The 144,179-nt window shown below is 39.5% G+C and overlaps 1 protein-coding gene across 8 annotated transcripts; it reads left to right on the forward strand.

The window, feature by feature from the left end:
- Positions 1-7,497: 7,497 nt before the first annotated feature.
- On the forward strand, positions 7,498-91,860 carry POSTN (periostin). 8 transcript variants are annotated; one of them, XM_040340378.1, is made up of 27 exons: positions 7,499-7,687; positions 9,035-9,133; positions 39,672-39,736; positions 42,262-42,419; positions 42,575-42,739; positions 45,061-45,207; positions 47,782-47,923; positions 48,911-49,123; positions 52,465-52,599; positions 53,790-53,938; positions 55,316-55,452; positions 60,703-60,833; positions 62,756-62,886; positions 64,031-64,133; positions 65,235-65,302; positions 66,096-66,141; positions 67,954-67,986; positions 70,403-70,471; positions 72,834-72,875; positions 74,919-75,017; positions 75,292-75,387; positions 79,547-79,645; positions 79,942-80,025; positions 82,357-82,437; positions 85,075-85,116; positions 88,693-88,726; positions 90,785-91,860. In XM_040340378.1, exons 1-26 carry the CDS (start codon positions 7,566-7,568, stop codon positions 88,695-88,697), a joined length of 2,661 nt encoding a protein of 886 aa, XP_040196312.1. In that variant the 5' UTR covers positions 7,499-7,565; the 3' UTR covers positions 88,698-88,726; positions 90,785-91,860. The 8 variants fall into 8 exon arrangements, with proteins under 8 accessions (XP_040196317.1, XP_040196314.1, XP_040196312.1 ...); XM_040340383.1 differs by lacking the exon at positions 82,357-82,437 and having other exon boundaries at positions 7,498-7,687; XM_040340377.1 differs by lacking the exon at positions 88,693-88,726.
- Positions 91,861-144,179: the final 52,319 nt, after the last annotated feature.

The following is a 144,179-nucleotide window of genomic DNA, read 5'->3' on the forward strand; positions in this document are numbered from 1 at the left end:
ATGATCAAGTAGCCATTTTTTAAATTCTAACTTTCATCAGAGGGGGTAAGCAACACTGTCAGTAGGGTTTTAGCAACAGTGGCCCGGATTCTGAAAGGAGATACGACGGCGTATCTCCGAGTGCGGGCCGTCGTATCTATGTGCCTGATTCAGAGAATCAGTTAAGCATAGATTTCCCTAAGATCCGACCGGTGTAAGTGTCTTACACCGTCGTATCTTAGGCTGCATATTTAAGCTGGCCGCTAGGTGGCGCTTCCGTATAGTTACGCAATGGATATGCTAATTAGGTAGATACGCCGATTCAGAAACATACGTCTGGCCGGCGCATTTTTTTACGTCGTTTAGGTTAGGCTTTTTTCGGCGTAAAGTTACCCCTGCTATATGAGGCGTCGTTCCCGCGTCGAGATTTGAAAATGTTACGTCGTTTGCGTAAGTCGTTCGCGAATAGGGCTGTACGTAAGTTACGCTCACGTCTAAAGCAATGACGACTTGCGGCATAATTTCGAGCATGCGCACTGGTATTTTTTCACGAACGGTGCATGCGGCGTTCGTAAAAAAAACGTCAAATACGCGGGGTCACAGTTAATATACATAAAACACGCCCACATCATCCACATTTAAATTAGACGGGCTTACGCCTATCCCTGCTGACAGAGTCTCCTTTAGCCTAGGCCAAGCGACTACCTGACAGAACACAGACACCACGCTCCAGCATGCTGGCCACGGTGCGGGGGCTATATTAGTCCGGGAAGTGGCCACGGGAGGACGGGTGGAGTTTTTTCATGTGGGGCGGCTTTTCTGACGCCCCCCAATGGCACCCATGGCACTTGCCATGGCTGCCATACCTTATGCCGCGTACACACCATCACTTTATGTGATGAAAAAAAATGACGTTTTTAAAAACGTCACTTTAAATGACCGTGTGTGGGGGAAAACGTCGTTTTATGTCTTGTAAAAAACGGACAAAAAAAATTGAAGCATGCTTCAATTTTATGTGTCGTTTTTCAAAACGTAATTTTTTACTTCACAGAAATTGACCGTGTGTAGCAAAAAAAGTCGTTTAAAACAACGTTTTTACACCCGCGCATGCCCAGAAGCTACAGTACTTAGGAAGCAAGCTTCAATGGAAAAAGTGGTGGAACGTAACCTCGCTTTGCTAGAACATTGTGAGAAAAACGATGGTGTGTAGGCAACTTCGTCTTTGAAAATTGAAGTTTCAAAAACTTTGTTTTTTACTTCACAGAAAATGTCGTTTTTTTTCATCACATAAAGTGATGGTGTGTACGGGGCATAAGATAAGCGACTGCTGTGCAGACAAAGGGGACCTAAATCCAGCGGCTCCTCAGGGGGTAGTGCCTACTTTAATTTACATTGACCTTAAAAAATTAGTGGGCTTATTTATTAAGTGTGATGGGGGTTATAAAGGGGGAAGTAGGGCTATAAGGTTATATAATTGAACTGCAGTTACTGAAAAGCATAGTAATATGCTTTCCATGCATTGGGGCAAAGCATTCTGAATGGCACCCCTGCAAACCGTTCAAATCGATCAGGGCACATTAAGGAGTGAAAATGCACTCACATGCATATGATGTTCTGCTAAAGATGTTATGTGCACTTTTTTGGTGCATTTGGTGCATTAGGCAGCCTATACAAATGAATGGGCTACTAGAGGAAAGTGAAGCTAGAGGGTGAATACTTACCTGCCCAATGTTCCTTCAACAGCACCTTCTTGCTTCGTCTTTGTGCCTCCTCATTGGCTGGTGGGGAATGACACAATTCCTGTGTATGTACAAGAGCTAGTCATCTCATTACTCCAGAATTTGCAACTGCAACAGTTTACAGTGCCAGAGAAGACAGCGAGGAGGCATTTTATTGCAAAAGAGACAGTGCATGTCTCTTCTGCAATAAAAGCCTGCCTGCTCACTGTCTCTTACATAGGAACTTCTGTTCCATTTTAACAAAAATGAGTGCTATGAACTTGCCCTAAACAATGAGCAGACTGTTATTTTTGATGCAAGGTCCACTTAAAGTGGAGTCCCACCTATTTAAGAGTCAGCAGCTACAAAAAGTGTAGCTGCTGACTTTTAATAATTGGACACATATCTTTCCCATGGTCCAGCGATGCGGGCGAACGAAGCCTCACACCTCTCCCCCTCCTCTCTGCGGTGCCAACATTGCAACTGAGGGTGCCCAGCTGTGGCTTCACAGCTGGGCATGCACTGCGCATGCACAAGCCGCACTACACGCTCTGAATGGCCGGGCAATCTTCTGGGACATGTGACATGTCCCAGAAGATTGCAGGGGGGAGAGGTGAACTTCCTTCCGGCACTGCAGAGCTCGGGAGGAAGTGGGAGCTGTTTGTCTCTAAAAAGAGGGTATCCGCTTCCCCCCCCAAAAAAAATTACATGCCAAATGTGGCATGTCAGAGGGTCGCCATCACTTAAAGCGGAAGTTCCATTTTTGTGTGTAACCCTGCTTTAAGGAAATTATGTCACCTAGATTCTGACTTGTCTTCAAAATGTCTTAAATTGGGGCTCACTTTAGTTTTGGATGAGGATCCCAATCATAGCTGTAGAAGTCCATAGCCCATTACTTTATGACCACCCACCTAATATTGAGTAGGTTCCGCTCTTGCCTCCAAAACAGCTCTGATCTGTCTGAGCATAAACATCACTAGACCTCTAAAGGTATAATATTCTATGTTACACCAAGCTGTCAGTAGCAGATATGTTAATGGCTGTAAGTGGTGGGGTCTCCATGGATCAGTCTTATTTGTCCTGCACATCCCACAGATACTCAGTTGGATCAACACCTCAAACTCGTTCTTGCATTCCTTAAACCATTTGTTAAACCATTTTTTGCAGCATGGCAGGGTGCCTTATCCTGATGAAAGAGGTCACTGCCAGCATGGAACACCATTTCCATAAAGGTGTGTACTTGGTCAGTAACAATGTTTAGGTAGGTGGCATACTTGCCAACTGTCCCGAATTTCCCGGGACATTCACAGGATTTAGACCTTTGTCCCGGTCTTATCGATTCCCGTGGAATGTCCCGGGAAATCGTTTTTGTCCTGATTTTTATTTTTCCAGAGGTCCGCGGCACTGGTCAATTCTGTCTCCATCGCCATTTTACAGAAGACCAGCTGGTAGGGGAAGAAAGAAGAGGCGGAGCCCGGGTGGCAATGAAAGCGATTGTAATAGAAATGGAGCTCCATTTCTATTGGCCGCTTTCTTGCCACCCAGGCAGGGCCGATCCTAGGCAGGGTGCAAGGGGTGCTCCGCACCCAGGCGCTGCAGAGGTGGGGGCGCCAAAGCTCCAAAGTGCTCCCCTCCCTCCTCCTTGTGTGTGTCCAGAGGTGGAGTGCATGTAGCGGGTGCTGCGGTTCCCCATCCTGCTTGCTCTCTCCGCTGGCAACTGACATGAGCGCATACCTTCAGAATCCGGGCTGGGTACCTCTGCGGAGCCTAGTACCAGAACACATTACTAGGCTCCACTAATTAATTCTGTCCGGTGCACATGGAGCAGTCTCTTGTCTGCCCCGCCCCCTCTGTGTGTGTTGGCTCTTCTCCCATAGGCGGTGTGATGAGAGGCTTCTGGGTTGGCCGGAGCTGCTGCCAATCATCCCGTGCACTCCCCGAAATGCTCTCTGAGTGCCACCCTCCTAGTAACCAAAGATGCCACATATGCCCCGCCCCCCTGTAATGTGCTTCTGCTCCCAGGGCGCCCAAGCTACAGGGATCTATTGGACAGGTACTGATCTATGGGGACACCTGCTGTGGGGGTGCTCTGATGGGGGACACCTGCTATGGGGGTGCTCTGATGGGGGACACCTGCTGGGGGGCTCTGATGGGGGACACCTGCTGTGGGGGGCTCTGATGGTGGACACCTGCTGGGGGGGACTCTGAAGGGGGACACTAATGAAGAATTCTTGGGGGTGCAGCTCTGTTGTTGAGTCGTAGCCATTGGAATATTTGTAAAGGGGAGGAGTTAGTAAGATGACCACGCCCATGTGGGGGCGCCAGAAACATTTCTGCACCCAGGCGTCTGTGACCCTAGGATCGGCCCTGCACCCAGGCTCCGCCTCTTGGTTCTGTGAAAGGCACGGAGATGAACACAATGACCATCCTGAGCGGTGCTGAGGCCCGATGGAGAGTCCTGGGTCCCAGCACTGCGCTATCCCTGTCTGAGAGTGAGACTCTGCTGTCTCACTCTCACTGGCTGCCTCTTATCACATTTTGCCTCCCGGAGAGTAAGTGACAGTCTGAGCAAGCAACTCTCCGGGTGGCTGCACACCCACATGCATGAATGGGGGGGTCTGTACTCCTGGGGGGTGAATTGTCCTGGGGGGGTCTGTACAGATGGAGGGGGTGAATTGTCCTGGGGGGGTCTGTACAGTTGGAGGGGAGTGAATTTTCCTGGGTGGGTCTGTACAGTTGGAGGGGGGATGAATTTTCCTGGGGGGGGGTCTGTACAGATGGACGGGGGTGAATTGTTCTGGGGGGGTCTGTACAGATGGGGGTTATCTTGGGGGGGTCTGTACTCCTGGAGGGGGTCTGTACAGATGGGGCTGGTTTGTCCAGGGGGGTCTGTACTGATGGAGGAGGGGTTGGTTTATCCTGACAAGGGTCTATACTGATGGAGGGGGGTCTTTAATGAGGGAGGACTATGGGGGGAGGGGGGTAACGCCATGTTTGTCCGCACCGGGTGATACCAACCCTAGTGATGCCACTGGTAACTGGGGACAGCTGATGTAAGGAGGGACTCCGCTGGGAATGTCTGATGTAAGGAGGGACTCGGCTGGGGATGCCTGATGTAAGGAGGGACTCGGCTGGGGATGCCTGATGTAAGGAGGGACTCCGCTGAGGGCACCTGATGTAAGGACGGACTCCGCTGGGGGCACCTGATGTAAGGACGGACTCCGCTGGGGGCACCTGATGTAAGGACGTACTCTGCTGGGGGCACCTGATGTAAGACGGACTCCACTGGGGGCACCTGATGTAAGGACAGACTCCGCTGGGGGCACCTGATGTAAGGACGGACTCTGCTGGGGGCACCTGATGTAAGGATGCATTCTGCTGGGGGCACCTGATGTAAGGACGGACACTGCTGGGGGCACCTGATGTGAAGACGGACTCTGCTGGGGGCACCTGATGTAAGGACGCATTCTGCTGGGAGCACCTGATGTAAGGACGGTCTCTTCTGGGGGCACCTGATGGCATCTGGTGGCAGGTGACATGGCAGATGACACGCTCAGGGCTTCCAATGATTCAGCATTATGGTGAGTTGAATAATTTCATTCTTTATTACAAAGTAATAATACAAATAATGCGCTTCAATCACTCTGACACCATAACAACCATGGTACCGGAATGATTGAAGCGCTAACACCAGGTATTTGGATTATCTATATCTGCTAATTTGTTAAACTTTCTGGAATACACATATTTATATTGTGGTGTAGGATCTGGGCCTGCTGTCCCTCCATCCATCTTTCTTTCTCCCTTTCTCTCTTTCTTTCTCTCCCTCTTTCTTTCTTTCTTTCTTTCTTTCTCCCTCCATCCCTCCATCATCTCAGACTCTAACCACACCCCCTTCCAAGCCATGCCCATTCAAGCCACGCCCACTATCCCATGTAAACCATGCCTATTTTTCGCTTTGCGCACCGCATTTTTCTATTACGATATGCCATGCCCACAAACGAATGCCCCACCCCTAATTATAACAAGGCTCCACCTACATGCAAAAAAGTGTCCCGTTTTCTTTTTTTTGCAATGTTGGCAACTATGAGGTGGTACGTGTCAAAGTGACATCCACATAAATGGCAGGACCCAAGATTTCCCAGCAGAACATTGCTCAAAGCATATCATTGCCTTCTTCCCATACTAGATCCTGGTGTCATCTCTTCCACAGGTAAGTGAAGCAACCAGCCATCCACATAATGTAAAAGAAAACATGATTCATCAGAACAAGCCATCTTCTTTTTTTTGCTCCGTGGTCTAGTTCCCATTGTAGGCACTTTTGCCTGCAGGGGTCAGCATGGGTACTCTGACCGGTCTGCTGCTATGCAGCCCCATAGGCAACAAGCTGCAATGCCAATGATTTCTTCTTTCAGTACATCAACTTCAGGGACAACATGTTTACTTGCTGCCTAATATATCCCACCAATTTTCAGGTGCCATTGTAACAAGATAATAATTCACTTAACCTGTCAGTGATCTTAAAGGGGTGTTCCAGTCATTTTTTTATGTTTATTAAAAGTCATCAGCTACAAAAAGTGTAGCTGCTGGCTTTTAATAAACATACACTCACCTGCTCCACGTTCCAGCGATGCGCCGGCCAGGGCTCTGCTCCTCTCCCCCCTCTCCGGGCAGCGTCTTCATTCCAAGTGTGGGCACCCGGCCGTGACAGCTTTCGGCTTCACGGCCGGGCGCCCACTGCGCATGCGCGAGCGTCACTGCACATGCGCGAGCGGCGCTGCGCCATCCAATTGGACAGGCGATCGCCTGGGACCTGTCACGTGTCCCAAGCGATCACCTACAGGGAGGGGCTGCAGAAAGGCGATTAGACTATTCGCCTTAGCAGCCCCTTGGCGGAAGGAGGAAGTGGGACGGGAAGTCCCACTCCTCCTGAAGCCCCCCCCCCCCCAAAAAAATGACATGCCAAATGTGGCATGTAAGGGGGCGAGGAGTGGATTAAGTGGAAGTTCCACTTTTGGGTGGAACTACGCTTTAATGTTATGGCTGATCGGTGTATATGTATATTCTCAAGGGTCAAAGGATGGTTGCTGTTGTCACAGAATTCACAACTATGCTTCTAGATGACAGACGTCTTGTAAAATGACTACTAACACTCCTAAATTTGTAGTATTGCATGCAGGTATTCTGTGTACTTATTTCAATAGTGCTTTCAGTGATGCATATTAAGTCCAATATTATGCAGGTGGTGGTGATGACAAGATAATGTAAGAGCTCATTTAAAATAATAATAATAATAATAATAATAATAATAATAATAATAATAAAATTAATAATAAATAATGCAGAAGAAAAGTGATGTGATATGGGGTATTAAATGTTTGCATTTTGCACCCTGTGATAAGGAAATCACAGCTATATTCAGACTGGGTTGTAAAGAGAATTTTTATTTATTTTTTGACAGTTACAATTTTCTTTTCATTAGATATAAAAAAAAAAATCTTTCCATTTTATTATCTCTACTTGTAGGACAAAATTAAAAAGTGAATAACTTTAAAAACATACCAAATATGTACTAGCTATTTGCAAGAAAAATGATTCAGATCTGTATTACTCACATTTTTACCAGAGGAATATTTATTTCCTGTAAAGGAAAAAAAAAAAAAAGTTGCACTTGGCTAGAAGTAGCACAACTTCGTAACTGATTTCAGCAGTTGCTGATCTCTTTGTGGAGGGTGGTACATTAGGCTCAGGTTGAAACATTGGTCCCCTCCCACAGAATTCCAGGCTGTATATAATCTGCCTTCAGCTCTATATCATTTGGCAGTTCTCCTTTTCATTTACACGGAGCATTTGGGGGGGACTAATACAATGAAGGTTATATTCTTATCCCTTTTTGCCATCTTCCTACTTTCTGCATTTGACCATGCAGAGAGTAATGGGTATTATGATAAGATTTTGTCACACAGTCGCATAAGGGCTAAAAAACAGGGGTAAGTATTACATTTTTTTAGTTTTAGTGTAAAAAGTAGATACATATTTATATATTTTTTTTAAATCTCCCATGCTAATTTTTTGTTATATTTATCAATTATATTATGCATACAGAGGGTCAATGATTTTCGTAATGCTTATTTATTTGTAATATTTATTATCCTTTCTTACAATGTTTTTTTTAATTAACTATATTTAATCTTGACCTTCACCACAACTGAAATTCTTAAATATAGAACATAAATACAAAGCAGACTGATGTGCTTTGGAAGTCTGTAGCACAAAAAATATATATTTTCAGCCGTATTCCTATAGACTATATTAATATTATCATTGTATTTTTTTTATTGCAAGTGATTATTTATTTATTTTTTATTTTTAAAAAATCCAACATGTTTTTATTCAATGCATATTCTTCTGACATTCCATTTCACTGTTACTGCATATAGAAATATAACAAAGTTGTAGTTTTCTTCAGTTGTAAAAGTTTTTCCTGCAGTATTTAGGCAGATTAGTCATCATAAAAGATCCAGCAGCTGCATATTTTTTAAAGCAGCCTCAACACACACTGCACAGTGGCTATCTGAGTACACTAAGTCATTCTCATTGATAATATATATTTATATATATATATATATATATATATATATATATATATATATATATATATATACCGTGTATATATATATATTTTTTTTACCTATTTTAAGACTGATTTTTGTTCATTAGGTAGTAAAAACGAAATAATGCATATGCATTCCCCATGTAAAAAATGAGTCTTTAAAATGTAAAACACAATTATTTCAAAAATGTTAAGTCAATATCACCCATATATGCAACAAAAAAATGTATTAACTAACAGTGATTTGCAAGTTTACAATCATTAGGACACTTAATCCATTGTTTGCTTAGCTGTGTTTGATATTGAAGATGCTGAAGGTAGGTTTTTGCAGCCACTGATTGCTTTTCAGTACACTGACTGCTCTGTGAACAAAAAATGGAGCTTCCCTTTTCCAGAGCACATGGCAGTTGTACAAGGAAAATGAGTTTGGTGTGGTTTACTGCCTCACTGGTGATGGAAGGGAGCCCCCTGTAAAATCCTATAAAACACAACTAACGCGTTCCAGGGCACCTGGTGACCGCTGTAAAGTTCAGCAGTCATAAAGCTGCCTTTGTTTGCTAATTAAAGCCCTGTAACTGAATAATGTATAGGGATTTTTACAAAGTATTTGTTTTAAACTTAATATAGATGCCATTACAGCAAGCATATAAAATTGTCACGTTAATAAATTAATGAAAAGTTGAAAAAATATGTTTTACATTTTCCTAATTTTTCCCTTGTTTAGCCCAAATGTCTGCGCGCTACAGCAAGTTATGGGAACAAAAAAAAAGTACTTCAGTACCTGCAAGAACTGGCACCAGGGGGCAATCTGTGGCAAAAAAGCGTAAGTTTTGGGGAACTTTTTATACTATAGATACTAGTTCTGCTGTTGGAACTAGAGGTGTCCAAGTAAGACACAGAATATGCTTAAAATCTACTTACCTCAGCAGATTTGCAATGTATTTCTTTGGGAATTTCGAGCTCTAGAATGATGGCACACCAACAACTGGAATCCCAGTTTCTACAGAATAATGAACACTACTGTTTATTTTCCATACCAGACTTTCATAACCTTTTTATCCCAGGGGAACACTTAAAACAATTTTAAGATCTCTGGGAACCCCTGCTAAAACTATTCATTAGGAGTTAATGGGAACAATGCCACTTACATTGGTGTCAGTGTGAAGAAAGACATTTTTTACAGTGGTGATAAGAATGATCCCCTTACAGACAGCTAAACAGTTATTTGGTGTCTTGCAACTGGCTCCTCCAAGTGGCATTGGCTCAGAACTTCACAGGCACCATAAATGGGAGTTAAATCAACCACAGCTGAAGGAGATCCTAGCAATCCTCTGGAGGAACCCTAGGGTTCCACGGAAACTTGGTTGAGAATGGCTCTTCTATCCTGTGGGGCATAAATTAACAAGAGCATGACATGTTAATATTGTGTTTAATGTACAATACAGAAGTAATCCTACAAGACTAAAACATAACAATGTTAGGGTCACTTAAGTTCTTTCTAAGGAGCCTGGAATAAATGACACATCCTGTGGAAAATGAAATGTGTTTCAAATTATTTTCTGTATGGGATTTAGATGTATAAGCCTTGTACTGTTCTTGATTCTTTAAACAGCCCAACAGACATGAAAACTTTTAAAATAGTGATTGTGGAAAACATGTTCCTGGCTGGAAGCCTGGCACAACAGCAGTGGTAGCTGTGGAATAGCTAGTGGGAACCATGGCCATTGTGGTTGCAGCTAATATAGTAACTAGTTATTGTTTGCTTAGGCACGCTAGAATACTTAATCAACAGGATGAACATTGAGGATACAGAATAAGTGCATTATGAGATCATGAAATATTAAGGTAGTACTTCATTGAAGAAGAGTTCTAGATCACATGGATGTTATCCCTGGTTTGATTCATTTCCAATACTTGCATTGGACTACTGTATATGGATTGGTTTCAGAAATTTTCTGCAAAGACTTGCATGTGTCAGGTACTTAGAAATAAGGGCAAAATATATGTCAACCACAAGGTAGATCAGTCCAAGGCTTAGAGATGGTAGTCTGGAGAATAGGGAACACAAGGTGAGTGCCATTTTCATACCGTGCATGTCATCTTCCAGTCCCCTGTATAGGGAGGTGAAAATCCTCAATTGTGCTAAAAGGCATTAAACATACCGGTACCTTTTTTTTTGGGCATATGAATTATGAAAGTCATGGCCAGCATTACATCTAAAACACAAAAAGATAGCTGGTACCAGGATACAGTGAACAACAGTTCCTATTTCTCTTCTCATAAATGAAAGGAACTCATTCAGGTGACTCTGTCTTCAGTATATCACGATATGCTAACTACTCCAGAGCAGTGATGTATATGCTTATGCAAGTGCCATAGAGAACATTGCAAATATAAGATGGAATTCTGCATTCACACCCTAAATGTTTGCTGCTACTTCTAATGTATGTCATGCAGATACCCCAAACAAAGCAATGTAGAGAAACACTTTAGACTTGTCTAGAGTAGCCTAGGGTAGCGATACAGTTGCTGACAATACTGTAGCCATGGGGTTCTAAGTTCAGTTCCAGCCAGGCAAATAGCAAGATGGAATTTGTATATATTCCCAAAGAATGTGTGGATTCCCCTTCTTCTTTTTATGATCCTAATTTATAAATATACTCTGGTTTTAGCATTTTGCTAATATCCAATGACAAGAAAGTTAGTGATCCAAAAATTGATGGATTGACGTTCATGCTTAAATTTCATTTTTAAAGCCAGGAAAAATATGTCTGGCAGTCTTCCAAATCTATAATATCCAAATATTATTCTCATCTTTGTCTTATTATTTGTATTTTTGAACAGAACCTGGATACTTTTCCAAATGTCCATAGTTGAGCCCAATTTTAGGTTATCTGTGACTTCATCACTAGTCAAGCTGAAGCTGTTAAGTTTGAATTATTGTAGTAGTTGTAATTATTGTAGTTAGATGTTTCTGTATCTAAAAAAAAATATAACAAAGTCAAACATATTCAATGGGGATACTGTAGGTTGAAGAAATCCTATGCAAAGCTTTACAAATGTAACTTAGATTTGCACTGAAGCTTACCATGCAGGTGATGGTTGTAAATTAATTAAATATAATTGACATTGCAATATATTTTATCTACATACCACTAGAAACCACTCTATGCCTTGGGCAAGAATGAGACTCATATGGAATTCTTCCTTAAATAGACCTTATCTCTAACCTTGCATACTGCACCTAAAACCACCCTGTAAAAGAAGAACATAAATACTTAGGATACTGGAGGTGTCTTAAAACTTTGCTGCATTACAAGTCTTTGTCACTGTGTGCTGTGGCTCCTCCTCAGGACCCCTATATCACTACTGCATACGGTAGTGACATATGGGTCAGCAAAAGGAACCCCAGCATGTGGTGGGGGGTCAGGTATTTGACACTCCCAAAAGTTTTGTATACCAGTAGCGATGTAGCAAAGTTTTACAATACCACCTGTTAGAAAGGTACGTATGTATCTTCTTGTTTTACAAGGTGGTCCTTGTTGCAATATGCAAAGTCAGCGACAGGTTCTCTTTGAGGTAATGCAAAGAGCAATAATGATCCACAAAATTCAGTATCTTATAGCAACCAAGAAATAAGAAATACTATTTAAACTGATCAGACTACAGTAATTGGTTGTTAGGCTTACTGTACTTAAAGGTGACTGTAAACTCGCTTTAAGGCAAATGGCTCTGATTGCAAAGTCTTCAACTGAAACTCCTAAAGAAACTCACAGAATCTTAAAAGCATGGGCTTGAGGTATGATTTACTAAAGGAGGCACATTTAGGTTAGAATCTAGCATTAAGACTAAGTTAATTTACTGTTCCCTTTTTTAAGTAACCCAATATGGTAAAGTATGTGGGTTAAATAGCGTGCGTGTCCTGTAGAACCGAAAAGAGCTAGAGGTTAGGGAGTGTCCATGGAGTGATAACACGTCTGATCTAAGGTGTGTCTTGGGGTATGTCTGGGTTAAGTTAGATCTCTGTATGTGCTCTTTCCATGGAAGGATAAGACCATTTTTACATTTCCATAATTTCCTCAGTTTGTAAACAAAGGTGATTTTGGACCTATTCAGATTTGTTCACACCAAGTAGCATTTGTTTAATGCATCCAACACAAACATTTCTGTGTCCAAAGAAAATGTTTAATTCCCTTTTGCTTTTACTTGGATATAAAAATGGTTGCAACTTGTAGGACTGTTTTAGCACATACAATTAATTTATTAAAGCAGTATAGAGCGCTATGTCTGCATACAGGATGCAGTGCCCCATACACACCTGTGCATCCTGTTGTGATTTTATGCTATGACAATAGTACACTTTGCATGTTGACATTGTACCTTTAGTTGCTGTATTGAGTTAAATCAGATGCTTACCAGAAAACAGATTGCTTCAGAATATATGGGTTCTTGCCTTTATGAGACCAAATGTGCACTCACCCGCTATTTTTATGGTTCAGTGAATGTATGAGAACCACTTATATGGTGTCCACTTACCCTTGACTGTTTTGCAAAGCACAGTGGAAAGGATCAACGTACTAATATGTCCTATACAGATATTTTTCACTGTGCTCTGAAAAACAGCCAAAAGCAAGTGTATGCAGTCTGTAAACACAGCTCATGGGGTTCAATAAGCACCAAAAGCAAGGCATGGGAGTTGCTGTGTGTCTTGAATGGGCAGGACTGAATGCAGCCTAATGCAGTCAGGTTTAGTGTGATTTCAGATTCTCTGTATACATCCACACTAATACATACGTCCCAACTTTTTGAGATGAGAATGAGGGACACTTATTAGCAAAAGTATGTAGGCATAGGATACACCCCTTTAACGAATGCTTAAATGGGAGTTATACAAAAAAAATTAATTAAACCCACAAGTGCCTTTTCTTTATCACTACTATTCCTTTATATTGGCTTTTGAAATTTACAAATGCAGTCATTTAGAATTTGGATAAAAGGTTTAGCACTGGGAAACACCTTTTGAAATATAAATAGTGCATTTTATATACAACTATATAGATCAGACCAAAATAAGGGGCAAATTAGGAGGAAAGAGGGACAGAGGGACTTTATTCCAAATCAGGGACTGTCCCTCGAAATCAGGGACATCTGGGAGCTATGCTAATACTGTATATGGCATTTTTTTTTATTGCACTCATTTTCTTGTGAATGTTCAATGTTGAACATTGACTGCTGTACATTTTTTTTTATGAGTTTAAACCACTAGGGGGAGTTCTTATACTATACTCATTGAGGATCACGAATAACGTTACTCAGTAAATTACTTTCTAAGATACATATGATTTGCATTATATATTTTTAATGATAGATTAAATTACATTTATTAAGTTACATTTAGCAAGTGTTACTGCTTTAAATAGAGATCAGGTTGTCTTCTTTTTTTATTTGGAAGCTTTTTATAAGCATTTTCAAGTAATATTTATTTTTTCTTCCAAAATGTTGAACAAGTAAAAAAATCTAAACTTTTTTAAGCTACCAAGTTTACATTTAACTCTCCAAATAAAAAAAAACCAACATTGCATATAATGTTGTTAAAATAATTTAATTCTAGTCAACTAACATTTGAATAAAACTTCAGGGACACTTTCCTAAAAAGACATTTCTAAAACTTCAGGGACACTTTCCTAAAAGACATGTTACTAATAAAATTCCACTTTTCTGCTGAAATTGCAATTCCAATAAGATGTCAGCACTGCACATAAGGTTGTTAAATTATTATAATTGTACTATAATTCAGCTAACATTTTAATGAAATTTGAGGGACACATTGCTGCTGAGTCTGTATAATTTAGCTGAAAGCTGCAGAATGTCCAGAACAAGCTGCTATAGTTGAATTTGGCAAAGAAAAAGTGTCATACGGTTTGTCAATAACATAAACACACTTTTTTTGTTTTTCTGGGTTCCACATGTAAGACTTGTTGATCCTGCCAGTAGACCCATTAATTTTCCACTTCCTTTAACAGACCAAGTTGTCCATTAAGGGTTTAACTTACAGGGGTTGGGGGAACTATTTTACAGTGATAGGGATGCATACATCTTTAATTCATAAGTCAGATGTAAACAAACACACATGGTAACCAAACAATGAGGTGAAAGAGTCCAGAATAGGTAATAGATCACGATTCAAGCATAAAAAGCAGCCAACACGTTTCAAAGCCATAACACTCTTCATCGGAGGTACAAAACAAGCAAACATTACTAAAAATAACATCTTATGCCCATATGTACAAATTAATATTTTATCTTAGCTTTGTAGCCTTGATGAAGTGAGTTGTTGCCCCTGAAATGTGTTGGATTTTTTTATGGTAAAATTGTGAGCTTATACATTTTTTCTGAACTCTATCACCTCGTGGCTTGGTGTGCATTTTTGTATGTTTACTTTCTGGTACCAGTTTGAAGGAACTTGTTTTTTTTTTTTACTTTTTATTTTGGGGGGGGGGGTTGTTACCTTAGTAAAGGCCCTAAACTTATATGACAATTATTTTTGTCTGGTCATTTAAAGTTTTTGTTCACCTTTGCAGAAAAAATGAAAAAGTGAATGCACATTGTGCATCCCTCCAATGCCCTAGTGCCCACTGTACTTACCTCTGAAGATGCTGAGCTGTCAGTGCCCACACAGCTGGTCCAATTTTCCTGGGGATTAGAAATCTCCACTCTTCTTCCGCTTCTCTGTGCAGCACTTCCAGGACAAACCAGAACCTTTCACTTTGCAGGTGCTGACAAATCAAAGTTGCTCTGGTCTATCCCAAAAGCTGTGCACAGAGAAGAGGGAGTAGAGTGGGAATTTTAAATTCTAGACCACTGGACCAGCTTTGTAAACACTGACAACTCAGCATCCTTGAGGGTAAGCATAGCGAGGACTGGGGGAGGGTGAATGGCATTGGTTCAGTTTTTCTTTTTTTCTGAAAAGGTGAACTAAAGCTTTAAATAAGTATAGAAACCCCAGCGCCCCTCAAAAATGTCTTCCTTTATTATTATTAGTGACAGACTGCATCACCAAAGTCATCTTTTTATTTTGTCTATTGTTATATTTCTCACTATTACAGGCTATTATTGCCTATGGAATGCAAGTGCAGCCTATATACAAAAAGAAGGACATAACTAATATTTAGAACCATTGTAGAGAGAAACCCTTAAAGGATCAACAGAGAAACCTCCAAAAACAGACACTATGGGGGAGATTTACTAAAACTGATGCACACAGAATCTGGTACAGTTGTGCATAGTAATCAGCTTCCAGGTTTTATTGACAAAGCTTAATTGAACAAGCTGAAGTTAGAAGCTGATTGATTACTATGCACAACTGTACCAGATTCTGTGTGATCCAGTTTTGGTAAATCCCCCCTTGTCTGTGATTCAGGGAAGTTTGGAACTATATACTGTATTTGTGGTAAAAAATGTTTTTTAAATAATCTTACAATGTTTTCATTTAAAACACAATTTTAGAGCTCTATGCAACAGCTCCAAAAGGTCAATATTCAATTTCTCAAAGAACTTTTCAAAGTAAAACAGACTGTTGTTGTCGAAGCAAATACACTATTACAGATGATTGTTAAATGTCCATCATTGTGTTTAAAGTTAGGGTAATCTTTCAGCTGATGGTATTATCATGTGGACTGTAGTATAAGCGTAGAAAACAAACGACCACCCAAGGTTTGAGCTGGTCTGGTGGGAGGATGTTTGAGTAGCCATCTAGCTGTGTCAGCATGCCATCATATCTGAAGCACTAAGATACACAGACACAGCTTGTCCTTTAATCCAGCCTGTGTTGCAAACCAATCTTTGCTGTAGTTCTCCCTCATAATCATATAAAGGTAAAAATGTATCAAAAGAGCTGGTGCATGTTGGCTAAAACTTGTGCTCATTGTCAGTTTTATTTTGTTCAAGCTTCATTTGTTCAAGCTAAAAAGATAAATAGACTGTATATTGCATTGCAAGAGAATTTTTCCTTAGCTTTATAAATGTGGTGAAAATCTAGTTTGCAAAGTGCACCCAATCACGTGTGAGTAAAATAAAATAAAAACAGATTGTACATGATTAGATGATGGAAGTCAGTAGGCTTTCACTTTATACACTAAGCAAACATAGTTTCCAAAATGATTTTGCCCTGTTCCTATAGTAAATCAACCCCACCATATCTAAAGTGACTTGGTAATCAAACCCGCACACCTGTACTGGCCAGTCCCCGCCATTAACTTTTGCTGACACTACCATCCTATAGACCCAGGGATCTCCAAACTACGGCCCTCCAGCTGTTGCGAAACTACACGTCCCATGATGCAAAGGTAAAACTCTGACATTCACAGACATGACTAGGCATGATGACAATTATAGTTCCTGAATAACTGAAGGGCATAGATTGGAGACCCTATACCCTCAGATGATAATGTAGGGCATCTTCTTTCAGTGACATGGACACCAAAAGAAGAACATCATCATTGTGTCATTCGAGCAGTGACATGAACCAACCATCATTTTCATGCTGAATAGGTTAGTCATAAGGCTATGACTAAGTACTTCATACACCATTGTTATCATTGTGGGTTAATAAACATGTGCATTTGTTTTCGTCCAAATGCATTTTCGTCTGAATTTCAGGGATTTTCACTTTCATTTTAACAAACGATAACGAACGCACAGAATCTGAAAACGAAAAGATCCGACGTAAAAAATGCTTTATTTTCGTTTCGTTGCAACAACAGTTCGATACAGATAAAAGATTTGACATGACGGTAACAATAGCGATCTGTGTCTATCGAACCTGCGGTTGAATGTGCCTAACCTAAGACTCTATTAGTCCAAGATTATTTGACATAGAGAGAAAAGATTCGACATTGTAGAGACATGAAGATTGGACGAAGAAGCTAAAAACGTACGATCGCAGCGAGCGGACATGTATGGTCAAATGCTCTGCCCATAGGCTATAGAAGAATTCTAATGTTGGTTGACTAGTAATAATAAATAATAAATCTAATTATTACTAGTCATACAACACGGGCATTCGACCAGAAATGTACGATTGCAGCGTTGTACAGTTTAGCTGCTTCGTCGAATCTTCTTAGAACATTCGACAGACACCATAAGCCTTCAGTTGACAGATTCAACCTTAATTAATTCAGATTTTTGGACGAATGCATTTTTAATAAAACAAAATAAATAAAAAACGAATTTTGGGAGTAACTAAATAAATGTATTTTTCATACGAAGACAAAATTTCCGAAACAAAATATTTCAGTGTGCACATGTCTAGGGGTTAATGTTACTTCAATAGTTCCATTCAACAAACCCCATGGTTCTTCTATGTGGTTTACCTCTGATTAATGTTTTGAATATAATTTCAGGGAGATCCCAATATCTTTTGTGTTTTACTTTAAGAAGCCGACATAAACAAAGCTAGCAGATCAGCTGACTACTATTTATTTCTAGTTTTCATATGCCATTGACATATTTAATAGCATTTTACAGATTACCTAAATCCCTGTCCCTGACCCATGAATGAACTCATAGTCAAATGTCCCTACTACAATCAGCGGGTACAGTTTGGGAGCATACTTACCAGTAAATCTGGGTAATACATTACCGATATGCCCCAGGTGGCATTTGAACTTAGGAGGCCCAGAGCTGCAAGGAAGGTTTACTAATCACTTACTGTTTAAAGTCCAGGGGCTGTAAAATATGACTGATACTTATAGATCAGTCATATAATTTCAAATGGGGGAGCATTTTAAATAATTGTATAAGATAGACTTAAAGATTAAACAAAAGATCCAATCTGAAAGTTGGCACTCTTGTATGGACTCAGTCCTGACCTAGCATTAACTTGCTTTTCTCCTTACCCTTTTCAATGGCAAAAGAGGAATCATCATGATTTGATTTTTAGTGATAAAATGCTCTCATGAGTTTAAGTTTGCTCAGGGCTGGAACAAGGAGTGGGTGGGCAGGAGGGATGGCTGCCCTGGGAGCAGTTGTATACTACAGGAATGGGGGTGCTGGCATTCTGACTATATTCCTGACAGGAGTAGTGATAGCGACATCACTATTCCTGTCAGCTCAGCTATGACTAAGCACTAAGTAATAAGTAATAGTGTGAAACGCGTCAGCTGGTGTCCTGTTTGCTGTGGCATGTACTTTGTGATCCTGTTTTATGAATAAAAAGCAACATTTTCGAAGTGCGACTGTCCAGACATTCCTCTTTATCTTGCATCCCCTAAGCTTGCATATAATGGGGGGGGGGGGGCAGTTTGGAATCTTTGCCTTGTGCACTGAATGACCTTGTCCCGGCACTGCCTTTGTTATACAGTGTAAGATATGTGCCTATATAATAGGTGTTGATCAATAATGAAAAGATATTTGTGGTCTGGGTTTACAAACTGGATCAGATTCCAGCACTTTAGTGAAGTTATTTTTTAATAAGTATTAGAGCGGAACTAAACCCTCCTATCTATTTCAGCCAAGGAAGCTGCCATTCTGGCCTCTGTTTGATCTTCAACTGTTGCACATGTGATCAGTTATGACTCCAGCTATTTAATAGTTTGACAGTTTGCTTGAGAGCACAAGTAATTGTGACAGTTAGCACTCCCAGCATGCCAGGAATGTAACTGTTTTTTGAAACTGTTAATACAATGGATTTGGCGGAATTAAACCCATTGATTTAACGGTTTAAAAAAAAAACAGTTACCTTCCAGGCATGCCAGAAAATCTAACTGTCAAATCTGCTTGTTCTCTCAACTAAACTGTCAAACCATCAAATAGCTGGTGTCATAACTGATCACATGTGCAACACTATGGAAGTTGCAGATCAAACAAAGGCTAAGATGGCAGCTTCCTTGGCTGAAAGGGATAGGAGGGTTTAGTTCTGCTTTAAGATTATACACTAGTGGCCTGATCTGACAATTAGTGTTTCATCTTGGGGGAACATGGTGTAATTAGTTTTGCTATCAATGCTATCAATTGTTTTACTAATCATCACCCTCTCTACATCATCCTGCAGATATAAATGAGATTATATGTTTTACTTTATTATAAACAGAAAGAAAACAACGTTTAATTAATAGATTGTATTCCAGTTTTTAGGCTAATATGCAAAAAAAGCCTTATGGATGTCAAAAGAATTACTGTTAGGTTTTGTACACTTTTACATCTTTAGGACCTTCCATTCAAGCTTGACAGAGATCATGATGGTATAACAGTCATTCATGGTAATTTAGCATCTCTGGGGATCAGTCATTTGCTGGACTTCCTTTGACCTTTGGGGTCATGTCAGTTATGTTGAATGGGGATTAGGATACATCAGCTTTCTCTAACCTTGTTTTTACAGCTACGGGGAAGTTTACAGAGACATCAAACCTTCAAAAGGTTCAAAGAAAGTCAGTGACATATATTTTAATGTGTGCAAGAGTATACTCTTGACATTTTACAGGTTGTAACAATAACAGTGTAACAATATTTTATTATCTTATAGGAAAAGTGCAATATTTAGTTGTATTAATATTCCTATGTAGCAATGTTTTGAAAACCTTTTTTCTATATATAATATGTACTTATTTATGTACATGGGATAGCTATAACATATCCAGGCTTGCTCTCTGCTTTGCAGTTCTACTGTGGTAATGCTTTACTTAATCTTCGCACAATACAAGTCTTTGGGGTTGATTTACAAAAGACAAATAGGCTGTTCACTTTGCAAGGGAATTTTCATTTTGGTTTATTAAAGCGGAGTTCCACCCAAAAGTGGATTTTCCACTCATGTGTCTCCGCTCCCCCTCTGGTGCCACAGTTGGCACCTTTCGGGGGGAAGGGGGGACAGGATACCTGTCTTTAACAGGTATCCTGTCCCCACTTTCTGGAGCCACGGGCGTGGCTATTGACGTCACCGATAAGCACCCCCCCTGCCGCCGGGCCAGTAGGAGAGAGGAGCGGAGACTCGCACATGTGCAGTAGGGTTCCTGGCATGAAGCCTTAAGGCTACACTGCTGGGTTCCCTTACCCGCAATAACGGCGGCAGCACCCAACAGCAGATGGAAACATCAGCTGTGGTGCTGACATTGCTGGGCTCCAGGACAGGTACAGTTAGGCCTCGTACACACGATAGGATAGCCAGAGGACAACAGTCTGAAGGACCCTTGTCTGAGGTTAACCGATGAAGCTGACTGATGGTCCGTCACACCTACACACCATAGGTTAAATAACAGATCGTGTCAGAATGTGGTGACTTAAAACACAACGACGTGCTGAAAAAACGAAGTTCAATGCTTCCAAGCATGCGTCGACTTGATATTTTGAGTATGCGCGGGTTTTTAACCAATGCTTTTGCATACTAACGATCGGTTTTGACCTATCGGTTAGGCGCCCATCGGTTAAATTTTAAAGCAAGTTCCTATTTTTTTAACCAAAGGTTAAAGAACCTATGGGGCCCACACACGATCGGTTTGGACCAATGCAAACAGTCCTTCAGACCGTTGTCCTCTGGCTATCCTATCGTGTGTCCGAGGCCTAAATGTCCTATTTTTCAAAGCCAGCAGCTGCAGTATGTGTAGCTGCTGGCTTTTAATTTGTGGTGGGCGGACCTCCGCTTTAAGATACGTGAAAATTTGCTCTAGCTCTGGGGAAAATTCCCTTGCAAAGTAAACAGCTTATTTGCCCTTAGTGAATCAACCCTTTTGAATAAACCAATAAATGTGAGGTAATGCTGATATTTTGGCAGTGGGTGGCATCCTTGTAGCTTCACCTGAAGTTCAGGCAATCCAGAAGTTGAGCAGATCCCCTTATCTGTTTCCATTTAGGAATGTTGATACCTTCAGTCACAGGAGGATTTAGTGTGACCAGTACTTGGTGATTATATTGATGTATACATAGAGTTATATAATTTAAGGCTGCTAATGAAAGCATATCTTGATTAAAACGTGGCACAATACTTTAGGTGCCAAATTGTTACTTTATTTATCAACATATCTAGGTTATACAGATTCTCTAGAAAATACGATTCAATTGGTACCTTATTAGAACAATAAATATAGTTCAGCTAGTAATAGTCACTTTCAACTGCACTTGCTCTATAATGTTGAAGATGTTTTGCATCCAATCCAAACAGCTTCTTCAGCTCTTCATTAGAAATAAAGAAGCTGCTTGCATCACCTGCAAAAAAATCTTCAGCATTAGAGATTAAACCCAGCTAAACGTGACTAACTGCCACTAGTTGTACTATGATCTGGATAATGGAGTACCTACACAGACGGCATTTGGTTCATTTGTCAATATTTAAATAGATGAGTTTGAAACCCCACTGAGTTCTTTGCAAAAAACATATTTGTATTGGGAGTCATCAATAAAGCTGTGCAAAAAGCAATAATAATTTGCAAATTACAGTAGCAAATGGTTATAGTACCTCTAGCGAAATATCTGTTTGATATGATAATCTAGTTCAGGGCTCAAAATTTCAAATCCTGAAATTTCAAGTTACTTGCCAGGTCCTAGGAGTTACTCGCCACCAGTTGCCCCACCCAACCCCTACCCTGCCTGCCCCTAAACACGCCCTCATAAATTATATCATGAAACTACACTGTTAAATGTTTTATGCAGAATTAAGTTACAAAAATAAATATTAACCACAACGTAACAATATTAACATAAAGCATATTTCATTAATCTGACTGTGATAAATAAAATAAGAATAAAATATGATTGGCTACTATACATTATTACTGCCTTATTAAGTAAATAGTTTAATACTAAATTAAATATAGCTTAAAAAATGTAAATAAATGAATTACACTTTCACTGATTTAGGATGCAGACTTACAGTGGAGCACAGCACTGGACACTGGAGTAGGAACTACCAAACCTAACTTTTCTTATTAACAAGCTGGTGATCGGTTGCTAGGTGGTCTAAAGCAACCAATCACCAGCTTGGTAATAGGAAAAGAAAACTTTGGCAGCTCCCACACCCACCAACCCCCGCTCCCCACTCCACCCTCACCTCATCTAGTTCTTTGAAGTCTACCACTCTATGCCAGGCCCTGCTAATAGAATAACAGTGGAAGAGGCTGGGAAGAGAATCGGCCCCTGTTCAACCCCACCTGTCAGTGGCGCCCGCCCCCTCAACACTCACCCTCAGCTTATTTCCACTCACTTAATGTGAGCAGGCGAGTGAAAATTTTGAGGGCTGATCTAGTTAATGACCATTTCTGATTGGTTGCCTTGGGTTTTTAAGCTCCCTTATTTTTTGTGTGCCTGAGAAAATAGAGAATGTGTATTTATTCACTACATTTATATATTCTGCATTTTCAAACACTTATCAGTGTACTATAGAAATGAACAGTTATTGCACAATAACATAGCCCCATGAAAATAACCACACCTAGACTTGCCACTTGGTAGCTCTGCTATTTTCCATAAGGGCAGGTGTGCCTCATTAGAGCGAAGGATTAAACTCCTGTTGGCCACTCCAAAATGGATTGATTTCAGTTAAATAAATGCCACAATTCACTGCATTCACAGATTGCGGCCCGTATTGTTGTACAAAACACTCTTCCTTTAATGGACTATCCTAGGTTTGGTAAAATACACACATATTGGCTGATGTCCTTTGAGTTTTAGATGTTTTTGGTCCATTCTGTCACTGATAATTTGACAAAACTTTTGACTATTAGCTTTAAGGAAAGAAGTATTTTGTAAAGGATTCACATTTTAATTTAAACCTTGGGTTATGCAACAGTTTAAAAAATGGCTTTGTGCCTATTTGTGTTCATTTTCTAAACACGCAGAGGTGGTTCACTTAGGGAATATTTATTTTGAAAAGTGAATTTTAACATTTTAGTAAATAAGACTGTTAAGACTGTGCACACTTCATTCATTCAGTCATGTACAAGCAAAATATATTTTAAATTTCTCTTGAACATGATTGGGTATTCAAAGTAAATGCAGCTCTAGTTTGTTTACAAAGCGAATTTAACATGAACATTTCAAAATAAAAATTTGCTTTGCTAAGTCAACAGCTTCTACCTGAATTAATCACACAGCCTATAATAGGGAAAACTTGTTCCTTATAGTTCGAAAAACATTCTTCTGCATTTGATCATATTTTAAATATAGGTTATATTTTGTGTTTTTAGATATCTTTTCTAGAGCTCTTGTCTTTTCTGAGCTTAGATTCATTTTAGTGTATATTTTATTAAGGCATCTTGAATTGCAGACTGTGTTGAAACTTGATATGTTTTGTGAAGATTTGTGAGTCTGCAATTCTACTTGAGTTCCTCTTGTAAAATATCCCAGGGGTAAAGGAGAACTGTACTAAGAAATTAGGATTGGAGCTGCTTCACAGTGAAGTTTCCATCTGTTTGCTATTATAATCACATAACCATACAAATTGTACCTACAAATCTACATATTGTTAGCACATTTAACTTTCTAAATTAAGTTTATTGAAAAGCATTCTGTTTACTTTAAGTGTTAGAAAAATTCCATTTTCTTTAAATAAATTTACCAGGATTTATTTAGACTTAATTAGTTAAAGTTAGTTTTGATGGAAGGAAATCACAGGTAATTAATGGCATCGTCTGTCATTTGTCACAAGAATTATTTGCTTTGTTATGTGTCATGTGAGTCCTGATGCAAGTGTAAAGATGCTGATTCAATAGAGAATTATTGTTATTTATAAAAATCTAACAGTGCCAAATGCTAGAAGAAAACTTTACTTTGCACAATATATCCTAAGTTGGCTATTTTTATCAGCCATACACATGAATATGAAGATGTTAAATGCAGTCTATTTTGTTTCTATCCCAGGGCATGCAGGTGAACAATTGCATAACATGCGTTGACATCTTCTTACAGTGACACATCTAACAGTGAATTAGCAAATGTTCCTATGCGCTCTGATGACCATTCAATTCTCTGATCTGACCTTTGCACATATATACCCAATCAATCATCCAAAATTGCTAGTATTGTATGTGCCGCAAACATCTGTCATTCCTATGTATAGTTATGCAATGCTATACACAGTAAAAGACTATTTTTGCAAAACAAAAGCATCCAATGATAAGGCCCTGTTCACACTTAAGCAACACTGGCATTATGCTTTTTTGCTTGTTTTTGTAGCGCGTTTTTGAAGCGGTGCCTCCCTTTGCTACAAAAACAGGCCAAAGACGTTCATGTGCCAAATTTTAGCACCGTGCCAGGTTTGTTTGGCGTTGCATGTTTTGCCATGATTATTGTACATTTTGTCTTAACCTCCCTGGCGGTATGATTCTTTCAGATTTTAGGTGCTGAAAGCGGTACAATTATTTTGCATGGAAATTTGGCGTTTTATATTGTAGGCCTGTAATTCTTAGGAATAACTCACTTAAATCTGTCCAAACAAGAGTCTAGTAGACATCCCGGTTTGATAAAGTTTGAAACACAAAATCATAAATTATAATATAATAAATAACTAAAAATAATTATAACAAATAATAATATAATAATAATAAAAATTATTACTTTCAGTGTTTGATGACGAATTTCCCCACAAATCGCTATCGCTCAATTCTGCAAGTGGTTCTAATTTATTATCACTGTTTTTTAGCTGGTCTAAAACCATTTTTGACATAAAGGGACACTTTTTGGTTGCTATGGACAGAAAGAACTTTGGGCAGAAAGAACAGTCTTTATTATATAAAAGTGCATGCAGGACACTGGGCAGACCACTAGGGACAAAGGGGGTGTGTATTTATTTTATACAATGCTGTAATCTGTAAGATTACAGTATACTGTATGTGTATTGTGTTTTTATTTTTTGTCGCTCATCTCCGCCCCTGTACGTCGTAACGTCGCAGGCAACAGAGCCTCGGCGGCACACGGGCACTGTGTGAATCGAGCTAGGAGACAGCTCGATCACACAACGGGGAGACATCGCAGGATCCAGGGGACAAGGTAAGTAATCTCCGCCTGGATACTGCGATGCAATCCCAAGTCTGGCTCGGGGGATACCGCTAAGGGTACAGGATTTCCACCCCGACTCGGAATACCGCCAGGGAGGTTAACGCATTTGGGGTACCGTCAAGAAATAATGCCACATATTTTGTTGCAATTCTGAAATTGTAGTGGCTATTGGTTTTAGCAGTTAGTAAGTCATTAGTGAGTATTAGTAAAGCAGTTTCTGTGGAGTGCTGCGAGCGAAAGTCAGACTGTGATTCTGTCCGCAATTCCAATACACAAAATATAGGGAAATGCAAAGGATAACATGAATATAAATAAGTTTGGCTTTTTAGCTCTATTCTTTGAAATACATAAGGTAAATCGGAACATGGTCTGCCCTGTGCAAAACCACTGTAAAGAGCAGGTTAGGATGACATGTTTGTTATTTTAATTAAAAAAAACAAGACTTTACTATCACTTTAACTTCACTGAGAAACAGATGCAAATGTTGCTGCATACAGGGCTGCTGTTAGGAATCACTGGACCCCTCACAACCTACCTGATGGAAACCAGCGGTGGAAGGCCAGGCTCATTATCCACCCAGCTGAAAGTCGGGCGGGAGGGAGAGAGGAAAAAACTGGCTTCAGTTGCTTGGTGAGAGACACAGACATCCTTGGTTCCCTGCTCCACAGATCCTCCTGCTGTTTAGGCCCCCTCTGTGCAAGGACCCCCTACAGGAGGATCGGTGGTCTCCCCCATCAGCGGCCCTGGTTTCATATGTTGACATGCTTTTGTGCCTGAATTCTAGTACTTAGATCTCTAGTTCATAGCACTATGGCGTTTAATGTGATTCTGTTTCTAAAGTGCAATACAGGGACTGCAAAGGCTAATTCCAGGTCAAAATGAGGAACTGCTTGCATTTAAAAGGTGTGATGATGCATTAATAATTCAGAGTTACAGTAATTTGTTTCTTTTATATCTGTCTAAAATTCATCTTTAAATTCAAACTAAACTGTATCTGAGCACCACAAACTGAAAACAACACTATTTAATTTCATTTCAATAGGTAAAGCAAACTCAGCCATCCATCCATGTGTCTGTGCTTTATTTTGTTGGAAACACTTTGAAAAACACTCCCTAGCATTTCTACATGTGGCCATCTTGAGTAAGGCCTCGTACACACGACCGGGGAACTCATCGGAAAAGACACATCGTTTTCCTCGAAGAATTCCTTGTTAGGCTTGTCGAGGAACTTGACAAGCTTTTTTTGCGTACACACGGTCAAGACCAAATCTCCTCATTCTCAAACGCGGTGATGTACAACACATTCAATGGCAGGGGAAGTTCGATTCCACTGGCACAACCCTTGGGACTGCTTTTGCAAATCTCATGTTACTGTGTGTTAAGTAAAAGTTTGGTAGGAGACGATTTGCACTTTTCAGTCTGTTACAGCGTGACAAATGTGCTATCTCCATTACAAACGCTACTTTTACCGAAGCTGCGCTCCCGTCTCATACTTTATTATGAGCATGTGCGGGTTTCTAAGCATACACACGATTGTGTTTCTCATCAAAAACCAGCCCGACGAGGAACTCGACGAAGAAATTGAGACTTGTTCTTTTTTTTTCCTCGTCGAGTTCCTCAACAGTTTTCTCAATGAAAAGCATACACACGACCGTTTTCCTCTGTAAAAAAGCTCCGCCACCAAGTTTCTTGATGGATTCTGTCGAGGAAAACGGTCGTGTGTAGGAGGCCTTACAGTAGATGATTCACGTAGCATTACCTTCCTGAAAGAACGCCCCTTCTCCCCTCCTTCAGTTAAAAAAAAATGCACTTGAAGATTTGTGGGATGCATGACATCATTTTGGCCTAGGCCAGAAACCAGGAAGCAACTGAAGAAATGTAAAAAGTTGAAAACAAGAAAATATAATAAACCTTCCTACCTATTCACTAATGTTAGCAGCATATGGATTAAATATAGTTATATGTTGATAAGTTTAGTTTAATCCTGCTTTAACGCATATGTAAATGATCTCAAATGTTATAACATGCTCTACATCATTTTCTAATTTTATTTCCTCCTTCTTTAATTTATCATGTATGTTTTCACAGTGTATTGTATGAGGACTTAAGCCTCATATGCTTTGTGGGCCAAATCACCTATTGGGGAATTGGTGAACTTGAACCTTTGCCTCAGAGCATACACATACATGCACAGGCAGGAAAGGAATGTTGCTGGATCAACTTAAAACTGAGATGGGGATTCAAATACCCAATTTTACCCCAGGGATAAAGGAAAAGCATGTTTTAACAAATGTATGGCTGTATTCAGACCTGCAAATCTGGAGAATAAGATTTATGAGTAACTTTACTGATGTAAGCAGTTTAATGCATACAAACCTCACTGTAACAGACTAAGGTGACTGTAGTCATACTATTGCACTTTCAACAAATCCATTGAGTACTGTCCATGATCCATTTATTTCTTTAATTGCACTGAATCAGTTTTCCTGCAGGTTTTTCTCTTCAGGTTTATCAAAACCATGTAGTGCAAGGGCCTGCCTGATTGCATACGAATTGAAACTCTTAGGCCCTGTACACACGATCAGACCAAACCGATGAGAACGGTCCGAAGGACTGATGGTCTGATGTGCCTACACACCATCAGTTCAAAAACCGATCGAGTCCAACGCGGTGACGTAAAACACAACGACGTGCAGAGAAAAATGAAGTTCAATGCTTCCAAGCATGCGTCGACTTGATTCTGAGCATGTGCGGGTTTGGAACCGATGCTTTTGCATACTAACCATCGGTTTTGACCAATCGGTTAGGCGTCCATCGGTTGAATTTTAAAGCAAGTTCTAAATTTTTTGACCGAAGGATAACTGACCGATGGGGCCCACACACGGTCGGTTTGGACCGATGAAACTGAACTTCAGTCCTTTTTCTTCGGTTTAGACTGATCGTGTGTACAGGGCCTTAAGGTTTGACTTCATATTAGATGGTTTTGGTAAACCTGAAGAGAAAAACCTGCAGGAAAACTGATAATGTGTATGGGGCTTAACAGTTAAATTATCAGGACAAGCATTCGGGTGTTTCCTTCTATGTCAAAGCAGTACTGTTTTGTAGCAGACAACAACTACTAATGTGATGGGAGGGTTTTAACTCAACTCTTTTAAAAAGTGAAAACTTTTTTAAACCCTCTTCCTGTCCAGGCCAATTTTCAGCTTTTAGCGCTCTCATACTTTGAATGACAATTGCGCAGTCATGCTACACTGTACCCATAAAAAAATGTTTTACCTTTTTTCACACAAACAGAGCTTTCATTTGGTGGTATTAAATCACTACTGGGGTTTTTATTTTTTGCTAAACAAACAAAAAAATATACCAACAATTTTGAAAGAAACAAACAGTTTTCTAAATTTGTTTTGCAAACAGGTAATTTTTCTCCTTCATTGATGTGCACTGATAGGATGCACTGATGGGCACTGATAGGCTGCACTTATAGGCACTGATAAGGCAGCACTGATAGGTGGCACTGGTGAGGTGGCACTGGTGGGCACTGATCAGGAGGCACTGATGATGCTGCACTGATAGGTTGCACAGATGGGCACTGATAGGTGACACTGATGAGCACTGATAGGCGGCATTGGTAGGTGGTACTGATAGGTTGCCCTGATGGGCACTGATAAGCACTGATATGTACTGGTAGGTGACACTTATAGGCAGTACTGATAGGTGGCACAGCTGATGAGATACCGATGGGCCCTGATTGGCAGCACTGATGGGCACTGATAGGTAGCACTGGTGGGCATTTACAGGTTGCACTGGTGGGCACTGGTAGGTGACACTGATGAGCACTGATTAGCAGTGCTGATATGCACTGGTAGGTGGCACTAATAGGTACTGGAAGTTGGCACTGGTGGGCACTGCTTAGCATCAGTGTGTTTGGTATGTGCAGGATTGATGTCCCGTTTACACAAGATGGTAATCTATTTTTTTTCCTCACCCTATCAGCATGAGGGAAAAAAGATGATTACCCGTTCTGTTTACATCGGGATCCCTTAATTCCGATCTGTGATCAGCCGACTCTGATGGACTCGCTGATTACAGAGCATACCGCGCATGTTCCACAGGGGGTATGCAGGCCTCACATGCCAGGAGGACATACATGGACACCCTCCCAGTAATTTAGGCCCGCACTGTAGCCGTCTTTCGGCTATAGTGTAGGCGGCAAGAGGTTAAAACATATAATCACCAAAACACTTTGTATGTTCAAAATAGTGTCTAAAATGTATTAAAGGGTTAACATCATAGCAAATAATTGCAATGTTTTAGGGCCATGCAGGAACCCTTTATCAGGCATCATTCATCATCATTAAATGCCTAATGAAGGGGTCTTGCATGGCCTTAAATTGTCACGATTCTTTGCTGTAATGTGTTGCTATGAGACCCAAATGGATATGTGCTCTGGATATATGCTTTACCTTCATGTTGATACCAGTTCCCAACTGGCAGCTGCTACAAGCCATCTCCAGGAGCATTTGGGATATGAATATGCTACTTTCCTAACTTGTTTATTGAAATGGAACAAAGCACATTAATTTAATTGTTACTAAAACTTTTGCATTCAAGGCACGTCATCAATAGCAGCTGTTATGGTTGCTTTGCTCTCAACCAAACTGTCAAGCAAGCAAATGACTGGTGTCTTACAAGATCACATGTGCAGCCCTATGGCAACTGCAGATCAAACACAGGTTAAAGCGGGGGTTCACCCAAAAAAATAATTTAACATTGGATTCAGCCGAGTTGTCAGAATGACAATCGGCAGTTTTTTTTTTTTTCGTACATACCGTATTTTCACCGCCGCTTCCGGGCATGTCTTCTTCGAGACTGGGCGTTCCTAATTGATTGACAGGCTTCCGACCGTCGCATACAGCGCGTCACGCGTTACCGAAAGAAGCCGGACTGCGAGTCGGCTCTATACGGCGCCTGCGCACCGACGTCCGGCTTCTTTCGGCAACTCGTGACGTGCAGTATGCGATGGTCGGAAGCCTGTCAATCAATTAGGAACGCCCAGTCCCGTAGAAGACATACCCGGAAGCGGCGGTGAAAATACGGTATTTACGAAAAAAATAAAAAATAAAACTGCCGATTGTCATTCTGACAACTCGGCTGAATCTAATGTTAAATTTTTTTTTTTGGGTGAACCCCCGCTTTAACCACTTACCCCCCGGACCATATTGCTGCCCAAAGACCAGAGTACTTTTTGCGATTCGGGACTGCGTCGCTTTAACAGACAATTGCGCGGTCGTGCGACGTGGCTCCCAAACAAAATTGGCGTCCTTTTTTTCCCACAAATAGAGCTTTCTTTGGTGGTATTTGATCACCTCTGCGGTTTTTATTTTTTGCGCTATAAACAAAAATAGAACGACAATTTTGAAAAAAATGAATATTTTTTACTTTTTGCTGTAATAAATATCCCCCAAAAATATATAAAAAAACATTTTTTTTCCTCAGTTTAGGCCGATACGTATTCTTCTACATATTTTTCGTAAAAAAAAATCGCAATAAGCGTTTATTGATTGGTTTGCGCAAAAGTTATAGCGTTTACAAAATAGGGGGTATTTTTATGGCATTTTTATTAATATTTTTTTTACTAGTAATGGCGGCGATCAGCGATTTTTTTTTTGGTATTGCGACATTATGGCGGACACTTCGGACATTTTTGACACATTTTTGGGACCATTGGCATTTTTATAGCGATCAGTGCTATAAAAATGCATTAGATTACTATAAAAATGCCACTGGCAGTGAAGGAGTTAACACTAGGGGGCGGGGAAGGGGTTAAGTATGCCTGGGTGTGTTCTTACTGTGGGGGGGGGGTGGCCTCACTAGGGGAAACACTGATCCTCGGTTCATACAGTGTATGAACCGAAGAAAAGCATTTCCCCTGCTGACAGGAACGAGAGCTGTGTGTTTACACACACAGCTCCCGTTCCCCGCTCTGTACCGAGCGATCGCGTGTGCCCGGCGGCGATCGCGCCCGCCGGGCACACGCACGGGAGTCGGGGGCGAGCGGGGGGCGCGTGCGCGCGCCTCCGGCGGCGCGCGTGCGCCCCTAGTGGCGGCTAAAAGGTAGGACGTCATAATACGTGATCTCGCCTAGGAGAGCCACCTTGTGGACGTATTATGACGGTGCGGCGACGGCAAGTGGTTAAGGTTGCAGTTTCCTTGGCTGTAAAGGATAGAAGGGTTCAGATCCTCTTTAAAGTGTCTGACAAAAGTCTGTGTTGTCACCTAGCAATCAGGTACATTTAAATCTGCATTCTCCATGTTTCAGAGATGAACCTGGAAGGTTTCTAAGCTAGTTTGTTAAATTAGATGCTTAGTTAGGAGCCCACTGCTCTCATTAAATGGTTTTGCTTCATAGGACACATATTTCTGCATCTTGGTGAGAACGAGCTTGTATCTGAACTCAGACAGATGTAATAGATCTTGCCTGGTGAATGTTTTGTTGGACTGTTGCAGTGTTCTTGTTTTATGGGTCCACGTTATGGAAGGCAAAATGGGAGAAGGAAGAAAAAAATTAACTATAATGTTGCCACTTATTTCATGGAAAGCTAAAGCACGCGAACATGATCTCATTGTGAATCCCCTGAAAATGTGAGCTTTTCCAGACATGAGTCTTGAGTTGTTGCCAAGACTGTTTCCCAAAGTGCTGGATTTCTTTAGTGGGAGTGTAGATTTTTCCTTTAGCTTTTTCACCTTCATTTTTTAAGCTGTACAAACCATGCTTTTATTTAAATAGTGATTTATAATATCTGTAACATTAATACATGAGACCCCTACCAACACTACTTTATAGATAAAAAATCTTTGTTGTATATCATATAAAGCGTATAGAAATATGAGACATTCAAAAGCCTGGAGTTTATTACATAATATAGTTAGCATTCTGCAAAGCTCAATAATGTGTATTTATGATTAGTAGATATGGTCTTTGCACACTTCTTTCAGGTAGGAGTTTTCCATTTTCACTAATTCATAGTGGAACATCCCTTGATGTGTAGCTTGATAAGGATTGGCAGTGGTAGCAAAGGATGTATTTTCCACAAGTCTTTTTGTGGGTCAGTGCAGGGATTATAGGGCAGGGATGCCCAACTTTTTGAAAAGTGGGGGCCACTTAAGCGACTTAGTAACTAATCGCGTGCCACAATGAGAAGGATGACAGATCTGTGTACACTCTGCATATGTAAAACAGACACAGACATGGCCCCCTCTACTCTATGGGCCCTCTGATCTGATCAGATGAAAAGGGGACGGATACACTTCGTTTTTTTTAGCAGACCAGATTGAAGGTAGGCAGGTGTAAACGGACACAAATCTGTTTACATCTGCCGCTCCATAGAGGTAAATAGAGGGTCCAATTGGGTCAGTCCCATTGTGTGAAAGGGGCCTAAGGCTGCTTTTAGATGGATTATCTGAAGTCTACCCACACCACAGGTGCAGCACAGTGTACCTGTGGCTTACCTGAGGGTTGGCTACATTTTGCCATAGAATGTTATTATATCCTGCAGGTGTGGTGCACTTTCTGAAAGTGCACCAAACCCGCAGGTAAAACCAGACGTCTATGGCTCAGTAAAGATAAACCTGCAGGTGCACTGCGCTACACCTGCAGATCAGTTTGAAAGCAGCCCAGTAACCACTGCAGAACAGATATGCCCATATATACACTGTGATTTTAGTAATAAACGTACCTTTAATAACAGTCTTCCATTCAGGTATCTCTGGCCGTTGCTGTCCCAGGCAGAGTGCATTTGGTATCCCTCCGCCTATGACAGGAGCCTGTGCTATACAGGAAGCATTGGCTTATGTGGCTCTGCTCCGCAGCTGCTTTCTTCCACTACCGCTGGCTTCATTCACAACACTGATGCTTTGGCATGGTGGGTCAGCAACCTGCCATCTAGGCTTGCCAACCCACCATTCCAGAGCAGGAGGTCGCAGGCCACATCAGAAGGCTACATGGGCCACATGTGGCCCCCGAGCCACTGGTTGAGCACCCCTGTTATAAGTGATTGTACACATTACAAATTGTTTTATTCTTTTTCACTTTTCTGGTCACATTTGGACATTTAAAATAAAAAATTAGAAAAGTAATTCTGAGTGTGGGAATGCAGGATTTATTAAAGGGGTCACATAATTCTGTAGGTTAAGCAACAGCCTTCTTTTCTTTTATTTGATGAACTGTAAAGCTGATATTACATGTTAATCAACATTTTGCGTCCAAATGCGTGCAAAAGCTCATATTTTAGAGTTCATATAATCAACTATGTAACAAAAAGGACAAGGGTATCATGATTTAAGTGTGTCTAGAACAGAATGATGTCTTAATACAGCCCTCAGTGTAGCACTACCAGGACGCCCATGGATAAGTTGTTAATTTTCCCTTAAACAGTAGTTCTGAGGCTACATTAAGGCTCAGTTCACACTAGCCCGACTCCAAAGTCACGCAACTTCCAGTGCAACTTTGAAATCCGACTTTGATACCGCTTTGATGTGACTTTTACACTCTGTGGCATTGAAGTCATGTCAATGTCGGACCAAAGTAGTGCAGGAACCTTTTTTAAATTCGGACAGACTTGTGTAGTATCAGTTAAGACAGCTCTCATAGGGAAACTTTGAATTCCACATGTCATCCAACTTGAGGTCTCACAAGTCAGATCCTATGTCGCATTAGTGTGAATGGAGCCTAATAGTAGAAGCTGTTGAAACCTGTTCATTGTGATAAAGCTCCATCCTGAGAAACCCAGGGAGAGTTCTACGATATTAGAAACTTTAGGAAACCTGTTGTAAATGTGGTATACAGTGGTAAAAGTTATTGCTGTTATTTTATATACAGACTATCAGTGTTATGCAAGGATCGGACAAACTTATTTATCGTTGGGTCAGGAAGGAATGGTTTCCCAGTGCTTGGGTGATGTGTACATTGTAACACAATTTTATGAACATATAATTAACCCCCGAGCATTCCATCAAATTAGTACCGAGCATGTTCCCATGTGAATTTAACCACACAAGATATGTGTCTGCAGGCAATGCATGCCTTTCCTGTTCTGTACAGCTTTAGATCCTCTTCCTTCTGTCTACACCACGACTTGGGTTGGATCTTAGCCGAGGTTTGGTGTAATTAATTCCTTTCTGAAGTGGATTACATTAATCCAAGATAAAGTCATTTGTTAGGATAACATGTTTCTATTTCATTTTACAAAACATTGATCTTTTTGGGTTAAACACCACTTAATGTAATACATCTATATTATCTAATTAAATTAATGCAATTTTTTACATCATAGCTAAACGCTAGTCAAACAACTAAAACCAATTTTTTTCTGTATATCCAGTCCTGGCTTTTACACATGTCTACCACACAGCACATCCCCTGGCTGGTAGGGTAATACACCTGGTCTTTCTCTGTTGCAGTAACCATGTGGCCCAAGTGTGGTGCATAGCCATGTGTGAAATTGTGCACTTTCCTGTACTACAAGGAATCATGCTGCCTTCTGCTGATGTGCATGGGTGCAATTAATTATAATGGCACCCCAACACATCTAGCAAATGCGGGTGTGTACCATGCAGTTTGGCGAGGCACAATTTTAACAATTGTACCCATGCTTTTTTAGTCTTCTACATGCATAGGGCAGCCCATTGAAACAGGGTTGCACCTTATGACGTGAAGAGCCCTTGCACCCCATGGCGTGAAGAGGTGTTGTCCTACCACTTCCCTATGACTGAATGGTAATGAGAAGCAGTAGAATGAGAAGCGCATCTGTCTGTCACTCTGATTTTTCTACCTAACAGCATGCTCCTTGTTAGCACTGCAGCACAACTGACTTCCTAGTTGTGTTTTCTCTGCCCCCGTTTCCCTTTCTGACTTGAAAATGGAAGAGGCTGAAGAGGCAAGTCAAATTCAGGTAATAGCACTGCTTGCATTAATTGTGATTAACCTGCCTGGCGGTCTTCCCGTGTCTGACACGGGGTTAGATTTTCCTGCTGCGAGCGGTAACCCCGTGTCAGCCACGGGCTTGCCTCGCTAGATCCACAGGCACAAGTTACTTACCTTGTCCCTGGATCCAGCGATGCCACCGCGCTGTGTGAGCGAGCGGGACCTCGCTCGATTCACACAGTGCCTCCGTGTGACGCCGATCTCCGTTCCCTGCGACGTTACGACGCACGGGGACGGAGAACGGCGCCAAATTCAAAAAAGTAAACAAACACCTTACATACAGTATACTGTAATCTTATAGATTACAGTACTGTATGTAAAAAAAACACACCCCCCCTGTCCCTAGTGGTCTGTCCTGTGTCATGCATGTCATTTTATATAATAAAAACGTTTCTTTCTCCCTGCAAACTGTAGATTGTCCATAGCAACCAAAAGTGTCCCTTTATGTCAAAAATAGTTTTAGATCAGCTAAAAAACAGCGATAATAAATTATAATCACTTGCAGAATTGTGCGATAGCGATTTGTGGGGAAATTCGTCATAAAAAAAAAAAAATAATGACAGCAACAATTCTGCAACTGAGCAAATTTCAGTGATTTTGATTTGATTACATTATTGAATAATTTTTATTATAATTATATTATTATTTGTTATAATTATTTATAATTATTTATTATATTATAATTTATAATTTTGTTTTTAAAAAAATGTCATACCCGGGATGCCTATTAGAAGCTTGTTTGGTCAGATTTAAGTGAGTTATTTCTAAAAATTACAGACCTACAATATAAAACGCCAAATTTCCTTGCAAATAATGGTACCGCTTTTAGCATGTTTTTTCTGACAGAATCATACCGCCAGGGAGGTTAAGCATTAAGTGCAGTATGCTTTAATCACTAAATGTGTTAAAGTGATTCTAAAGGACAGATTAAAAAATTAACAAACATGTTATACTTTCCTGCTCTGTGCAATAGTTTTGAAAAGCGCAGCCCATATCCACTGTTATTTGGGTACTCCACTGGCAGTTCTAGCTCCTTCCCCCCATGCTGAGCACCCCCAATAGCAAGCCTCTTGCTGTGGTGGCACTCAAGAAGGCTTGCTACTGAGCCATGCTCTGTGACCATTTTCACACAGAGTGCAGCTGGCCCCCCTTCTCCTTATTAGCTTACTGGCTGTGATTGACAGCAGCAGGAGCCAATGGCTCCCACTTCTGTGTGAGCCAATGGGGAGAGAGATACCCTAGAAAGTTTCTTCTCTCATGCACATTGCTGGATTCAGATGGGGCTCAAGTTAGTATAAAGAGTGCTTGGGACTGCACCCAGAAGGTTTTTTACCTTAATGCATATGCATTAAGGTAAAAAAACTCTGAGACTTTAGAACCATTTTAAACTGAATTCAACTGCATTATTGTATATAAGCCTTTAGTTTGTTTTCCTGTATCTGTAAAGTATATGAAAAACCTGCCCTCCTTTCTTTTGCTTTCAACCCTTTCCTTGAAAGGAATGGAAGGGTTGACAAGGGCTACTCCAAAGTGTTGCCCTATAACGCCAGTGGTGTTGAAGGACTATATCGGTACCCAGTAGAGGATTACGTCTGTACCTACATCTATGGGTTCTCACCTACCAGTTGGGTTCTATGCTCCTTAAGTGCCGACTTAACAGAATCACATACAACAACTATACCCTTGTCTTGTTGTTGCTTATGTATTTTATGTATTTTTCTTAATAAATGTATAATTTTTATCAATACTTGTTTTGAATTCTGGGTACCAAGATAGTTTTTCAACACCACTGGTGTTATAGGGTAACAATTTGGAGTAGCCCTTGTCAACCCTTCCCTTCCTTTCATTTTCTAAATATAGGATAATGGTACCCACCCCTACATATTAAATGTTCCCAGTGAGGCAATACCCCTATTCTACCCTTTCCTGTCTGTTCTTAAAAAAATTGGAAATCAAATTAAGAACAAAAGTGGAGTTGTTGCCAATAGTAACCAAAGTAATTTTACCTTTAGTTTGATGTATAAATTAAGCATTTTATTCAGATAGCACCTGCAAGGTATTTGAATGTTAAAGCGTAATTCCACTTTTGTGGAGAAAAAATAATTTTCCTCCGGGTGATCTATATACATTGCAAGGATTATAACAAACTTTGTTGCAGATTCCTACCTTTTGTTATTCTAAAGAAATCCCTCTGTGTTTCTCTGTGCCTCTGTTGTGAGTGAGTCTAATGGGAGTGGTTTCATAATTAACTGTCAGGTGTGCATCTGCAGAACACTAATGAGAAACTCTGCTGGGCCTGAATCCATTTAGACATGTTCCTATTGAAAGTATCTCTCCAAAAATGACATTTTTGTTGCAGGGGATGCCTGAAATCTGACTTGTATCTTAGTCAGACTTCTGGGAAAATTGGTGATCAGATCACACGAGCAGGAAATGGTTTTTCTGGGGGGGGGGGTCAGTACACACTCTGTGTACAGAACAACTCCAGATAGCCATATTGCAATGCATTCTCAGAAGATTACATTGGCTGCAGATTGAAAAGGAAAGGTCATTTTTAATAACATTCAATCGAAATAGAATTAGTGTCTTAATTATATGCGCGATATTATTTTTTCTTTATTTGCTATTTTTTTTTTCAACGAAAGTGGAGTTACCCTTTAACTATCGTTACAAAGAAATGCAATGAAGAAATGCATAATGCAAGTAAAGAGCCTAAGAACCTCATATCCCCAAGTAAGAAATCCCGTCTTGAATCTATGTTAGTGTCTTGGATAAAAGGGATTCATTAGTATTATAACATAATCTTATTTATTTTAAATTTTTTTTAGCTTTGAAGCATTTTTGCATAGCTGGCCTGTTTCCATATTATCTAATTGTTTTACTGTAAATTCAGCAACGATGAAAGATATTATTCATTCCAGACAGTCATCTAAGGTCTTTTTAAATGGGCGTTTGTTTAGTACATTTTGTATTGCTAACAGAGATAAAAAACAGTAGTACAATCTTTTTGCTCTGGCATGTTTTCCTATTAGAACAACCCTGTTCCTGTGGAAAATCCAGATGCACACCTTTCTTTTAGAAAGTATGAGTGTTACATTTAAAAAAAAATGGAGGTAAAATATTTGTTCAGGAAGATTGCACCCTGTATTTGCCAGCAATAACATAATGTTGAACTGTGAAATGAATTGCATTTGTAAGTAGCGACAAGTATTTTAGATTATGCAATTCTTAATGCTTAGTAAAAAAAATTAAATGTGTGAGCCAAAGTGGCAAAGTTGTCAGAAGTCCGACGGACCTTAGATGGAGAACCTGTTCTCTTTCTTTCCGTCGGACTTCAGACAGACTTACGGCGGACTATTGCACGGTCAAAGGTCCGACTGTGTGTACAAGGCGTGAGTTTCAATTAGGACAGTGGCCTCAAAATATCTTAATTTTGGTAGCCTTTTTTCGTCTCTTGGAACACTATTTCTTTCATTGATACAACACAATTCTGCTCCCACTGACACCAATAATTGGTCTTTATTCCTCTCACTGATAATAACAATGGGGCCTCCTGCTTCCACTTACACCATCCTGTTCCCCGGGGAAGCAGCAGTATTAGCATAACCTGCTGTGGCAATACAAGCAGACCTACAGCTCCTACTGGGTTACAATCAGATCTGTTGGCTATAGATTGGTGCGCTTTAACACCTTCAATGTGTGAGTACCCTACAATGGGATTATTTTAATAATTAGTTGTTTTAAACTATAAAACACTATTCAGTTTGTTTTTTCCTATATGCATTGAGGATACATGTTCAAAACGATCCAGAAATCTGAAAAGTCCTTAACACAGAGCCCAGGGGTAGAGGATAATCACATAGGGGTGAGCATGAGAGTGTTGACAACTATTATTACGTTTGGAGCACGCAACACAAGGATCCAATCCAATCCATTTCAATTTTGGAATAAGTTAAAGACTATTATTAATGGACCTTCACTATTGAGCACACAATGCTCACAAAGGACGCAATGAAATAAATTATTAGCACATTAGCACTTTATTGCATGTATGTTACATGGGATTGAAATCATTTTGGTGTACTTTTGATTATTTAATTAGTTGTTTATATACAGTTGCAATAAAAAGTATGTGAACCCTTTTGGAATGATATGGATTTCTGCACAAATTGGTCATTAAATGTGATCTGATCTTCATCTAAGTCACAACAATAGACAATCACAGTCTTGTTTGACTATAATTTTTTAAGAATACGTTTAGAACATGAAACGTGTCAATTTTTTGGGTTAAAAAGTCTGCTTCATACTGACATTGATTTAGCACATTGCTTCTGTGCTGCTTAAAAAAATGCACTTTGTTGGCTTACTTCATCTAACTTTGAAATTCTCTTCAAAACAGGACTGTCCTATATGAATGCTGCCCTGGATACATGACAATGAATGGTCTACCAGGATGTCCTGCAGGTATAAAAAAAATACAGATTCAGATAATGTTCCTGGACATGTATTAGTGTATAGATATGTAAACTACACAGCATATTTTGTATAAGTGCAATTAGTATGAATGTTCATAAAGTAAACCTGTCATAAATACATAATCAAAGGTTGCCTTCTGGGAAAATCTTTCATCCATTATTCAGTGTTCAGTGGATCTGAAAAATAGGCATCTGAAATTATGTGCACATTTCAACTTTTCCTATAAGAAAGGTTTGGCTCCCCCCATTGTCAACTGCTGCTGAGCTGAAATTCTCTATTGGTACCTTTAATGTGATGTATGGCCTACATGACCAATAGAGAGACCTTAAGTCTTGTACACATGCACGGTTTTCTCACCGAGCGTCTGTATACTTACCTGTCGCTGTGGAAACCCGCGCATGCTCGAAATGACTTTGACGCATGTGTGGTAGCTTCCAAGGCATAGGTAGTGTGAAGCAAGATTGCGGCGACGGCATCGAATGTGACGAGCGCATGCTCGTCGTAGTCGATGATGGTACCGTGTTCATGCCATTCAAAAGAACGGCGGTTCTTTTGAATGGAGTGTGTGTACACTCGGCCGGCAAGAGATTATTGGCAAGAATCTCGTCAGGAAAAACAACATTTTTTCCTGACGAGATTCTGGGCCGTGTGTACAGGGCTTAAGAGGTGGAACTGGAGGACACCAAGCTTGACCAAGTTTCAAATAACTGAAGCTATATCTACTGATTCTTTGGATGTACACGTCTGCTCTGCTTATCTTTTTTTTATCACAAGCTCAGTTTAGTTGACCAAGGTTAGTGAGACGGTCACTTTAAAACACCTAAAGGCATAATTAAAAATAGCAGAATGTTTTAAGGTTATTGACAATCATTTGACTGTATCCAGACACATGCTATGCTGTAGGTCTCTCTCCCTTTGAGCCAAATCAAGACCAAGCCATTTCTTTGACATACTGTATATATTCTCATGTCACTAACAAACCCATTAAATGGAAAAAAATCTCAGAAATGTTAAAACTGAATTCCAGCTTTCTATTCACTAGAACTGAATGAAATGATACATCCCAGCATAGATAATACCTCTGTACTATGTTGCTGTATTGTCTGCAGATCCCCTGATATACTGGGTTTAGTTATGGCTTTGTATAATGTGACACTCTATCCTGCTGATAGACCCTGTCCTTTCCACAGTCTCTTCCTGCAGCAGCTAGAGTCTGTAACACTCTCCTCTGCAGTCTTTTTGACTCTGCAAATGATTTCACTTATGCCTTGTACACATGATCGGAATTTTCGATGAAAAAAGTCAGGCGGAATTTTTAATTGGATATTCCGACCGTGTGCCGGCCCCATCAGACTTTTTTTCGTCGAAGTTCAGAAATAGAACATGTTTTATTTTTTTTCGATGGAGATCGATTCAGAAATTCAGATCATCTGTGTGGAACTCCAACGGAGAAAAGCCATGCATGCTCAGAATCAAGTCAACGCATGCTCGGAAGCATTGAACTTTTTCTAGGCTCGTCGTAGTGATTTACGTAGTTGCGTTTTGGACGGTCAGAATTTGGTCTGACAGTGTGTATGCAAGACAGCTTGAACGGAACTCTGACGGAATATTCCATCGGATTTTATCCCATCGGAAATTCTGATCATGTGTACATGGCATTACTTCACAGCTCTGATGGTGGGTGGAATTAAATACATCCTCATTAGCATTCAATCCTGCCCAGTCACACCTACAGGAAGAGTCCAAATTTCCCACTAGACAGGATAAATGGATCAAAATTAGAAATCAATCCTGCCCAGTTAAATATGCCTACCAGTGAAAACAAGAAGAATCCCACCCCTCAGATTCCTCCCTCCCAAAGCCATGCTCTCTCTGAAGTGATTAATTTACATATGAAGGAAACACCTTCATAATAACCTCCCATAGCCCTTCCTCTGTAGTCTTGCAGTAAGCTGTAATTCCTTGGAATGCTGCAAGACAGTAATGGCACAGGAGGAGGTATGACACATTTACAACTTTCACCACCCACATGAATGCCCAAAAACACCAACAGTAAACCAAGGACCCACCCACATCAACTCCCAGAACTGGTACAAGTGACTCCCATAGCCCGCCCTGAAACTACAGAGGCTCGAAGGATCATAGGAAATGTGGTATCAGGACTGAAAAAGCAAGCAAACAGAAAGTCAGAGAACTTTGAAATTCAGCCAGGAGGAGAGGTAACATCACAAACACATAAACCTACTGTATACAGCTAATGGAGGTAAGTTACACACAAACTGAAAGTAGGGTTGTGATTAATTTAAACGCACAGTGCATCTGTTGTTTTGGGGAGGAAAAGCTGGAGTTCTTCTTTAAATAACTGAGTGATCAGGATACAGTAATTTTCAAATTCCTGATCTCTTTTTGTGACAGTAAGACTAGTTGCAGGTAAATGAAGATGAACATTTATTTTTAAGTGATGATATTGGAAAATTGAATATACACTGACTTTCCTTTTTTTTAATTGGCAGTTGCTCCTATTGACCACGTGTATGGAACTCTTGGAATTGTGGGAGCTAAAACAACACAAGAGTACTCTGAGACCTCTGAATTGAAGAGTGAAATTGAAGGAGTTGGCTCCTTTACTTTCTTTGCACCTAGTAACGATGCATGGGACCTGCTAGATCCTGTAAGTAGATTAGATAATTTTTTATATGTTTTATTTAGTTAATCGATATATAAAAGGATAAGCTCAGTGAATCATTTAATTAAAATAATGTAAATACCTGAATGCCATTGTAAATGTAGTGTAATCTAACTTTATCTTATGATATAATATTATAGGAAATCCGTGCATCACTTTTGAGCAATGTGAATATTGAGCTGCTGAATGCTCTGCATTATCATATGCTGGATAGAAGAATGCTTACCAAGGATCTTAAAAATGGAATGTCTGTGACATCTATGTTCAATAATCAGCCTCTCCAGATAAACCATTACACCAATGGGGTAAGACTTTCACTTCACCACATTCCATTTGAAGGCAGTAGATAAACTACTTCTGAGTCCAGTGTATCTGAACACATGACCTACTTTCGCTACCCCATCTCTCTTCACTTACCACACTCAGATGATGCTGAAAGAACACTTTAAACTTCTTTAAAGTGCAGGTATTGTTTAAAATGAGAAGTTATTGAAATAAACTGACCATTATTTTCAATATGAATTAAAGTAGAACTATAGGCACATTTTATTTTCATTTTGGATAGAGTAAGGTGGGTTATAACCCCTGTCAGTTTTTTTTGACCATCTGTGTCCCATTGGGGAGATTTTCTTACTTCCTGTCCCATAGCCAAAACAGTAAGTGTGTTGAAATCCCTGTAAAATAGGATAATCCCTTGGTTACTAGAACTAGTGTCCCCATTGGAGGATTTCCCCTCTATAAAATTTCTGGGGACAACCCAAAATTTGTGCCTTTCTTTAACTTTCACTTTCAATGATAACAGTTAACAGGGCAACTGACAGGTGTTCTTAATCCCTCTCCACTCTATCCAAAATTAAAAAAAAATATATGTTTTGCCTTTAGTTGTACTTGAAATAAAAATGGTTTACTTGTCTGCAGATGTGTTAATGTGACTTTCTGTCAAAATGGAATGTCCATTGTAGTTACTGTACAGTCCCCCCATACATAATGGCTTAAAAATACAATTTTACCAAAGCATAATAAAAAAAAAAAATACTTATGACCCATCTTCCAAGTCTCCTGGGAAGTGCTGGTGATATCATTGTGCCTAACTGCTGACTCCTTTTCAAGCTAAGTGCTTGAAATCCTATAGGAATGTGCTTCAACCTATTGGTGAATATATTCTCATGGGATTGTGAGCATCCAAAGCAAAATCTCAGGAGGCCTGGTGATGTCACCATCTTAAATTCTTAATCAATTAAACATAAAGGTTCTACTTTTGCAAACTACTACTCGGTGTGCTTTATTTACAGCAACTGATCCCAGTGTCTTCATTCCTCCTGCATACAGTATACAGTATTACCCTTGTGTGTAACATATTTTGTATAACCACAAGATATATTTTTTCTAGCTCCAGGCAGAGCAGAAAGAGTTATAAATCTATCATTAGAGAGAGTTCCCTCTTTAGGTCCACAAGAGGAAAAGAGGAAATCTTCCATAAGTGAGGGTAAATTACATATAGTTATGTTAGTAACATCGTTAGGTGAAAAAAAGAGTAAACAAGAAAAAGATAAACCAGAGGAAGAAATTAAAATAAATAAATAGTAAACAAGTACATCTACAGAGCCCTCAGGCCTCGTACACACGACCGAGTTTCTCGGCAAAAACCAGCAAGAAACCTGCTGGGAGATATTTTTTTGCCGAGGAAATCGGTCGTGTGTACATTTTCGTCGAGGAAACTGTCGAGAAACTCGACGAGCCAAAAAGAGAGCAAGTTCTCTATTTCCTCGACGGGAATGGAGAAACTTGCCTTGTCAAATTCCTCGACAGCCTAACAAGGAACTTGACGAGGAAAACTATGTGTTTCGCCCGTCGAGTTCCTGGGTCGTGTGTACGAGGCTTCAGCCCACTGTTCATCCAAAGACATCACACTCTTAAAATGCAGTCTAACAGGGAAAAAAAATCTGTTCTGATTTCTGGATATTCCCTGAATCAACAATCTACTGTGCCATTATTCAATAAATTATCATTAATATTATTTTACATGATTTATATTGCACCAATAGTTTATGCAGCATTTGACAAGAATAATGGAGAGAGTATAATTACAATACAATTAAAAAAAGAAGGCTAGGAGGACCCTGCTCATGAATCTAAAGATCATTGACACATTTGACCATTGTACAGGTGTCCTCATTTGGATATTTACGCTCCACTCCTGTTCTAGTGACAACACCTACATTTCAGGTTTCCCTATACTTACTGTGCTAGTGACAACAAAAAGCAGGACAGAAAGTAAGACTGAATCTTCCAAAGATAGCAATAAACATCATATGATTTCTACAGACAAAAAAGTAGGCTTCTTGCACATAAAGGCTACAATTGTTTATTGAATTATACTAAAAGTTTTATTTATGTTAGCATTACAACATGTGCTTATGACTCCAGGCATCCCTATACACCTCACGAAATGTTTAGTTCTACCATCTCAACTTGAAATTTTGAATTATATTGAATTACATTTGGATGACTTATATGTGAACATGGCTACAAATTTTGATATGGAACATATTTATTGAAAATTGAATTCTTTGACCTGAATCCTTACACATTTTTTCAACCTGTATGTTTTTTGGACATTCTGCAGATTGTCACTGTGAACTGTGCAAGAATTATTCATGGTAACCAGATAGCTACAAACGGCGTTGTTCACGTAATTGACCGTGTTGTCACAGCTGTTGGAAACACCATCGAGGACTTTATTGATGCTGAGGATGATCTGTCATCTCTTAGAGTAAGTATCTTTTTGGACATGCATAATGTACTGCATAACTATATGTATTATGCTCATTGTTAGTTACAGCACAAATATTTTCATTCACATTTTATGTGATTATGAAATCGACAACGTCTAGAAAGCTCAGTATTCATTTGAATTTTGACAGCTCATTAACCACTTACCCCCCGGACCATATTGCTGCCCAAAGACCAGAGTACTTTTTGCGATTCGGGACTGCGTCGTTTTAACAGACAATTGCGCAGTCGTGCGACGTGGCTCCCAAACAAAATTGGCGTCCTTTTTTTCCCACAAATAGAGCTTTCTTTTGGTGGTATTTGATCACCTCTGCGGTTTTTAGTTTTTGCGCTATAAACAAAAATAGAGCGACAATTTTGAAAAAAATTAATATTTTTTACATTTTGCTATAATAAATATCCCCCAAAAATATATAAAAAAACATTTTTTTTCCTCAGTTTAGGCCGATACGTTTTCTTCTACATATTTTTCAAAAAAAAATCGCAATAAGCGTTTATTGATTGGTTTGCGCAAAAGTTATAGCGTTTACAAAATAGGGGGTATTTTTATGTCATTTTTATTATATTTTTTTTACTAGTAATGGCGGCGATCAGCGATTTTTTTTTTCGGTACTGTGACATTATGGCGGACACTTCGGACACTTTTGACACATTTTTGGGACCATTGGCATTTTTATATTGATCAGTGCTATAAAAATGCATTGGATTACTATAAAAATGCCACTGGCAGTGAAGGGGTTAACACTAGGGGGCGGGGAAGGGGTTAAGTATGTCTGGGTGTGTTCTTACTGTGGGGGGGGGGTGGCCTCACTAGGGGAAACACTGATCCTCTGTTCATACATTGTATGAACAGAAGATCAGCATTTCCCCTGCTGACAGGACCGAGAGCTGTGTGTTTACACACACAGCTCCCGGTCCCCGCTCTGTACCGAGCGATCGCGTGTGCCCGGCGGCGATCGCGCCCGCCGGGCACACGCACGGGAGTCTGGGGCGAGCGGGGGGCGCGCGCGCGCCCCTAGTGGCGGCTGGGAGAGAGGACGTCATATTACGTGCTCTCGCCCAGCCGAGCCACCTTGTGGACGTATAACGGCGGTGCGCGGTCGGCAAGTGGTTAATAATGTGTGTCTCCAGTTATTATGCTTTAGCAAAATATTTGTAATATGCAATCAAAATGTCTGTCCCCATAACAATGCAATGTTTTATCTATTGTATTGGTGGTATTCCATGCACAGGGGTATAAGGAAGGATCTAGTTGCAATACTACCCAACATAAAAAGTGATTGTAAATGATCACCTTGTAAAACATCCCATTCAGTTTAAAATATAAATGAAACACAAAACATTTGTTTATAGATATATATACAAAAATACAAATACATTTTTTTCCCTTTTTTATAAGTGATCACATTCCCTCTGTTCTCGCCTGCGTAAAGGCCCCGTACACATGACCGAGTTTCTCGGCAGAATTCAGCCAGAAACTCGATCGGAGCTGAATTCTGCCGAGAAACCCGGCCATGTGTACACTTTCGGCCGAGGAAGCCGACGAGTTCCTCGTCGAGCCAAATAGAGAACATGTTCTCTATTTCCTCATTGTTCAATGAGGAAAGTTGGCTCGCCGAGATCCTCGGCGGCTTCACACAGAACTCGACGAGCAAAACGATGAGTTTTGCCCGTCGAGTTCCTCGGACGTGTGTACGGGGCCTAAGGCCTCGTACACACGACCGAGTTTCTCGGCAAAAACCAGCAAGAAGCTTGCTGTTTTTTTTTTTTTTGCCGAGGAAACTGGTCGTGTGTACACTTTTCGACGAGGAAACCGTTGAGGATCTCGTCGGGCCAAAAAGAAAGCATGTCTTCTTTTTCCTCGACGGGAATGGGAAAATTTGGCTCGCCGAGATCCTCGGCGGCTTCACAAGGAACTTGACGAGCAAAACAATGTGTTTCGCCCGTCGAGTTTCTCGGTCGTGTGTACAAGGCTTAAGAGCTAGGGAAGGAGAAGCAGCAGCACACTGAGCTTCACAGTGAATGGCTTTGCAGCGGGGGCATGTCAGGACAATTCTGATCATTGAAGGAGAGCATAGAGAGTCCCCAGCATAGCTAGAGAACTGACCATAGTGTTCTCTCCTGTTTAGTGAGGTCAGTATTTAATGGGAAAACAGAGGCTTCACACAAAGGAAGCAATACAATGAGAACAAGATACTTTCTCATATAAGTATATGGTACAGCATGCACATATCTAGAATATGAAGTGTTTTGTTAATAACAATTCAATGTCTAGGCTGTAGTTTGATAGCAAACATTATTTAAAGCTGAGGACAAGTTAACAGCTAAATATTCCATTAAAATATACATGGGGCTGTTTTACCTGCAAAAGTATTTGCATTTCTGTCAATCCAGTCCTGAGATTTACAAAGACTTGTCAGACAGCAGAGTCAGGTTGGTTCACCTTCTTGCCTGTGATTGGATAGCAAATGGACGGCCGCAGCACTGTAATCGCTTGTTCTTCTGTTCTAGAAAAAAGAAATGAGGAAAATCTAATGTTCTATTTACATTTTAGGCTGCTACTATTGCTTCAGATCTTATGGAGAAACTTGGGAAACCCGGTCAATACACTCTGTTCGCTCCTACCGATGAGGCTTTCGAGAAGCTTCCACGCGATGTTCTGGAAAGGATTATGTCTGACAAAAAGGCAGCTGAAGGTATGTGGTATATTCCAGCTGTGTTTGTGTCATTCAAGATGGCACGTTTAGCCTTGTTATCTATGGACAGTATACATAAATAAATATCATAACCTTAGTTTATAAGTGCATTTCAGAGAATATAATAAAAACACATTGCAACCATTTACAGAAATTACCCAATGTCCATCCAAATTTCCACAAGCAGAAAAAAAATGTAGTAAAAACAAGCAATGGAATATGTCATATGAAACAGGCCCCAGGATAAGAAAAGTTCATTCACCCAAGCGGTTGATAAACACAAACAGATGATATAGATCATGACTCTAATAACATGAATCTTTTATAAGTGATGTTCAAATTAATCTGTGCATTTTTCAGACATGTGCACACTGAAATATTTTGTTTCGGAATTTCGGTTTAATACGAAAAATACATTTATTTAGTTACTCCTGAAATCCGTTTTTATTTATTTTGTTTCGTTAAAAAATGCATTCGTCCGAAAATCCGAATTAAGGTTGAATCTGTCAATTGAAGGCTTATGGTGTCTGTCGAATGTTCTAAGAAGAAGCAGCTAAACTGTACGACGCTGCATCATACATTTCTGGTCTAATGCTCCGCCCACAAGATATATTAGAATTCTAATGCTGTATGACTAGTAATAATTATATTTGTTAATTATTATTATTACTAGTCAACCAACATTAGAATTCTTATATATTGACCATAAATGTCCGCTCTCTGCGATCGTATGTTTTTAGGTGCTTCGTCGAATCTTCATGTCTTTATAATGTTGAATCTTTTCTCTCTATGTTCGAATAACCTTGGACTAATAGAGTTAGATCGTTATTGTCACCGTTATTTATAGGCCCTCTAGGAGTGTACAGTGTTATAATTTTATTACTGCAGGTATAAATATTTCTACTGTAGTAGGGATGAACATTGCTACATCTCTTATATTGTAAATATGATCCATGAAGTTTATAAAGGTCTTCTGTGCTCCTTTAGCATTGGTGAAGTATCACATTCTGGACACTGCCCAGTGTTCTGAGGCCATCATGGGAGGAGGAGTTTATGATACCTTGGAAGGAAACCCACTGCAGATTGGATGTGATGGAGACAGTTTGACTGTAAATGGCAAGAAATTGGTCAACAGGAAGGATATAGTTACAAGCAATGGCGTCATTCACTTGATTGATGAGGTTCTCATTCCTGACTCTGGTGAGTAGTTGACTTTTGCTGGATATCAACGTGTTTAAGAATTGTTAAACATATGTAGTGCTACCCCCCCATAGGAATCGCTGGGGAATGTTGGTTATCTCCCACCATGCACAGCCAGGCACATGAATCTTCCATTCATTTCAGAGACAAGAAGCAGTCCTGGCATTTACTGTATATTTGTTTTTTATTTAGGGGATTTGAACTTGGATGGGGAATGGTTAATATGGGATGCCCATTTGATCAACAGAACACTTTAGGAAATCAACCTATACACATGCAGTAAATACACACTCCTTTCTTTAACCTCCAGCACCCACTTGCTTGTAGAACTACAAGTCCTAGGACCAGCTAGCACTTTGGTTTTGAGCCAGCACTGACTCAGTCAGACCATTGTACATGCCCTTTGCAGGCAGGGACCACGGCCCTTTTTGTGTCGCAAACGTAGAGTTTTTTGGTGTTAGCTGTTCTTCTCTGTGGCTACTGCTCCCAGTACCTCCTCTTCAGGCACTGCCAGCCTACCTGGCTGTAGTTGTCCCTTTCACTAGCCCTTCTGGCTACTGCTCCACAGTCCTCCCAGCCCCTTCAGGCATGCCTCTCAGTCTTCTGACTGCAACACTTACCAGCCCACGTGGCTGCTGTCTTCCTCCATGGAGATTTGCCCGGCTGTCATCTCCTTACTCCCTTGCCTCCTGGCCAGGATCCCTCCGTGTGTCATAAGAAGGGGTCCTTTCCACCTCCGAGCCCAGGCCTGAGTTCACCCCCCCAGACTGAGGAGTTACTTTTAAAGGCCTTGACAGCCTAACATTCCATCTCCATCTTCCAACCAAACTCCACACTGCCCCTAGTGGTTTGACTATTTGAAGGGGCCTGCCCCCTGCCATCCCTTCTGTTGGGGATTGGTCAGGGTCCTCAGAATACTCCATCTAGCTCCTCCTGGACTCCTTCTAACGTATTCTGGTACCTTCTCTATGTTTCCTGCAAGCAAGGGGGAGTTACCAGAGAAGCTGCTGCTGAGTCATCCAGCCTACCTGAGTCACTCACCCGACCCAGAAAAACACACCTATACAAACACAACAAAGTGTCTATCTAGCACATCTAGCCACGCCAGGGGTGCTACACATATTATGAAATCTGAAAGGATTCAGAATGGTGATGATCTAAATATACTCAGAATTTACAAAATTGTGATTAATATTCACTTAATGAACTGTCTGCAGGCTATAGACTTAGGGGCGTGAGATCAGGACAATCCCAATTCTTCATGAATAATTGTGATCAATTTCATTTTATTTTTAACGTTTATAAGTATTATTTTATCTTTTGCACACAACCTTTTTTTAATGATTTATAACATGCTGAACACATAATACTTTAATAGTAAATTCAGCATTGCTGCTTTCGGACACACTGTTAAAGTGTATCTAAAGACAAACTTTTTTTTAAGCTGAAGCTCAGGCAAACTTATATACACAGATGAAAAACTATATGAAAGCTGTTTTACCTGCCAGTGTAATTGTACCTGTACAGGTCTCCTCCCAACCTTGTGACTGAACAGTGAAATGAGAAACAGTACACTGTTCTGCTCATCTCTTTTTCACTTTTCTATTTCCTCTCATTAGCATGCTTCTTGCACTCAGTGGCTCCTAGTGATGCTTCTTCCTCTCCTATACAAGGTCAAATTCAAGCACTTCAATAATGATTACAGCACAGCATTAATGTTTGTCTTAATTTATCGGCCAGGAATTCAGCTTTAACGTTGGACAGTTTATGGAATTGTTAATGCATACAGATAGAATCATTTTCTGATGAGGACAGAGAGGGAGGGAGAGGAATAGAGAGAGAAGCACACATCAATGACAATCAAAACCTAACAAGGGTTTAAACACTTCCAAATCATATTTAAAATGTTTTAGATATACTTAAATCTACTGAGTAAAGGAATGACATCTTATTAGCAGAGGGGGAAGAATGTATCATTCTTTTGAGTCATTTGGACCTATTTTAGCATAGTGGCTGTAAGGTAAAGTTCCCTAGAAGATGTATTGAGCTTCTAATGCTTTATGCAGTTTATAAATAGGAAACATTCAAAATAATTATTTATATTCACCCAACTAAGCCCAAATATAAGATGTAACATTTTTATTATTAAACATAAAAAGTTAATTAATAAAAATGTTTTAAGTCAATACATTCTGTGTGGTCTTGTGGATTTAACTGGAGAATATCAACATGAGATACTTATGATTACCTCTTAAATTTGTGGTCAGATAAAGGAATAAAGTGGTTTTAAGCCTGAAATGAAAAGTGTACAAATCATATCCTTTTATAGATGTACTTGCCTTAATACAAATCCCCTAGTATGACTTTTATGTGCTCTGTCTTACCTCTGCTATCTGCATGAGTAATTTTTGACAGTCTATGCTAACACCAGATCATTTCCGAAGAGAACCCCCCCTCCAACACACAAGCAGAAGCAGGTGATTGATAACTTGAGCTGTTCATGTTTCCCTATGAGACTGTGTAAAGGGAGGTGTATCCATTCCCTCCACTCCAGTGTCATATTACACTCAACTTCCAGCTCTATGTATGCTGTGCAGTGTTTGATGTCAGATCTCCGTCCCAACCTTCTGGAGCTCAGAAATGCTGTGTGAAATGTGTGCTTTAGGAGGCTGTAAATGAGAGAGGTTAGCAGATAAACAGGATGTAAAAGGATTATGTAAAAGGATTTGTTTAATCTCCATGTATCACCTGAGGCTAGTCACTTAAGTGGGTATACTGAATGTAAGGCTTTACAACCACTTCAAGTCAATGCCTGAAGCAAATACCTGGGCAGCCCCCACCTCCTTTCTACCCAATTGGTGCTGTTTGTTTTTCTCACTTTTTTGGCAGTATGAAGAGATTAATTGATGTGTAGCACATGCTAATTGTATATATGTACAGCTCAACAGTAAACATACCACATAACATAAACAGTCTGTGTGTTTGACATTAACTAATACTATTAGGCACATTCTTTTGCACCACTTATTCATGTTCAGACATTTTATAAGTGTTTATCACTCCTGTTTCAGATTTCACAAGGTTTATTACCGTAGATTACCACTTAGCATTTTAATGCCAGTGACACTGAAGAAGATCTGGTGTTTTTACATGATAGCGAATAACCATAAAATATATCCCCAGATAATGTTGTTTTTCATTTTTGTGTTTTCTTTTTCCTGTATTTATTATATGAAGTGTTTTCTATTGCATTAGTTAATACAAAAGTAATTTAATATTAATGCTTGAAATCATCAAATTTATTTATTTTACATTCAATTTTTCTTTCTTCACATTCTCAGCTAAGCAAGTCTTAGAATTGGCAGGAAGTCAACAGACCACTTTCACTGACCTCATGGCCCAAATGGGACTGGCAGCCTCTCTAAAACCCGATTCAGAATTTACTCTTCTGGCACCATTAAATGATGCTTTTTCTGGTAAGCAAAATGTATACAGTATGTTTATTAGAATTTGTAGGATGTCATGCATATTTCTTTCTTACTGTTGTATTTATTTATTCATATTGAGAACCAAGCAGAGAAACCTAAGAGAAAAAAAAATCTTGCAGGAAACAAAAATAACCAAATCAGGAATCAGTTGGAACTGCAGCAAAGATACTGTTTCACCACCAGAGTTCCTTACAGATGTAAGAGGTTGAGGAGCATGTCAACCACCTGGTGACTTTAGGTTTACATGTAACCTGGCTATAGAAATTTAAGTATTTACATATACTAAACCCACGGTAAATGTTCTTTAAAACAAGTAATGCTGATTGAACAGCCAATGGTTTGATTTGTGGACAATTTGTTACTCATACTCTAAATTCAGAGTTGGCACATATTTTGTTAGTCAATTGTAGCCATTTGTATGGCTAATAGACAAGTCATAGGGGAACCTGTACTGATGCCAAAAAAAATGCCAGAAAAAAAAATACTGTACATTTTGGCAGCTCCAACAACTGTTCAGCAGCAAGTGTATGTATATACAGTATATATATATATATATATATATATATATATATATATATATATACAAGCAAGCAAAAGCCCAACACAGTCAGCTCCCTAAGCTCCAACACACACTGACAACATGGCTTCTGCAAGTACACCTTTTAATTGTGAAGTGGTTGGGTTATCCATCCCACAGATTATTGTTCTCTTGTTGGTTATCTGGTGAAATAGGTTATGCAGTGTATTGTGAGCTGTTTCTAAATCCTGACAGTAAAACTCAAATGAAGTTGAGTGAAGTTGAGATCTTTGCTCCCTATCTTAATAGTGACTTGGTAGCCTTCAGATTATACGGTAAATACAGAGCAGGCTGCCAAGGCACTGCTAAAACTTCAGAGAAACTGACTAGACTCCAAATACAGTTCTTCTGTTATGAACTGAAGATGAATTGCTCCAGAATGCCAGCAAATCACCAATGACAGGGATGGCTTACTTTAACTCTTCGGATGAAGGAGTAGAAAAAAATGACTTTAGTTGTACACAGATAAATGCCTGTTTATTGTCAGGTTAACAACTGTTACTTTGGATGTTGAATTCATACATACAGTCACCAAAAAATTGTATTTAGTGGAAGTATGAATTGTTTTGTGAAACTAAAACTTTATTTGTTTAATTTATAGAGGAAACAATGAGAATGGATCAACGTCTCCTTAAACTAATTCTGCAAAATCACGTCATCAAGCAAAAGTTTGTTCTTAATAACCTTTACAATGGTCAGGTCTTGGAAACCCTTGGCGGAAAGACTCTGAGAGTGTTTGTGTACCGCACGGTAAGTTTAATAACCTATTATAAAAGTTTGTAACTGTGTATTAAAATATGTTTTTAATAAACTTTCTATGCACATCAGCAGCTATGTTAAATATATCAATTACATTATTTGGGCTTCTTAGTAACAGGTAGCAGGGCCGGTACAAGGCAGGGGCAGAAGGGACGGGTGTCCTGGGCGATACAATTTGCGGGCGGGAGGGGGGCGCAGGTGAAGTGCCGGAAAGTCCCTCCTGCCCTGTGGCAGCTTCGATCTGCGGCTGCATCGCTCCCCTCTCCCTCTCTTGCGTATATCATGGAAGCGGAGCTGGCTGTGTCTGTGTTCGGTGGGCGCGCTGGATCAAATTCCCTCCTAGACTGGCTTGTGTGATAGAAGTGTTCCGCCTATCACAAGAGCTGGTCTAGAGGGGCGGTACTTTGTAATGGTGGGCATAGTGAGACAGTAATGGTGGGCACAGTGAGGCTGCATTCACATGCACAGTAAGGCTGCATTCATGGGCAATGGTGAGGCTGTAATGGCAGGCACAGTGAGGCTGCATTCATAGGCACTGTGAGGCTACATTCATAGGCACAGTGAGGCTGCATTCACGGGCACAGTGAGGCTGCATTCACGGGCAGAGTGAGGCTGCATAGGTGGGCACAGTGAGGCTGCATTCATGGGCACAGTGAGGCTGCATTCACGGGCAGAGTGAGGCTGCATAGATGGGCACAGTGAGGCTGCATTCATGGGCACAGTGAGGATGCATTCATGGGGACAGTGAGGCTGCATTCACAGGAACAGGGAGGCTGCATTCATGGGCACAGTAAGGCTGCAATGAACAGTGACAATAATTGGGGGGGGGGGGGGGCGCAATTTGCCATCTTCGCCCTGGGCACCAAATGACCTTGTCCCAGCACTGACAGGCAGTAGTTATGATGCCTGAGATTTAGCAAAGTGTATGAGACAATTTTGCTATGTATTTGCTATCCCCTGTATCTGCCACCCAGGGCATCTAATTAAGACAGATTTGCATAGGTTGTGACAAATTTAGCACTGAAAATAGGACAAACTTTCACTCCAAACAGATGCACAATTAAGAAGTGGTCAGGAGCAGGTTTTATTTAGTGTCAGTGCTACTTTGGATCAGCAGATGGAGGAATTTATAAATTAAGTTGAACTCTATTGTAAATCTGTCATATAATCTTTATCACTGATACTGTTTATTGCTGCCATGCTATGCAAACAGAATTTATTTCTGTCCCCCATACTGATATCCAATATGGAAACATGGGATCTGCAAATATTAACTTTATACCCCTCTTCCAGTTGTGCTAACATTCCCCATTAGTATTTGTGAAGTGCACATTAAAGTTTCTTAAATACTGTTGTTTCAAACATTAGGCTGTATGCATTGAAAACTCCTGCATGCTTCGTGGAAGCAAAGAAGGAAGAAACGGTGCCATTCACAGCTTCAGAGAAATCATCAAGCCTGCTGAGAAATCATTCTTTGACATCTTGAGCCTTGATAGGCGCTTCAGGTAGAGTTCTAACTTGCAGAGAAAACATGTCAGATTTCCAATGTGCTTTAAATGTAATAAATTATGTTCTTTAGAACTTTATGAGATCATTTACTAAAGGCAGATGGGCTTTTCATTTTGAAAGGGGATTTTAACCCTGTAATAGAATGTTCTCTTAGCTTAGTGCATATGGTGAAGCTCTGCTGACTTCCATCATCCAATCCAAACAAAATAAAAAAAAATTAAAAAGTTTGCTTGCATGGGAATTTGTTCTTTGTAAAGTACATACAATAATTCATTAATCTAAAGGAACATTCCCTGAACAGCCTGAATTTGCTTTTAGTAAATCAATTTTTATATTTTCATCCTCTCTTCGTTTTTGGTGCCTTGGTGTGCTTTTATTTGCTGTGGATTATGTAGTATTCTCTTCTATTGTTCTTGCTGCCACCAGGATACTACAGATGTGCAGACTTCTTATAATGACTACTAATGAAACTAATCTCAAATAACAATAAGTCTATCCAGTCTTAGGCCCTGCTGATACCGGCGCCACTTGTCATGCAATTTGGCTGCACATACAGATGAAAATTTAAGCAGGATCTCACATGTTGAGAAGACTTCTACAGGACTCCTGGTCACACAGGGGGCATTGTTAGAAAGAGAATGTGGCAATGTGACCAGGGGACAGTTTCAAAGCTCAAAGGAGGGGAAAAAAAAGCAAATGCATGTAGATTATGTTAATAGCATCTGATTTATGAAAAAAAAATACTATAATTTTACTTTATGCTTTGAAACCACTAGCTGTAGGAAGAGAGCACGTGGTATTTTTCCTGCAGTAGTAGTGGTCAAACTACTTACTATAAGGGTGGTTATGTTTGTAACTTCCTGATTAATGACTACATTTGTGGTTAGCTCTGCCATATTCACGTAGTTAGTCAGTCAAAAAAGACTTATCCCCACTGAGTTTAATCAAAAGCCCAAAAATAAATACAGTCAAACTAAAAACTTGTATCCTTAGAACCCTAAACCTGTAGTTTATCGAGAGGAAGGCAAAAAAAAAATCCTTATAAAGCGTGGTTTAATTTGCTACAATAGGGGGAATAATCCTTCCTAATCTCCTAGGGTGATGTATTTTTACATTTCTATATACCCTCAAATTGGTCTGTTCTTGAGGGAGAACAAGTTATTCCCTAAATTAAGACATATGTGGCCTGTACAATGATACTATTTCCATCTAAACAAATTTTCAGCCTCCATAGCATAACAAAGATCAATGCAGTGGCTAAAAGGTCATTAGATTTTGGGTACTCTGGAGAACAGTTGTACCCCAATAAATATGGTCACCATTGAATGAAAGATACTTTCTAGTAGACCCCGTATTGATCAGTGGCATTAGGTGGATAACTCCATTAGGGGGATAGACTCCATTATGTTTATAGTATAGCAAACACTAGGGTGACTATATGGTCACTAGATTTGGAGGACTCTGGAAAACAGTTGTATCCCTATAAATCTAGTTACCCTTGAATGGAAGATACTTTATTTTTGGAAGATCCAGTATTTATTAGTTGCATTCGATGGATAACTCTACCTTTTAAGCTGGATACGCACAGATTGCAAATCATCCGGGTTAAACAGGAACCAGACAAATTCGGATCTGTGTGTAGCCCTTCTGATTTAACAGAAGCCAATCATTGGATTAGCTTCCGTTGAGCAGTCATGCTGGAAAACCTTCCTTTGATCAGTGGTTTGCAGCCAATTGGCTGGAGACTGTCCCCACTGTCTGAATACAATAGCACAGAGGGGGGAGATTTGTGTATCCACATAGCTTGTGTGGATGCGGGAATTGGTTATGTTTTTCTTTATTTGTTTGGTCTGCTGGTTGAAGGAAAACTGTGTATACCCAGCTTTAGTGTCTACTTTTTGTCGTTGCGTAGTTACAAAATATTCCATGCACTGGTTATGCCTTACATGATGACAGCAGAAAATAACAATTCAAATCAGTTTTTTACACAATTCTATGAGCTTTAAAGTGTTGCAGAAGCAGTGTTAATACAAGCTTTGCACTTATAGGCATTGACTAACAATGATACTCAAAGCCACCATGAAGAGCAATGGATTCTTGACTATCCACAGTTCATAACACTTGACAAAACAGCAAATATAGCTATTTTGCAGCCACATCACTGCATACATGTATCAAACAAATACAAAAGGAACGATTTGTTATAAGACAGATATGGAAGAAACGTCTTTATACTCAAAATATATTCATAATGTCTGTATGAGCTCATGTGCTGGAAATGCAAACATCTCATTTAGATTTGCTGATTGAGCAGTTTTCATCAATCATTTCTGCAGCACAGGTTTATGAAACTTTTCATAAACCACTATGAACCATTTGACATGTAGCTAGTAAGCCATTTATGAAAGCTGACTTCATTTTGGTTTGGCAGAGCTTTATTAGAAGACTTTGGTTTGTGGTTTGTACAGTAATATTAACATTTTTTTTAGATTACAGTACTACCACAATGACCCCATTTATTGTACACAGTGTTACTTGGATTGATCATGCGTATAAAATAATGTTATGCTGTTGGAGATGAAAATACCTGCAGGCAAACTGTATTCTAGGCAAGGCTTTTATTATTATGGAAATTATTTTAAATTTATTTTAAGATAATATATGTAAAAAAAATATTAAAAATCAATCACATATCGGTATAAACTAACTAAAATTGATTCTTAGGCTGCTTTTTCTATTGCACTCCTTGTCATAACACAGGAAACAGGGGACACAATATATTGTTTATAAAGTTCTGTGACATATTCTAAGGTGGAATTAAATCCTCTGATCATTTTCAGCCAAGGGATATGCTATCTTGGCCTCTGTTTAATCTTCAACTGCCATGATGCTGCACATGTGATCAGTGATGACTAGTGTTGCTCACGAATATTCGCATTGCGAATATTCGACTCGAATATAGCATATTCGAGAAATCGCGCTATATTTCGAATTTCGCGGTGAATATTCGCAATTCCGAATATTCGCATTTTTTCAATTTGATTTTTAAAACAGATCACATCCTATCGACGTCTAAAAGCATTGCTGGTATGATTAGAGACCCTGGGCCGAGTAGCTAAGCTGAGGCGATCCTTTTATGTTGCCAAATTGAAAAAAAAAAAATTGCGATTTTTCGCTATTGCGAATGCGAAAATGATTGCGAATTTTCGATAACTGTGGTAGGAGAACTCTGATTGTCTCTGATGCAAAAGGGGGGGGCTTTGTGTATGTTATGAATATTTGTATGTTTGATATTATTTTTTTTTGTAAGAAGGAAAAAATTGCGCATACCTTAAAAAAAGGGGAGAATACAGCAGCAACTAAAAAATGTTATACAACATAAATTAATACAAGACAGAAAATGGAGTCGCTCTACAAGAATAAAAAATATGTCTAGTGACAAGACATGTGGGCAAATTATAAAATAAGCAAGCGCAAATAACTTGTGAAATACACAGTGAAACAAATATATAAAGAAATATAGTCCCAATAATAGAAAAATAATCTTTCATAAAAATGTCTTTGATATGTGAAGTGAAAAAAAGTCCAAAGCATGCAGCATGAACGTGTTCAATCTTCAAGGTGTTTGATTGACAAACGGCTGTGACAGATGGATAGAGTAAAGAATCACCACCAATGCAAAACACTTTTTATTTTCTATTGTAAAATATCACGAATATTCTGAGCCAATCAGAGTGCTCCTTCCGCATTTGCCGAATATTCGCAATTATTTTGTATTGTAAAATATCAAGAATATTCTGAGCCAATCAGAGTGCTCCTTCCGCATTTGCCGAATATTCGCAATTATTTTGTATTGTAAAATATTAAGAATATTCTGAGCCAATCAGAGTGCTCCTTCCGCATTTGCCGAATATTCGCAATTATTTTGTATTGTAAAATATCAAGAATATTCTGAGCCAATCAGAGTGCTCCTTCCGCATTTGCCGAATATTCGCAATTATTTTGTATTGTAAAATACCACGAATATTCTGAGCCAATCAGAGTGCTCCTACAGCATTTCTCGAAATTGCGCAATAAATATCGCATTCGCATGTTGCGATATTTCGATAAAATATCACGAATATTCTGAGCCAATCAGAGCGCTCCTCCAGCATTTCTCGAAATTGCGCAATAAATATTGCATTCGCATGTTGCGATATTTCGATAAAATATCACGAATATTCTGAGCCAATCAGAGTGCTCCTACCGCAGTTATCAAAAAATCGCAATTATTTTCGCATTCGCAATAGCGAAAAATCGCAATCATTTAATTTCGATAAAATATCACGAATATTCGAATTTAGCGAATATATCTCGAATATTCGAATATATATTCGAGATATATCGCGAAATCGAATATGGCATATTCTGCTCAACACTAGTGATGACATCAGCCATTGGATAGTTTGACACTTTGGTAGAGAGCGCAACCAATGGGAGTGTTACATTTCCTGCAAGAAACTGTTAAATGGATGAGTTTACTTCCGTTTAACTAATAGAAAAACTGAATGGAAAAGACTTACTTAAAAACTACAAGTGGCAATGAAGCTGGGCAAGAAGTAATGAGAAAGGCAAAGTCTAGTCATAGATTCCTGCTGTCTACTTGATATATAATTCTCATTGGTTGCTATTAGTTACTACACTTTGCACATTTTTCATATTAGATTAATGTATATTTTTTTTTAAATGTTGCAGCTGGTGATGCAGTGATAATACAGTTTTGACATTGCCATGCACATATATTATTGACAAAGAACAACTAATATGAAAGATGGCTACTTGACTGTTGACCATCTACCAATTCTTGTTTTTTTATCAGTATTTGTGCGATTTACTAAAGACAAATAGACTGTGCACATTGCACTCTGCAAGGGCAGTTGCACCAGAGCTTAGTAAATGAACAGGATCTCTGCTGACTTCAATTTTCCAATCAAGTATAAGCAACATTGCTGTTTTTTTTTTTTTTTCCTTGCACGTGATTGAGTATTCTTTGCAAAGTGAAGTGTAACCTCATTTACTAAGCTCTGGAGCAACTGCACTTGTAGAGTGCAACTGCACTTTGCATTGTGCACAGTATATTTGCCTTTAGTAAATCCACCCCTTAGGGCCATTCCAGAATTTAGTGTCTGCCTTACGATGATGTGTATTATAATATTATTCATTAGAAACTTTGCACGTATAACCTTTTCTTTGTTTTTTTCTGATAGCATTTTCCTAGACCTGATCCAACATGCAGATCTGAAAGAACTTCTGTCAGGATCTGGAGCCTGGACCCTTCTCATCCCTACCAATGATGCCTTCAAAGACCTTAGCAGCAGCGATATTGAATTTCTGAAAAGTAGGTTTGGTTTGGTTGGGTTTCATAAACCTGTCCTAAGGGACCACTAACAGGTCTTAATTTTCAGAGTTACAGGAGCTTTCATAGCTGTGCTAATTAGTAACAGTTCAAAATATTTAATTATAATCATTTCACCTGTAATTCTTTTAAATGATATGGAAACATGACCTAGTATTGGTGCTTTGATGACTGATCTATGAAAGCTTGGTTAAGAGTATGCAATTTAATAATCATTTATATTAGGTTATTACTTGGCTGTTTTTGAAAACAGTTGAATAGAGGGGTTAGACAACATGATAGCTACAATCTTTGCACCTAACCCAATCAATACTTCATTACTCTATTCACTTGAGCATGACAATGAACCCATCTGACTAGCTCACATTCTCAATACACCATGTTGGCAATATAAGTGAGTCAGAGGAACCTATTGACTGGTATTTGTGGTGGAGGACCCCCCCTTTTTAGTAGTTCCATCCTATAACGGTGGGGACCTTCACATTTGCATAACATTTTGTTTTACTACACAAACTAGTATACTTTGTGGGCAAAATTAAATTAAAACTATGCACAGTGGATTGGTGAAATTGCCAGTAGATTGCATTTTGAAAAGTAGCATTTTACAGTATGTAGTTACTGTGAAAAGGGTAAATGGGAATGACAGTAGTAATTGCAGGTAGATATTACATGCCTGAAATTGTTCAAATGAACATAAAATCTTAAGGAAAGATTGTTGTTGTAATGAAAAGCCTGACAACAGTGTCTCTATAAAAAGTTCACTTATCTCTATAAGGAATAGAAATAGAAAAAAAAACCTCAAGCTTCTAACGCTTTGAAAATGTGCTTTATGGAAAAACATCTACACTTTTAAAGGATTAACAGATTTGCATACATTCCCCAACAAAAATGTACACACTGTGTATATTTAAATTATATTTAACTTTTCTATGGGGATAAGGGCAGCCTATAATTTTGTGTTACCCATTAGTCACTTGAGGATTTATAGTTACTTATTTATTCTTAAATGACTATAATGAGTTAAATGTAGAAAAATAGCTTTCAGAAAAAGTTTATCTAAGTAATTAGCAATGCTGTAAAATATTTTCCACTCAACATATAGAAAAAGCAATATGAAACTATGTATTAAAGGGTCACTTCACTTTTGTACAAAAAAAAAAAAATATGGAAAAAAATGTATATAGCAAAAACAGTGCTACACAAGCCATGTTGTAATTAAGTATTATTAAAATTACCTTTTTTTTCAATCTGTAATTTTATGTAAAATGCAATGCAGTTTGGCAAGCTGTAGGCATTCCCTACACCACTGGTGTATGAAAACCCCCCTGAAATGTAATTTCCTACTTATGTGATTGTCTTACTGATTTTCCCAGAAGTCTGCACAAAGACAGAAGTCAGATTTCAGGCATCCTCTGCATCAATTATTTTTGGTGAGATGCTCCCAAAGGGTTAATACTGTCTAAAGGGGTGCTGACCCTGCAATTTCCTTATTAGAAAACAAGTGCATCAGCTGACTAATAATGAAAAAAAGCACTCCCATTCAGATTCACTCTCTAGACAACAAACAGCCTTTTCAACAGAGAGGAAACAGTTAGGCCAAAGAGTTTGTTAAAATCCATGCAATATACATTGATCACCCAGAGGGGATTGCTTTCTTCTCAACAAAAGTGGAGTTATTCTTTAAATGAGCACTGTTTAGAATAATAGGAGATCTTAATACCAAACGGATTAATGAGGAAAGTAAAAAATATATATTTACTGATACAGTATATATATATATATATATATATATATATATATATATATATATATATATACACACACACACATATACCAACTTGTTTTGCCTTTTTACAAGTTAAATTATTGTTTTGCTTCATTCATTCTGTCCATTGTGTTACTAGGTAACAAACTTGCTCTTCAGAACATCCTTCTCTACCATCTGGCCCCAGGAGTATTCATTGGTGGTGGATTTGAGCCTGGTGTAACAAACATTGTGAAATCTCTCCAAGGAAAGAACCTTATGTTTAAACTTGTAAGTTACATTCTTTCTGGTATAAAAGCAGTAAAAATGCGTATTGCGTATCCTAGAGCATACAGAGCATACTATATCATACTAGAGCATACAGGGTGCTAAATACTGTTTGATTATACAGTGAATGATGTAGATAACAAGAGCAATTGACAAATAAATTGTAATTAAAAAAATCTTCATAATTAATATGAAGACAATTAGAATTATGTATAATTAGAGAGGCTGCCTTTAAAATGGGCATTACAAAATACTGTAGGGCTCTCAAAGTTATTGCTATGGGGTTTCACTACACATAGTTGCTTCCATGACTACTTCTAAGGGCTCTTTCACACGGAGCGGACCGCTCCGTGTGTCCGCCAAAGCTCAGCGGGGATCCCCGCTGAGCTGTCGGCGGATAGGGCGGTCCCCGCACACAGTGCAGAGACCGCCCTGTCTCTGCTCCGCTCTCCCCTATGGGGGATCGGCTGCAGACGGACCGTCTGTCCGTCTGCATTCGATACGTTCCGCCGAACGGAAGAAAAATAGGGTTTCTTCCGTTCGGAAAAGCGGATCCCCACTGACGCGGACGCTAGCGGATGCTCCATCCGCTAACGGACGCGATCCCATAGGGATTCATTACAAGTCCGTTAACGGACTTGTAATGAGCGGACGAACGGTCCGCTAGTGTGAAAGGACCCTAACACTTTTTGTTAATTTGAGTACATTGAAGTTTGTACTTTGGTGAAATAGTGGCATATGCAACAGAAGCTCAATACAAGAGAAGCTCCATGTGCACTAGAGTCTAGTCTGTATGTGTATGTTAACAATGTGAATAAAATATGTCTTTAGAGGTTTGATCATTTATCTAGCTATCTACTACTGCCTGATTTTGGTGAATACCAAAAGTGTTTGTAAGGCTATTTTTTTAATAACAAACATGTCATACTTACCTGCTTTTTGCACAGAGCAGCCCCGATCCACCTCTTTTCTGGTCACCCACCAGCACTCCCCCCTGCCAAGTACTTCTATAGCAAGCAGTAAAAAACATTAAACCTGTGAAACCACTACAAGTTATAATTTTAATACAGTGTTACATTTATTGCTGTTAAATGGATAAGAAATCAAGTGCCCTAATGCATATATATGTATATATATTTTTTTATAGGTAAACGACTCCATTAGCATCAATGGTGTTGCCTCTAAGGAGAAAGATCTAATGGCTACCAATGGCGTGATTCATGTAGTAGATAAACTTCTCTTCCCTGCAGGTTAGTGATATTAAAAAATATTATATATTATCATCAGTGATATTCTTCATTGTTGGTTTGTAGACAAAAATTGTCCAGCGAGAGAACGCATTTACCTTACCTTGCTATTAATCCCCTTTTACAGATGTTATACTTTTCCCCACTGAAACCAAAATATAATAGGTGCTGAATGCAGTTTAGCATCACGTTTTTAACGTTTAGCTATGCAATCATCATTATCAATAAATATTTATTGTGGTTGATCTCATGAAGGGGTAGAGAATGTTCACTTCGAATAACTAGTCATTTCAGAAAGCAGCAGTATGTTATAGCTGCCAAATTGCTGCTAAAAATGTCACATAAAGCACAGCAAAGGTAGACATATTAGCTGTTCAACCTGTACCATAGCAGAGGGATCTCTGAGATCTTGAAGCCCAGAAGCATATGGGCTGCCTCTGCCTCTAATGAGCTCCTAGAATCTTAGCAGCCAGAAGACGGCCCGTGTGATTTAAGTGAATAAACGTACCTTGGCCAGTCTCTTTGTCATTGGGTGGAACTTGATGATTCCTTCCAAATTCCAGCAAATAGGTTTCAGGAATCAGCATGTCTAGAGAAGCTCCTGTTTCAGGAAAAATAACCACTGACCACCAGTGAATAGGAACCCTTCACCCAATGACACCAATGCAACATAAAAAACCTTGTTACATTGGTATCTTTAGGTGAAGGGAAAAACACCAACTTAACACCAATGTAACACGGCTCTTCTGCCTCTGCACACCACATTTCTCAATGTTCATCATATTATCTCACAATTCAGTTAACTATAAGGCATGTGTTACTTGCCAATACAAAAGTAATAACTGAGTCCCAAATATAGTATCTGCACAGGGATCCTTTGCTGAAATTATCCGTCACTGAAGCAAAGCGTTGTTCTTTACAGATGTGTTTAGTGTAGAGCACTATTACAATTAATGCAAAACAGAAAGCCCAAAGTAGAGTCCTGACACATGACATATCAAAGTCAAAGGATCAGCCTCTCCTCCAATAGTTCTCTCTGATGCATTAAGTGTTTTGTTTGCCAATATATTATTACAATATTAAGAGTTTGATATCATCTTGTAGATGGAGCCATTGGTGACGAAAAACTTCTTGGAATTCTAAATAAGATCATCAAGTACATTACAATCAGGGTAAATTATATTTACGTGAACTTAGTTTCCCATTTTGGACCTAATAATAGTCACCTGTAATTTTATTCTTTTTTATATCTCTGTTGTGATGTTAAAGTATACGAACAATGTGTCTTCACACCTCCCCAGAGGTCTTTTGCACAATTGGATGTTCCAGAATGTTTCATTTTCCATGTTGAGTGTATTTATTATCCAAATAAATCATTGAAGTAACAAATACCTATTAACTTGAGTACCCACAAGCAGGTTATGCAGTCAAATTAAAATTTACCATCGGAACTCTGAATGATCACCCTATAACATTGGACAGCACAGATATGTACACGTATAGTCATGTCATGTCGTTGTGCATACTTCACATTGCAGACATTTCTCTATCACTGTCTTTGCATGGCTAAAGCTGGCCAAAAAGGTAGAGTTTCATAAATTAATTTGTACAAAAAACCTTGTCACTACATTCAATAATGCCATTGTTTGCTTTCATCATTGGATTTTGGAACGAATGGAATTTCCAGAATGAAAACGGCATTCACTTTTAGAAATGTGTTCATTCCAGATTTTTTTTTAACCCTGCTCCTTTGAATTTTCTCATCACTTTGGTCGAAAACTACCAATTCGACCCCACTAATGATTAGAATATCAAAAAATTTATTTGAAATTAACATTTTCAAACAAAATTCTACTATGGTATTGTTAGCTTTAGAAAGCAGTCTTTTTCAAGAACTTTAACAACGAATTTGACTGGTTCTGTAGTAAATTTTATCCTTTTATTTATTTATTTGTTTTTTCCTAGTTTGACCGTGGCTTCAGATTCCAGGAAATCCCCCTGACCAAATACTGTAAGTAATATCTTTATTTCATAAGGGTCGTAATTCCCCAACCCAATGATTATTTTTAAAGTCCAATCCAAACTTACTGAGAAGATTTTAGTTTGGCAGCTTGCATGTTTGATAACTGACCTTAATTGCAGCTTGGAAAATGATACTACAAACAAAGGAACTGCTGATATTTGCTTTTTGACCAAGATCCAAAACCATGCAGCTCGCAACATATCATTATTTTTTTTCTGGCATACAACATTGATAAAATGATTCAAAGGCAGTTTCATATTAAAGAAAGGCAAAGAAATAATGTTTTAGAACTTTTACAGAATTGATGTGTTTTGCATTGTTTTAAATTTTTAAGAATAATTGCAATGAACAATTTTTTTTAATATCCCCAATGTTATTTACTATAATCACCTAACTGTATATGCTATTCATAGTTAAAAATAAGAAGGCTTTATGCATCTGGTAGGACTTTGCTCTAAAGCCCCATACACACTATCAGTTTTCCTGACAGTTTTCTCTTCAGGTTTACCAAAACCATCTAATATGAGGTAAAACCTCAAGAGTTTCAATTTGTATGCAATCAGGCAGGCCCTTGCACTACATGGTTTTGGTAAACCTGAAGAGAAAACTGACAGGAAAACTGATAGTGTGTATGGGGCTTAAGGCTGCTGGGGCACAGGCAGTGTCGGCTGTAAAGCGCTGCTATGTTTAATGGCGAATTACCACAATTTTTGCAAAGGTATTCGGCCACTAGTGGGTTGCTTTTAACCCCCACTAGCAGCGAAAAAGGGTTAAAACTGAAATGGTGCTTTGCCAGCGGTTCGGCCGCGCTGCCCAATCATTTTAATGGGCAGGAGTGGTGTACACACCGCTCCTTCACCGTTCCAAAGATGCTGTTTTTTTAACATCCTGCCAGTGCATCATCTCAGTCTGAAATGCCTCAGGCTTTCATACTGTCAGTGTCACTGCAGGGGAGCCATTTTTCAGGCGCTTTACAGGCGCTATTTTTAGTCCAAAAGCGCCTGAAAAACGCCCCAGTGTGAAAGGCATATACAAGTCCGATTGGTGTCTATGGGCAAATAACTCCAGTTTTTAGGAAGCACACATTTATACATAAGCCCCATAGTGCTTACATGGCCTACAATTCTAAATGTGTTTTCCATTTTAAATTAAAAATAAATCCCTTGTGACATTCCCTGTATTATATGCAGTAATGGGGGAATACCAGTGTCAAATGTAAGTTTAGTTTTCACCCAACCCAACTTAAATCAGTTAAATACATTTCAAGTGCAAAGTCTTACAACATCTTGTTTTCTTTGGAAAGCAACCACAGCCAGGGTAGAAAGCCTATCCCTTGCCAGCAATCAGTAGAGAAAGAGCCTTGTTTTCTGTGTGGAAGTAGTGGTCTCTCTGCAGAGGTCCAACATACCCCCTGCTGAATCAAATCTATTGTTTTCCAATACGCAGAGAGCATGAGCTATAGATCTGACTGAGTATGGAGCTTATCCTCTGCAGAGAGACAGCTACTTCCACACACACATAAAGAGTCCTTCTCTATAATATGCTGGAAGGGAGCTGTTGCTGTTTTTTTAAAGAGAACAAGACTTTACACACATTTGTTTTAATGCACCTGAAATTTATTTAGCTTATTTAAAATGAAGGTTAATTTGGGCTTTAATTGTGTGTAGTGGTGTGGTCATTAAAGCCAAACGTTTGCATTGACATTTTCATGTACATTTATTACATATAATAATGTACATATATCAATTAATGTAATAAAGGAACTTCTTTTTAAAATGTAGTATTTTCTTTTCCTTCCAGTCACAAAAATTATTACTACAAAGGTCATCTCAGGTATGTGTCAAGCCACTTTAAAAAATTGCTTACCACTGTATATTTCACCACATATTGGATATACATAACTTTTCTGCCAGGCAGTGAGACAACAAAGGTTTTAATATTCCTTACTTGTTTTCTTCTGTCATGTCTGTACAGGTTGGTTGAGCATCTATAGTGACCAGTAGGAGTATTAATAAATATACAGATAAAATACATATATAGGATCTGTTTTATTTGTGAAAGGATTTGTATGTCTGTCCAATCCAGTCCTGAGATTTATATAGCTCTGACACACAGCACATCCAGGTTAAAGACACCACTTACAGTTAAGTAATACAGTGGTGTTCTTTCCTACACCAGCCAGCTAATTAATCTCCCTAGCGGTATGATTATTTCAGATTTTAGGTGCTGAAAGTGGTACTATTATTTGCAAGGAAATTTGGCGTTTTATACTGTAGGCCTTTAATTTTTAGGAATAACTCACTTAAATCTGACCAAACAAGAGTCTAGTAGGCATCCCGGGTATGAATTTTTTTTAAAAACAAAATTATTAATTATAATATAATAAATAATTATAAATAATTATAACAAATAATAATATAATTATAATAAAAATTATTCAATAATGTAATCAACTCAAAATCACAGAAATTTGCTCAGTTGCAGAATTGTCGCTGTCATTACTTTTTTTTTTTATGACAAATTTCCCCACAAATCGCTATCGCACAATTCTGCAAGTGATTATGATTTATTATCGCTGTTTTCTAGCTGCTCTAAAACCATTTTTGACATAAAGGGACACTTTTGGTTTCTATGGACAATCTACAGTTTGCAGGCAGAAAGAACCGTTTTATTACATAAAAGAACATGTAGGACACTGGGCAGACCACTAGAGACAAGGGGGGGTGTGTATTTTTTACATACAGTACTGTAATCTATAAGATTACAGTATACTGTATGTAAGGTGTTTGTTTACCTTTTTTAATTTGGCGCCGTTCTCCGCCCCCGTGCGTCGTAACGTCGCAGGGAGCGGAGATCAGCGGCACACAGAGGCACTGTGTGAATCGAGCGAGCACCCGCTCGCTCACACAGCGCAGTGGCATCGCTGGATCCAGGGACAAGGTAAGTAAACCAAGCCTGTGGATTCAGAGAGGCGAGCCCGAGTCTGACTCGGGGTTACCGATCGCAGCAAAAAAATGTAACCCCGAGTCAGACTTGGGAATACGGTCAGGGGGGTTAAACGGTGAATGAGCAGTAAATGAGCAGCAGCAGACTCATGAGGTCATTCCTCTGCTCTCTTCTTTTATCAATCCGTTCCCTGCCAGCCCATTTGCATGCAGTGCACCTGCTAATATCCCAGTCTTACCCTTTCCTTTTCCAAGTGCTGCTATACTGGGTTCCTGATAGAGCAGACAGGTAGCGCAGGAGTGCAGAGTTGCACGAGTGTTGGTAGTCATGCTAGCTGCTGGGCTTGTGGTTGAGTGGTAAACCAGATTACAGCGGATGTCCCGAGGACTGGAACAAGCTGGTATTTGGACGTAATCAACAGAAGAGCAGGTCCCAATGGCAGATGGACAGATGCTTGTAGCTAGACTGGAACATAAACAGAGTCAGACAAGTCAGTTCCTACACAGTGTGATCAGTTTAGGTACAGATGTGGAGACTGGAGAATGGTCACGGTACAAGCCGTGGTCGTGCAGGTGGAGAGAAGAAGTAATCAGAGCAAGCCAAGTAGGTAACTGGAATCAGATGCAGATAAACAGGGAACAGGACAATCACGGGAACACTGTAGAGAATACAGCACTGATCCTGGGTACTGACCCAGATTTGGAAATGTGGGAAGCCGCACCATTTATGCATTGGTTGTTTTCAGCACCATTCATGCTATTCAGACAGCACAGGCTTAAAGGTGGACATTAAAAATACATAGATGAACTAAACAGTTATTTTAAAATTAAACTCCAAAGCACTAATGCCATTGCGGCCTGCTGCAAAGCACTTTAATAGACTAGCATACATTTCACTTTTGAAGAAGAGTCATATCCTCTTTCTTGTGTGTTTGTTTGGCACCCTTTTCAAATTTAATGGGCTGCTTATAATGCAACACATGTTACTGCATAGTGTATTGCTTGGTATGCACAGGTTTGAATGTAGCTTTAAAAAAATACTACATACATGAACTAAATTAGTCATTTTATATGATTGCTTGATATACCTCTCTAAAATCAATGAGAATGTGAAACAGGGTATACCATTTAAATAGTGGTCTGGATATAGCATGATACACACTGTAGACCTGCAACTTTTCATTATCTTTTTCAATTAATTCATGATGTATATTGTGTATGCATGAACTAAATAATAAAATAATGGAACTGAGCAATCTGAACAAAGTTTTTTTTTTATGTTTCTATTTGTTTCTTTGTAACAGAGCCCCAAGTAATCACAAAAGTAATCGGTGGAGGACGGACAGAGACAATTCGCAGAGTTATCCCAGGAGGTATGCAATAAAATTCCAGTCTAGTATACTGCATTCTGTCCTTTTAATAGTATGCATGCTGTTTAACAATAATTGTTTATACAATATCTATAAAGCAATCTATCTATTATATTAAAAAATGCAAAGAAAATCTATCCACCTAACAAAGTGCAAAGTATAAACTGCGGTATATTGAAATCATGTTGGTAACAGCACAGGTCACAGTGTTTTGCACTTCTGCTAAATTTTATATTTGCTGTAAGACTATAGGTAATGTAACCTCATAGAGTATATGAGCATGAAAAATTAGTGTATATCCCTTTCTGTCATATTTTATGGAAAAGAGATAGAAGATGATACAATACTTATACAACCTTTTAAATATATATACTGTATAGAAAATACTCCAGGTAACATTGGGGGTTATTTACTAAAGGCAAATCTACTTTGCACTACAAGTGCAAAGTGCACTTGAAAGTGCACTTGGAAGTGCAGTTGATGTAAATCTGAGGGGTAGATCTGAAATGAGGGGAAACTCTACTGATTTTCTCATCCAATCATGTGCAAGCTAAAATGCTGTTTTTTATTTTCCTTGCATTTCCCCCTCAGATCTACAGCGACTGTACTTCCAAGTGCACTTTGCACTTGTAGTTAGCACTTGTAATGCAAAGTGGATTTGCCTACCCGATCCAAAAAATAAACAGATTAAAATAGCTATCTGGATGAAAATCTGTATCTGTGAAATTATATAAAATCTTTGTTTCTGTATGAGTCGAAGAGTTATGGGTAATAATGTCTACAACATATTTTGAGTAAAAGGAATCTACATCATGTTCTCTATAGAAATAAGTGCCCACTCCATCCAATAATGTTTTTTTTTTTAGTTTTGAAATGAGCAGGTAAGGGTTAGCGCTTTTGTCAGGTTTTTTATTGACATCATTGTCACTCCGCTCATTTCCTGACAGAACAGGAAGTGATGGAAAACCTATCCAATGGAGTCACACACAAAATCATTCTTAGAGCAGTGGAAATACATTATAACATCTGAAGGCTTTGATTTCCTGCCTTCCTGTATTGATGATGACCATATCTGCCCCCATCATTTCGTTATGGGCATCACAGGGATAGTAAGTGAGTGAAAAATTCCTAAATGAATTCAGAAGAATTCTGAAAAAATCTGACAGAAATTGTAACTCTTCCCCACCCTAAAACTCAAAAAATAATTGCTGAAGTTAGGCATTAATATAGTTGTGTTTTCGATTTTTTAATTCAGTTAACACTATTAGTATTAGTAAGGTCGAGATTGGGTTGATTTATTGGGTTGGTTGTTGTAACCTTCTGCTTCTCCAACTCCAAGAAATCCATCTAAGAATGGGAAAGGTCAACAACACCTCTGAAAATCATTGGTAACCTCTGAATCTCAGAATTATGCATATTTGGACAATTGAAACCTCCAGAGCCCATATAATACCAGCCTCAATGTAAACATATAGGGCCGGATTTAGATACATTGCAGTATCTGCCGGCGCGGCGTAACGTATGTCATATACGGTACGCTGCCGTAACTTTGGGCGTAAGTTCCGTATACAGAAAGAACTTGCGCCCTTAGTTACGGCGGCGTAACGTATGTGTGGCGGCATAAGCCCGCCTAATATAAAAGGGGATGTTGTGGGTGTGTTTTCATTAAATTTAAGATGACCCCTCGTATTTTACGTTTTTTGTGAATGGCGCATGCGCCATTCGTGAAAGAATCCCAGTGCGCATGCTCCAAATTATGCCGCAAAGCCTCATTGGTTTCGACGTGAACGTAACTTACACAAATATAGCAGGGGTAACTTTACGCCGGAAAAAGCCTAACGTAAACGACGTAAAAAAATGCGCCAGCCAGACGTACGTTTCTGAATCGGCGTAAATACCTAATTAGCATATTCCTCGCGTAACTATACGGAAGCGCCACCTAGCGGCCAGCGTAAATATGCAGCCTAAGATACGACGGTGTAAGACACTTACTCCAGTCAGATCTTAGGGAAATCTATGCGTAACTGATTCTCTGAATCAGGCGCATAGATACAACGGCCCGCACTCAGAGATATGATGGCGTATCTGGAGATACGCCGTCGTATCTCGTATCTGAATCCAGCCCATAGTATTAATCTAATATGAAATAAAGTGATGCCATTGTTGTAAGCTCATGCACAGCCTTGAAGCTCATAGCACATTTCAGATTACATTCATGACTATGGGCAATCCAGTGGAGGTTCATTACCTGGTTTTCTGTGTCTGGTGAAAAGGGTTTGTCGAAATCTATGTAGGATACCTTTGCTAAACCCTGCAACCAGTTATAACCTCAGGCTTAATATATATTACTTTACAAAATCATCAGATGGGGATGTGGATCAAGAATTCTTTGTGGATGGAGGCTCAGGTATTCTGTGAAAATGTTTTTCCACTTGGTTTTTGAAACACAATGCTTGTTGGCCAGGCAACCACATTCAACATGTTCTCTTCGCTGTCACTATCATTCTTTTGTCTGCTGATTTCCTAAATGTGAACTATAATTTGCTTATTACTGAGTTGTTCACAAGTATGTTTGCATGTTAAATAGTGCAAAGAGCCCAAATGTTTGAAATCTAACCTATTCACTACCTGTTACAATGCATGCTTCACCGATAATAGGCACTTTTATGCATGGAAGTTTCTTTATTGAATTGAACTTCTCTTTGCATCTGTCTGTTTTTGATGCTGCTGGTGGAGTGTCCACCAATATTCACTGCTCTGTTCTTTCTGCTTTCACATGCTTCACATGGGATGTTTTTGCTCCTAAAGTCACAGAATGACCACATGTTAAATGGTACTAATAAAATTTTACTTTGTACATTAATTTAAATAAATGTATGTTCTATGGAAAAAAAGTGGAATAACGGTAATGTATTCATGTACTTCAATCAGTAATTCTCGAACTACTAAATTTGTTTTTCTAAAAGAACAACATAAAATGCAGAATACTGTATGTTTGTGATAAAAGTATATATGGCTATTTTTTTAAACAAAAATATTACTATTTACCCTTATCCCTGATTAACTATAGCTATTTTTGACCTTTTATCAACTTTTCAATTTATTGCCAACAAGGCTGAGATATTAAAGATGGAACAAAAAAAGCTAGGTGAAATTTAATCTATTGTAGACCTTATTTTTGCTAGATTTCTTTGTTCCATCAATTAGCCTATTTTTTTTCTTTAAAAATGTATTCTTTGGTCAAAAGGGGTGACATACTGAATGGATTCCAGTTCAACCAGCTTTAAGCCAAGAAAATATTTCAGATACTGACTTTAATGATCTCATGCCAAAGGTGTTAAAAATGACATCAAGAATATCTACCATTGCAGTTTTAAGTCCAATATTCAAAATACTATTGCAGATGTATCCAGAATTTTTCTGCATCCTATTCAAAGAATAGAAATTTCATCATCATTAAAGTAAACCTTGTAGGTTAAAACAAAATATACAATAGAAGAATATTTATACTCACCTTAGCAATGGTCCCAGTCTCCTGCATTTCCTCCACTTCTGTAAGCCTCTGTAGCAAACAAAACTTTTGGAAGTGCCAATACCCTGTTTTCCCCATCGTTTGTTGTAGCTCTTTTCTCTCACTTTTTCCAAGTCGCTAAAATATTTTTCAGTGATGTAGGAGTTGGAGGATAGAATCATAAATTGGGGCAAGGAACACGGGTATCAAACACTCCTGGAAGTGTTTAATACCTAAAAGTCTTACAGAAGCTGCAGCACTGAAACAAAGAAAGGAACTTAGGAGACACATGCTAGGGAAGAATTAAGGATATATGTTTTTCTACTGCAGGTGTCAGTTCCCCCTATTTCTAAAAAAAAAAAAAAAAAGATTGCAGATGATTCTCCTTCCATGTTTAGTAATTAGGTTAAGGTTTTGGATTTGCATCACTGCTATCTTATTTCTATACATACCAAAACATGGAGATGGAGGGCAATAAAGTTGGTTAGAACGTCTTCGTATGGCGGGCCATACACGCATAGAACCATTAACAGATTCCTCCATCCATGCTATGCAGTGCAGATGGATTATCCGCTGTGTCTATTTCATTTTGACAGCCAGGACTGGTGGTTGTCAGAGTACCCAAACAATGGCATCTGAGTGGATGCAGCCACTGTTAGGCAAACTATTTTCTGTTTGGCTCCTTCCATTTTTAAATCAAAGGGAAGTAGAGTGTCAATAGGACCATCTGCAAAGCAAACTTTGCCCAGTTCATCAGGAGCCATACAATATTTGATCAGCATATGGTCAACTTTTGAATAGCTTTGCTTCATTATTATTCCTGCATTTAGGATAGGTAAACACATATTTCCACTAATTTTACCTGTAGGGCATTTTCATTAAAACTGCATGACAAAGTATATGTAATAATGCTTTTTATTTTAATGTTCATTATTTTAGAGTCAACTATTACTAGAGTTACAAAGGTTGTTGAAGGAAAGCCTGAAGTCAGAGTAATCCCAGGAGGAGAAACCAGAATTACTAAAGTTATCCAGGGAGGTAAGTTACCATCAAGAGATATAATAGCATTTCATAGAGCTGTGCCAATAAGGAATTGATTTAAAAGTAACTTTTTCCATAAGCTTACCTTTAAAGTATAGAAAAAATTGTGAATTCACTCATTACAATCTTTATTCATTCATCAAGTTGTCCAGTCATTATCCCTTCATTATCATCATGCCATCATCAAAATCTTCACCTCTTCATGGACTAATTTTCTCCTTCATCTAGCCATCCAATTGCATTTGCTTATTTTTTATAACCATCTTTCCAGAGCCCTCTATCACCAGAGTCACCCAAGTTGTAGAAAGTGAACCAGAATTCAGCTTGATAAAAGAAGGAGAGACTAAAATAACCAAAATCATTCAAGGTGGTAATAATTAATTTTCCCATTGCTGCATATAACATACATGTTCTTCCTATTTGATCCATTTCTCGCTTTAACTTTCTTATGCACAATATAAACATTCATGTTAGAATCTTTATTCCAATGAAGGTCTGTTCTAGAAATGCTTTAATACATTTGTAGCATAACCCTGCAGAGGCTCTGCCATCTATATGCTGATATTAAGCCCCATTCTTAATCACTTCTCACAGAAATCTAGTAATATCATTTACTCACTGATTATATAGATACCACATGGAGAGGCTGGCATGATATACAGTTAGGGAAAAAAAAGTATTTGATCCCCTACTGATTTTGTATGTTTGCACACTGACAATGAAATGATCGGTCTATCATTTTAATAGTCGGTTTATTGTAACAGTGAAAGAAAGAATAACAACAAAAATATCCAAAAAAAGCATTTAAAAAAAGTTATTCATAAATATATAATATAAATAAATATATATACGTATTTGATCCCCTATCAATCAGCAACATTTCTGGCTCCCAGGTGTCTTCTATACAGGTAATGAGCTGAGATTAGGAGCACTCTCTTAACCCTCCTGGCGGTAATACAGAGAGTGGCTCAAGGTTAAATTTCAGTACCATTAGCGGTAACCCCATGGTCGGGATTGCATCTCAGGATCCTGGTCCAGGTTACTTACCTTGTCTCTAGGATCTTGCAATATCCCCTTCACTGTTTCCGTGGGCCTGATGCTCTGTTCTCTGTGAGCGTCGCAACGCATGGGGGCGGAGCCCGGCGGCAAATTCAAACACATACAGTACACCGTTATCTTACAGATTACATTACTGTATCAAATCATTTAACTTCCCTTCTGTCCCCAGTGCTTTGTCCTGAATGCAGTTTTATATATTTTATTTATATATATATATATATATATATATATATATATATATATATATATATATATATATATATATATACTATTCTTTCTGCCTGGAAACTTGAGATTGTCCATGCTAGCCAAAAAGTGTCCCTTTATGTCAAAACCGGTTTTATACCAGCTAGAAAACAGCGATAGTAAATTAGAACACTTGCAGAATTGAGCGATAGTGAATCGTGAATTTATTATTATTATATTATTATTTTTTATAATTATTTAAAGTTATTTATTATATTATCATTTATGAGTTCATGTTTCAAACTTTATCATAACTGGGATGTCTACTAGACTGTTGTTTGGACAGATTTAAGTGTGACATTACTAAGAATTACAGGCCTACAATATAAAACGTCAAATTTCTATGCAAAACAATGTAACGCTTTGAGATTCAAAAATCTGACATAGTCATACTGCCAGGGAGATTAAAGGGAGTGCTTGTTACCTGTATAAAATACACCTGTTCACAGAAGCAATCAATCAGATCACAATCTCTCCACCATGGCCAAGAGCTGTCCAAGGGCATCAGAGACAAGATTGTAGACCTACACAAGGCTGGAATGGGCTACAAGATCATCGCCAAGTAGCTTGATGAAAAGGTGAGAACAGTTGGTGCATCTCCCTCGGTCTGGGGCTTAATGCAAGATCTCACCTTGTGTAGTTTTAATGATCATGAGAAGAGAGAGGAATCAGCCCAGAACTACACGGGAGAATCTTGTCAATGATCTCAAGGCAGCTTAGACCATAGTCACCAAGAAAACAATTGGTAGCACACAATGCCGTGAAGGACTGAAATCCTGCAGTGCCCGCAAGGTCCTCTGCTCAAGAAAGGCCCATCTGAATGATTCAAAAGAGAACTGGGTGAAAATGTTGTGGTCAGACGAGACCAAAATCAAGCTCTTTGGCATCAAATCAACTTGCCGTGTTTGGAGGAGGAGGAATGCTGCCTATGACCCCCAAGAACACCATCCCCACCATCAAACATGGAGGTGTAAACATTATGTTTTGGGGATGCTTTTCTGCTAGAGGGATAGGATAACTTCAGCGCATCAAAGGAACGATGGACGGGGCCATGTACCGTCAACCTTTGGCAAGAACCTCCTTCCCTCAGCCAGGGCATTGAAAATGGGTTGTGAATGGGTATTCCAGCATGAGAATGACACAAAACACATGGCCAAGTCAACAAAAGAGTGGCTCAAGAAGAAGCACATTAGGGTCCTGGAGTGTCTCCAGACATTAATCCCATAGAAAATATGTGGAGGGAGCTGAAGGTTAGAGTTACCAAATTGCAGCCTCAAAACCTTAAAAGAGAGGATCTGCAAAGATGAGTGGGACAAAATCCCTCCTGGGATGTCTGCAAACCTGGTGGCCAACTACAAGAAATGTCTGACCTCTGTGATTGCCAACAAGGGCTTTGTGGAGGGGTCAAATACTTATTTCACTCATTAAAATGCAAACCAATTTATAACTTTTTTTTAAAAAAAATCTTGGATTTTTTGTTGTTATTCTGTCGCTCACTGTTAAAGTAAATCTACCTTTAAAATTTTAGACTGATCATTTCTTTGTCAGTGGAAAAATCTGTACAAAATCAGCAGGGGATCAAATACTTTTTCCCTCACTGCAAGTGTTTATAGTGTTTAAAGGAACTTCTCTTTTTTTTCTTTCTCACCTGCCTGCTACAGTTGCATGATACAACAGACAGTGTGTGTAAATTATCTTAGGCAATATATACTTTTTGTACTGGAGATAATTCCTGAAATAATTATTTGTATTTAAGATGTGTGTTAGTGTGTGTGTGTGTTTATACATTTGAATTTGATTCATAGAAAATAAATGATCCGCTTAATTTGCATGCAAATAATAATAAAAAAAACACAATAACACTAGTCACTGTTGGCTAAAGGAATTGAAGCAAGTCAAATCTGCAACCCCTTTTTATATAATAAACTGATTTTGCAATTACATAGTTACATAGAAGGAGAGGTTGAAAAAAAGTGTCCATCAAGTCCAACCTATGTGTGTGGTTTTATGTCAGTATTACCTGTATATCCCTGTATGTCGTGGTCGTTCAGGTGCTAATCTAACATTGACATATGTCTCAATCGAAAAAGCTAATGTATGTTGTTCAGTCAAGCAGTAAAAAAGTAACTTAAATGTCTGATTATTTTACTTTCTGTTTCAAAATTAAATGATGAGAACCCATCATGACTAAGATCACTAGAGTAATTAAAGGTGAGACAGGATTTAAACTGGCTAAGGAGGGTGAGACTTATTTGACAAAATTGATTTAAGGAGGTAAAGTAAAAAGGTAGAAAATCTATTCTGCCTTTCTTTACTTCTACATACTAAGTTAATTTGTACTTTTTTTTCTCACACAAAGTATTTAAATCCAAAATAATATTCCTTAATAATAGCTACAATGCACATTTTAATATGTGCAATCTAAGGAATAATATAATCTTACATATCAGTACGCACCATTACTAAAACCACTAGGGTGATTGAAGGCGGTAATGAAAGGAAAAAATAGAACTGAATAAAGTGTTTGTTGAAGGTAAAGTGGAAAACTGCAGGATCTTTGCTTCTCCTTATTTGTACAAACAAGAGTAAATTATTGAAATTTTAAAAAAAAAATGCAGTTGTGTATTCCTAAACTGGTTGTAAACCTCTGACATGACAAATGAAAAAAGCTTATGCTTCTATACTGTCTACTTGCCTTAATCCAAAGCACAGAGTGTTTTTTTCTGTCTGCAGTCTCGCTCTTCTGCTATCTGCAATTTCTGACATGTTTTGCTGACTCCAGGGGATTGAGGGGAGCAGGGAGGTGAGCACCAGCACACAGCCTGTGATTAATAGCCTCAGCTTTACATTGTTTCTCTATGAGCTTGTATAGAAGGGGGTATGTCCATTCCCTAAACTCAGGTCTCTGATTACGCTCAGCTTTTCTCTCACAGTGCAATACATTTAGAGAAAAGAGGGTTGCAGATATGCAGGTACAACTTATGAATCGCTTCACTTATCGCTTCACTGGCTATACTGTATCTATATGTGAGGGTTTACAATCACTTTATTGTCACAGCTGCCTAACCGACAAAAATATATGCCAACAGAAAATGAATAAATTTAATTAATAATTTTTTCCAGTCTTTTTCTGTTTTAAATGAACAAATATATTTAATCAAATTATTATGTTAAACATTTCAGTTCTCTTGTTTTTTCCTTTTTACAATCAACTTTGTTAGAACCCACAATTTCTAAGATCACTAGAGTGATTGAAGGTGAGCCAAATTTTAAACTGGTAAAGGAAGGCGAAACTCAAATAACTAAAGTGATCAGAGAAGGTAAAGTAAAAACGTCGGGTCTTTCATAATTCTGTTCTCCAATCATCTCTTCTGATGATGTCTTCAAGTTCAGTATAAAAACAACACTCTAGTGTCTACAAAATTTACATTTTCAGGCTAAGAAAGTGTATATCATCAAGATAAATGGTGAGCGATATACTTCCTTCTGCCTTAAAGAAAGAAAAACATTCCCCAAAATGACATTTCTATTTTAAATTCTATTTTATCTTCTGCTTTTGGTAAAAGGATGGTTACATAGGACTATATTAAGAGTTTGCTGGTTCATTTGTTTACAGGTCCTGAAATAAAATACACTCGTGTCTCCACTGGTATCGGAGGTGATATTAGTGATGATGAACTTAAAAGGAGGCTAGAGGAAGGTTTGTATATATTTTTATGATCCTATAAAGTGAAAAAGTGCAATTTAGCTATTTAGTAACATATGCATCTAGTAAACATTTTGGATATTTTACAAACTAAGAGGTTAGTGTCATCCAAGGATAAATATTCCATTACTTCTTCCCCTTGTCACTTGAAATCTCCCCAAAAGAGATGCAAACAGCAATAAAATAGAATTTTATAGCTTACTTTGAAACCTTTGAAACCTCATCAGGTTTTTATTACTGACTGTGTCTCCATTAGGGCATTCCAGTGACTCTAGTATTATTACAGTAAATAAACTAGAATAGTACCACCAATTTGCTGTTAAAGTTAAACGTGAAGACATTTGTCTGCTTATTTCAATCAAAACTTTCAACCACCAGAAACAGACAGACAGGTCCAGTAAGCTGTGCTGCAATAAAATCAGCAATAGCTTAAGGAAAATTGTATTTACAATTTTTATTGAAAAAAATAGCAAACTTGGGGGAGTGGGACTTCAAAGGCTAGAATAATTCAAAAGAGATGTTTCAAAAGAGATATCACTTTATTTTCAGCATAAATCAAAAAACATATCCTTATATGCTATTCCATAGGATTTTTCCAAAAATAGTGTATATGCGTAACACAACAATTTGATCATAAATGATCACAAATGATCATATATTCTGTTTTTTTCCTCTATGTTATCCTGACTTTAACCACATAGTCTCCTAATCATATTCAACCTCACAGAGACAGAAAGATACAAAATCCTTGACACAATTCCTAGACCACTGCTTTACTTCCTTAGAAGGAACATAGGAGATGGATATTGAAATAGCATAGTATTATTGTATTCGTTTTAAGCTCATTTAAGGTACTTAGGGGTGCAACCATTTAAGCTTTTCCTAATAAAGGAATGTCAAGGAGGGAGAAGCTGAAAATCCTTATAAGGACTCCGCTTCATAGGGTAAATCCATGTTTTTTTTTCCAAAAGCATGACTTTTCTGCATCAAATCCACTATCTGTTTAGCTACTTATTAAAAGACACACACATTCTTTAAAGCAGAGTTCCACCCACATTTAAAATTTTGCACCCCCATGTTCGTGATCACTGTACCATTTCTCATTGGACACTTTTTTCCCCCTACATTTATATACCTTATTTTGAAGGTAAAAGCTCTGCTTCCACTGTACCTCACCACGGCTTGGTAGATCCTTTCCACCGTGCATTGGCTCCTGAGATATGAGTGTCATCAATCTCAGGAGTCAATGGGCAGCCTCCACTTCTAGTTCCAAATCTGCACTTTGTATGCAATGCACATGCACGAGATTGGGAGGTGCATACTGGGTAGCTAGCAGCACCATATCCCAGAAGGAGGAACGAGTGGGCTTCAGATGCCTATACTGAAAATGGAACTGCGCTCGCTGGTACAGCTGGGTGAGGGTTTTTTTTAAAGAAAAAGGGTGATAAAACATACATGTATTACTAATACCATTATGTATAGGATTAGTCGCGAAGATCACGTGGGTGTTTTAAAAAAGAAAACAAGCTGGAACTCCACTTTAATCCCCAGTAACGTTCTTTATTGCCTATCGCAAATATGTCCACAAATGTGTGTACTCTGTAAAGTCATTTAATTTTGCTCTTTAATTTGCTGTCATTTTAAAACAAATAAATCTTCACTGGGTTTACCACCGGTAAATCATACCCTATAGTTAGTGTGCATAAACAATAATGGTATATTTATGGAGTTAAGTAGTAGTCTATCATTTAAAAACCAAAAAAGTCAGTTTTTTAACAGGTGATAATATAGTGAATTGTTTGTAATGAAAAAAAAAACACTTTGCTTTAGCTTCTTTGTTTTATTTATACGTGTTTTAACAGTCTAGATGTAGGTTATTGATGACCTTATATGGCCAATGGTTTGTTGTTTGCATTGACTGGTACAAATAGGCTAAACAGAGACTTTATATAAAAAAAGGTAATTCACCTTTTTTTCAGAATCTCTGTTCTGGCAAATATTTAGTAACTCATTCAGTAAGTACATAAGAGGTTTAACATAATACAATTGGTGTTATGTTGAAATTCATTTTATGTTCAAATATTCCCTTCCATGTGTAGAATTCTTCCATGTCTCCAGGAACACCATTCCTACATGTCTGAGTTTGCATTCTCCATCTATCTATTAATAAACAAATTAGGAATATTTAGAGTTAAGGATAATAGGGTCTTTAATTCATTTTCTCTTTGCCCTGTATGCATTAAATACTGCTGTATGGGTTATGTCAACCCTCTGGTTCATACATACATTCCTGAATATTGATGCCATAAACATGTATCCTATTAGAAGTCACCAAGGTATCCAAGTTCATTGAAGGTGATACACAATTACTTGACGATGAAGAACTGAAAAAGCTTCTCCAGGGAGGTTAGTAAGTGAAACTGGGAAACTAATAACACATAACAAAGGTTATGCTGGTGATGGTAAGCTTCTGGAGCAATCACTTCTTTTTGAAGACTAAAGTTGTATATTTTATTTATTGGTTCTACACAGATATTCGCAACAATTGGAACAATTTTAGGAGTGAAAAAAAATCAAATTTACTTGGAAGCTCATTTGTGATACAATTTAGTCTTTAAAAAACAACTAACAAAAGGGGACAATGAACATTTGTTTGTGTCATATTTTTGTTTCATATTTGAAAAACATAATTCTGACATATTTGGAAGAAATACAAAAAATTTAAAAATAATTAAAAAAACAAAGATTCATTCCTCCCCTAACCCTCTTTATGGCATGTGTTTGGTAGACCTTAGCCAATGTTGAATCAACATAATCCTTTTTAACTTAGCTCTTTTTGGTATCTAACAAAATATTATTCATAACTAATTTACAGTTGAAAATGGGTGGATATTTCTGTGCTAATATAATGTTATATAATTGTAATATCCAACTGTACCTAATAAACATGATCTTGTTTGTAAAGGTGCTCATAGATGTAATATGGTCACCAATGGCAGAAACGGATCACAGTTAGGATGACTGTAGGGTATGGCAATCCATGGTAGACACTCTCAATTTTTTATTGGGATAAAAATGTTTACATTGTATTTTATGGCCCAAAACGTGTTATTTGTCTAGCTGTGACATACATTAGGTGGGGGGAAGATATTTCTGCCATTGTTTGCTCATACCCAGCCACAGTCTAAAGTCTATGGCCCCTTTAAAGCTGAACCATAAATGTGTAAGGTATAAGTTAAAAGGGGCAAGTACTTCAAACAGGTTTCTATTATGCAAAAAAAAACATAGAATATTGGAATTAGAAATCCAACCTCACATTTTCTATCTTCTAAGGGTTTCCTCAGTGCTGTTCATTTTTTTTTTTAGGAGATTGACTTTCTCATAGTCTCCTCCTGAGTTTTATACACCGTTTTAATTTCCAGTCTCCATGACAGTGTCCAGTCACTCCTCCCTCAGCTAAACTATCTGCGACATTCTGGACTAAAAGGGGAGTTTTCATCACGCCAATGCAGTCTGTCTAGAAATGCCTTTTTAGAGCCATACTGTCTTGTATATAATTTTCTCATGGTAAATATAGTTTAAAAGGGGCACTATGTGTAATGAGAACAGCATAGTGGGCCCTAACAACTCACACCAATTGAACATATACAGAGGTTAAAAGGTAAGGTTGGTGACATTGATGACATGACAGTAAAGTAAAATGTTTATCTCATAAATTACATGAGTTAATAAAAAAAAATCTTGCTACAATCACAGCTACCAATTGGTGAACATATAGTGTGTGTATAGCGCTGCTGTGGTTGACCCATAAAAAATTGACGATTAACTGGGTAGGAATGAAGCATTGCCCTTCTAGTGCCCTTCTAGTCTTCTACTAAAGCCCATAACAGAATCTAGTGTCCTGATAATGATTGAAATCAATATAGGTAAAAGTAAGATAGATTTTTAAACATGCCTATGGATACATTGTATGTATTGGGTGATTGGATGTGCTTGAGTTAGGCACATCACATGTAAACTTTAAAGGCATAAAGCTTGATATATAAAACTGAATGTTTTCTTCAAACATTAAATAAACTAAATGCTAATATGAAGTTAGAATCTAATGTTAAACCCATTACAAATTTGTACTTTAACAATATTTATAATTTCTATGTAAATAATCAGCATAATTTAAGCTCAGATTGGGCTTCTCCTATCTGTTGTACTTCATACAGTTATCACAAGTTCACAACCTAAAGCTACAATTGCTCTTCATTATTGCTGCAGCTAATGAGCTACTCATATGTGACATAGAGGGAGATTTACTAAAATGGGTGCACACAGAATCTGGTGCATCTGTTCATAGTAGCCAAGCAACTTCTAACTTCAGCTTGCTCAATTAAGCTCTGACAATAAAACCTGAAAGCTGATTGGTTGCTAATTTAGTGGCTTTTCCTACATACCCAGGATATAAAATTGTATTCAGATCCTTAGGTCATCTTTTATATATAATTTTAACCTTGACCATGAATATCTGTATTGAAATCTTTTTTCTTTACTAGTGGTTAGTTGTATATATCTTTAAATGACCAGGATTATATTGCAGAAACAGTTTGTGTAAGTGCACAAACATGAAGAAAATTGTTATTTGCAAACTTCTGGCATTGGAAAATGTTCGATTTTAAGAATTGTAAAGAAATGCAAATTTATAAAAATGTTTTTATAATATTTCAAATGAGACATTAATCAGCATGAAGGTTAATAAGGTTGGACATGTAAGACCATTCTATAAATACATTTCATCAAATGGTAGCATTGTGATTTTATAATACCTATGAAACTAGTAATTCTAATAATTTTATAAAAGATATTGATAACAATTTGCTTGGTGACAACAGGAAAACAGCCATATGTTTATTCTCAGATCTTTGTTTTGTAAGAAAACTTAATACAGAAGACTGATCAGGCTTTTTATAGTCCTTTTAGATAATGATATTGCTTTTCCACTAAGTGCTGTTATCTTATTATTTATTTTCTTCTTCTTCTTCTCCTTGTATCCAGAACCTCAGGTTAGAAAAGTACAGACTGTCAGAAGGATACAAGGTATTTTACGTTTTTGATTTGTTACAGTTTAATGTCTTTATTGTATTAAATCCCAAAAGTGGAAATTTCCATTGCTAAGGGTGTGTGCTAAAATCATGTCTGTGCTTGTGCCCAATTCTGTTAGCAACCAATGATAGATCTTCCCCATCAAAGTCCAATAACTTTGTGATCAAGTGTTTATTTTTTTTTCTGGTTGGAGGTTTATTACATTCTTGCATGTTGCAATGCTATGGGGACCACTACCTCATTGGTGGTTGCAATATGCTTTCTGATACACAGAGCCACGCAAATACATATTATACCATGAACTAATTTTAACTGTCACTCTGTTGTTAATCTAAGGGGTTTTAAAGTATAAGTATATGGCTAATGCAAAATAGATACAAATATATGCATGCAGAATACAGCGTTTTAATTATTTTTAGGTAAGTAAATATTTTAGGAAGTTTATTTGTAGTAAAGAGCTGTCTGAAACTTTACACTGCTGCTTTCCTAATCGTGAGCATTTTAACATGATTGTTGTCATTATAATATGCAAAGCAGTCATATTAACACTGGCAGCATAGAAAGTATATCATTGCCAGAAAGACTTGCAGAAATCAAGCCAAAACATGTTTACTATGTTTCACAAGAGATCTGATATAGCTTAAATATTTAAAGATTTGCTTGGGGGTAATACCTGCTTAAATAACATATATAACAAAATCAGGAAGGGGTGGCTGAGCTTTAGAAATGCAAGCAGACTATATTCACTACATAAACAATAGTTCCACACCTCACTGAACGGTCAATGCAAGGTGGGATTTTATGTGTCATAAAGTATACTGGATGCATTGGGGTTGATTTACTAAATGGTAACCTGGCTGCTCACTTTGCAGAGGAATTCTATCTAAGGTTAACGAATATGTAGAAATGAACTTTGAAAATACCCCATCATGAAAAGTATCATCAGAAAAGTATCATCATGACTGAGAGATGGAAGTCAGCAGAGAGTTGTCTGTTTTTCCCTTGAAGAGTGAACAGTCTGTTTGTCTTTAGTAAATAAACCCCAGTGATCCAGAAGAGATACCTTCCAAAGCTATTAGGAACTGCTGTTATTCCTAAATATATGGGCAGACTGATTAAACCAGGTCTAGAACTGATGGTGTAGACCAGGGGTCAACAAGCTTTCTAAACAAAGGGGCAGTTTACTGTCCTTCAGAATATAGGGGGGGGGGGTCAGGCTGACACCAGTGAGACTAGAAAATGCCCCAGTGTAAGTGGGAGTAAACAATGCCTCTGGATTTATGGTCAGTGAGAGAAAAAAAAATGTTAATTGTATCCCATAATTATTGTCAGTGGAAGGAATCGTTCCCTGTAATTAATGTCAGTGGATGGAATCATGCCCTATCATTGGTAATAATAGGAGGGATAGCGTTCCTTTACTTAGATCAGTGGGAAAAATAATGTTCCATCATTGGGTGTCAATAGATAAAATTATGCTCCATTGTTGGTGTCAGTGTAAGGAATTATGCCTCATCGCTGATGTCAGTAGGAGGCATAGTGCCCCAAGGGTTTGAGAAATGCAAGCAAATAGCCGCAGTTTGGACCACTAGTGTGGGCCGAGGGGTTGATTTACAAAAGGCAAATGGACTGTGCACTTTCCAAGTGCAATTACACTCTGCAAGGGCACTTGCCCCAGAGCTTAGTAAAGAATACCCAATCACATGCAAGGAAAATAAAAATTCATTCATTTTTAGCCTAGGATAACAACATACACTAATGGGGAAATAGTGGCATTATTCTGGAGATGTTGCATTTATCTATTCAACATTGAACCCAGAATTACCTTTGCGAACAGCTCTCTATATATTCAGTTAAATTGATATTGGAGGACTCAATGAGGGTTATTTACTAAATCCGGAGAGTGTAACATCTGGTGTAGCTCTGCAATGAAACCAATCAGCTTCCAGGTTTTATTGCCAAAACTTAAATGACCAAGCTAAATTTAGAAGCTTATTGGCCACCATGCACAGCTGCACCAGATTCTGAGTGCACCAGTTTTAGTAAATCTACCTCAATGCCATGACCTTAAAAAAAAAAAAAGAAGCCACATGCATTATTCACCTTATATTTTAATAAATGCTTTCAAAGTAAAAACGTATTGTGAAATTAAATACTCAAACAACAGATGAGCACATGTTTTATTGATCATGTGTCTTTAAAAAGTGTGCAAAAAAAATAATGGATATACCATTTAATAATTCAGGATACAGCAAAGTGAGATAACAGAAGGCAGCTATTAGTAATAATGATGTGAGACTCCTTTTTGTTAGCAGAAAAAGATACATAGAGAAAAGAAAAGGAAAATAACATTCATCCTGAAGTGCTGCCCACTTGGAAAGATACACTGGAATATTTAAATGACTTGGTTAATAAAGTCATTCCTATTAGTCATCAGTTCCTGAAACCTTGAGAGTTGTTTAATCCACATAATTGTATGTTCTTGGGTTCTGTAATATTTCACGTCCTTGGACTGTGACTTGGGTGGCTAAACAGCTCAGTATTTATGACAAATGAACGGCAAAAAAATTATAATACTGAATACGTACATAATATATTTTTTACATGAATTCACTGAATTTTAACATTACTTGAAAACCAATGTAAGTTGTATTCAATAACAATGTTTAAAAGCTACAATATCCTGTAATATGAAGCAACCAGTGAGATGGTAATGTCCATCAATTTTCTGTAGTCAAACTACCGAAAGCTGATTTACAGTTAGTTAGTATGGGTTGCTGGCTGCATATCATTGATAAATGCAACATGTTATTTAACATTACACCAACCATCACAAACTAGTGAGAATAAGAATTTAGCCACACTTTAAAATGAATTTATTATTTAAAGTGGCTGAGTAAAAATGCATTGTAGGTTGAGCTCAAGCGCATGATTGTATTCCTTTGCACGAGCATTCATTTAAACGCACATGTTTGCATGCAGGGATCATGATAACACCTACAGTACAAGTTTTGGGATAAACAATGATCCTACAGATGACCAGCCAGGGGGTCCAATGCTACTTACCAAAATATCAACCATATGTTTAAGGTTCAAGTTAGATGGGAACTTTGCACATTGGAAGATACACGCAGTATGTTATATTATAGGAACATTTTAATTTGTCCATCTTTATGAAAGATTATTTATTCCATGTGTGTCTCATGCATTGAAAAATGTTAAACCAATTAGAAACTTTTAGTGTACAAATCTGTTTTACCCTCTTGACAAAAGCAGATATTTGAATGTAACTTTAATAAGTGATATATGATACACTCACATTAATAATCGACACATGATACAGAAGAAGAAGAACTTGTAACATGCGCAGGTCCTACTGGGGGTGAAGATAAGAGCTAAATATTAACTGTATTAAAATTACATACATCGCTGGCCTCTTTCATAACATTGGGTGTGCTTAAATTTATTTAACTAAGAATCAACATGTAAGAATAATTGTGTATGACTCGAAAGGTGATCTTACACTGATACTGGAAAATTAAACCACTGAACTCTTTTGCTTTTGTGTTTTAGGCTAATTTGCACTCACATGGCCTTGCAGCATAAGGTAGAGCTTCACTAATGCTATGCTTTTGCTTTTGCCCTAACAGCATGCCAGTATTTTCTTGGTAATATGTATTCAAATATTGTTTTATCTGATCCACTTATGAATAGCCAACATTTTCAAAATTAGAGAAAGCAATTAAAAGCAGATAAAGCTTTTTCCGAGGAAAAGTAACCCTAACATGCGTGGTCAAGGGGCAGAGAGTTGAATTTTGTGTTTACTGATTGTCAGACCTTCCTCTGTATACACTGGATTCTACATGTAGCTTTCTTCATTATAGAGATGAAAAGGGGTCTGATGACAGCAACAAAAAACACTCACACAGATGTGAACCTAGCCATAAAGACTGAAATGAACATGTGGCCAGGTTATGGGCATTCAAATATTTACCTATACTTCATTGCAGTTAGGGAACTTTAAATCAAGTCCTCACTGATCTCTGTAGCGGCACACATTGGGGATAAATTAATCAGACAATGAAATCTCAACTCACATTCCTTTGATTCATCTGGCAGCAGGGGCCAGGCTGTCTACCAACCTTCCAAGGTAAATTAAAAAAGCAGGTGCTGTAGCTGCTCAGAAATCTGCTGTAACCGATGAGTCTCTGTTGTAATTTTTAAGGATTGTTTACTCTACATTGACCGTAGCTATAGAGATCAGTGAGAACGAGTTTTAAAGATTATTTACTGCTTTTTAAAGTGGAACTTCCGCTCATCGGAATACCTGTATAATACGGGTATTTGCACCCACTTCCAGGGAGAGATATCCACAGAATAACCACATAAACACACAGTTCCCCAAACACAGCGGGGACCAGTGAAAATGCACGGCACAACTCGCACATACGCAGTAGGGAACCGGGCAGTGAAGCCGCAATGCTTCACTTCCTGGTTCCCTCACCGAGGATGGTGGCGGGGGCAGCCGAGAGAGGAGCGATTGCTCATCTTCGGCTGCCGACATCGTGGGCACCCTGGACAGGTAAGTATCCATTTATTAAAAGTCAGCAGCTGCAGTATTTGTAGCTGCTGGCTTTTAATATTTTTTCTTTAGGTGGACCTCCGCTTTAAGTATGTGAAAATAGCCTGGCCACATGTTTACTTTAAAGCAAAGGGCTGATTGAACTGATGGTGTGAATTACAGTATGCTCCTCCACCTGCCAAATTTATATTGCTTGCAAAATTTTAACCAAGCTTCCAAAAAATACTGAACTATTCCAACAGCGGACAAAGAGCAAAAAACAGACAAAAAATAAAAGTTACATCACAAAAGCAGCAAACTGACTGGTTGATAAGAAACCTTCAAAAATGTTCATATTCTTAGAAATGGGAGTCTGATGTACAAATGTGATATGATTATCAGTGAAATTTTGTGATTGCAAGTAGCCTATCATTAACTCCTAGAGCTTCTCTTCCAAATTTCTCTAATGAAAACAGGCCTACTATACAGTAAAACCTTGGTTTGAGAGCATTTTGCAAGACAAGCAACATGTTTAAATACAGTTTGACTTGATGTACAAGTGGCATCATGTCACAACTGAATATAAAAGAGAGGAGAGGCACCTCTACATGTAGAACAATTTTACATTTAATGAAGGTACAACATTTAGCAACATATTGCTACACTTAGAGGCGCTTCTCTTCTCTTTTATACTCTGTAGCTCCTGCTGGATTTCGCTTCTAATCCCCTTGTAGAGGCTTCCATTTGTGGATGGACATGTTATGGTTACACAATCTATCACATTGCCATAATCTTTTTATATGGAATTTAAATTGAAGGACCTATGAATAAATGGTTGTGGAACGAATCATTTGAGTTTCCATTATTATGGGGAAATTTGCTTTTGATATACAAGTGCTTTGGATCACAAGCATGTTTCTGGAACGAATAATCCTCGCAATCCAAGATTTTACTGTACTTGATTTTGCCTTACTTCCCACATAGTAAATCAGATCCAATTCTTGTGTACTAACAAATATTTCAATAGGTTCTAACACTGGTATTGTGTATGACTGTGGTCGCAGATTCTACTGTGAAATTATCCTATTTATTCATCTTTAACAGGTCCAGTAGTGAGAAGAAAGCAGAGAAGAAGTCACAAGTCATAAATTCATGAGAACCGATTGCTGTTATCAGAATTATAGAAGATCAGCGTGTTAACAAGTCAAGGAGTATATTACATTGGAATAAGGATCATTTGGATTGTCTGTCATCTTGCACAAATATATTTGTATACAATTATTTTTTAAGGGTGGAGTATTTTTTGAGCATGAACCAAAAAAAACCTGAATGTATAAAGATAATGAATAGTTCCTAATATTCCACCCTCTAAAATTACCTACAATAGGTTGTGATCTTGTGCTAAATACAAATATTTGGAAATAAAATCTAGACAAAGCTATACCACTTCATGAACAGCCACCATTTCTTACAAGAATCTTGAATCTCTGTTTTCTTAGAGTTCAAATGAATCATTTTCTTCAGGGATTCTGTGTTTAAAACACTTTACATAATGTGGTGCTTTCATTTTTTTTATTATTTTTTTACCAAGACCTTCAGTGCTAATTTCTGGTACTAACTCAAATGGGGTTATTTGTAAATTATGCCAATTTTTGTAACTCAGAAAATGATAGTGATTTGCTTTTTTTTGTTTTTTTTTGTTTTTTGTTTTTTACATTTTATCTCAGTTGTTGCAATGCAACTAAGGATGCTAGGCAAGAAGTGATTACTTTACATTCTTGTGTCTTTTTTCTTTGAACTGAAACTAATTTAAATTAAATTTGGGTTTAGAGTGTGGAAAATAAAGCATATGCTTTTTGGCAAAACATTAAAAAATAATATCTGCTGCCTTACTGAATAAGTTTGGTAGCATTTGTAATATAAGCACCACTAGCTAGTATTTTTCTTTTCTTTTCTTTTTTTTTTTAAAAAATGTTGGTGAACACCAGAGTTTGTGGTTGTTAACTTTTTTCCTACTACATTCCTTTAAGAAAAGTTTACAGAAAATGTTTTCTTTCACATTTCTAAAGATTTGTTTTAGAATATTAGTTTCTATTTAAAGAAATTTTAAAAAGCTATTGGGTGTGCCTGTATACCTCTGTTTCTTAAACAAATACTCAATAAAATGTGGTTGAATTACACCAAATTGTTTTTTTGTTTTTTTATTTAATAAATATTTGGATATTTCTGTGCGCTGTACAAAGCTGAAAACAAAAATGTTTACTCCCCAATATAACATTTAGAGGCAATGCATATCTAGGCCTTTTTTGTCATTTGGCAAACACTGCTTACTCTCTCCATGCGTGCCATAATTATATCCTCTGGGTGTGGCCACTTATTTCTGTGCTTGCACAGCGCTTTACAGTTTGCTAAGCACTTTACAATATAAAGGCAGACAGTACAGTTACAATACAATACAATAAAATAGCAGAGGGCTAGAAGGGCCCTCCTCATAACAGCTTACAATCTAATAGGGTGGGGCAAGTGATACAAAAATAAATAACTGTGGGGGATGAGCTGATGAAAGAGTTAAAAGTTCGGAAGTTAGTTGGAGCCAGGATAGGCTTCCCTGAAGAAATTTGTTTTCAAGGATTACCTAAAGGTGGCCAGAATAGGAGATAGCTGGACAGATTAAGGTGGAGAGTTCCAGAGGATGGGAGAGGCTCTATACATACAGTGTGTGATCCAAAAGGTAGGTTCGCCTTTAAGAAAGAAATATTAAATGCACATGTTTTTGCAGGCAAAAAAAATAGCATTTTTTTAAACTGCAGCCTTATATTGCATCCATGTTCAGTGCATTGTCAGGCTCCTGCAGACACTTCCTACAGCTCTCTGTCCATAACTCTGTATAGTATTCCAGTTACGGAGCTGTAGGAAGTTAATGGACTATTAGTGTGCTGATTAGTGCACTCATAGCCCATTAAGAACTGCAATTTTGCCTGCTGCAGTGGGTGTCAGGACTTGTAGTTTATTAATTTACAGTGCCCCGCGCAGCCACACTGAGGGGGAAAGAGGGGCTCAGAGGATGAGGGTTAGGGTACTTAGCAACATGTTACACCCTATATACGGGTGCAACATGTAGTTAAAGGTGCAGATAGCCTTTACGCTTCTCAACATGGTACCAGTGAACAATAATACACACACATAAAGAATGCAAAATACAGCGTCTCCCCGCAGGGATGTAGTCCCAAGGGAGGGGGCGAGCATGCTGACTAACCCGCAGCAAGAACGGCTCGGATGATGGGGGCAAGCTTACCGAGGAGGAACAGGAAGTGAGAAATTCAGACAAACAAAAAAGGGAAATCGAAGGAAAAGGTAAGTGAACCAACAATGCACTAGCTTAAAGGAACCTATTTAGAAAATAAAAAACAAACCTTTACAACCCCTTTAATAAAACATGATTAGTTGGATTCTAATTTCGTTTCCCTGTTAGGCTGTCTCTCTGTGAATTTTATCCCTGTGTGCTCAACTGTGGTACAACTGAAAACCTTGATATCCTTGATATCAAGATCAGATATCAATCTAGCATTACTACTAACTCTAAAAACGTGTGCACTATAGAGTAACAGATGATTCAGAATTGTGCAGAATGGTTTAGGAAGCTCCTGGCAGTCCTGCCTGGTAATTTGATGGGGCCAAAAAAACATGAGTCACTTCCTTTAAAATTTTACATGGAATATTAAAGCGGAGCTCCACCCTCCACCTACACTCCCTCAAATCAGAACCCTCCCCCCCTCCGGTGTCACATTTGACACCTTTCAGACAGGTATTTGCACCCACTTCCTGCCACACAGTCTGCGGGTAGACTGCAGGCAGAACGTCACCTCCTGCCCCCCCCAATGTGTTCTTTGAAACACTCGGCTCCCAGAACACAGTGGGAGCCAGTCAGCATGGTGCATCGCGACTCACGCATGCACCGTAGGGAACCGGGCAGTGAAGCCGGAGCGATTCACTTCCTGGTACCCTCACCGAAGATGGCGGGGGGCAGCAGAGTGATGAGCAATCGCTCGTCCTCTGCTGCAGACGGCGCTGGACTCCAGGACAGGTAAGTGTGCCGATATTAAAAGTCAGCTGCTGCAGTATTTGTAGCTGCTGGCTTTTAATATTCTTTTTTCAGCGGACATCTGCTTTAAGAAAAAAAGGTGAGACTTGGTGGCACTGGCAGTCAATCTATGGGTGTTCAGGAAATAATAAAAGCATAAAGAACCTTTGAAGCAGCCTTTGATCCCTTTCTCCTAGAAGCCTTTAGGAAATATGAACCACCAATTATAACATTGAAATTTGGATTTGAAGTTTGCCATCCAGATTTGTAAATTTGAATCCAAGTTTCACTTTATCTAAAATTGAGGATAGACTGTATTTATTATTTGTAATGTGCTCAGATTTTGTCAACCTGTTTTGGGGTGCATACAATCATCAGAGATAAAAATACAAAAATATAACAAATAAAGGGTATATTAACATAAAACATGTTTTACATTTGACATTGTGAATATATGGTATATGCAAGTAGCATTGATAATTGGATTCACTGCAACCTTGGGATTAGGGGCAGATCTCCAATTTTGTCATTTTAGTGATAATCATCCACATCCTTCTGGCAGCACTGCCCCAAAAACAAAGACTGTTGATACCCCCTGTGTCATTTCACCCACCTCAGCAGTGTGGCCCTTGTTTTAAATGTCTGTTGTTGACAATAGCATTGTGATCTGCAGCCTTCCAGAATCACATGCATTGTGAAAAGTCTAACATCTACTTTGCTACTAACATGATGCAGCACATGGCTCACAAACACAGGGACAGTTGAGCATCACCTAACTAAGACATGTGAGATTTACCTTCCCCGGTTCCTATTGTAGTAAACAAATGTCATTGAAGAACATCTAGAATCTTAATGCCAGCTTAGCAGAGGTTAGCTTAGCGGTACTGCTGATGCTACACCTGCTCCCATAGAGTGATGGAAACAGCCCATTCTGTCATAGTCTGCACTGCCCCAGTCAGGTACCCAGCCACTTACTTTCCAAGAAGGCTATCCCTGCTCTCTACATGGAGGAAAACATATCTATGTTTCTGGATCACTATGTCAGTGACAGGGTACACATGACCACATACACCTGATCCAGTATGTTTGTGGAGCAATGCCATATATCATTCACTGTGCACTGGATTAATCTTTTATTGCCTAGGAATGGGATAGATTCAGCCAAATATGCATTGTCAGAGTATGTTAATTCAGAGGCTGTCCATGTTGTTTTAAAACATCACCAAATGAAAAGGCCCTTTCCCTATTGTATGTTATTTATTTATTTTCAAATATTAGCTTTGGTACATGACCCCTATGGCAATTTCCAACTTTCAATTCCTCTTTTTTAACACTTTTTTACTTATTAGTCCAATAAAATGAACAATAAGAATATCAAGATCCCCATTGCAGGTTATCAAGATCCTACATTACTTGTCCTTATACCAATCAATATGCTAATCTGTTTGGGTTCCTTTGGCAGCCAATTTCACAAAACATACATCCAAGTCCATGGGGGGGGGGGGGGGGGCTATGGATGTATGTTTTGTGAACAATTCTGCCAAAGGAACCCAGGCAGTTTAGCTCATCCCTAGCGACACGTTTAGGCAAAAGGACAAGTAACGTGTCAAGTAATAGATATTCCATATCTATTAGAATCTTTATCTAATAGATATGTCTAGGATGTTTATTTATAAATAAGCCTATGTTGGTTCAGCTTGTTATTGTTTATCCAACACAAGATTGGAACTATAGGAACGTAGAGGATGCCGGGGGAGGGGGGTGTTCAGGGGATTTTGCCAGGAGAGGGACTCTAAGACCTGTCACAAACTTCATCACAACATGGTGACAGGGTTACGTTAATTGGAACATGATATTTCACAATTTTCATACCTACAGTCATGTATTGAACAATTACATACATGGGTATAGGTACTGGGATATGTTTCCAACACTGAAATTAGCAATTTGAGCAGTGAAATGCTTTCAACATTAGAAGTCTAATTGAATGTTAGTAACTGCGACTAGCTATACCATGATCTGGATGAATGCAAACCTTAAAAGACATACTGGGAGGTTATATAGTCGGTTAATTCTTTGAGTTGTAAGTTCATATACTGTGTATGTGTTTTGTAGTGATTTTCTGTGTTAGTTCAATGTTTGGGTTTTGGAAGCTTGAGCTCTGATACAGGAGATGGTCAGAGGCTGCGGACATGATACAGGAGATTACCATACCTCTCCACATCAGTCAGTGTCCTCCTCCTGTGCCCATTTCACTGTGTTGCTGCAGTGCACCATGCAGTTCACCTCTATCGTCAGCCTGCCCTGTGCTGAGAAGGGATTGTCACCTGCGGCCTTTTTCATCCCTCTGTTACTCTATCCCTCCCTCCATCTTTCTATAACACTATCCTTTTATCTTTTGCTACAGCCCTTCCTCACTTCATTTCTTTGCCTTTTGCTCAATCCCTCCATCATACTATCCATCAAACAATTTGTGTGCCCTGTATCCCTCCGCCCTCCATCACTTCCACTGCTCTCTTATTCTGTCTCTCCCTCTATCTTTCCATAACTCCATCTCTCTATCACCCCATCCCTTTATCCTTTGCTACATCACTCCATGTCTGTCTCTCTCACCATAACCCCATGCCTTGCCCCATCCCTTCATCTATCTGTCTCTGTCACTCAATCTATACCTTCATCCTTTACCTACTCCTCACTCTTTCCATCTCCCTCCCCCATTACTCCACCACTCTGTCATTCCATTATAAACGCATAAAAAAAAAAAAGAGAGCTTCCACACCAAATGTGCTCCCCACTTACTCAGATACAAATATATGAATAAATAAACACCTCAAGACTAGGGTTGAGCGAACCCTAACCAGAACAATTTGCTGTAAGTTCGGGTTTGGGTTCGGTGTTCGGCAATGTAATGGCGCGCTGCAGGGCAGCCAATCACCATTTGTTTTAATTGTGTGACCTAGAAACCATCACAGCCATGCCTACTAATGGCATGGCTGTGATTGGCCAGTGCAGCATGTGACCCAGTATGTGACCCAGCCTCTATATAAGCTAGAGGCACATAGCACAGAGCGTCACTCTGCTTTAGTTAGGGTAGGGAAAGGCTGCTGCTGCTTGTAGGGAGAGAAATATATAGGAGTCAGACTGTCCTGCTTCAGAAATCAAATTACACCAGTGCTGCATATGTTCCTGTGAGATACTCAGCATTAGATAGTTTAGGGAAAGGTTCCTGATTGTGCTTATAGGGACAGAAATATATAGGAGTCAGTCCTGCTTCAGAAATCATATTACACCAGCACTGCATATGTTCCTGTGAGATACTCTGCATTAGATACTTTAGGGAAAGGTTCCTGATTTTGCTTATGGGGACATAAATATATAGGAGTCAGTCCTGCTTCAGAAATCAAATTACACCAGCACTGCATATCTTACTGTGAGATACACCCTTTGCATACCTTTCTTCTATTGTGCTATTCAAAAAACATCCATTTAGGACAAAAACATTTTTTTTGCAGTGTTTCCTCCAGTGTTTGCAGTTTTTCCTCCATATCTGTACATGTGAGATAAACACTTTAGCTAGTGTTTTTCTATTGTGCTATTCAAAAATATACATTTAGGGCAAAAAAAAATATTTTCCATTGTTTCCACCAGTTTTTGCAGTGTTTCCTCCATATCTGTACATGTGAGATAAACACTTTAGCTACGGTTTTTCTATTGTTCTATTCAAAAACCACCAATTTAGGGCAACAAAAATATATTTTGCAGTGTTTCCTCCAGTGTTTGCAGTTTTCCCTCCATATCTGTACGTGTGAGATACACAGACCTCGTCCTCCTAGGTCAAGATTTTTTATTTTTTTTGTGTTATTTCCCTATCCACATTTATTTGCATCAACATTTTGCTGCCATTTGCAGCCCTCTAGCCCTTTCCATTAGTGTTTTAGAGACATTTTAGTACTGAAAAGTTCGGGTCCCCATTGACTTCAATGGGGTTCGGGGTCAAGTTCGGGTCCCGAACCCGGACTTTTTTCCGAAGTTCGGCCGAACCCGTTGAACCCTAACATTCAGGTATCCGCTCAACTCTACTCAAGACCATCAAGCACAATACATAATCACATATATTATGACCATACAGTATACACACACTATACAGACACACTGTACAAACACAATATACATCTGCACTTTTTATCTGAAAATCAGCCTGATCATAATGGTGCTGCCTCCCCTTGCTTGGATTTGTAGTGCCCCAGACACATGAGGTGGTAATGCTGTAGAAGAGTTTTTACTGGACTGGTGAGCACTGCAGGTAATCAGTAGAGACTCTAGGGAGGTGTAATAGAGATTGGGGAGATCTCAGAAAACGTCCTCCCTTTAGAAGCAGAGCAGATCTGACACACAAAAAAATTATCTACTCTACAAAACCTGCTACACAGCTCATCCTCTGCCCCCCTCCTCCTGCCCACTAATACAATGGCACGACTGCAGTTTGCTCAGCTAAGCTAATAGCTAGCTTATCCTCTGCTAGGTTGAGGTATGTCCAACTCCGCTGCAGGCTGTCTCCACTCCTCCCCCTCCCAGCATCTCCTGTGCGGAAGTCAAATAAGGAAGGTACAAGTAGCAGCAGTGTCAGAAAGATCATCGGATGATAGGAGACTCTCGGCATGCTTCGGAACTGCACATGTGCAGAATGTATTTTTACTAGCAAGCTTTTTAACTTATGGGCTTTTACGGGCATGAAAAAATAGCCCGATGGTTATGGGCTGCCCGTAAAAACACGGGCGGTTGGCAACACTATTGACACTTAAACAGTGATTAGTGCTAATACTATACACTGTCACTGTACTAATGACACTGGCTGGGAAGGGGTTAACACAAAGGAGAATCAAGTGTGTACCTAACAATGGCTGTAATGTGTTTATTATGCTCTTTTCTTTTACTAAAAATCTTAAAAAGATTATTCCCTCTGTATACAACCCTGTGTTTTTATGAACTCTGAGCTGTAATTGGACACAGCCATGAATCATTGGTGGTGGGAGCACGTGCCCTGTACCTGATGGAGACCATACCGGTACATTGCTGTGCCTGTAGTAGCTGCCAGTCCACAGTACAAAGTGGGCAGGCAGTCCTGAAGAGGTTAAGTTAAAAGTGATGTGCTCCTCAGGAAGGAAGGAAGTCAAAGAATAACTCGGAAAGTTTATGTCATCCCTTTGTTAATTATCCCATATTCTCAGGGTTTTTAAAGACTCCAGTCTTTACAGTCTGTTTGAATAGAAATATTTGTAAATAATTCATAATGAGTGCCATATTTAGGTGGTGCAATTAAAATTGATTAATTAAAAGGTAAACAATTCTGTAGAGCAGTCTTCTTGTTGAGTGAAGAAAGTCTGCTAGTCATAAAAATAAATGTTATAACTTACAGCAAATTATTTACATGTGCTTTTCCTTTGTGTTTCATCTGTTTAATTAAATAAACACTAGCTCTATTTTTGCTTTGCTTTAAACATTCTGTCCTCAGAAAAGTTTCTATACATAAACGAGTTTCATGGGTGGTGGTTCTAAAAATACAATCCACAGGTTCAGAAATACTTTTTAGCACTGATGAGTCTAGACCTATAACTCCCAAGCTGGATAGCTTCAGGGCGATTTCCTTTGTAACCATGTAATTGATGGTTATTAATTGGTTGTCAAGCAAATATCAGCAATATCTGAAAAAAAAAAAAAAAAATTTCCTTTATGCCTTGTAAACACAAGCGGGATTTCCGAAGGAAAAAGTCAGACGGAAGCTTTTCATCGGATATTCCATCCGTGTGTATGCCCCATCTGACTTTTTCCGTCTGAAATTCTGACGAAATTAGATAGAGAGCATGTTCTCAATTTTTCAGATAAAAAAAAAAAAAAATCTGGATGCAATTCCTACGGACTAAAAACCACGCATGCTCGGAAAGAATTTGACACATGCTTGAAAGCATAGAAGTTAATTTTCTCGGCTCGTCGTAGTGTTTTACGTTCCCACGTTATTGACGGTCGGATTTTAGTGTGACCGTGTGTATGCAAGACAGCTTGAGCAGAATTCCGTCGGAAAAAACGTCGGAGTTTATTCCGACGAGAAAACCGATCGTGTGTACAGGGCATTAGAAATTTATTTTGCTGCTCTCATTCATTACACTATGTACGCCCGCTATGTAAGCAGCCTTATGTAGTGTGGGGCATGGACTTAGAGCCCTGAGCCATGATTGCCAAAGGCTTTAGCCAATCATGGCTCTCACAGCAGAGCGCGCTGTGTTTGGCCAAAGCTGGATTCTCTAAAACATTTTTCCCTATAAACATTTGATGTGGTGATTTTGAATGTTAAAATAAAGAAATTGGTTTGTGGTAGAGGAATTGACTAGAAATAGGTCAGACAGGCAAGAAAACTGTTTGCCATGTGTCTTCAAAAACCTCAGCCCCTGAAATGTTCTTATGCCGCGTACACACCATCACTTTATGTGATGAAAAAAAATGACGTTTTTAAAAACGTCACTTTAATTGACTGTGTGTGGGGGAAAACGTCGTTTTATGTCTTGTAAAAAACGACCAAAAAAAATTGAAGCATGCTTCAATTTTATGTGTCGTTTTTCAAAAGTGCACTTTTTACTTCACAGAAATTGACCGTGTGTAGCAAAAAACGTCGTTTTCTAAGACGTTTTTTCATCCACGCATGCCCAGAAGCTACTTATGAAGCAAGCTTCAATGGTAAAACGTGGTGGAACGTAACCTCGCTTTGCAAGATCATTGTGAGAAAACGATGGTGTGTAGGCAACTTCGTCTTTGAAAATTGAAGTTTCAAAAACGTCATTTTTTACTTCACAGAAAGTGTCGTTTTTTTTCATCACATAAAGTGATGGTGTGTACGCGGCATAAGATGTTGAGTAATTATGGCTAATAAAGAAATAATGGTATGTCAGTTAGTGTTAGAATACTTTATAAATATGTGCAGCTAAATCTATTTCTGTGTTTTGCTACAAATATTACTATGTAAAATTATTTGCAAATCCTAGTTATTTAAAGATAAAAATCTGATAGAAACTTAATTCATTCAACTATTTGAGGTCTGAAAGGGTTTACACCCTTCATTGCCAGGACATTTTTTTCTATTCAGCACTGTGCTAATTTAACTTACAATTGTGCGATCATGCAATACTGCACGCAAAATATATTTTTATAATTTTTTTTCACACAAATAGAGCTTTCTTTTGGTAGTATTTGATCACCACTGAGTTTTTTCTTGCGATATAAATTAAAAAAGACCAAGAATATAAAAAAACTGTACCCAAATAACAATGTATATAATTTTTTACATTCAAATAGAGTTTTCCTTCTGTAGTATCAGCACTGTTTTTTTTTATTTTATATATATAATAGAAATAAGACTGAACATTTTAAAAAGAAAAACAATATTTTCCACTCCCTCTCAAAAAACATATCCTATAAAATAAAATGTCATCATAAATTTAGGCCAGAATGTATTCAGCTTCATGTCTTTGGTAAAAGAAAAACCCCAATAAGTGTATTTTAATGTTCTGAAAATGTTATGGATAGGCAAATCCTATCCTCATATTGATCAGTGGTTCCAAATTAATAACTACTGTAGGGAACAGACACAAAAGATACAGGGGCAGATCCACAAAGAGAGTACGCCGGCGTATCTAGTGATACGCCGGCGTACTTTCAAATTTCCTGCGTCGTATCTTTGTTTTGAATCCTCAAAACAAGATACGACGGCATCTGGGTTAGATCCGACAGGCGTACGTCTTCGTACGCCTTCGGATCTTAGATGCAATTCTTCGGCGTCCGCTGGGTGGCGTTCCCATCGTATTCCGTGTCGAGTATGCAAATTAGCTATTTCCGACGATCCACGAACGTACGAGCGTCCGTCGCATTCTTTTACGTTGTTTCCATTCGGCTTTTTTTCGGCGTATATTTAAAGCTGCTATTTGGTGGCGTACGCAATGTTAAGTATGGCCGTCGTTCCCGCTTTGAATTTGAAAATATTTTATTTTGTTTGCGTAAGTCGTCCGTGAATGGGGATGGACGTAATTTACGTCCACGTCAAAACAATGACGTCCTTGCGACATCATTTAGCGCAATACACGGCGGGAAATTTAGGGTCGGCGCGGGGACGCGCTTCATTTAAATGAAACACGCCCCCTACTTGCCGATTTGAATTGCGCGCCGTTACGCCGCGAGAGATACACTACACCGCTGTAACTTACGACGCAAATTCTTTGTGGATTCAAAGATTAAAAAAGCAAGTTACAGCGGTGTAGCGTATCTCACATACGCTGCGCCCATGCAATTGTACGAGGATCTGCCCCACACTCAGCATTTTTCCAAATAACTATTGTTTATTCGACGCAAGTTTTTTATACACATGATTACGTAGGTATCACATTAATAATACAATTGTACTTTTATGGTAACAGGGGGCGTAACATAGGCAGACTAATTCTTATCAGGACTTGAAAGAATGCAAACATGTACTGAAAACATTATTAGTGTCATGTGCACTTATTGTGCAGTGTGCAGTGTGCAATACATAGTCAATACATAGTGCAATACATAGTCAAACATACAAAATAGACCACAATTTTATACAGGTTTTACAATTTCCTTAACAAATAATTTGTTTGCGGGAAAGCTAAGGTGTCTACCAACTATGGTATATACTGTATATTTGAAAATCGATCATTTCTGATGTACTCATGATGATCTAATTTCTTGAGGCCCTAAAATGCCAGGACAGTACAAATTGCCTCAAAATGACCCCTCTTTGGAAAGTGGACAGTCTAAGGCATTTAGCAAAAGGCATGGTGAGTTTGTTGAAGTTGCTATATTTTGTCACAAAGTGGTCACGGGGGGGGCAAGCACTTGACATACAGATACTGTACGTGTTTGTGCCTGCATGTGCCGCCTCCACCACGGTATATGTACTGAGTAGACATGTGCGTTTCCATTCGTAACAAATGGATTTTCTTACGAATTTGTTAGTATTCGTACATTTGGATCAATTCGAACATCCGAATAGCTGAAAGTACTAAAATACGAAAATTACGGAATTCCAAATAAGCAAAATGACAAACAAGCGAAAATACGAACGTACGATTAGAGAAACTTACTGAAATACGAAACACTGAAACAACAAAAGAACGAAAATGACATCTATAACGAACTATTTGCATTCCGTATTTTAAATCCTTTGTCTGTTCGTAATTTTGTATATTTATATTTTCATTCGTATGTTCAAATTTTCATTCTGTGTTTTGTAAATCCGTTTCTTTGTCTGTTCGTAAATTTGTGTACTCGAATCGTTTTTTTGAATGAGCACTGGGCAGTGTAGTTAGTGAGTGATGTATCTTACTTACCCTAAAGTGGAGTCCCACTGATCGGAACCCTCCCCCCTCCGGTGTCACATTTGACACCTTTCAGGGGGGAGGGGGGTGCAGATACCTGTCTAAAGACAGGTATTTGCACCCACTTCCGGCCCGGCATTCACGGGCAAAAGATGGGCATTCCGTCACATCCCGTCGCCCCCCCGTTGTGTGCTGGGAACACTCGGCTCCCAGCACACAGCAGGAGCCAATCGGCGGGCGCGGCGCGACTCGCGCATGCGCCGTAGGGAACCGGGCAGTGAAGCCGCAGTGCTTCACTTTCTGGTTCCCTCAGCGTGGATGGCGGGGGGAGCAGCAGAGAGACGAGCGATCGCTCGTCCTCTGCTGCGATCGGCGCTGGACTCCAGGACAGGTAAGTGTCCTAATATTAAAAGTCAGCAGCTGCAGTATTTGTAGCTGTTGGCTTTTAATATTATTTTCCCATGGCACATCCGCTTTAATATCTTAGCCAATCAGCTTATATCTTTTGTGCTGAGTCACATTTGACAGTGTAAAGCCTCGTACACACGATCGGACTTCAAACAAACTTTCCGTGGATTTTTGTCCGAAGGGAATTGCCGGACTTTTGTTGCCGAAAAGTTTGTTCGTTTGCAGAGCGAACTTTTGCCTGATGAAAATCGAAAAAGTTTGCCCGATGGAGCGTACACACGCTCGGATTTTTTTGAAAACGTGCTCATTTTGAAGTTTGTTGCCAAAAAGTCCGACTGTGTCTACGAGGCTTTAACATGGATTAGCCACGTGTTTAAAATGAAACTAAAATACGAGATTGCGAATGACCGCGCTGCAATGTATTTACGAAAGTACAAAATTACGAATCCATTTAACGAAAATTATTATCTAACAAAATTACGAAAATAAATTAGACAGAATTACGAATCATTCAGTATAAACGAAAATAAAACTGTTACGAAAATACGAACGGGTCCGAATAGGAAAACTTGCGTCTTAAGAAATACGAACGGGTGCGAATAGGAAGACTTGCATCTTACAAAATAAAGAATCTTTACGAACCTAGGGAACGAGGCGAAACGAAACATGTCTAGTACTGTGGCGGGTCGGCAACTGGTTAAGGATGAACTTATAAATCTCAGCATTCCCCTTGATAATCATGGCTCTAACTGAATAAAGATCTTTGTCCTTGGTTTACTTACAATGGAATGGCTTTTTTTAAGCATAAACATTCTTGTGATTTCAAAATTGCAATAATTCAGGGCAATGCAGAATGTGTCACTTTGACAACCTCATAGCATCAGGGGGAAAAGCTGTTACTCAGCCTAGTGGTTCTAGCACTAATGGTGTGTAACCTCTAACCTGAAAGTCCATAAGCAGGATAGGAAGGGTTACTTCTAATACTGAGGGTCACCTCCCTATATCTACTGTTGTAAATATTGTTGATGGTGGGAAGATTCCTGCCCTTATCTAGATAGTTTGCAGCAGTGTTGTATGGCTCTTCATGGACCACACAACATGGCAAAAGCATGGACAGATGAGTATAAGGCTTGATCAGGTAGGGGGGAACTTTTTTTTTTACAAACGTATAGCTATCTTTTAACCTAGAGACAGAAAACAAGGAGCATTTTCAAAAAGCTGCATTCTGTTTTTCTATCAGTACAGGTTTTTCTTTAACCATCACAGGTTAAGAATCAGGACATGGTTAACTTGCTTGAAAAAATGTATTGAAAACATAAAAAAATGTCCTGGGAATTCACTGATTCATTGCACCAATAAACATGTCACATGTGGTGAACTATCAATGTCTGGCCATAAAAGCTTCACATGTACACTACAGTTCTGATTTGGCCAGTACTTTCACAGAGAGGTCATCTTTAAGCAGTATTAAACCCAAAACCAAAAATGTAATACTGTATATTGCAGATTACCAAGATTAGATGGTGGTGGCTGCATTTGTTTTATTACTTTATGCTTTTTTGCATCTGTTTTCACCTGGTGATCTGACTAGAAACACACTTCCTATATTAGAGTTCCCCACTCTGGATGAAGGAGCACAGGAGCACCCTTGGACAGCAGCATTGTCAGTCTGGGGGTAGTGATATTCATCCAAACTCCAGCTAACACTACAGCTATACAGGCATTTAGAGCAACCGTTTTGTTCCATTTGGGATACAGGTTTTAGATGAATAAATACAATCTGATCATTGTAAGCACCCCTCCCCTCTCAGTGGAAATGGTTTGCCTCAACACTAACTGATACATTCTCAGGAGAACTTGTTATTTTTAAGAACAAGAGACTTAATGGCCAGATCACCAGATGAAAATGAATCTCATCTAAGTATCAATATAATAAATGTTTGCTTTTGGGTTTAATACCACTTTAAGTTATTAAAATACATTTGTTTAGTATCATGTTATCATGATAATATTATATCATCATGGTAATATCATCAGTTATATACATTACAGCACGAAGATAACACAAGTTTTACAGTGATAATGTAATGAAAACCATCAAACAAGCGCTAAGTTAAATATTTTTCATAATGAAATATTGGACATAAAAAGCGAGCATGCTATTGTTGTATATAATGTATGAAATCATAATCATATTTTATAAAAGAAGAATACATTTTCATTTTTATACCTTGTTAAGTTAAACACAATTATATACGGTTTCCTTTGACAAGTTATGACAGTCCATATATTACAGTTTTCATAAAAGGTCATAAAACCTAGCTCTATCCATCCCTTGTATTCTCGACTGATGGGGAGTGATCGGTTATTTGACCTTTTTTGGAGCATAAAAAAATCCTTGTACTGCAGATGATAATTATTATACTAGTTTGGCCTCATCCAATTAGTGTGTAATCATAACTTTCCTTCCAGCCTTGGGATTTAGAAAAACTGCACTGAATTAACGTCTAAGTATAGGCTTTGTCTTTCAACTATTCTGCATGTAATTTTGTAATCATTTTGTCTTCTAATGTATATTGAAGTTACAAGGTAGTCCTTGATGCTCTAAAGAGGTTTAAAAACCTGCGTGACGGTATCTGTCGTTTGAATTGCATTATTCCTTCCATCTATGTCTCGACTCCTCAACTCACCGCCTCAATGTCCTCATGCATCACAAACTTACTGAGCGACATATCAGTATGGATGTCACACCACTTCCTTAAACTCAATTAGGTAGATTCAGGTAGAATTAGGTCGGCTTATCAGTAGATAAGCCGACCTAACTCAGAATCGACGCCAACGTATGTTTAACCATATGCTCAAACAGAGATACGCTTAAATATATCTAAGATAGGATGGCTTGCGCCGTCCTATCTTAGATTGCAATATTTTGGATGGCCTCTAGATGGCGCTTCCATTGCGGTCGGCGTAGAATATGTAAATGAGTTTGTACGCCGATTCACGAACGTACGCCCGGACGCCGCAGTCGATTTACGCCGTTTCCGTAAGGCCTTAGGAGGCCTAAAGTTATTCCACCTATTAGGTGGAATAACAATGTTAAAGTATGGCCGCCGCGAGATTCAAAATTTTCACATCGTTTGCGTAAGTCGTCCGCGAATCGGGATTTACGTCGTTTACGTCCACGTCTAAATCAATAGGCCCGTGCGGCGTACGTAACCGCAATGCACACTGGGAAATGTAGTCACCCGGCGCATGCGCAGTGACAAAAAAACTTAAAAAATGTGAGGTCAAGCCTCATTACCATTAAACACGGCCCCCCCCCAACCCATTTGAATTAGGTGCCCTTATGCCCGCCGCATTTACACTACGCCGCCCTAAGTAAGGAGGCAAGTACTTTGTGAATCATGTACTTGCCTCTCTTACTTAAGGCAGCGTAGTGTAAACACGCTAGGCTACGCCGACCTAGATTTGCGCACCCCTACCTGAATCTAACTATATCTTTCTAAAACTGAGCTTATAATATATCCTCCTCCCCGATTCCCTCCCCATGACTTTACCATTGAGATCAACGGCACAAGCATTGGTCCCTCTACACATGCCAGTGCGCTGGGTGTAATCATAGACTCTGTCTTCTCCTTCAGCTCCCACATCCAATCACTGGCTCCATCTTCCCTCATTAATTTCCGCAAAAACTTCAGAATTCGCCCCTTCCTAACTAACAACACCACAAAACAACTTATTTACTGGCCTACGTTTACACAGGTGATCCCCCTTCAGTCTATCATGAGTGAGTGAGGCCTCGTACATACGACCGAGGAACTCGACGGGCGAAACACATCGTTTTCCTCGTCGAGTTCCTTGTTAGGCTGTCGAAGGAACTCGACAAGCCAATTTTCTCCATTCCCGTCAAGGAAATAGAGAACATGCTCACTTTTTGACTCGTCGAGTTTCTCGACAGTTTCCTCGAAGAAAATGTACACACGACCGGTTTCCTTGGCAAAAAAATATCTCCCAGCAAGTTTCTTGCTGGTTTTTGCCGAGAAACTCGTCATGTGTACGAGGCCGTAGTGAGTGAAAAACGTATATAGCGCAACACATGCGAACTGAATCGCCTCGGGGCGATTGGTATCCATTTTCTCCTACACGTTGCCTTCAGAATAGGTGGGTTTTGAGTTTTCTTCTGAAGGCCTCGTGATTCACTTCCATTCGGATGCTGGGTGGTAAAGCGTTCCACAGTCTAGGTCCTTGGACTGCAAATCTTCGTTCTCTTTTGGACTTGTATCTGGCCTTCGGTATCTGGAGTAGATTTTGGTTGGTAGAACGGAGGACGCGATTGGGGTTGTGACCTTTTAATTTGTCACGTAAATATTGGGGTGCACTTCCTTGAACACACTTATGCATCAGACAAAGTGCCTTAAATGTTATTCTGTCTTTTACTGGCAGCCAATGAAGAGATCTGAGGGAGGGGAGGTTGATTCCCAGGGTTTTTTATCTGTTACAAGTCGTGCTGCCGTATTCTGGACGACTTGTAGATGATCAATTTGGTACTTTGGGAGTCCAAGGTAAAGGGTGTTTGCATAGTCGAGTCTGGAGTTGAATATCGTTCCTACCACGACTGCTATGTCTTCTTTTGGGATAAAAGGAATGAGTCTAAGTAGAAGGCGCAGCAAATGGTGGGATCCGCTGACTACTGAGCTTATGAGTGCTGCTGCCAGACTAATACACCTTACTAACCAATCCGTGACTGCTGCCCCTCTCTGCCAATCTCTTCACTGACTTCCCCTACCCCACTGTATAAAATTGAAAATACTAACCACAACATACAAGGCCATCCATAACTTCACCTCTAGCTACACCACCAACCTAATCTGGAAATATTGCCCAAATCATCATCCCTGCTCCTCCAAGGACCTCCTGCTCTCAAGCTTCCTTGTTACCGCCTCCCATGATCACCTCCAGGACTTCTCCAGAGCCTTTCCCATCCTCTGGAACAACCTGCCCCAGTATATCTGGTCAGCTCCAACCCTGTCCGCCTTAAGGTGAGCCTTGAAAACTCACTTATTCAGGGAAGCATACCGCTCCTTCACCTAAGAAATTATTCATCAGATCATCCCGGCAGCCATTATCTTTTGTACCACCTCCCCTCCCTTTCCATTGTAAGCTCATTCATGAGCAGGGCCCTCCTATTCCTTCTGTATTGAACTATATTATTATTGTACTGTCCCCCTTTTTATTGTAAAATGCTGCGTAAACTGTTGCCACTATACTGTATAAATTCTGTATAATAAATAATAATAACAATTTCTTTTGACTGATAACGTTTTTGTTGTTAAGAAGACAGCAAGACAGCAAGACTGCAAGACAGCAGGCATCTGAAGTGTGTTGACTAAGGTGTGCAGGAGTTTTAGGATGCACACAGAGTAAACCTCTGAGCCCACATTAGATGTTGCCTTTATGGTGATCTAGGTAGTGGTAGAGTTAGAATCCCTTTAAGCTGCAATCCTGCTCCTGGCTGCCTGGTAGCTGGAACCAGTCTATGTGTAGTGTTCCTGCAGGGCCCCAACTTGGGTGCAATTCTTAGCTCAAATTACCTTCTTCTCTAACTTCATCTACATACTTAGAAGCTATTGAAATCTTGATCAAGCATTGTGCCACCATTATTTGATATGGTCGCCTGTTTTTCTTCTGTATCATTTATTAAGGAATCTTAAACTTTTTTAAGGAAACTTTGAAGTGGATTCTATTCAATCTGTTAACTAGGGGACTATTCCTGGGTATATGGGTATACATCTATGCTGGAGATCCAGCATATCCCATTGTTGGTGATATTTTGTTTAGGGTTGGACTGTGTAAAACAGAGGAGCCCTCTTATAGCTGAGTGACTTACACATACTCGTTATTTGTAAAAGCAGCAGACTTTTGTTAGCCATCAACAAAAGAAAGACTTTTGTATTAATGGTGATACTATTTATTGGCTAGCTTAATATATGTAGTGCAAGCTTCAAAGCAGCCGGGTCTCTTCTTCAGGCATTATGAACTGACAGTAAAAACGTGCAATATTTAAATCCAATAATAAAAAAATACAGATCTTACCAATACATTTAGGATACATAGGGATTAGGGTTGAGCGAACCTGAACTGTAAAGTTCGGGTTCGGTACGGACTTTGGGTTTTTTCCCGAACCCGGACCCAAACCCGAATAATTGGAAAAAGTTTGGGTCCGGGATCGGAGTTTGGGGAAAAAAAATGTCACGTCACGTGACCCCCGCACCCTCTGACGTACCCTCTGCTACGTCACTGGGTAAGCCCCCGCTTCCCTCTTCCTGGGCTTCCCCAGTGACGTAGCAGAGGGTACGTCAGAGGGTGCGGGGTCACGTGACGGGTGGCCCTGCCTCCTCTATATAAGTAATGTCACAGCTTCAGCGCGTCATTCGCTGGGCTGTGTCCAGCGGTGAGAGGAGGTCGGGGATGCTGCGCTCCGGATGAATGGATCTTCTCATCACTGGAGCGGAGATCATCCGTCACAGGATCTTCTCAGCGCTGGAGATCACCCGCAGCCGTCGCAGGATCAGGACAACGTTGAAGCAGGAAGCCGGGAATGAGTGGATTATCACCGCTGGAGTTTTTTTTTTTTTTATATTAATAAAGGACTTTATTCTACGGTGTGTGTGTGTGTTTTTTTTTACAAGACTTTACACTTCCTTTGTGAAATGGTCAGAATCTGGGGGTCCCCTTTGTTAAAGTGGTCTTCCAGATTCTGATAAGCCTCCCGCCCGCATACCCCCACAACCACCGGGCAAGGGTTGTGGGGATGAGACCCTTGTCCCCATCAACATGGGGACATTACCATTTCACACAGGGGGGGGTCAGGATCTGGGGGTCCCCTTTGTTAAAGGGGTCTTCCAGATTCTGATAAGCCTCCCGCCCGCATACCCCCACAACCACCGGGCAAGAGTTGTGGGGATGGGGCGGGAGGCTTATCAGAATCTGGAAGACCCCTTTAATAAAGGGGACATCCTCCCCATGTTGAGGGCATGTGGCCTGGTGCGGTTCAGGAGAGGGGGGGCGCACTCTGTCCCCCCCTCTTTTCTGCGGCCGGCCAGGTCAACGTGCTCAGATAACGGGTCTGGTTATGGATATTTAGGGGGAACCGCACGTCATTTTTGTTTTAAATTGGCGGCGGGGTTCCCCTTAATATCCATACCAGACCTAAAGGGTCTGGTTATGGATATTTACGGGGAACCGCACGTCATTTTTTTTTTAAATTGACGGCGGGCTTCCCCTTAATATCCATACCAGACCTAAAGGGGGACAATGGGGTTCGGAGTTCGGGTTCGGGTTCCCGAACCCAAACTTTTTTTTTTAAGTTCGGACCCGAACATCCAGGTGTCCGCTCAACTCTAATAGGGATCAGTGTCTCTGTGAGATGAAGAAGCAATCCTACCTACTGTGAGAAGTGGGGGTGGTGTGACCCACTCTGCATAGTTCAGCTTCCCCTCCCAGCAGTAAATATGGAGCAGATGAAGAGAGGGGAGAGAAAAGTGCCAAAACCTGGCTTGAACTTAACTGATTTTGTTGTGAATTTTTGGTAAGATGTATTCTCCAGAGCCTCTCCTATCTTCAGGAACTCCCTACCCCAATCTGTTTGGCTATTTCCTATTCTGTCCACCATTAGGTGTTCCTTAAAAACGTGTTTCTTCAAACCTGCCTCTAGCTAACAACTGAACTTTCTCAAATGACTTATGCCCACACAGTTGCTACTTTTTGCAGTGGCATCACTAAGGTTGGTGTGTCACCTGGTGCTGTGAAACACAGTAATTATAGTAAATACAAAAATTACATGATTTTAAAAATAAATAAATGATTTTTATTTTTTATATACCGTATATACTCGAGTATAAGCCGACCTAAATATAAGCCAAGGCACCTAATTTTACCACAAAAAAATGGGAAAGCTGCAGAAGGGAGAGACACAGTTACGGTGCATTATTCTGTAATTGTCTCCCATCCCGACGCACTGATCCCCCTCCCTGTGCTGCCCACATCTGATTTCCCCTTGAGTGCCCGGTCCCCCCCCCCACGTCCCCCCACAGACACAGTGCATCATTTTGTAATTGTCCTCCTGTCCTGCTTTACTGATCCCCCTGCTGTTTGGGCCCCCTTGTGTACCTGAGCCCCCTACAGGAGGCCCAGTGTTACCCCTATCAGTGGCTCTGGTGTCTCCCAACCATGCAAACTGTTAGTGCTGTATAAATAATGCATTATAATTATAATAATAATAAAAATAATAAATTGCTGCACGGTGTCTGCAATTATGAAGGTCAATAAGGGCTTATTTAGAAGCTTATTTACTAGTTGGTAAGAATGTATCTATATTTGAATAGCCATAGCCTGGTCATAATCCTACTATTTAAAATCTAACATTTGACATCCTGTCTTACTTCCCTATTGACTAATATATCTAGCTGTTTGTTTCTGCTTTTGTGTCCTCTCACTTCTTAACCTCTAATATAGATAAAACAGAACAAAATTGTCTGCCATTTCTCTTTACAAGTCTGACATATCAACTTCTGTTGTGAAGATCCAAAAACTCCAACTTTCAAAATTCTTTGCTATGAAATAACATTTTATTCTTCTTAATAATACCTCACATTTACGCACTAAATTATGTTTTTTTATCTTAAAAGCATATCCACATACCTCTCTCCCCCATGCGATTGCATGCTCATATATTACTTTCGGATTGACCTTTGTAACACTCTGTGGTCTACCAACCAATAGACTGGCACCACTCCAGTCTATCTTGACATTTACTACTCAACTTAACTGCCTCTCTACTCACTCCTCAAATGTTGTTTTTCTGCATTAGTTCCTTGATGGCTTCACAATCAATCAAATAATTCAGTTCAAGCCTGTAATGCTATGGTAATTTTAAGTGCAGCTGTAGATAAAGTGCAATAAATAAATATATATATACCCCAATTCTATTAATATGAACCTTAAAGTTGTTGTAGAGCCACTTGTTATGTCTCTACAATCCCTTCTGTTAGATAATAACTCCTTTAAGTCAATATATACTTAATTTCAGAGTGTCTCCCAGCGCTCACATGACTCCTCGGCTCTCTTCTCTCCCTGTCTTGCAGATACAGCGGAAATGGGGGTCGAAAACTCTGACGTCAGCCGGGAGGTGGGGAGGAACTGCAGATGATGGAGGCACGTAAACTGACCACACTGTCAGTGCTCAGCAGCCATGATAAACTGTTGTCTGTTTACAGGTGAGAGGACAGAAACTGGAAGCATCAGCCAGGTTTTTTAAGTGATACGGGGGGTCAAATGACACAGCACAAGCACCGTGCTGTTTAACATGCTTTAAAAGAGGGGGTGCTCAGAGGGACTAAGTCCACACCCCACACTATATAAGGCTGCATATATAGTGGCCGTGTATAGTTTGTGTTGCTGTCAATGGACAGTCTAGTATATATATCTATATATATATATCTATATCTATATATATATATATATATATATATATATATATATGTATGTATATATATATATATATATATATATATATATATATATATATATATATATATATATATATATAGATAAATATACACTCTGGGCCAGATTCACCAAAGAGATGCGACGGCGTTTCTCCTGATACGCCGTCGTATCTCTGTTTCTATCTATGCGACTGATTCATAGAATCAGTTACGCATAGATATCCATAAGATCCGACAGGTGTAATTGTTTTACACTGTCGGATCTTAGGATGCAATACTGCGGCCGCAGCTGGGTGGAGTTTGCGTCGTAAACCAGCGTCGGGTATGCAAATTAGCAGCTACGGCGGATCCCCGAAGGATTTTCGCGTTCGCTACGTCGCCGCTAGTCTAGTTTCCCGTCGCAAAGTTAGTCGTCGTTTTAGGTGCCCTAACTTTAGTCAGCAAACGTATTACTGTCTAAAGTATGGCCGTCGTTCCGGCGTCGAAATTTAAAAATGAACGTCATTTGCGTAACATGTTCGGGAATACGGAAGTATGCTACGCGCGTCGCCGTTCGAAAAAATGACATCACGGCGCGCAAAGCACGACGGGATTTGCGAAACGGAGCATGCGCAGTAGGTCCGGCGCGGGAGCGCGCCTAATTTAAATGGCACACGCCCATTTGAATTGGCCCGCCTTGCGCCGGAGGCCGCCGGCGTAGTTTTCATCGCAAGTGCTCTGTGAATCAGGCACTTGGGATGAAAACTTGCGGCGGTGTAGCGTATCTACGATACATTACGCCGCCGCAGTTCTATGTGAATCTGGCCCTCTGTATTTAGTGTAGACTAGCTATTCAGTGTAGACTCTATATTCAGTCAGTGCAGGCAGTCTAGTATATATAACACAGTGTATTGAAGTGGTTAACCTCCCTGGCGGTATGATTCTGTCTGGAATTACGTACCAAAAGCGGTACAATTATTTTGCAAGGAAATTTGGCGTTTTATACTGTAGGCCTGTAATTTTTAGAAATAACTCACTTAAATCTGACCAAGCAAGAGTCTTGTAGGCATCCCGGGTATGATTTTTTTTTAAAAACAAAATTATAAATTATAATATAATAAATAATTATAAATAATTATAACAAATAATAATATAATTATAATAAAAATTATTCAATAATGTAATCAACTCAAAATCACTGAAATTTGCTCAGTTGCAGAATTGTCGCTGTCATTATTATTTTTTTATGACGAATTTCCCCACAAATCGCTATTGCACATTTCTGCAAGTGATTATAATTTATTATCGCTGTTTTCTAGCTGATCTAAAACCATTTTTGACATAAAGGGACACTTTTGGACAATCTACAGTTTTTAGGCAGAAATGACATTTTTTATTTTTATAAAAGAACATGTAGGGCACTGGACAGACCACTAGGGACAAGGGGTGTGTGTATTTTTTACATACAGTACTGTAATCTATAAGATTACAGTATACTGTATGTAAAGTGTTTACTTTTTTGAATTTGGCGCCGTTCTCCGCTCCCGTGCGTCGTAACGTCGCAGGGAACGGAGATCGGCGGCACACGGGGAGACTGTGAATCGAGCGAGGAGGTCCCGCTCGCTCACACAGCGGGGTGGCATCGCTGGATCCAGGGACAAGGTAAGTAACTTGCCTATGGATCCAGCGAAAGGTAAGCCGCGCCGCTGCACACTCTGCACGTCCACCCCGAGCGTGACTCGGGGTTACCGATCCTAGCATAAAAAATCAACCCCGAGTCACGCTCAGGTTTACCGCCAGGGGGGTTAAGGGGAACCCCACGCCCAAAAAATATTTCGTCCCCCCCAAAATCCATACCAGGCCCTTCAGGTCTGGTATGGATTTTAAGTGGAACCACGCACCAAAATGTAAAAAAAATGGTGTGGGGGCCCCCCAAAATCCATACCAGGCGCTTCAGGTCTGGTATGGATTTTAAGGGGACATCAGAGGCGATGGGGTCACCCGGTTATGTCACCAGGGGGCCCTGCCATTGTCTATATAACAGCTGTCAAAGCCACGAGACAGCAGTCAGTGGGATGCCTCCCATCGAGACGGAGAATCTTTTTTTTCTTCTATTTTTCAGATCCGTCGGGTGCAGTTATTGAAGATGGATGGACATCGCAGGATACTTTTTTTTTAACAAAGGAATTGTCAAAAACTATCTCCTGTCACTTTTACTTTTTTGACACTTTTTTGGTAAATAGGTAGGGGTCAAGACCTGCAGACCCCCACAACCACTGGCCAAAGCACACTCTCCATGTTGAGGGCAAGCGGCCTAGTATGGATTAGGAGGAGAGGCGTTCGCTCGTCCCCCCCTTTCCTGGCCTGCCATGGCTGCTTGCTCAGGTAAGGGCCTGGTATGGATTTTGGGGGGCGCAAGCATTTTTTTTATATTTTGACTTGGAGTTCCCCTTAATATCCATACCAGACCCAAAGAGCCTAGTATGGACTGGGTGGGTGGGTGGGGGGGGGGGGGTTCGTAGATTTTTATCTATATTGCTGGGATCTTTTTAATCAATTTTAAATTACATTTTGCTCCTGAAAAAAACGGCTGTTTTAAAACATTTTGTTTTGCATTGATACATGTCCCCCGACACTTTTTATGGCAATATTTTGCATATAAGCCTTTAAAATGAACACTTCGTGTCCCACAGACTTTAACAGTGTTCGCATGTTCGCACTAATTTTTTGTCTTTTCGCATGTTCTGGTGAGAACCGAACCGGGGGGTGTTCGCCTCATCCCTAGTCTTCAGTGTGCAGAAAGCCAGTGACTCAATCACCAGCTCTCTGCTCTACCCCTCCAACACTCACTGGAACATATTTCCCTCTGTCAAAGGAATGACCATGACATCCTTTGTGTGCCAGGTCAATACATGGTGGTGAACGTGAAATGTTGGGAAGATATTTCACTCTAAATTCTGGAGGGAGAGATAATTGCTGGGAAGGAAGCTCCTGGGTATTATTTAGGACCTAAAGGATACTGATGTAACGTTAGTAAGGGAACTAGGGTGTTCCTTGAACCTAACAGTAGGTAGACGTGCATGGTCTCTGAAATCCAGGCACAGGGATGTAATTTTGTAGGTTTGTCATTGTTTATATGTGTTTTTGGACTCAGCATTTATGTAGAAGGGGGCTCCCACTTATTTATGCAAGGTGAGGGACGAGTACAAGTTAGAGGCTTTGCTGCCAATTCAGAGCCCTAAAATACCACTGACATGTCAAAATTGCGGTAGTAAAGGCCATTGTGAGCAAGCCTGTCTAATCCCGATCTGTATCTAAAGTAAAGTTCTAAGAGGACATATGTTGGAAGGCAACATGATTTAATATCTTATTTCTGATATTTCACTCCCTGGATAATACAGGCAGATGGCCCCCAAGTTGTAATTAACCAATTACGCCTCTAACTTTGTAGAACAAAAGCCTGGCTCCTGTCCGGATAGTGTGATACGATGGAAATCATTGAGTAGTATTCTGTAAGCAATCTTCAGAGAGAGCCATGGCTGCCAGGGTGATTGATGATGGTGGGTGACAAAGATCAAAGGCCCAGGGCACATAGACAAAAGGACTACCTCTTGACAATATCTTATTGGACAGGAGTGGGGGTGGTTACGAGGGGGTGTGAATGAATGTGTAAAAAGTGCCAATGAGACCTTGTCTAGAAGATGTGATAAGTATCTTTGATGTTCTGTTATATGCTCGTTATACCTTCCGTTAGTGTTTCGTGTTAGCAGTTCCCTATTTTCTTGGGAAATAAATAAGATATTGTTTTACTAAGCAGTGTGTTTATTTTCATAGCTAACCTTATATCAGTGTGCTTATCAGAGTCTTAATAGACTAGCTAATTATAGGTATAGACAAATTAATACATATAAGCAATAAATAGAGGGAATCCGTAACCACCTTCGGAATAATATTTATTTTACCACTAACTTCAGGACAGCAAATTTAGTTTGTAGCAAAGTGTCATTTCTTCAGTATTGTCACATGAAAATATATAATAAAATATTTACAAAAATATGAGGGGTGTACTCACTTTTGTGAGATACTGTAGTATGTACATATTTTTGTAATTGAGAAAACATCACAGACATCCCAGTTATATCTGGAACTATCTCACTTAAAGTTGTTCTAAAGCCTGGTTATTTTTTACCCTGATGCTGGGTTCACACTTCAAATGCAGTAAACAGCAGGGGTCCAGTGCATCCCCATTTACCATTTCAGGTCCGATTGCAGACCAATTTTGCTGAATTCAGACCTAAAATCGACCAAAAGACCCACATAGCTCCTGTGCAAATTAGCAGTGGAGCCACAGCGGGATGTGTGAACCTGGTCCATAGAAAGCCGGTCAAAATCTCTTGCTATTGCGAGTTGAATGCAGGGAAACTGCATCCAAATCGCAATAGTGTGAACCCAGCCCAATGAATTCCATGCCTTAAGGTAAAAAAATGTCCTAGTGTTTGTACTGCCCCCTCACTCAATTTTATACTTACCTGAGTCCTTTATTGATCCAGAACTGTGCCCATCTGCAATGGCTCTCTCCACCTTCTCTGCTCACAGAGGCAGGAGTGACAACCATTGGCTCCAGATGCTGTTAATTAAATCCGGTGAGCATAGAGCGGGTGGGGTGCAGCTGAGCCATGCTTTGTGTGTCAATAGATGCACACAGCCTGGCTCAGGATCAAGCCTGTAGTTGTGCCCCATAGCAAGCCACTTGCTATGGTGGCACACAAAGAAAAAAAGAAACCAAGAGCACTAGTGGGGGACCCAAAAAGAGAAAAGGAGGATTGGGGGTTCTCATTGCACAGAGAACCCCCAATTGTAAACTATGTTTATAATTTTGATTAAAAACACCATTAAAGTGGAGTTCCACCCAAAAATGGAACTTCCACTTTTTGGAATCCCCCCCCCCCCCAGCGGTGTCACATTTGGCACCTTTCAGGGGGGAGGAGGGAGCAGATACCTGTGTAATACAGGTATTTACTCCCACTTCTGGGCATAGATCACCCCGGTGATTGAGGTGACCTACGCCACTTCCGGCCCCTACTCTGTCCTCCCCCGCTGTCTTCTGGGAAACACACAGGTCCCAGAAGACAGCAGGGACCAGTGAGGATGCGCAGCGCGACTCACACATGCGCAGTAGGGAACCAGGAAGTGAAGCTGCAAGGCTTCACTTCCTGATTCCCTTACCGAGGATGGTGGTGGCAGCAACTGAGAGCCAAGCGACAGATCGGCTTCGGCTGCCGACATTGCGGGCGCCCTGGACAGGTAAGTGTCCTAATATTAAAAGTCAGCAGCTGCAGTATTTGTAGCTGCTGGCTTTTAATATTTTTTTTTTTGCCAGCACTCTGCTTTAATAAGATGTAGCAAAGCTGTGATTTGTGCTCTATTAGACTCTCATACAGCAAAGCTGAATTTAACTTCACAATTGTTACAAAGCAACAAGTGAAATTATTTGTGGCTTGCTACAATTAAAGGGAAATGTAAATCTTTTACAATACCTCTAAAAATCCAACATTCCAAGAATTCCAAAGGAGCCATATTTCTTTCCTATATTATAGAGAAGCTGATGCTCATTTCACACATGGTGAATGGAAAATACTAGTCATAATTTAGCACTACAAATTTCTTTAAGGTCCAACTGAATTTCATTTTAATTTAATTTTCATTTCAATCCAAGCTTTAGATGAATTTAAATTAGTTTAATTAGCGACAGCGCTGGTCCTAACTTTTCTCCCCCAGACAGAAGGCAGCAACGATCTGCGTGTGTGTGTGTGTGTGTGTGAGCAGTAGTCTCTCTGCAGTGGTCTTGTCAGCATGTGAACTGATACCCTCCTTTTGCTGCATCTTCCTCTCAAACTCCAGTCCTGCTGCACAGGGTATTGCAGGAAGCTGATACCAAGTTACAGTCAGGTACTTACACTGCTTTTTTTTTTTTTTTAGGTAAAGCAACATATACTGTACACTAAACTACTAAACCAATTTTGCTAAAATAAAAACATAAACATATGTTAGATATAAAGGTTACCACTGCATTGCATTTTTATTTTTACTGTACAGTTTGTTTCAATGTTGTTCTCATAGTTTTTTTTAGAGACAAATATATTTTTTATTGGATATATAAATTAAATAACAAATAACAAAAGAGGGATACCCTCATAACCAGTTCCCGACTGGCTAATGTACTTTTACGGCGGCACAATGGCACCGCTGCGCGAAAGAGCCTTACGGAGCTGTCAGAGGGCGCATGCGAGCGTACGCTGCGTGGCGGGGGGCGCGATGCGTGTGACCAGTGAGCGCGATCGTGTGCACAAGAGCAAGCACGGGGATTTGTATGTGTAAACACACAAATTCCTGTTCTGTCAGGGGAGAGGAGGCATATTGTTTAATCCTACCAATCCGGAACAACGATATGTCTCCTCCTTCAGTCAGTCCTATCCCCTCACAGTTAGAATACATCTAGGGAACACACATTTAGCCCCTTGATCACCCCCTAGTGTTAACCTCTTCCCTACCAGTGACATTTACAAAGTAATCAGTACATAGTTATAGCACTAATCGCTGTATAAGTGTCAATGGTCCCAAAATTGTGTCAAAAGTCTGTCGCAATGTTAGCAGTACCGCTAAAAATCACAGATCGCCGCCATTACAAGGAAAAAATAAATAAATAATAAAAACGCCATAAATCTTTCCCATAGTTTGTAGACGCTTAAAATTTTGTGCAAACCAATCAATATACGCTATTGCAAATTTTTTTACCGAAAATATGTAGAAGAATATATATTTGCCTAAACTGATGAGGATTTTTTTTGGGGGGGATATTTTTGTATAGCAAAAAGTAAAAAATATATATATTTTTTCAAAATTGTCTTTTTTTGTTTATAGCACAAAAAATAAAAACCCCAGAGGTGATCAAATACCACCAAAAGAAAAAAAGGATGCAAATTTTGTTTGGGTGCAGCATTGCATGAACGCGCAATTGTCACTTAAACCAACACAGTGCCAAAATGTAAAGGGTGCTCTGGTCAGAAAGGGGGTAAAATCTTTCGGGGCTAAAGTGGATAATCAACAACATAGGTTGTACATCAAGAGTAAATATAGCAACATTGTTGGTGACATACCATTAAGAGTATATGTGTCAGGCATAGTAAGAGCTTGAGCTGATTATGAGAAAGCCAGAACATTGATAACAATAAACCGTGAAAGAAAAAGAAAGAGGTAGCAGAGCAGGAAAGTAAGAAAAGAGGGAAGAAGAAAAGAAGGGCCCCGGTATAGGCCTGAAGGTAGGCCCTAAAGAGTTTGGGAAGAAAAAGGGAGAAAAGACTTGAGCTAACATTGTAGGACAATAAGATGATCGATAGAGTGCAATATTGGGCTAATCATCAGAGATTAGAGGGCGTCCGAAGATGAGAAGTGAATTACAGTAAGATCAACCATAGAACTTAACATTTCTGGAAGGAATCATTATCTAAAGCCAGCATCTCCTCCATATGCATAATATAGTTTACAATGGAAACCCGCAAGGATAACGAAGGGGGAAGCAGCCATTTTCCAAAATAGAGGGATCTCAATTTTTTTTTAGCCTAATGTGTTAAAAGAGTAAACATTCCAAGTAATGGCAAGAGCATGTGGGCAATGTTATTATTGCAGTGAAGATCACTCCTCAAATTGTAAATTTTAAAGGTAAATATGAACATGTTTCAGTGTGCACCCATTAAACAAATAATATTGGATGAATGTTCAATATTTGTACCTATCATTAGCTGTACAAATATAAGTGCATACATTGAAAATTGACAATGCTTGTGAATTGAAATTGAAATAAAGAATATATAGATATATAGATAGATAGATAGATAGATAGATAGATAGATAGATAGATAGATAGATAGATAGATAGATAGATAGAGAGATAGAGAGATGGATAGAGAGATCTCCTAAGCCTCGTACACACGACTGAGGAACTTGACGGGCGAAACACATCGTTTTCCTCGTCGAGTTCCTTGTTAGGCTGTCGAGGAACTCGACAAGGCAAGTTTCTCCATTCCTGTCGAGGAAATAGAGAACTTGCTCTCTTTTTGGCTCGTCGAGTTTCTCGACAGTTTCCTTGACGAAAATGATCACACGATCGGTTTCCTCGGCAAAAAAATATCTCCCAGCAAGTTTCTTGCTGGTTTTTGCCAAGAAAATCGTGTGTACGAGGCTTTAGACTGTAAGCTCTAAGGCTGTCTTACAGTGTATTGCATTTGTACTGTCTACCCTCAAGTTGTAAAGCGCTGCATAAACTGTTGGCGCTATATAAATCCTGTATACTAATATAATAATAATAGAAAGATAGATATTCCTTACTTTCCAAAAGATTTTCATTTCCATCCATCCAGTCATGAGAGTTTAAAGCCTTGTCACACAGCACAGCCCTGTCTGCCATGATGCTAGAAGGCTTGATTGGACAGTGAAAGAAGAAGCAGCAGACTGACAGGCCCACCTTTCTGTCACTTTGCTCTCTCTCCTTCTATCAGTAGGCTCTATGAACTGCAGAGCATCTAATTGGCTCCTTGTGCTGCTCCTTCCTCCGCCAGTCTGAGCTCTTCTGTAAAAGAACCACAGAAGGCTGATACCAAGTCAAATGCAGGCACTTACACTACTTGAATTAACAAAATACAATTAATGATCAATTAAGGGATACAGAACTATAGCCCAAACTTTTATTTTTTATTTTGGCTAGAGCACGGGAAGGTTACAGATTTATTTTACGCCATTTGTGTCCCATTGCAGAGATTTCCCCTAATTTCTTGTCTCATAGCCAAACAGGAAGTGAGAGGAAATCCCTGACAATTAAAGGAATTCCTAGGGGATCCCCAGATCACCAGATCTAATGTCCCCATTGGATGATTTCCCCTCTTTTCTGGGGATAACCCAAAATGTGGGATTTTCTTTTACTTTCACTTTCAATGATAAAGGTAAACAGATCAAATAGAGAGGGTGAATCTCCTTAACGAGGACACAGACTGCAATAAAAACTGACAAACATTCTAATTCCTCTCCACTCTATCCAAAATATAAAACAAAATATTGCTATTAGTTTTACTTTAATGTGTATTTGTATGTCTGCCTGGTGTTCAGCTTTACATTTTTATAATGCCCTTGACTATACTCAAATAAAAGATGATGCTAGCCAATGCATTATTTGAAGAACAAAAGTGGCCGTTGAAAAAAGCTTTTTTTTTTGTATTTTTTATTACTTACATTTTTGTCAGTCTTTTTGTATTCTTCTGGGTATGCTAATTTCTGGGGTCTCAAAACAGAAAATAAAACAGATTACATTAACTCTGAGCGAAGCAAAGATGATGCTTTTGTGTCTGCATAACTCTGCTTTGGTCTGCTGTAAATAAAAAGCTCTACCCACTTCCCGAACTTTGATGGAGTGCTATTTAATGACATCACACAGTTAACAAGAGAGAACACAAAGAATGCTTTACCTTCTATTGTATAACTGCCTAAACAAGCCGTATCAGTGGAAAAAGTTCAGGAAGGAAGACTTCCAGTGTTCTTGATGGTACAGGGTCTATCAGGCTCCCTAGGCTTCTCAACTTTAAACATATAAAGTGTGTGTATTGTTATTTTGTTATAGTGCATGCACAAAACACTACACAGCTAAGATAGAAACATATAAGATAAGAGGAATAGAGATTTATCAGGGTGCAGATTGCCTGCTGTCTAACATGAAAATGTTCAGGCCTTCAAAAACAATGAAGCTGTGCCTTCTGGGATCCTTTATCATAACCAAGCTGATATGTTTCTTGCCATTTCGGATAAGCTCTGACAAAGCTGTTTACTTTGTTCCACAACGCTTAAAAAAATAAAGAATCATAATATAAAAGTATATATATATATTGTGATGTTGGGGGATGTTTAGCTCAGAGGTGGTAAGTGTTTTTAATGAGTTGTGCCAGACTAAACTGCAGTTTAAGGCCTTTCAAACCCTCTTTTACTGGAAAAAGAAAATAAATGTCCAAACAAAGTTGATCATGCAGGAGGTTTTCTACAGCAAACCATCAACCAAAAATACTAAACCACCTGGCTCTCTTGTCAGCAGCCCCACTGCTAACGTTTCTGGTCTCCCAGACAATGGGACTCAGCCTTAATTACAGCACCTCCAGGCCTCTAGATAGGGGTTCTCCTGACTCCTCGCACTCCCCCAAGATTTGTAGGCTCCATACAGTCCCCTTGACTCATTAGTGACATAGACTTTCTCAGTCTGTCCAGACTTATGCAGTTGGTCCGACTCTCCCAGTCCTGTGGGCAAGGAATCCCCCCAAAATGGGGTATGGTCTTTTAGCAGGAACTCACAACTACGTCTGCACAAAGGCTCTGTCTCAAAATGGGAAACTTTGATCATGTTTGGCTTATAACTAACTTACACACCTGTGCACTCACACAGACTGCAGGTCTCCAGCAAGACTCGGACACAGGATTAAAGGCTCCGTCCCACCCAAGAAACGTTAAAACCTTTAAGCTCCAGGCCCCGACTCTGTATTACAAAAGCCAGAGAATACTGACAAACCAGTCTTCTCCATTCAAAAGCTATGTTTTGCAGCTTCGAGCTTTGCCTGAGTGCAGCTCCTGTGTGTCTTATTCCTATATTCACCCAGTGGCAGGGCTTAGCGCTGTCAATAAGCACTTCCTGTCAGCCTACAGTCAAATGCCTGCTGAGCGGGACATTCATTGATCTGGGTGAACATCATATGACGTCCTCCCGACTCACGCTGCGCTGGGGCGTGATCTGTCACTGGCTCTGTCCATTGGACAGAGCTGATGACTGATCAGTGTCCCGGCCTGCTTCCAGTATCATGTGACCGCTGTGGCCAATCACATCAGGTCACATGACAGTTGTAAACAATGGGTGGCTTCCTCTCATGTCATCCATTATGTACAATTGTGTTGCTAGCTGTGATTGGTCACACTGAGACTATAGTCAAATGCCTGCTGGACGGGACATTTATCAATCTGGGTGAACATCATATGATGTCCTCCCGAATCGCTCTGAGCTGAGGCGTGATCTGTGACTGGCTCTGTCCTTTGGACAGAGCCAATGACTGATCAGTATACAGGCCTGCTTCCAGTATCATGTGACCGCTGTGGCCAATCACATCAGGTCACATGACAGTTGTAAACAATGGGTCGCTTCCTTTCATGCCATCCATTATGTACAATTGTGTTGCTAGCTGTGATTGGTCACACTGATCACAAGGTACAGACAGGGCCAATCAAAGCCTATCTGTTCCATGTGCGTAGATGTGACAAATCACAGCTAATCACAACAAAAGAGACTGAATGAACCCGTTTCATTCAGGAAAAATGGTTGCGTATACCAGTGAAATGCAATCATAATGTGTAAAAAAAAAATCCTTATCACTTCCCCAGAGTAGTACAATGTTACCAGGGTAACACTGTATTGTGCTGGTCACAGTGTCTAAAAGAAAAAAAACTTATAAAGAATGATTATTTATTTAAAAAATGTTATAACAAAAACAAGTATTTTTTTCAAAATGTTCATTTATTTAGCAAAAAATAAAAAAAAGTAGTGAATAAATACCACCAAAGGAAAGCTCTATGTGTGTGAAAAAAAGATAAGAATTTCATCTGGATTCAGTGTTACATGACCTCACAATTGTCATTCAAAGTGTGAAAGCACTGAAAGCTGAAAATTGAAGTAGTTAAAAGTGGGTCTAAACACAAAAGTTATTTTTTTACCTTAATGCACTTTATGCATTAAAGTAAAAAGCAATCCATTACCTCCCTCCCTAAACACTCACCTAACTCCTGTCACCGACCCAGCGCTGTCCTGGCTGCAGCACTGGTACCCTCTCTTCCTGAACTCACAGGAGACACTGAGGGCAATGAGATCCATAGGCTCCAGCTGCTGTCAGTCAAAATCATGTGAGGAGGGGGCAGGAACGTGGCTTACCAACACTGTGTACATCAATAGACGCACACAGCCCAGATCGGAAGTGTGCATGCATGCCTCTACAACAAGGGGGCACCCAGAAGAAGGAGTGGACAGCACTAGTGAGGGACAACCAAAGAGGCGGTAAGGGACTTCTCTGTACAATATCATTGCACAGAGCAGTTAAAGGGTAACTCCACTTTCATTGGGAAAAAATAATAAAGCATATACAAATGCGACACAAATCATATTGCAATTGAATGTTATTAAAAATGTCCTTTCCTTTTCAATCTGCAGCCACTGTAATTTTCTGTACAGTGCAATGCAATATGGCAACCTGGAGGTGTTCTGTACACAGAATGCCCCCCCCCCCAGAAACATAATTTCCTGCTTGTGTGATTAGCTTACTGATTTTCCCAGAAGTCTGCCTAAGACACCAATCAGATTTCAGGCATCCCCTGCAACAAAAATGTCATTTTTGGTGAGATAGTCCCCATAGGAAATAACATCCAAAGTCATGCAGATCCTGCCACTTTCCACATTAGAGCCCCTACAGATGCAGCAGCTGATTAATAATTATGAAACCACTCCCATTAGACTTACTTAGTACCGGGGCACAGAGAAACACAGGGATTTCTTCTCAAAAGGTAGGAATCTGCAACAAAGTTTGTTAAAATCCCTGCAATGTACAGAGATCAGCAAGAGGGGAATGTTTTTTTTCTCAACAAAAGTGGAGTTACGCTTTAAGTATAACCTCTTTTTTTATTTCAGCAAAAAAACATATTCCGTTAGCATCACTTTAATGTGTAAAGAGATATATAAATGTTTATTTATATCTGCCTGGAGTTCAGCTTAAATGTAATTTTCTATGTGATCAGTGCTATCATTTAGATACAATATTCATGAGGCTCATGAGTAAGAACTCTCCTTCATTCAGATTCAGCTCTCACTACACAATACAATGCTTCATTTCATTGGTTATGTCATGACTAAATGCCATTTACTCGATGTCATATATTCTCACCTCATCATTGCAGATCATTCTTTAAATACCTTCTCAACAGTGCAGAAGACATAATATTCAATGAGAAGCCCATGGTGGGTGAGACCACACACAAAGGCTCAGATGACAAACACCTAGATACTGTTTCATGCCGTTCATCCAGTGAATCATTTAATAGGAATCCTTTACATGATGCCACATTTGTATGATTATACTTACAGGAAGCACAAGTAATGCTCATGTTCTTTTTCTTAATTCCAAAGTGAAAGCGTGGATGAACTTGCTATTTATGTAATTCATCTGAGCAGGACTGAGGAACCAAGGGTTTGGAGAACTATAAATCCCAATCCTGATGCGCTTGCATATTTTTTCTGTATGCTAACCCAGCAAGGTGAACTTCTAGTAGATCTATACCAGGGATCCAAACTACGACCCTCCAGCTGTTGCGGAACTACACATCCCATGAGGCATTGTAAAACTCTGACATTCACATACATGACTAGGCAAGTAGGCATGATGGGAATTATAGTTCCTGAACAACTGGAGGGCCATAGTTTGAAGACCCATGATCTATACTAACAAGCAGGGCTTTTTTTCAGGGGGAACTTGGGGGAACTCAGTTCCACCACCTCTGGCTCAGACCCTTTGGTGCCTGCTCACCACAATCAATTGTAAACACTGAAGTCTGGTTTCTGTGTTTACAAGTGACAGCTTTGTAACCCCCTGAACTCTGCACTCTGTATGTAATGCAATTCTGGTATTTAATGCCCCTTTAAGACCCTCCTACTGTTTGTGAAATTTGAACAGGTCGTGGTTGAGTTCCTGCACCTATTTTCCGAGAAAAAAAGCTCTGCTAACAAGGGTATACTTAAAAAGTTGGACAGGTAGCGCCAACGTATAATATTTAATACGTGGGTTTACCTTTCTTTTTTTTCTTTACTTTTACCCTCTATTTATGCATGTGTGCAGGTAAATTGAGAAGGAGAACTAAAGGAGTTGTAAGCATAAATTATCTTTTTGGTGGAATCTTGAGCTTCTCTGTAGCCCAAATACCATGCAACTATTTTTTTTTTATCTAAGTTGTTGACTGTTGGGTTGTGATAGCTTTATACATGAAGTAGACAAAAATCTCCTGGTCCAAGGGAGGTTAGTGGATCGATTCATTTGTGTTCAAGGTTCTAAGAGAATCGTCCCAGTTCTTTGATAAATCCTATGAACTCAGATAAACTGGTAAGGGCTGAGCATCGTATGACATTTCACCTTCTGAAAACTTCAAGGGTTTTTTGTTTCAACCATAAAATGAGAAGTGGTCGCTAGTCTCCCACTCTTATTGATTTTGTGTACTATACCCATACGTAGTAGGTGGTCTGTCATGCTAGTGGTTCTGTATTTTTAGGCCTTCCTTATAATGGCCTTAATCATGTAATTTATGTTGTTCTATTAATTTATGTATTTTCTTAAAGCGGTTCTCCACCCTAAAGTGGAGTCCCGCTGATCGGAACCCTCCCCCCTCCGGTGTCACATTTGACACCTTTCAGGGGGGAGGGGGGTGCAGATACCTGTCTAAAGACAGGTATTTGCACCCACTTCCGGCCAGACGCTACGGGCAAAAGACGGGCATTCCGTCACATCCCGTCTGTCGCCCGTTGTGTGCTGGGAACACTCGGCTCCCAGCACACAGCGGGAGCCAATCGGCTGGCGCGGCGCGACTCGCGCATGCGCAGTAGGGAACCGGGCAGTGAAGCCGCAGCGCTTCACTTCCTGGTTCCCTGAGCGTGGATGGCGGGGGGAGCAGCAGAGAGATGAGCGATCGCTCGTGCTCTGCTACGATCGGCACTGGACTCCAGGACAGGTAAGTGTCCTAATATTAAAAGTCAGCAGCTGCAGTATTTGTAGCTGCTGGCTTTTAATATTATTTTCCCGTGGCACATCCGCTTTAAATAAATATAATTTTTTAACTTATTACGCCTTCAAAGTCCATCATCTGTTTTATACATATATGTATTTATATATATATATATATATATATATATATATATATATATATATATATATATATATATATATATATATATATATATATATATATATATGTATATACTTTTCTTCAATTCTAGTTATCGGGATGTGGCAGTTTATCATTTTTTCTCACATCCACAGTCCCACTCTGTGATGATTTGACTCATTATTTCAAACTGGTAAGGTGGTGCGAAGTAACACTTAACAGTCCACTTAACAGTCCAGCCCAAATAAGAAGTTGTTGTGTAGCTTTTCACATATACAGTCACGTGGTGTTATCATGCGACCCCCCAAATGGACGCATTCTGTAATCGGTCCCTTGCAACTTATAGATATGAGTCTCAGCAAGCAAACATAATAACCACTAGAATAACAAAACAGTCATAATAGTAAGTAAAACTAGATATAATACTTTTAATTAACTGACCTGTTCCATTACTCTATGTAATTTAAATCTAGAACTACTGTAGTTTAGATATGTGATGAGGCCTAAGAGCTATTTCTCCACGTACTCCATTTTTTGTGGCATGCAAGTGCATTCACATTATAAGAAATACATTTTTTAAAGTGCTATTGTGAATACACTCTAGCGATTACAGTTTCTAATTTGGGTATGTGTGCAGATTTTTTTAGTAATGGAAATTCGACAATATGCAGTACCAATGTCCTGACGGATTTGCTGAATGATTTCTGCGCTTTTACTTCACAGTGCCAAAGCAGGTGTGAGGGTGGTATCAATGCCCGATATGTCTGATATAAGAGAAGCTACCTGTTTTCAAAAAATCCCTAATTGAGGTCACAACTCCATAAGATACAGTATGTAGTAAATTTCACCTGTGGTGTTTATATTGGTTCAGCAGTACACCAGCGCCTTTGCAGCCATTGTGCTATATGCTGGGTGTTTGGTGTGCTCCTGTACCTTTAAGTAGGGGTGGCTCCCCTTTAGTCCACCTGCCCTTATCTATCCATTAGAATGCATGTGCCTCCACTGTGTAGACACTCATTATTTAGTGTTAGGACCACAGATTACAGGGTGCCTTGGCGCGGCTCTGTGGCTCACGCATGCGTTTGCAAATGCGTGCGGACAAAACCCCTGTTTTTAACGCATACTGTTAGACAGGTTAGTTTGGTTGTTCTGCAGGCTGGTCGGTAAGGAGGCCTGTTTTTTTCCTGGGCATTCCCCAGGTTTTGTTGTTATATGTAGTAAATTGCCTGGAGAATTTGGGTAGTATTTCTTTAATCTTACAGGGGTCATATACCATCTATGCAAAATCTTTTGTGCATTGTCCCAGTGTTGTACACATGCTGAGGATTTGCTATTGACCTCAATAGCCTGCTGCCATTGTGCTAGTGAGAATGTTTGGGTTAATTCCTTCTCCCACTTAAGCATACGTGCCAGCTAAATATGAAGGGGGTGGTGGTTACAGTATTGGTAAAGGAGGGAGATACCCCTATGCTGGGCTGAGTGATTATGCATAATGAAGTCTCAAATCTTTTTAGGTAGTTCGATCTTATGGAGTGGGAACTTAACATGGTATTGAGTAATCTGAGTAAACATGAATCTGTCCAATGGGTCTTCTGTCCCTCTACACTCTGAGCTGAAATTTAACCCCCTTAGTGCTCATCCTTTTACCGAAAAGCTTACGAATATTAGTAGGCTTTTAATGGTACCTCAAGTTTGCAAACATGCCCACTATGGTTTGATCTAATCAATGCAGACCAAGCCGAAATAGAGGCCTCAATGGTAGGGTAATCATGGGAGATTGGTTTATGGTGCACACACAAGGCTGATCAATCTTTTCCAGGAGTAACCTTTCGTTCAACTTCAACCCATAATTTGTTTTCACGGTAGGAGAACCAATAACAGATTTGGTCCAAAAGAGCAGTCTGGTGTAATAAATTTTTTTTTTTTAACGTGTTATTAAAATATCAATGGTAGAGTTGTACAGAACATAAAAAAGGGACGTGAGGCTATAAAAATACAGGAAAACCACAGATGTTTAAATGTCTTATTTTGGATGTGTCTCAAGTAGAAACTGTTACAATATTGGATGATAAATATCTAAGAACACATAAATCTAACCCTGAGAATTACTGTTTATTGTTGTGGACATAATGACTCAACAAAAAAATTTCAATATGGTCTTCATGCATTGCTGTACTGTAAACCCCTGATTAAGCCAAATTTGAATATGCATTAAGTAACAGACTAGACATCCTTACTGTGTAATTTGTCAATACATTTTTACATAGAGAAATATGGAAGTCAATACCATTTTTATTTGATAATAATATGTACTGTATTACTAGCGGTATCTATGTTTTTGTGATGTAACCATACATAGTACTATAATACGTTTAGCAATATTAAACTTAGCTCTAAAAATGGTCTTTTTAGTACTCTACTCTATTATGTGAGTTGGTTCATTTAAAGGACCAGTCCACCCCAAACTGATATTTCATTTTTGTTTATCCATATTATGGAGGTACAATCAAATGGTTGTCTTTCCAGTGGTGGTAAAGTCTCTGTGATTAAGATCCAGGTCTGCAAATCTTTTCTCAGTTTAACTTATATTACAATAAATAGGAGAAATGGCAATTGACATTTTGTAGCAGGAGGTTATTGGGAGCAGAGATGAAAACCTTGGCAGAAAGATGTTGCTGCATGTTGAGACTATGGGGATGAATTACTAGAAACTGCTGAGTGCAGCTCTGCTTAGAAATCAGCTATCAGTTTTTTTTGCCAAATCTTAATAGAACAAGCTGAAGTTAGAATCTGATTGGCTACCATGCAGAGCTGTACTAGTTTTTACACTCTCCAGTTTTAGTAAATCAACCCCACTGTTACCTACATTGAGGGTAGAGTGACAGTGCTGATATCCTTCCCCCATCATGGTATACTCAACAATCCCCATTTCCTTATCACCTCCCAGTTGCCGGAGTCTACTCTGTCTCACAGCTTCCCCTATATAACAGCATTTAGACTTATCCACTGACTATCTTATCAGGCCGGAGCACTGCCACATGGTGCAAGAAACATTCTTCCCCATATCTAGAAACCTTGTCTTATTACATTAACATAGTTAGGCCTCTTTCACATGGGCAGAAGGGGGGCAGTAAAAAACAGGCAGCAGAGCCATCATTTTGCTGTCTACCCAAAGTGTAAAATACAGTTGGAGGTGTTGTTCACATGCTACAATGCCAATGGCATATTTAATGTGGCATATTGAGTTGACAGGAGGTGGTGCCTGTCAAAGCTGGCCATTCAAGTCAACGGGGCCATGCCACAACCATGGTTGGCTTGGGGTTGTGGCACCTTAGCCCCATTATAAATTGTAATTTATTTAAAAAAAGCATTTAGGGGGTGGCAGAATCACCTCTTGAACATTTGCACTTGGCCACACTCTGAAAAACAGTGGACTAGCACTGGTTAGTGTAGTGAAGTGAAGTAGGACTACATCAGGCAGTAGTGGAGCATGAATAAATAAAAATAGGTTCGGGCATATTTGGGTTCTTAGTCCCAGCCCATTTGTTTGATCCCACCAGAAAGCCGACACTGCTAATCCCAACATGTACAGCTGCGGACTGGGAACTGTCTCACTGCCTGTGATTAGTGGTGTGCAGTGTCGACTTCCTGGGGGATCAGGCAGTTGGGTTGGGACTAGGATCCCAAACACACCCAAGCCCATTCCTAATTCTAAATGAGCAAAGCAACAGTGTCTATTAAGTCAGCCCTCAAAAATTCTACTCGTCTGCTCGCATTTTGCGAGTGGAATTTGAGGGCTGGCGAGCTATGGAACTGGGGGGCACCGCCAGCGGGCGGAGTTGTATTTGAGCCATTCTCCCAGTGAACGCGAAGGGGAAGAGAGAGGAGAGCAGGCGGCTGGATGATCAGAGCACAGAGGAACATCACAGCTTTCATTTAAATTGCTGTATGTTGCCCACACTCGCCATCAAATACAGCCCCTTCTCCTTGTCTTGGGACTTAGAAAGACAGATCACCCATCCAATCCCAGGATGTGTGACGTATATCAAAGTACCCTGGCCAGGAGGTGGGGCTGTATGTGACGGCGATTGGCGGGAACATACTGCAATTTAAATGAAAGCTGTGATGTTCCTCTGATCTCTGATCATCGGGCTGGCAATTCCTCTCATCTCTTCCCCTGCACAGAAAGGCTGCATTGGTGGTCACAGACTACATTGGTGAACCCAGGCTGCATTGGTGGTCACAGGTTGCATTGGTGGTCACAGGCTGCATTGGTGGTCACGGGCTGCATTGGTGGACAAGGGCTACATTGGTGGACAAGGGCTACATTGGTGGACAAGGGCTACATTGGTGGACACAGGCTGAATTGGTGGACACAGGCTGAATTGGTGGACACAAGCTGCATTGGTGGACACAGGCTGCATTGGTGGTCACAGGCTACATTGGTGGACACAGGCTGCATTGGTAGACGCAGGCTGCATTGGTAGACACAGGTTGATTGTTAGGCACAGGCTGCATTGGTGGTCACAGGCTGCATTGGTGGACACGGGATGCATTGGTGGACACGGGATGCATTGGTGGACACAGGCTGCATCGGTGGTCACAGGCTGCATTGGTGGACACAGGCTGCATTGGTAGACACAGTTTGATTGTTAGGCACTGGCTGCATTGGTGGTCACAGGCTGCATTGGTGGACACAGGTTGCATTGGTGGTCACACAAGTCAACCTACTAATCTGTCAACATTTAACTACTCATGTACCCACCTGATGCCCCTCTTGTACCCTTTGCTGAGCAGCAAACAATGCAGAGCAGCACTATTAACCACGGGCAATCTCATCTGCATTGTAATACGGTCTTTAGGTAAGTTATTAACTCTAGCTCACCTGTTTGAAGTACAAAATGTTATGCACTAAGCAACAAAATCACAGCAAACGTCTTGTTTTATTTTCCTATGCAGTGCAACAGTCTGTTTTATTTCACTTACATCAAAGACTTCACAATGTGGTAGCTATTTAAGCAGTCTAATCCTTTCATGAAATGTTTTAGATGCACGTGCCTTTGTGTGGATTACTTTGAGTTGATTATGCAACAAGGTGTTTTTCATTGCTTAATACGGCTACAATCACCTCAAGTATCATTGCTTGAGGAAATTTTAAATTATCCTTTAGTTGGGGGGAAACATTTAACATTGTTCACAGGGATAACTAAATCAACGTAATGGTATGGTAAAGGAGCAATTTGGTTTACTTAGAAGCCAGATTTATGGTGATACTGATCTCATCAGATGCTCCTTGCTGCCTCAGGCTTTTCACATGCGTAGTGATAGTTATTTCTGAAACACAGTGGCAAGACGTAGACATATGTAGAGGAAGCACTTTATTAAATGAATGCTATTGATACAAAATGTACAAATGTACAATGACAAAATACAGTTAATGATTCACTGGCCCCAGGAATATTTTGGTTTAACTGTGTACAGTGCAAGAAAATATATATGTTGACAGTTTTCTATTGCCTGTATTACAGCAACAAATGCCTCTTACTCATTGAAGGGTCATCATGCAACCACACCACACAGCTCACCCATAATGAGGTACTTTGCATAGGCAGGATATTTTAAACTAGTAAATTGTAGGTATTTCACACAGTTGTGTTTTATTGATATGGTCTACTTGGAACTCGAAGCCTCAGCAACACAGTGTGACAGGTCAACACAGCTGAAGATCACATCAACAATCTCTGAGAAGAATGGTGAAGTGAACAAACATTTACCAATACATTTGCATCTTGCTCTGTCCTCTCTTGTACAGTGTGTGCCATTGCCAGAATGGATATGATTGATATATAAAACTGTGCTGTGGGAGCACTGGAAAGAGATTCTCCAGAACTTCTATAGTAGTCTTGCTCACAGGTTAGCACATTACATCCTTAGAGCAGATCCACAAGGCCTGGATATTTTACCTCTAAACTTAGGAGTGGATTTTGCTTTCTATACACCCTAGCATACTACTATTTTGTCCATTTGGGTGAACACAATGGAAGCCTAGTGCTAACTTCTCAACCAATCAAAGCACACCCTGAATACTCTAAGACATTCTATACAGTTAAGTTAAACCTGTAATAATCCAGTACACCTCATCTAATGTTTTTAATTATTTTTGGGGTTTGTGACTCTCTCTTCTTTTTCAGCTGTCCTCTATGTTTCCATCTTCGGACTAGTCACTTGAGCATTGACCAAAAGGGTATATAACACACATAAAATGCTTCCCAGTACATTGTACTGTATTGATTGTGTAGTAGAGATACTTAAAGTGGAGGTTCACCCAAAAACTAAATTTTTAACATTAGATTTAGGCTCATTTTGGGAAGCAGAATCGGGTGGTTTTTTTAAATCGAAGCAGTACTTCTCCGCTGCTTCCGGATATGGGCTGCGGGACTGGGCGTTCCTATTTGATTGACAGGCTTCCAAAAACGCTTCCGACGGTCGCATACAGCGCGTCACGATTTTCCGAAAGTAGCCGAACGTCGGTGCGCAGGCGCCGTATAGAGCCGCACCGACGTTCGGCTTCTTTCGGTCACTCGTGATGCGATGTATGCGACCGTCGGAAGCCTGTCAATCAAATAGGAACGCCCAGTCCCGAAGACCATACCCGGAAGCGGCGGAGAAGATCGCTCTCTAAAACGGTAAGTACTGCTTTGATTTAAAAAAAAACACCAGATTCTGCTTCCAAAAATGAGCCTCAATCTAATGTTAAAAAAACTTTTTCGGGTGAACTCCCGCTTTAAAACCAGCCAACTGCCTATAGGTGTTAGAGCCTAGGCTCATAATATGTGGTATGTTCATATTCACGCATGTTTATCATGGTTATACCTGGCAAAACTGTAACCATCTAGGAGCTAGCCTGGTCAGCCTCCTTTTTGAAGATTTTCCCAGTGCAGCTATTGGTACTTGCATAGGAATGTATCTTACCATCTGTAATTTTCTGGTTGTAAATGGGAATGTGGTCAAAAACATTGTTGGATAACTGTTTGTTGGATAACTGTTTGTTGGATAACAGATGGTTTCAATCAGTGTATATAGACTGAAAAACTGATGAACTGTAAAAAGATAATAAAAGGACATTAAGAAAAATAAAGTGTTACTAAACCCACAACAGTAAAGTTAGGTGTATATGCAGTAAACGCATGCTTGTTATACTCACTATGGAACCTAAGGGGTTAATCCTGTGCATTGTATAAAAAGGCTGTTTGACCCTGTCTTTCCTGATCCTCCCCTTCATCCACAGTTCCCAATTCACCTCCTGATAGTACAGAGCCCAGGGGGCACTCTGCACATGCTCAAGAGTTTTTTGGGAAGATTGCATGTGATCAGCACTGGTCAATCAGTACTGTCCAGACAGAAGGTCGGGAGTCATGCATCCTCATAGGACAGTCAGAGGAGAATAAAAACTCCTCCTACAAGCTTAAACCATTGCTCGGCCAGGCACTAATAGAAGTCACAAGACTGCTATATACTGCTGATGAGAAAAGGTATTTAGCAGTTTATATTTACTAAAATAATTGCATTTCAATGTTTTGTGTACTGTGGAAGACCAGATATAGTGAATGCTGGGTCCTGGCTTTAGTAACACTTTAAATTAATGTGAAAATGAATATAGTTCTTCTCCCCTCATCAACATGCTACTTAAATTATTAGGCTACATTTACACCAACGATTAGGGCTGTTGTGAATTGTAGCGGCAGTTCCTCTGCAACTGTCAGCGACTCTCAGCGGGTAGGTACAGCTGCCGGCTCAAATCTCTATAATGACAGGTCCCTGGCAGCCGCAGCTAATTATGTGATCCAAGAAGAAATAGCTGCACACCATGGCAAGTCCTTACACCATTTATTGTAACATCTTCAAACACAGGTGACATGACCAGGACACAGAGAAGCTGGTTGTGTCACCTGTGTTTGAAGATGTTACAATGGCATAAGGACTTCTCGTGATGTGCAGCTATTTCTTCTTGGAACACATGTATTACGGAGACAAGCTGGGGCGGGCACCCATGTGTGGATTTCATTAGGCTGGTCCTTCTTACCTGGAGTGGCGTGTCTCTTTACTTTTCCAGCCACAGCTATTCGCTGCTCTCTGCACAGCCAGGGATTACTGCTGGACACACTTTGTAGATTTAAAAGTTTCATATCATTAGATAGATGCACTATATTACTGTCTGGAAGATCCTGTCAGTAACAGGTGCACATTCGAGGGCACCGTTGCGAATGTGCACACCTCTGTTGGCGCCAGGCGGGCTATTTAAACCTGCCTGTCACGTACAAACTTTGCGGTTTGCTCTACAGTGTTCTGTGTGCCTTTATCTGATCTGAGACCTAAACCTGTGAAGACCCGGCTATCCGTGACTATCCCAGCTAACCGCCTGCATCTGACCTCCTGCCTGCTTTTAAATACTTTCCTGATTGTTCCTCTGGTTCCTCTGCTGCCCGCTTGATATCTGACCTGGCCTGCCTGACTACTCTCAGTGTACTCCAGTCTTTTCCTGGTTCCAGTCCAGCACTCCAGTCCCAGGCTGCTAACCTGTCAGCTGTTTCTGGTTCCAGTCCAGTACTTCAGTTCCAGCCCGCTAACCAGCTGTCCTGTTCCTGGTTCCTGTCCAGTATTCCAGTTCCAGCCTGCTAACCTATCAGCGTTTCCTGTTCATGGTTCCAATCCAGTACTCCAGCTCCAAACTGCCATTCTGTTCCTGTCTCTTGTCCCCTGCAAAGGATTCCTGGATTTCTGGACTGACTTCCTCCGCTGTTGATCCTGCCGGGCACTCGTACCACTTCTTACTTCTGTGCCTTCTGTTACCTTACCAGGGGCCGCCAGTAGGGGCTGTAAGGGGGCCTCCCTCTGTAATTCGGCTCAAACCACCAGGTACGTGACAATTACATATATCAGTTTTAAAGGTACAGAATATTAACAGAACATTTATAATCGCAGAAGGAGTGACAGCAATACTTAAAGCGAAGTTCCACCAAAAGGTGGAACTTACGGTTTGAGGTAACCTGACATGCCACATTTGGCATGTCATTTTTTTTGGGGGGGGAGTGGGTACCTAGTTTTGACAGGTACCCAGCTCCCACTTTTGCCCATGCTGCCTAGGCATGAGCAAAAGTGTAGACAACTGTATAAAAATTGAATTTTTCTCACTTTGGAGACATTTCATCTAACTTTCTTTTAACTTTCTGTTGTGTCCACAGGACAGCGGATGAAGAACGATCATCGTATTGGGGCACGGTTGGGAAAAAGGCCAACAACCATTCCCTACATTATTCAAAATTGTATTAAAAAAATATGTTTTGCTTTTAGAAATACTTCACTCCTAACCCACCTTTCCTCAATGACAAGTATTAAATAAACAACTTATAAATAGCCATCAAGGGCAGACAACCACTATGAGTAGTGAACTTGTGAATTGGACTGCTGATGTGAAAAGATGTACAGTATAATGACATGATCTTAATACTCTACACCAGGGATCTCCAAACTACGGCCTTCCAGCTGTTGCAGAACTACATGTACCATGAGGCATTGTAAAACTCTTTCATTCACATACATAACTAGGCAGTAGGCATGATGGTAACTATAGTTCCTGAACAACTGGAGGGTCATAGCCTGGAGACCCCTGCTCTACACAGTTGAAAGATATGAAATGATTACAGGTACCCTTGGGTGGTAATCAACACCCTAATTAACAAAGTGCCACATCCTAATAGTAATTGGAATTTGAATTTTGTGGACAAAACTGACTTTGTAGGCACAAATAAAATAATAACACATGTTAATAATCACAAGGTATCACATATGCACACGATGCATCTAATAAATAGAAAATATACAAATATAGAAATGAGAAATAGAAAAGGCTGAGTGGTTTCCCAGAGAGATTACTCAGTATAATTGTGGTTAGATTTGATAAAAAACTGTAGAAGGAGACGGAGCCCAACACTGAGTAAAAGACATCTCCTGGGGTGTATCTACGGGGTCCTCGAGAAGTAAAAATTTGGCTCTACATGTTTCACAACCAAAAATGTCGCTTCTTCAGGAGCTATTTTGAAAGAACATGATTCAATAATAACATGAAACATACAATTCACGATAATACATATGAGCATCACACCTGCATAAAACATGTGACACTCACCAAATGAATTGGTGCAAATAGAGAACGTTCTATTTCTCATTTCGATATTTGTATATTTTCTATTTATTAGATGCATCATGTGCATTTGTGATACCTTGTGATTATTATAAAAATGTATTATTTTATTTGTGCCTACAAAGTCCATTTTGCCTACACAGTTGAAAAGAAAACTCAAAAGATATAATAAATCAAAATGTTGTTAAATCCAAACTTTGATATAATTGTATTTAAAGTAGATGGATATATCTTCTTTAAATGATGGACCTTTATTAATACACCAAATATATTACTTAGCATTGACTTGTGTTTTGTAAAAGAAATAGCCTTTTTTATTTTTTGATTCTTATGGTTTAGGAATGGAGACTTCAGAAGCAGGGACAAGTTATAGAAGAATGTGTGAGCAAGTAGCTAAAGTGTTTGGAAGTAAACAAAAAATAAAAAAAATATGAACAAAGTAGCAGGGAGGAAAAGTAGTAGTGAGGATTAGGGAAAAACAGAGCCAAGGTTACAACTGAAAACAACAGAAAAATTGGCAGAGCATGGACCTTGACATGAGACTAAAGCTGTCCAGCTTGGATAGATATATTGCTTCTCTGCTTAGCAAAAACAACTTACTTCTTCACAATCTTTTGCAAAATATTTAAACCTGAGTTATTCTGAAACAGGCAAATTCAGCTGAATTACTCCCAATATCTATACCTCCTATCTAGAATGTATTTTGAAATGAAGCATATATATATTTTTAAAAGATACGTATAAATTAACACACCAATTAATATTTCTCTTCCTCTCCTCTCCTCTAGGGCAAATATCTGCCCATATAAATTGGAAAATCAGAAAAATTTGACATTATGATGTTGTTGTTTGGGAGGAGGGGGACAATCATACATGAGGTAATTGGTATTAAGCTGCTAAATAAGCTGTGATTAACCTGTCCCACTATTAACCTTCAAGAGAATTCACAAAATTAGTCATAACGTCAAAGAGCAGCAAGACAAGTTAAGACCTAAATGCACAACAAAAAAAGAACTGACATTTTTTTAGTGGGTTCACCAATCAAGTCATACAGTCGCAGCAAGCAAAGACTAGAACTGATGTATCTCCAGTGGAGTTCACAAAGGAGGTCATATCATGAGAAAGCTACAAGTCAAAACTCTAGAGCACAAAGAAAATAATCATACTTTACCAGGAAAGTTCACAAACCTGATAATAGCGAGAAAGAACAGCACATCAAAGGCAAATGTAAACAAGCATTCTTTTAAAAACCACAGATTTGCTAATCGATGTCGCACACAATGAAGTTAATTTACCTTCCTCTGCAGGGGCATGCATTACGACCCACTTATAAAATCCTTTTTGCTTACTTTAGTGGTAATATGTAGATTTCTTAGCACCTATTTTTAAGTGTGACATATAAACATCATTAATGATTTGTATGTACAGATTTCAGAAAATAGCCTACTGCAAGAGACTTTATAATAAAACAGTGACAAAGGGTATGGACAATCCTTTATTTACATTATAGGCTTATTAGTTTTATTTTCACTTTTTCTTCATAGCTCATCTGCCTCTCCCATCAGTGAGTTGGCAGCATGCCATCCTTCTAATCTCTAATATATATACAGAGTGCTGACATCAGACTTGAGACTTTAAGAAGGAATTGCCGTGGACCCCTTTCACACTGGGGAGGTGCGGGCTTTACTACTGTTATAGCAGCGCTATTCGGCAGCTAGTGGGGCACTTTTAACCCCCCGATAGAGGCCGAAGAATGGGTTAATAGCGCTCATGTTGCGGCAGCTGCCGAATCACTTTTCAGGCACTTCGGCAGCGCTGCCCATTCAGTTCTATGGACAGGGAATTTGGGGAGCAGTGCATACACCGCTCCCACAATGCCCCATAGATGCTGCTTGCAGGACTTTTTTTCCTATTCTGCAAGCGCTCCACCCCAGTGTGAAAGCACTCAGGCTTTTACACTGGGGTGGCTTGAGAGGTGCTTTTCAAGCACTTTACAGGCACTATTTTTAGCACTAAAACACCTGAACAGCACCCCAGTGTGAAAGGGGCCTTACAGTGGCTGTAATTACCAAGTGCAGTCTGTTTAAAAGCTAATTTACATGTTGTTATGGTGTTGTAAATATGAATGGCCATAATTTGACTTTAAACCACTTCCAGCCCAAGCCCATCATATGACATCCTGGAGATATCTGAATGATACCTGCAGCCACTCTCCGGTGCTTCTATCGGCTCGCCTGTGCAATCAGTGAGCCAGAGAAGGAATCTGTAGTTATTCAGATAAGCGAACAGAAGTTCCACTGCTGCCAGGTTTGCTAATCTGACAGAACACCTGCAGTCAGAAGGCAGCACTTACTACACCCACCTATGTCTTGAATTTCAGAGTAATTTTAGCAATAAAGTGAGTGCATATAAATAAATATAGTATATTGATATCTGTGATGCTGTTTGGATGTTATATTTGGAAAGAAGCTGGATGCCAGCAGTAGGAAGGTGGCAGAGGCCATGTTGGTACACCCCACACTGCTCAAACGCTAAACCTTTAGGCATTCAAAATATAACATCCAAACAGTATCACAGAATTTTACTATATGGAATACCTCGGACTAGATGGTCCACGGCAGTCTCTATGACCTTCGAAAGCCCTGGGGCAACGTTATGACATAAAGTTTGACCCGGCAGATGTAAACACTGCCGTGTACTCAGATGGAAAAGCCAAGATAATTTTTTTTTTTAGCTCAGTCTTTCCTGCCTAGAGGAGAAATGTGGCGGTCTTATAGACCCCACATCTCTCCAAAAAAAGTACCATTCATGTCCTATTCCTATTACAAGGGATGTATACATTCCCTGTTATAGAAAAATAAATGATCAACATTTTTTAAGGGAAAGTGTAAAAATCAAAAAATAAACCTAAAACAAACACCCAATGCTCGCACGCAAAAGCGAGTGCATACGCACATCGCACCCACATATGTAAACAGCGTTCAAACCACACATGTGAGGTAAGAGAAACAATTCTAGCCCAAGACCTCCTCTGTGACTCCAAACTGGTAACCTGTAAACATTTTTAAAGCGCCACTTATGGAGATTTTTAAGTAACGGAAGTTTGGCGCCATTCCACAAGTTTGCGCAATCCTGAAGTATGACATGTTGGGTATCTTTTTACTCTGCGTAACATCACCTTTCACATTATACAAAAATATTGGACTAGCTTTAGTGTTGTTTTTTTATTTTTTATTTAAGAAACATTTTTTCCTCCAAAAAAACGTGTTTGAAAAATACAGCGTGACATAAAAAGTTGCAACATCACATGATGTGAAACATGTCAGCCACCTTTTTCCTGTTGTTCACTTCATTTTGACCGCAGCGCTTTGGTAGTTTTTTGGATTTTATTTGTATAATAAAGAGATCGTCTTAAGGAGTGCAGCAGTCCAGGACCTTCTTCTATCCAATGCACCTGTGCATAGCCAGCACCTTTTTGGTTTAGTGGGACGGAAGCAAAGCCAAGGGATCAGCAGTTTTTGGAAAAAAGTTGCAACAACCGCCATTTTATTCTCTAGGGACTCTGCTTAAAAAAATATATGTTTGGGGGTTCTGAGTAATGTTTTTACCTGCATGCATTCAAAGCCCCTTTTAGTTACCTGAGTCCGATGTCGATTCATCGATGTGCACAAGAGCAGAGGCTTTCCTGGCTCTCTCCCTCCTCACTGCTTTAGACGGAGCAGCAGGAGCCATTGGCTCTCCCTGCTTTTAAACACAGTCAGTAAGGAGGGAGTGGGGGGCAGGGCTGAGCCACATTTTGTGTGTCAATGAATCACAGAGTGGGGCAAGGAAGCAAGCACGTACGAGTGCCCCCTATAGCAAAAGGGTTTCTATGGGGACACTCAACATGGAGAGGAGCCAGGAGCACCGGTGGGGGACCTGAGAAGAGGAGGATCATGGCTGCTCTGTGCAAAATCATTGCACACAGCAGGTAAGTATTACATGTTTGTTTTTTATTTCCTTTATTCTCACTTTAAACAGTAGCAAGAGTGCATTGACAGAAGACAGAATCAGTTTTATAGATATAATCTGCCTTTTATTTGCAGAGGGTGAATTGCACCCTCCGTAAATTATTAAACATTGCTTTCCACTAAGCATGATTTGTCTGTCTCCTTTGTTTTTGACAGAGAGCTGATTCGGGTAAAGACTGAGACGAGCATCATAGGTATGGGGACATTGCTGCTGTATCATACTGAGGGGGTCACAGAGCAAGTAGAAGTTTGGATATAAAGCTCTTATGATCTCTGTGATTAGAGAGCCTTCCTGTCTGGTAAGAGGCCTCAATCTCTGGAACACTGAAACACTTTTGTCATCTATTTGAGCACTGAGCACTTTGAAGGCACTTTGATTATGGACTTTTATGTTTAATATGAATTTTGCACTTTTTATTTATTTGTTGTGTAATAAAATATGTTGTGACATTCACTTCAGTCAGTTGATATTGTGATTACGGATATCGATGCATACATTGTATTTTGAGTATACATTTTTCTGGACATTCACATTTCATGAAATATTTTTTTGATTGATATAATTTTTAGATATTCATTTTGCTTGGTTTGCTTGAAATGCAAAGGGACAGAACACTTTTTTTTTGAGAGTACCATATAACATATGTCTGAATAAACAGCCTGAAATTTGCTCTTCTCACCAGCCTGACCGCCATTCATCCCTATGGGGAATAGAATAGCATCTGGAACTAATTTCATAATATTTTTCTTTTTTTAACAGTAAAAATAAGAGTGTTCTTTGAATGGAAACATAATAGTACCAGGCTTTCTTGCTAAATCTTAGGCGGATGAACTATTGTACTAACTATATATAGAACAGTACATACAGTATATGCAAGCAAAGCAATCTGCTTTTCTCATTAAGCTTTCTATGGACTTTAGCCTTCTTTATTTTTCCATAGTCATTTAGTAAAAAGCATCTTATATTATCACCATTGTCAGTTGAATTCTGAGAAAAGAGCTGTCACATATTAGTCATTGACATGTGGGGTAAGGAAATTAATGTTACAGTTCACTATCTAGATTTAGCACTGTTTTAGACCTTTTTGAATACGTTACTCATGTACATAAGTGCAGCTGTAGTTCTTCTGAATATCAACAATAGCCATTTATGATTATGAAATGCCTAATTTTTCCTACTTCTCCTTTCACTTTTGCAAAATTTAAAACATGGGCTACAGTAAAGAATAAAAGAAGGGGTCATGATGAAAAAGGCCAAACTGTAAATGCTTATGAAGTCATCCATTGTCCTACTCAAAGGCCCCGTACACACGACCAGTTTCCTCGGCAGAATTCAGCTTCCGACCGAGTTTCTGGCTGAATTCTGCCGAGGAAACTGGTCGTGTGTACACTTTCGGCCGAGGAAGCCGACGAGGACCTCGGCGAGGAAATAGAGAACATGTTCTCTATTTCCTCGTTGTTCTATGGGAGCTCTCGTCCCGCCGAGGTCCTCGGCGGCTTCAGGGCTGAACTGGCCGAGGAACTCGATGTGTTTGGCACGTCGAGTTCCTCGGCCGTGTGTACGAGGCCTAACACACGCTTTAAATTATACAAGGGTGTAAATTGTATTTGTCACCGTGACAACGTTTTATTTTATGCCTAGTAAAGTTCTGTAGCTTCAACTGTGGATTACTGGTCATGGAGAGTTGATATAACTTGAAAATGGATATAAAGGTTTTAAAAGACTTGGAGACCAGGGTGTGAGTGTCTCATGGTTTGATGGCATGCAGCCGTAACAGTGATGACCAAATTGTTCAGTCTGAGAAAAAAAAAGTGTTTATGAGAATTGTGGGCTAGACAAATCACTGGCCCCATCAGTAAATCTCTATGGGATGCTGTGTGGTTAAGGAAGACAGAGCCATTCCAACTATTTTGTAAAGGTTACAGTGGAAACAGTT

The sequence above is a fragment of the Rana temporaria genome, chromosome 2 (genome assembly GCF_905171775.1).
Source record: "Rana temporaria chromosome 2, aRanTem1.1, whole genome shotgun sequence".
Lineage (NCBI taxonomy): Eukaryota > Metazoa > Chordata > Amphibia > Anura > Ranidae > Rana > Rana temporaria.

What these genes read in the sequence shown, in the direction of transcription:
- POSTN (XM_040340377.1), top strand. Translation starts at nt 7,566, where the DNA reads ATGAAGGTTATATTCTTATCCCTTTTTGCCATCTTCCTACTTTCTGCA. An exon ending in TAAACTTCTCTTCCCTGCAG is followed by an intron (nt 64,134 to 65,234) that starts GTTAGTGATATT and finishes ATCATCTTGTAG; the next exon opens with ATGGAGCCATTGGTGACGAA. An exon ending in CTTTGTGGATGGAGGCTCAG is followed by an intron (nt 72,876 to 74,918) that starts GTATTCTGTGAA and finishes TCATTATTTTAG; the next exon opens with AGTCAACTATTACTAGAGTT.